The sequence below is a fragment of the Lampetra planeri genome, chromosome 50 (genome assembly GCF_965212315.1).
Source record: "Lampetra planeri chromosome 50, kcLamPlan1.2.h2, whole genome shotgun sequence".
Taxonomy (NCBI): Eukaryota; Metazoa; Chordata; class Hyperoartia; order Petromyzontiformes; family Petromyzontidae; genus Lampetra; species Lampetra planeri.
In genome coordinates, this window is record NC_136156.1 from 7,833,413 (window position 1) to 7,953,675 (window position 120,263).

At 45.9% G+C, this 120,263-nt stretch overlaps 42 non-coding genes across 42 annotated transcripts; 40 read left to right on the top strand and 2 right to left on the bottom strand.

Annotated features, from left to right (window-relative positions):
• Positions 1-23,079: 23,079 nt before the first annotated feature.
• On the bottom strand, positions 23,080-23,151 carry TRNAD-GUC (transfer RNA aspartic acid (anticodon GUC)). The gene has a single exon. It is a non-coding gene; the product is annotated as a tRNA-Asp (tRNA).
• A 2,789-nt stretch (positions 23,152-25,940) lies between these two features.
• Positions 25,941-26,012, bottom strand: TRNAD-GUC (transfer RNA aspartic acid (anticodon GUC)). Its single transcript has one exon. It is a non-coding gene; the product is annotated as a tRNA-Asp (tRNA).
• Positions 26,013-26,241: 229 nt separating this feature from the next.
• On the top strand, positions 26,242-26,313 carry TRNAD-GUC (transfer RNA aspartic acid (anticodon GUC)). The gene has a single exon. It is a non-coding gene; the product is annotated as a tRNA-Asp (tRNA).
• Positions 26,314-27,963: 1,650 nt separating this feature from the next.
• TRNAD-GUC (transfer RNA aspartic acid (anticodon GUC)) lies at positions 27,964-28,035 on the top strand. The gene has a single exon. It is a non-coding gene; the product is annotated as a tRNA-Asp (tRNA).
• Positions 28,036-29,171: 1,136 nt separating this feature from the next.
• Positions 29,172-29,243, top strand: TRNAD-GUC (transfer RNA aspartic acid (anticodon GUC)). The gene has a single exon. It is a non-coding gene; the product is annotated as a tRNA-Asp (tRNA).
• Positions 29,244-31,756: 2,513 nt separating this feature from the next.
• On the top strand, positions 31,757-31,828 carry TRNAD-GUC (transfer RNA aspartic acid (anticodon GUC)). The gene has a single exon. It is a non-coding gene; the product is annotated as a tRNA-Asp (tRNA).
• Positions 31,829-33,131: 1,303 nt separating this feature from the next.
• TRNAD-GUC (transfer RNA aspartic acid (anticodon GUC)) lies at positions 33,132-33,203 on the top strand. The gene has a single exon. It is a non-coding gene; the product is annotated as a tRNA-Asp (tRNA).
• Positions 33,204-36,515: 3,312 nt separating this feature from the next.
• TRNAD-GUC (transfer RNA aspartic acid (anticodon GUC)) lies at positions 36,516-36,587 on the top strand. The gene has a single exon. It is a non-coding gene; the product is annotated as a tRNA-Asp (tRNA).
• Positions 36,588-37,889: 1,302 nt separating this feature from the next.
• Positions 37,890-37,961, top strand: TRNAD-GUC (transfer RNA aspartic acid (anticodon GUC)). Its single transcript has one exon. It is a non-coding gene; the product is annotated as a tRNA-Asp (tRNA).
• Positions 37,962-39,097: 1,136 nt separating this feature from the next.
• On the top strand, positions 39,098-39,169 carry TRNAD-GUC (transfer RNA aspartic acid (anticodon GUC)). Its single transcript has one exon. It is a non-coding gene; the product is annotated as a tRNA-Asp (tRNA).
• Positions 39,170-40,471: 1,302 nt separating this feature from the next.
• TRNAD-GUC (transfer RNA aspartic acid (anticodon GUC)) lies at positions 40,472-40,543 on the top strand. The gene has a single exon. It is a non-coding gene; the product is annotated as a tRNA-Asp (tRNA).
• A 1,135-nt stretch (positions 40,544-41,678) lies between these two features.
• On the top strand, positions 41,679-41,750 carry TRNAD-GUC (transfer RNA aspartic acid (anticodon GUC)). Its single transcript has one exon. It is a non-coding gene; the product is annotated as a tRNA-Asp (tRNA).
• Positions 41,751-43,053: 1,303 nt separating this feature from the next.
• On the top strand, positions 43,054-43,125 carry TRNAD-GUC (transfer RNA aspartic acid (anticodon GUC)). The gene has a single exon. It is a non-coding gene; the product is annotated as a tRNA-Asp (tRNA).
• A 1,136-nt stretch (positions 43,126-44,261) lies between these two features.
• TRNAD-GUC (transfer RNA aspartic acid (anticodon GUC)) lies at positions 44,262-44,333 on the top strand. Its single transcript has one exon. It is a non-coding gene; the product is annotated as a tRNA-Asp (tRNA).
• Positions 44,334-46,843: 2,510 nt separating this feature from the next.
• TRNAD-GUC (transfer RNA aspartic acid (anticodon GUC)) lies at positions 46,844-46,915 on the top strand. The gene has a single exon. It is a non-coding gene; the product is annotated as a tRNA-Asp (tRNA).
• A 1,136-nt stretch (positions 46,916-48,051) lies between these two features.
• On the top strand, positions 48,052-48,123 carry TRNAD-GUC (transfer RNA aspartic acid (anticodon GUC)). The gene has a single exon. It is a non-coding gene; the product is annotated as a tRNA-Asp (tRNA).
• Positions 48,124-49,425: 1,302 nt separating this feature from the next.
• On the top strand, positions 49,426-49,497 carry TRNAD-GUC (transfer RNA aspartic acid (anticodon GUC)). The gene has a single exon. It is a non-coding gene; the product is annotated as a tRNA-Asp (tRNA).
• Positions 49,498-50,633: 1,136 nt separating this feature from the next.
• TRNAD-GUC (transfer RNA aspartic acid (anticodon GUC)) lies at positions 50,634-50,705 on the top strand. The gene has a single exon. It is a non-coding gene; the product is annotated as a tRNA-Asp (tRNA).
• Positions 50,706-52,007: 1,302 nt separating this feature from the next.
• TRNAD-GUC (transfer RNA aspartic acid (anticodon GUC)) lies at positions 52,008-52,079 on the top strand. The gene has a single exon. It is a non-coding gene; the product is annotated as a tRNA-Asp (tRNA).
• A 1,136-nt stretch (positions 52,080-53,215) lies between these two features.
• On the top strand, positions 53,216-53,287 carry TRNAD-GUC (transfer RNA aspartic acid (anticodon GUC)). Its single transcript has one exon. It is a non-coding gene; the product is annotated as a tRNA-Asp (tRNA).
• Positions 53,288-54,589: 1,302 nt separating this feature from the next.
• TRNAD-GUC (transfer RNA aspartic acid (anticodon GUC)) lies at positions 54,590-54,661 on the top strand. The gene has a single exon. It is a non-coding gene; the product is annotated as a tRNA-Asp (tRNA).
• A 1,136-nt stretch (positions 54,662-55,797) lies between these two features.
• TRNAD-GUC (transfer RNA aspartic acid (anticodon GUC)) lies at positions 55,798-55,869 on the top strand. Its single transcript has one exon. It is a non-coding gene; the product is annotated as a tRNA-Asp (tRNA).
• A 9,209-nt stretch (positions 55,870-65,078) lies between these two features.
• Positions 65,079-65,150, top strand: TRNAD-GUC (transfer RNA aspartic acid (anticodon GUC)). Its single transcript has one exon. It is a non-coding gene; the product is annotated as a tRNA-Asp (tRNA).
• Positions 65,151-66,452: 1,302 nt separating this feature from the next.
• On the top strand, positions 66,453-66,524 carry TRNAD-GUC (transfer RNA aspartic acid (anticodon GUC)). The gene has a single exon. It is a non-coding gene; the product is annotated as a tRNA-Asp (tRNA).
• Positions 66,525-67,660: 1,136 nt separating this feature from the next.
• Positions 67,661-67,732, top strand: TRNAD-GUC (transfer RNA aspartic acid (anticodon GUC)). Its single transcript has one exon. It is a non-coding gene; the product is annotated as a tRNA-Asp (tRNA).
• Positions 67,733-69,035: 1,303 nt separating this feature from the next.
• Positions 69,036-69,107, top strand: TRNAD-GUC (transfer RNA aspartic acid (anticodon GUC)). The gene has a single exon. It is a non-coding gene; the product is annotated as a tRNA-Asp (tRNA).
• Positions 69,108-72,419: 3,312 nt separating this feature from the next.
• On the top strand, positions 72,420-72,491 carry TRNAD-GUC (transfer RNA aspartic acid (anticodon GUC)). The gene has a single exon. It is a non-coding gene; the product is annotated as a tRNA-Asp (tRNA).
• A 1,302-nt stretch (positions 72,492-73,793) lies between these two features.
• TRNAD-GUC (transfer RNA aspartic acid (anticodon GUC)) lies at positions 73,794-73,865 on the top strand. The gene has a single exon. It is a non-coding gene; the product is annotated as a tRNA-Asp (tRNA).
• Positions 73,866-75,001: 1,136 nt separating this feature from the next.
• TRNAD-GUC (transfer RNA aspartic acid (anticodon GUC)) lies at positions 75,002-75,073 on the top strand. The gene has a single exon. It is a non-coding gene; the product is annotated as a tRNA-Asp (tRNA).
• Positions 75,074-76,375: 1,302 nt separating this feature from the next.
• Positions 76,376-76,447, top strand: TRNAD-GUC (transfer RNA aspartic acid (anticodon GUC)). Its single transcript has one exon. It is a non-coding gene; the product is annotated as a tRNA-Asp (tRNA).
• Positions 76,448-77,582: 1,135 nt separating this feature from the next.
• TRNAD-GUC (transfer RNA aspartic acid (anticodon GUC)) lies at positions 77,583-77,654 on the top strand. Its single transcript has one exon. It is a non-coding gene; the product is annotated as a tRNA-Asp (tRNA).
• A 1,303-nt stretch (positions 77,655-78,957) lies between these two features.
• On the top strand, positions 78,958-79,029 carry TRNAD-GUC (transfer RNA aspartic acid (anticodon GUC)). Its single transcript has one exon. It is a non-coding gene; the product is annotated as a tRNA-Asp (tRNA).
• A 1,136-nt stretch (positions 79,030-80,165) lies between these two features.
• Positions 80,166-80,237, top strand: TRNAD-GUC (transfer RNA aspartic acid (anticodon GUC)). Its single transcript has one exon. It is a non-coding gene; the product is annotated as a tRNA-Asp (tRNA).
• Positions 80,238-82,747: 2,510 nt separating this feature from the next.
• Positions 82,748-82,819, top strand: TRNAD-GUC (transfer RNA aspartic acid (anticodon GUC)). Its single transcript has one exon. It is a non-coding gene; the product is annotated as a tRNA-Asp (tRNA).
• A 1,136-nt stretch (positions 82,820-83,955) lies between these two features.
• Positions 83,956-84,027, top strand: TRNAD-GUC (transfer RNA aspartic acid (anticodon GUC)). Its single transcript has one exon. It is a non-coding gene; the product is annotated as a tRNA-Asp (tRNA).
• A 1,302-nt stretch (positions 84,028-85,329) lies between these two features.
• Positions 85,330-85,401, top strand: TRNAD-GUC (transfer RNA aspartic acid (anticodon GUC)). Its single transcript has one exon. It is a non-coding gene; the product is annotated as a tRNA-Asp (tRNA).
• Positions 85,402-86,537: 1,136 nt separating this feature from the next.
• Positions 86,538-86,609, top strand: TRNAD-GUC (transfer RNA aspartic acid (anticodon GUC)). Its single transcript has one exon. It is a non-coding gene; the product is annotated as a tRNA-Asp (tRNA).
• A 2,510-nt stretch (positions 86,610-89,119) lies between these two features.
• Positions 89,120-89,191, top strand: TRNAD-GUC (transfer RNA aspartic acid (anticodon GUC)). The gene has a single exon. It is a non-coding gene; the product is annotated as a tRNA-Asp (tRNA).
• Positions 89,192-98,400: 9,209 nt separating this feature from the next.
• On the top strand, positions 98,401-98,472 carry TRNAD-GUC (transfer RNA aspartic acid (anticodon GUC)). The gene has a single exon. It is a non-coding gene; the product is annotated as a tRNA-Asp (tRNA).
• A 1,303-nt stretch (positions 98,473-99,775) lies between these two features.
• On the top strand, positions 99,776-99,847 carry TRNAD-GUC (transfer RNA aspartic acid (anticodon GUC)). Its single transcript has one exon. It is a non-coding gene; the product is annotated as a tRNA-Asp (tRNA).
• Positions 99,848-101,476: 1,629 nt separating this feature from the next.
• TRNAD-GUC (transfer RNA aspartic acid (anticodon GUC)) lies at positions 101,477-101,548 on the top strand. The gene has a single exon. It is a non-coding gene; the product is annotated as a tRNA-Asp (tRNA).
• Positions 101,549-103,469: 1,921 nt separating this feature from the next.
• Positions 103,470-103,541, top strand: TRNAD-GUC (transfer RNA aspartic acid (anticodon GUC)). The gene has a single exon. It is a non-coding gene; the product is annotated as a tRNA-Asp (tRNA).
• The last annotated feature ends 16,722 nt before the right edge of the window (positions 103,542-120,263 follow it).

Genomic DNA, 120,263 nt, shown 5'->3' on the forward strand with positions numbered 1-120,263 from the left:
ACAGATATATCATTACAAATGACGAAACAAATAATGTCACTGAAAAGTACAGAACTCCTCTGATCTGTTACCATTTTATCTGCGACTCCAATTATTCATGCATTTTTAACTGATAATTAATTGGGCTTAACATGTTGGATTTCTTTGCACCGTATGTATCCAACCGTCCTAATCGGAGGTGCAGGGGAAAGACAACAAACTAAACACAAAAATCAGTTCTAAAGAAATTATTTTTAAATCTAGGCTTTAGTGTCAAATTACAATTATCCGGTGGATAAGTGGCATACATTTCATGGATAACCCTGCAGACAAAATAGGATCTCGGATAGTGGCTCCCCCAAAATAAGAGTTCTCCTTTAAGGATGAACACAAACTCTGCCTCCCAATTTACAAGCATTGTTGTCAAAAAAACATGTGTGTACATACATACAGCAGTGCACAATGTCAAAAAAACACACACACACCCAAAACACGCACTTTCACCGCACACAGGCACACACACCCACACAGAACCAACAGCCACCACAATGTCATGCGCAGCTCAGTGGGGGGGTTCACGCTGTGCCTGCCTGTCACAAGCTCCCACTTCCTGACTAAATACCAGAAATGTTAAAAGGGACCTCGCACACTTCTCCCCCCCCCACAAGCCCTCATTGATTCGCTCCCATCGCAGCGGCTCATGCACGCCGGCTCCCCTATATTTAGGCCCGCTTTTGTTATGAAATGTGCCGCGATATTTAAAGTCTTGGCCACTGTCTGAAGCAGTGACACCAGGCAGCAGCAGTAAATCGTCTAACCACGTTACGAAGCACGTGTTGCATTCACAAACACGTTTTCTCGGTGCGTGATTTTTTTTCGTCTCTCCCTTACCACGCCTGCGAAAATCCATTCTCCAAGCACACAGTGTTCTTAATTTTCAGTTTACGCCTGTGGAGCAATGTCACCACGCTGGGTTGCATGAATACATAAACCCCAGTACAACCTTTAAAACGCAGTAGTGTGCTGTACTGTAGATGACGAGAATAAGTGCTGTGTGGTAGGTATGATGTAGCGGGTTAGGGGCCGTCCATAAATGACGTCACGCGATTTTTGACGATTTTTGACCCCCCCTCGTTCGTCACACGGCGTCACAAAAAGTCAGACCCCCTCCCCTCAAATATGACGTCACAAAGCTGCCCCCCCCAAATAAAACATGCTTCAAATCGCTTTAAACTATTGTCATTGTAGTGCGTATTTAATATGGCGCTGCACTCTGATGTTGTAGGAGAAAACATTTATTAAAAGTATATTTAATTAAGTAGAACGTGTTCTCTATATTTATTTAAAGTTGCGCATTTTGATGTGACGTCACATTTCTCACCCCCCCCCCCTCGTCACACATCGTCACAAATATCTGACTCCCCCTCCCCCCTAGGTGCGTGACGTCATTTATGGACGGCCCCTTAATGGGTGGGAGGCAAAAAATGGAGGGCATAGGTCTGGGGTGGCATTATGCTGAAGGCTATTCTGCCGTAGGAGGTGCCAACCTTCACACTGAGAATGTACTGTGCTGGAATGTTCCGTATGAAGCACGTAACGATTCGAATAGATTATTGTGTTCATGATGCGCGGTTTTATTCGTGCGTCTAAGCACCCAAAAGTTAGCGATTTAAGTGACACTAGATGGAGCAAACAAGGCAGAACGCGCCACCAAAAAACAGGAGAGAACATGTGAGACGGGGACAAAAAAAAATACAAAAATAATAATTTAATGAATCGACTCGTGACGATGAAATCGCAGGAGGCAGAGGTTCGGTAAGGGTAAGTGGCGCTGGTGGGGGCTGGTGTATCGTTACTTGCGTGCTTAGAATGTTCCAGGTTTTGGGGCCTTCCATAAATGACGTCACGCAGCTAGGGGGGGGGGTCAGACATTTGTGACGATGTGTGACGAGGGGGGGGGTTGAGAAATGTGACGTCACATCAAAATGTGCAACTTTAAATAAATATAGATAACACGTTCTACTTAATTAAATATACTTTTTGATAAACATCAGAGTGCAGCGGCACATTAAATACGCACTACACTGACAATAGTTTAAAGAGATTTGAAGCATGTTTTTTTTTTTGGGGGGGGGGGGGGGTCAGAGCTTGTGATTGGAAATTTTGGATCAACGTTGGACCAACTAGGATGCTGGGTAATCCGATTTTTGTTATTTCAGATTCATCTATAAGAAATACGTCACTGGAAATAGCGTAATATTGTTTATTAGGTCACTTCCCTGCTTTTCCCACAGAAAGTGGTGGCACGTGCCAAAGGGTGATATCACTTTTGTTATATGACGAAACGACATCACTTACTCTTTTTTCCATATCACAAATCATTTGAAATTCTGAAAATCCTAGAAAAAAATCCTAAATTGTCCTTGAAAATCTTATATGCAGTACAAGTATTCCTAGATTTTACGAAAGTGATGCGTTCTTCAATAAAACACTCTTAAGACGACATTTCGTAAATCGCAATGACTTTTCCCATTATTTGATATGAAATGTAGGGATATGTTTTGGACAGTCCTTCCAAGTCTACTCCTCACCTGAAATTATACACCTATATCACTTTTGATGAGCTACGTACGGTGCAAAAGAAGTTCAACATATATACACATACAAATATTAAAACGATTAAATAGTAATAAAAAAAAAAGTGTTACCTTTACAGGGAACTCAGCAAATTATCTGCATGTTGGAATTACTGGAAAGATGATCTGGATGCGTTACCGTTGCACTGTCGGGGTACCATGACACTGTCACGGATGGATGATGCAGCCGCTTCTTGTTTGATCTCATGGCGCGTGCCGTCGTGAAATTTCGTTAACGCGGAAATTCGATTGTGTTGATTGAAGTGTCCATAATTTGTCAATTGCGTTAACGCGAAACTTCGTAAATTGAATGTTCATAAATATATATATTTTTTTCCCGCAAACTCATTCTTCATACAACGGTTCACTTACGCACACCGTGAACACGGTACAGTGTCTGTGGAAATAAGACTCTGACAAAGGACACGGACTTCGCTAATATTGTATTTTACATTGATACGCTATGCACTATAATCTCTGGCTTATCCAAATTGACTCTTTGCTGGTAAATTTTACAACAACAAAAATAATTGGAAACTTGCATCTTTGCAAGGACGCATACTCTGCTGGGAATGCTGCATCTGCTTGTTCAGAAAAGTCTCAAAACACTCATGTTTACAATGTGTACGCACGTGTATCATTAGCTAATGCTCACCACTGACAATGCATATGCCGAGCACCCGGGCATATGGACATTGAGGACATAGAGAGAGAAGGTGCTCCTCACGTGTATAGGGAAGTCAAGCCTAATGCGCTTCCCTCTAAATGGCCTTCAATGGCCCCTCGGCTACTGGACATGGATCCCCATTGATACTCAGCCCCATCCAACTTTACAATTATCCGCACGTGTCTGTTGATGCATTTTACAACCTACAAGAGAGGGCATCACGGCCAATGCCGTTGATGCCATGACACCTCGCCATCGCTTCCTACCTTCTGTCAGATCCAGCAATGACTCGACCTTTGAGGGTTGTCGTCACAGAACCTCACCATGTCCAGATTTTGTTGCAGCCTACATGTAAGCATAATCTGTTGATAAGTTATTATAATAATGTGCAGTATTGTACACATTATTAAATAATGCGTGAACATTATATGCGTATTCAGCACAAATCACACATTTTTCTAAAACAGTGTGGTGTTGCAGTGGCACAGTGGTTAATGCACTGTGCCATGAAAACAGTGACCTCAAATTCCCATTCATTGCCAACATCAGTAGCAAGAGATATTTGCAAAGGTCCTGGGTCTTCACCAAGCATGTAGGGTGAAATATGGTCAAACAAGGCTCATATGAGGTGGCTTTCATCCAGCAGTCGACTGACAAAGGCCTGTGAATTATTATAATACTTAACTAAATTACAACAAGAAAAAACCCGACTGTCATTTTGTAAGTATAGCTACTGTACTCGAATCTCCCTCTCAGCAATAAAACCAAGGTGGTTGATTTGAAGCACGCCACGTATTGCATGGGAAATAGACGGATTAGACTCACTCCAGCCAGGAAAATTTGGAATTTCCTCCACTCATGACGACGAGCAGAGCCTCGTTCCTGGTGTGAGAAGGCTAGACACTTTGACTTTAACTCAAATTGGTATATATAAAGGGAAAACACGGTTATGCAGATATTACGCATGCATTCATTAATGTGTACATTTTGGGAGTACGTTCGGCACTGGCAGAAGCAAGAGCATTTAAAGCAGCGCTGAGATGCTGACGGTGTGGGTACGTAGTAATGCACTGTCCTGTGATCCGAGGAAAAATTTCAAATTCAATTGTGGCCTCTTTAAAATTCCTGCATTTTACAGGGGAATAATCCCATTGGGGACAGGGCTGGATGAGGCAGTGGGGGGGGGGGGGACCTTGAGGAACGGATATGGTAAATACAACATCGCACCTCCTAAATCTGTCTCCGCTGCTGTAAAATTGGTCTCAATAGAGAGGCTTCCTAAATGAGGGTTTAGTACACTTTGCCCTGCACCAATAGTGCGGCCCTATCTAATAAGGCAGCAACTTGAAAAGGAATAAACGACCCCGACCAACTAAAAATGTTGACAAGGAACGAGAGAAAAGGGCCAAATTATAATTGAAGGCAAAATATGAATGTTAATACAGCAAAAAAAAATCTGTCTCATGTGTATGTATACATTAATGGAGGGCATGCAAAGCACTCTGGGTTTTTTTACATAATGCTTTGTGACCTAAATATATTTTATATCAGCGTCACAACTTAAGATCTATATACAACCCGTATATTGTAAATATTTGCAGTATTTTACGTGAGGAGATCCGAAAGTAACGGAATAACAAGAACAATATAGGGTTTTTAAATCGGCTCTTTTTTAAATATCTCGCCGACCTCCTGTGTAAGGAAGTGTTTTGTTCACAATCGTCAGGCCCCGTTATCTTGCGCTGTAATTCCGTTACCGAGGATATTAACTGTGCGTTACGATTTTGGGTTGTCGAGACATTGCGGAGGTAAAGACGTAAAAACGAAAGTCATCAATGCGTTAAAAAAATATATATATTTGACACACTTTTTTATTGCATCACTACTGAAGACGGCACGCTTAGTCATACGCATTGCACCTGCCAAAATAAATTGCGGCCCTGCACGGTATTATGATGATCTTTCACGAGTTTCCCACCTCGCCTGAACACGGAGGGGTTGATTGATTGTGCAAGGGGCCCCTTTGGTTCTGATCGAATCGCTACTCGGCGCCCTCTGGTGGGATACTTCAATGGCTGCAGAGAGGGCTCTGGGATTGTGTGCTCACCGAAGTCCATCAACAGACAAGACAATTAGTAGGCTAATAGTTTATTGAGTATTTCAATAGATTATTCCACTAAAAGATTAATAGGCAATTAGTATTTCTGCAGAGTTTTTTTTCTCACAAATGTCCCTTAATATATGGCCACTTTGCCAATACATTTTAGAATTGGAAAGTTAAACATGTGACCTAATTTAATCTTATTTTGCCTTAATACCAGTCCTAACAATGTAACTGACATTAAACGTGCTCCTTAACCCTAACCTAGCTCTAGTATTAACACCAATACTGACCCATGTAATAGATATGTTTTTTCTACCGGACTTTTTTTATTGTTGGCCTTTTCCCAACGTTCATTTAAATGTTGTGCCTTTGGCATCGTGTGATGAGATTGCTATTCCAAAATCTTGTAGAGCAGCATCCACCACGTGTCAAAGAACGGCTATTAGAATATGCTATTTTTCACAAGACTTCTAAAAAAAAATCGAACCAAGTGCCCTTTCTATCTTGTTAGCTATTACACAGAAGGTTGCACGCTCTCCCATACACTATTGAATGAGATAGTTTGCATGAGAATGAAACTCAGGGTCAAATGAGATGCAAACCCAAATGAACATGATTGTCTTTTTGTATCCAGACTGAGATAATCAACTACCTACACTCGAAAATCCAGTTTGATCACAGGCAGCTATGTATGTTGAACTTCTTTCGCACCGTACGTATCCAACTGTGCTAATCGGAGGTGCATGCAAGCCACAATGGGAATAGAGTTACTTAATACAGTCAACAAAGGTCTAGACTCAAACCCAGGCTGGAAATGATGTTAATAGGTCCAAACTCACAAATTAGAGCTGATTTTTACAATATATGGGCTTTGTTTTACTCTAAGAGGCTTATTCTGAACAGATGTCCACCTTGTTGAGACCACTATGTAGGAGCAGCTAATGCTCCAATAAAAACTCACGTTCATAACTCAAGTGGAGAGGAACAGAAAATCAACCGGGCAAAAATGGGCTTGGATGGGGTTTTTTGTTAGGTAATGTGAACTAACATCCAGTTCGGATCAGTACAGTTCACATTAGGTCTGATAAGAATGGATACACCGGCGTAGAGACGGTGGCTAATTACCACATCCAGATTGTTCCTATGGCATAATGCTATTGACTAGGGGAATTGTTTGCACGTTTAAGTCACCAGATCTTGCAAGTATCGTACCCAATGTACATCTGGTACATGTATAAGCCCATATGTATAGGTCACGTTCCGTTTTGTCAAGTTTCCATTCACAAATACAGATCCTCACACAAACCCAATGAGAGAGCAGAGTCCAATTAATGCCTCACACCTAAGCACACTGCGTCATGGATGCCCGCTGTGATGTGCACAACAGAGGTGTCGCCATTAACTCGAGGCTGCCACCCTTCGTTGGATTGCGTGGTTTCTTCAGCCGTAACAACATCACCCCCATATTTTTGGGGTATTTCGGTAAAGTCACGTAGATAGGTTGAAATTACTAAAAATAAAATAAACAAACACCACGACGTTTCGATCACAACACAAGCGACCGTCATCAGGAGGAAAAAGGAGGGGGAAAGCTGCTGAGGCAGACTGTTTTAAAGGTTTAAAATGGGTGTAGCCCAAGGGTCACAAAAGAAGTGGGCGGGGCTAGTGATGTTAATGTGAGAGATTAGCATGTTAATGTGAGATCGGAGAGCGGCCTCCACGGCGAGGGCGTGGAGGTGGCTATGTCAATGTGAGAGATTAGCATGTTAATGTGAGAGATTAGCATGTTGATGTGAGATTGGAGAACAGCCTCCACGGCGAGCGTGTTGAGGTGGCTATGTTAATGTGAGAGATTAACACGTTAATGTGAGATCGCAGAGCCGCCGCCACGTCGAGGTCGGCGCGCACCTTTTAATGTAAAATCGGAGAGCCGAAGCCACGGGGAAAATAAAAACAAACATCGGAAGGTGGTAGGAATGGGAACATCACAGTCAGTTATGACTTAAACTGGTTGATGACGTCCTTCCAATGATTGCTGAGTTTGTTCCCACACTAATACAGCCACCTCTGCGCGCTGACCTCGACGTAGCGGCGGCTCTGCGATCTCACATTAACATGCTAATCTCTCACATGAACATCACTAGCTCCGCCCACTTCGTTTTTGACCCTTGGTCTACATCCATTTTAAACCTTTAAAACAGTCTTCCTCAGCAGCTTTCCCCCTCTTTTTCCTCCTGATGACGATCGCTTGTGTTGCGATCGAAACCTCGTAGTGTTTGTTTATTTTATTGTTATTCACTTGAACCTATCTACGTGACTTTACCGAAAGACCCAAATAATATTAATTCCTGCAGTCACGAAAGCTTTAAGTCAAGACATCACCCCCACTCATCTCTCTTCCTTCCAAAGATGGTATTTCCCAATTAGTGCCCAGCACCTGCACACGTTGAGCCATACACATCTGTAACAGGTGAGGGGGTGTGCATTAGTCGAAGCATTTCAACTCAAAATATCACTTAACCTCTCTCCTCCGCTTGGCTGCTTATATTCATTGCGTCCGCTCAGCTTATTTTAAAATCGACACGCTTCGTTTATTAACCTTAGGACCGCGCAAATCCCAGATTGCTTGGACCGCGCAGTCTATCATTGCACAATAACTGGCTATTCTTATTGTATTTTAAAGAGACCAACATTCTACCATCTATAGCATTTATAGTCTACTGTGAATATGACTCCGGATGCCGTGGCAGATGCCTGTAATCTGATGAACGGGTGGCATTGTTGGTGGACAATGATGAAGTGGACCCTCCACATGCATTCAACTTAAACCAGCAGGGCAATACGGTAATGTGTATAGGATGTAATACAGAAAGTCATATGTCATCGTCCATTTCCTTATGCAGGAAAGCCTCACTGAGTCTCACGACCTTTTGTGTCAAGAGGCCAACTTTATATATGGGTGATTTGCATGGAGAAAGCTCATGCATATGAGAAGATAACACTGAAAGGTACGCCAAAGATGGGTTCACGAGCACATTTGCTGTACTACTCTCCTGGTAACCTTGGAGCAACCTCCAAAGTGCACAATGTAGGCATGAATGTTGAACTTCTTTCGCACCGCCCATAGCCAACCATACTAATTGGAGGTACGGGAGAGTAGCAGCCTACTACTCTACACATAACAAAGGTAGGTTTCTGAAATCTGCATCCACATGGCTTGAAAGTCAGGGCGAATTACATCATAGTTCACTGGTGTTGTCGTGCAAAACCCCAACTCCCACCAACCACCCCTCCAAGTTATGGCAACACAACCCCAGTGCCACCAACCCCAGTGTCACCGACCTCAGTGACAACCCCAGTGTCACCAACCCCAGTGTCACCGACCCCAGTGTCACCAACCCCAGTGTCACCAACCCCAGTGTCACCGACCCCAGTGACACCGACCCCAGTGTCACCAACCCCAGTGTCACCGACCTCAGTGACAACCCCAGTGTCACCAACCCCAGTGTCACCGACCCCAGTGTCACCAACCCCAGTGTCACCAACCCCAGTGTCACCGACCCCAGTGACACCGACCCCAGTGTCACCAACCTCAGTGTCACCAACCCCAGTGACACCAACCCCAGTGACACCAACCCCAGTGACACCAACCCCAGTGACACCAACTCCAGTGACACCGACCCCAGTGACACCAACCCCAGTGTCACCAACCCCAGTGTCACCGACCCCAGTGTCACCAACCCCAGTGACACCGACCCCAGTGTCACCAACCCCAGTGTCACCAACCTCAGTGTCACCAACCCCAGTGACACCAACCCCAGTGACACCAACCCCAGTGACACCAACCCCAGTGACACCAACTCCAGTGACACCGACCCCAGTGACACCAACCCCAGTGACACCAACCCCAGTGACACCAACCCCAGTGACACCAACTCCAGTGACACCGACCCCAGTGACACCGACCCCAGTGACACCAACCCCAGTGACACCGACCCCAGTGTCACCAACCCCAGTGTCACCGACCCCAGTGTCACCAACCCCAGTGACACCGACCCCAGTGTCACCAACCCCAGTGTCACCAACCTCAGTGTCACCAACCCCAGTGACACCAACCCCAGTGACACCAACCCCAGTGTCACCAACCTCAGTGTCACCAACCTCAGTGTCACCAACCCCAGTGTCACCAACCTCAGTGTCACCAACCCCAGTGTCACCAACCCCAGTGTCACCAACCCCAGTGACACCAACCCCAGTGACACCGACCCCAGTGACACCAACCCCAGTGTCACCAACCCCAGTGACACCAACCCCAGTGACACCGACCCCAGTGTCACCAACCCCAGTGACACCGACCCCAGTGACACCGACCCCAGTGACACCAACCCCAGTGACACCGACCCCAGTGACACCGACCCCAGTGACACCAACCCCAGTGTCACCAACCCCAGTGTCACCAACCCCAGTGACACCGACCCCAGTGACACCGACCCCAGTGACACCGACCCCAGTGACACCGACCCCAGTGTCACCAACCCCAGTGTCACCGACCCCAGTGACACCGACCCCAGTGTCACCAACCCCAGTGTCACCGACCTCAGTGACAACCCCAGTGTCACCAACCCCAGTGTCACCAACCCCAGTGTCACCGACCCCAGTGACACCGACCCCAGTGTCACCAACCCCAGTGTCACCAACCCCAGTGTCACCGACCCCAGTGACACCGACCCCAGTGACACCGACCCCAGTGTCACCAACCCCAGTGACACCAACCCTAGTGACACCGACCCCAGTGACACCGACCCCAGTGACACCAACCCCAGTGTCACCGACCCCAGTATCACCGACCCCAGTGACACCGACCCCAGTGTCACCAACCCCAGTGACACCGACCCCAGTGACACCGACCCCAGTGACACCGACCCCAGTGACACCGACCCCAGTGACACCAACCCCAGTGACACCGACCCCAGTGTCACCGACCCCAGTGACACCGACCCCAGTGTCACCAACCCCAGTGTCACCGACCTCAGTGACAACCCCAGTGTCACCAACCCCAGTGTCACCAACCCCAGTGTCACCGACCCCAGTGACACCGACCCCAGTGTCACCAACCCCAGTGACACCAACCCCAGTGACACCAACCCCAGTGACACCAACTCCAGTGACACCGACCCCAGTGACACCAACCCCAGTGTCACCGACCCCAGTGTCACCGACCCCAGTGTCACCAACCCCAGTGACACCGACCCCAGTGTCACCAACCCCAGTGTCACCAACCTCAGTGTCACCATCCCCAGTGACACCAACCCCAGTGACACCAACCCCAGTGACACCAACCCCAGTGACACCAACTCCAGTGACACCGACCCCAGTGTCACCAACCCCAGTGTCACCGACCTCAGTGTCACCAACCCCAGTGACACCAACTCCAGTGACACCGACCCCAGTGTCACCAACCCCAGTGTCACCAACCCCAGTGACACCAACCCCAGTGACACCAACTCCAGTGACACCGACCCCAGTGACACCAACCCCAGTGACACCAACCCCAGTGACACCGACCCCAGTGACACCGACCCCAGTGACACCGACCCCAGTGACACCAACCTCAGTGACACCGACCCCAGTGACACCGACCCCAGTGACACCGACCCCAGTGACACCAACCCCAGTGACACCAACCCCAGTGTCACCAACCCCAGTGACACCGACCCCAGTGACACCGACCCCAGTGACACCGACCCCAGTGACACCGACCCCAGTGACACCGACCCCAGTGTCACCAACCCCAGTGACACCGACCCCAGTGACACCGACCCCAGTGTCACCAACCCCAGTGACAACCCGAGTGTCACCAACCCTAGTGACAACCCCAGTGACAAACTCAGAAAGCAGTATCATTGATATAGGTAGTTTCATGGGCAGTGGTTAGTGCATTGCTCGATGAATCCAGCAGCCGGAGTTCAATTCCCAAACATGGCTCACATCAGGGGCCAGTGATATCTGAAGTGGTTCTGGAACTGCCTCATCTCCACCTTGGCCAAAAGACCTCTATGTCTGACACGCCATGGAGAGGGATTCAGCAGGTAGTGGATTGATAAAGGGATATACTTTTTTAATTCACATATATGATTTTGTTTTTAATGCGAGGAACTTTTTAGGGCGTTAACAAAACTTTGTTTTTCAGGTAAAAAAAACAATACACAAATATTCTTCAGTCCTTTGTTCATCCATTGCTAAATGAAGTAAAAATTTAAAGTGCCTCTCAACTTAAATGAGTGTGAGGCACTGCTCACCTCTCAATAATGCTCTGAGCCAGTGGTGAGAATTCCACAATCCTTTGGTCGGGGCCAGTATTTCCACTGTTAACTTGTTGTCTGATTTTTGTTTGACATATACAATACATAAAAAGTATAATGTAATTATGTATGTTTTCCCCCAAAGTATTCGAATTGTGCTGTCAGTGTCATGCCATGAGATGAAGAATTCATTTAAAAATATTGCAGAGCAGTCCGTTCCGTGTGTCAAAACATGGAGGCACGAAATATTCTTCGCAGGACCTCTCCCAAACAATCATTCAAGTGACCTTTAGACAGAATCTCTCTTACATCAGAGAGGTCTCGCTTTCCCATACACTCGGCTCTGAGATTGTCACATAACAGTTAAATCCAATACGTTTAATTGACAGCGGTGGAATTTATCTGAATTCAATAAAAACTAAAAATGTTGTGATAATTCCGTGCATAGTAATTGTTGACTGAGTTGAGACCATCAACTTATTGGAGACGCAAACTCAATGTAATCACGGGTGGGCTGAAGCCTGGATTTCAACTCAGCATCTCATTGGTGCCGGCTCAGTGCTCTGAGATGTGAGTCACTGGGCCATTGCTGTTGTATCCATCCCAGAGGAATGACAGGGTTGGAATTTATCCCAGAGGAATGGATACAACAAGACCTGGTTGTGAGTCAAGTGGTCGAACGTGAGTTTCCACCCATCCATTTACAATTATTCAGTATCATATCAACATAATTACACGGACACACGTGATCATCCCTTTTGTAGTCAATTATGGCTTGTCGTTGTTTGTTTGTTTTCGTGGAAAAAGATAGTCGCTCTATTGTGAATGTGGTGAAGTTTCAAATCGACGAAACCGACCACTGCCCAGGAGGTACGTTATTCAGGAGGTATGAATGCTATAACATCAAGCAGCTCCTGGATTACCAAACCCAACACCATTATATTTTGTCAGTTGCTCTTCAAAAGCCGTCCGAACGAGGGGCAGAGAGAGATTTGTCTTGTAATTGCCTTTTTATGCTTACAAAAAGTTAATCTCTTTCAATAATACGGAGGATTTTCTCACATTTAGAGGTGTTATACAATTAGTCTAGAGGGCATATTTCCCGGATGTTGCAACACTCCGTGTAAGAAGCAGCGTGCGCTTGAGTAGGCTGCCCTAAGCTGGCTTGTGCCATCAAATGCCTTGCTTTAAAATCGTATTCTTATCTTTTACGCATGCTCACTTCTTACGCTTACAAAATAAACTACTGTGTGCTGTGTAACTCTGTAATTCCAGGGCTGAGCGCTGTAGTAATGTGCTCTTCGTGATAATCACGTGGATAGAGGCTATTATTCACAGTGCGGGCTTTCCCCGTGGTGTATAAAGGCTGACAGCTGATGATCACTTCATATTGCCTGCACCTACAGCGGGAAATGGCAATCCGTTTGACGAAGCACACCTTTATAATGTTGTACATTAAAGGTCGCGTAACTGACCGCAATTACAGTCGTGATGCGAGTTATTTTTTTTCAAAGGCTAAGATGACCTGCGTGCGAAATTCACTTTGCTGTTTGTAAAATCGCGGGTAAACCATTGCAGCTTGAATCATGCACATCCGTATATATATTTTTTAAAAATCCCTCTTATCACGGTGGGCATAATGAGTTTCAACTGCACTGTAGTAGCAAGGTTTGGTCGTTACTTTTAGACATAACCTCTGCTTGAAGTCCATCAACCAAGCGAGGACCTAATGACATTCACCATGTTCCAAGGGGAACCTGGGACACCAGTTATGCATAAACATAGAGCACACAAACAGGGTGGAATTAGGCGGACTTCACAATTCGCTTGAGGAGCAGTGGGGAAGTGGCCGATGCTCTTGCACTACGGACTCGGTGACTTGAGTTCGACTCCCTGTCAAGGACAACTTCAGTAACCACAGACCTGTACTGTAGGTAAGTATGATGACAAAAAAATACCCCCGTGACAACCATGGGATGGGGAGGCCTTCATCCAGCAATGTATTGATAAAGAATTGGTAATTATTGTCAGTTTGTATTATATACTTTCAGACTATAGAGTACTCTATCATGTACAGTACACACACACGGAAACGTTATTACCACCGGCTCTGCCCCTGACACTGTGCACGTTTCGCCGACTCGCATAGCATCATCTCACACTCGGTATGCGCGCGTGTGTGCGTGTTAGCGACTCGCCCCACACCTCTCCCATGTATCTCTCCGATTGCACCTCGTGTCGAACGACAATTTACCGTGACCGACGATACGCTCGGCGTTTGGAGTTCGCCTCATCGAGCGAAACGTCGGAAACACGCATCAGGAAGGGAGATAACGCAGAGATGTGAAGCCCAAACCGAAAACCGACACAGAAGCACATTTAGCCTCGGTCACGCCAAACTTCTGTGGCAGGTACAGGGCCTCATACTCGTAGGGGTTTTCAGTAAAGTCACGTAGGTAAAATAATAATAATAATAATAAAAAAATAATAAATGAAAATAACTCAATTAAATCACGACGTTTCGGAGGCAACACAAGTCTCCGTCTTCAGGTGGGACCGTCACAGCTACATTTACTGTATCAAGTTTCAAATCTAGAAATAAGGTACAGGGCCCCCTCAGCCTCACGGCTCCCCCACCCAGATACAAAGACAAGCCCTACCACCTACTGCTTGCCCGTGGCAGTTCTACCAGTTTCATTATCATGAATTCTACTGCCAATAAAACGACCCACAGTAAACACTCCGCTGTGAGGAGAGGCAGGCACTGTGATAAGCTGTGGTACCTGATGAACTGGTTTTGGTACAGGATATTACCACGCCATTTGCCTTTGGCTCCGTTCCCCCTGGCTGCAAGGTGTGTGTGTGGGTTGTTTCGCCTCCACCCTGTCTCAGTGGCACAATGGTCCTTTGAAGGGGGAGGTGAGGGGGCATAAGTAGTAGAGATCAATCCCGTGTGGATGGCCGCCTTTGTACGTGTGAAGAGTTTCAATATGCCCCATGCCTGGGGAAAGAGTCCCATGCCAGTGGGGTAGAAGGTAAAGTCCACGCTTTGGTTTAGCCCATGACGGTTTCATTCAGTTACATGTAACCATGGTACATGTTCATCTCCGTTGTCGATTCACTACTAGTTAAGGGCCTCCCCGTGCAGGCAGAGAGAGGAGAGTTAGCTGACCATACCCCACCAAACTGGTCAGTTGCGGGTTGAAGTTGGGTGGAGTTCACAGCGCCAATCGATGTTTGCCGTACTGCCCTCTGCTGTCGACAACGCCTATGCCAGGACGATACCAGACGAAAACCAGCTTCGCTTCCGAGGTCTGACGGGATCGGGTGTATTCCGGATAATATAGGCACTTGCCATGACATACCTATTCTATGTACAGTATATATATCATCGTCAAAATACCATGTTCAACGACACTAAGACGAATTATGTGAATTAGTGAGGTTTTTTTTACATCAGAGCAAATAACAGCAACTCTCGCTTAAGATGACACTAAGTAAACAAAGACATAAACTAAATTGTTGAATTTTTTTACAGTGAAAATTATCAGCGAGTCTCAAGGTTTATTTTCAGGAGGGTCATGCATTTGGGACATTTAACCAATTCAATCTTTGGGTATGTTTGTGAGTGGGAGAAAACCGGATTGTCCAGATTTTGTAAACGCATAAGAAACATAACCACTCAAGCGACTCACAGATCAAAAGCCTACTTTTTGTACTGCCTGCTACAAGAACCTTGCTTCGCTGTGACAAACCAACATTTATTGTGTCACCACCACACTTGGAATTCAGAGGTAGAGAACTGGATATGTAGTTGTGCTCTTCAGAATAAAACCTGAAAATGCTGGATATCTGCATACAGTGCACATTCTGAAATGTTTCATGAGGTTAAGTCCCAAAATTATGAATGTACCAAAACAGCAGCGTTATATACCATGTTTCATAATTAATTGGAGTTAAGATGCACTATAATTCGTTTCTGTAAAAATCTAATGTATTCGAGGTGACTGCACGATGTGTTGTCCTTCCCCCGCACCTCCGATTAGCACGGTTGGCTATGTACGGTGTGAAAGAAGCTCTACATACATACACATACACACATAATTGCCACGAGCTGGTACTGCTGAGATACCAGGCCTGTGATTCAATCATATTATCAAGTCTAGTGCGTTACTCATGACAGCACACAACTCCATTATATTATATATACATTTCATTTGTTTTCACAAATGTGGTTTTACTGTCACGTGACAAACCTTGCTTGCTATTGTAGGTGCATGGAAATATGCTGCCCCCTTGTCTGGATACATCTCCTTCAGTGGGCTGTTCCTTAACATGGGGGTGATGCACTGCTCTGTGACAGTATACTTGGGAACATCTATTTGAAAAAAAGCTAATTCAAATAGTTAAAAAACATAATAAAACAAATCCAAATGAATAAATTGTAAATTCATTCTGTATCCATCCATGCATTCAGTTTCTGGAAATTCACATTAAACTAGAGATTTAAGATAGGACATCAAAATTCGACTTCCTGCGTACGTTTAAAAAACAAACCATTCCATTCATATTTTCCACTGAGTCAGTGAGATTGAATAGATTAGGAAAACTGGCAGAGAGATTATTGTGACCCGTGCCGAGAGGAGACTGTACCCCAAACTGGCAACTCGAGCAAAGTTTTTTTCACTCACAAGGAAACACGTTTCTGCTGGTTCTGGCTGCTCCGGTGGTTGGTACCAACCAGAGTCTCGATTAGCCGAGACATTTCGGTGATAATGTTCACTCAATTACTGACAACAACATTTGCCCACAGAGTATTTATTTCATTATAATTTACGATAAATACGAGTGCATGAAAATCACCAAGCACGAGGGTTTAATACGACTGCTTTTGACCACAGACACGAGTGTGACTATTAACTAGTCTAAATGAGGATGCTAAATAACAACATTTAGTCATGCGCGAATAGACTGCAGGGCACTGAGGCAGATACAAATGCTAATTGGCTATCCTATATATACACACAATTTAAACAACTTTCACGAATTGGCTAACTTGAAAACAATTACACGTCCATAACACCAACATTTAATGACTAAGAGTTCTCTAAATGACCGATTCAGTCGACTGCACCGTGGAAATGTAACCCGTAGACGAAGGTGTGACTAAAATTCCAAAGGTGGTCATGGACTAAACGAAACAAAAAGCACAATGCTCACTAAATAAACACTGGCGCCTTTCTCCTCTCCAGCTCTACATAAGCTGAATGAAACCAATTGACCCCCCCACCCACCATGCACCCTCCCGGCACCCTCACGCGATTCGACGTGTCCACAATCTGGGGCCATAACTTGTCTTTAGTTTCGTCTCGTTCGTTCTGTTTCATCCGCACTGTCACTCTTCTGTCGACGGGACAGCGAGCATGCACAAGGAGCCTATTCTTTTTGCCCCGGGTTCGAATATGTATTAACGCAAATAATATTCCCGAACAAATGTTCTCAGAGTCACTTATTGGTGTCACAGCACGCCCATAATCACTCTTCGTGATGACCGCAACTGTCACAGAACGATGCCGCTGTTTCGATTCGTCGGTTTCAATACCGTTTTGTTACCCATGTCGCCTGGTAGACTGCAGCAAGCACTTGACTAGGAGCCTCAGCAAATGCAAGAACTAATGACGTAGGAGGTATTCCGGGTATATTATCCGGGTCGGTGATCCGGACAAATCCAGCTGAACGAATAAAAACGTATTTTAACTAACACCTTTCACTCCATGTCATTGGCTGTGGCCCACTGCTGTAATCCAGCAGTGTGGAGGCAACGAGGGTCGGTGGATCACGAAAATGTTGTGAAACTCCCCTGAGGCGTTGAGGTGTCATAGCCTGGCTCGCCAGGAGACGGACGGAGATGTTGACAGTGCTGGATTAAGCGAGTGTGGGGCCTGTAAAATATGTTATAAAGGGGCCCTAAATAAAAAAAAGACATAAATATTTAAACACAAATGTTTAACTTGCATAGTAAAGTAATTGTATGTTTTCATTTGTTATACAGCCAGATAATACGACAAATCGCTAACCTTAAACACCCAGTCGTTCATAATACTTGAAGGCAATATAGTACTATAGTAATAGAGCAAGTGCAGAATCACTGAACCGGAATTGATAGCTTGAAAGCATTTAGTGCGGGGTCCTTGATTGGGCCCGTAGCTACATATGAAGCTACTTTTGCTACTAGGATAATCCGGCATTGGATACTGAGCAGCAAATGTGGAGCTCACCTGTTCCACCTGTACGTGACGGTGTTGCGTGAGTTTTCTCCGGATGTTCGGGTTTCCTTCCCACATGTATTAACGCTGATTGGAAAAATATAACACCGTGATATAGAAGAACGCAGACCTCGGGCAATTGTTGACACCAACTCACCGCGTGGCTGGTGCCTTCCCTCATCTCTGGATTATCGCGCCTCTGATATCGTTCTCTGCCTACGAAAGCGAGCGAATCCTGTACGCGATATTAGTTGAAATTATTACCGCCGTTCACCACGGAGTGTCTCAAAAATTAGGGTACCAGGTTACCTTTAAAAAGCTACACATTCACACAGAAGAGCGGGCGGGTCAATCAATCTGTTCATTTCCATTCCGCGTGAATTGCAAGACGGTCAAAACGCATGAACACACATAATATCAAGCAAAAACACGTTGCAAGTGGGTATGCCGGAGATTGCAAGATGCGTGAGTGTGGGAGTGAGTGTGGAAGAGCCAGCGGCTTTGCGTGCACACATATGGGAGTGCAAGTGTTGCACACTGGTGGGAGAGAGATGGAGAGGATGAGAGTCCGGGAATGCAATAACGTGAGCGTGTCAGCTGGAGAGTGCGTGGGCAAGTGTATGTGTGTGTATGTGTGTATGTGTGTGTGTGAATGTGTGTGTGTATGTGTGCGTGTGTATGTCTTTGTGTGTATGTGTGTCGACAGCCTCAAATGAGTACCTGGTGCGGTGTGTAAACATTGCCACTAGGGAGACAAAGGCGGTCGGGCGTGGTGCTGGCCACCCACCCCCTCGTGTACCGTTCCGACCTTCATATGTGCTGGCTAACAGCACTTACCCCTACAGTCTGTTAAGGCTATACGGGGGATCTTTGTTTTTGTTGTGTATGTATGTGGGGAGCGATAGTGTAGCGGTTAGCGCGCTGCGCTATGAACCCAACGACCCGGGTTCGATTCCCGCTCACGACCAACACCAGTGACGATTATCTGAAGCGGTCCTGGGCCTCCCCTAGGTCGACTCAGCCTCAAATGAGTACCTGGTGCGGTGTGCAAAGGGGCCGTCCATAAATGACGTCACGCGATTTTGGACGATTTTTTACCCCCCTCCACTCGTCACACAGCGTCACAAAAGGTCAGACCAAATATGACGTCACAGAGTTCTCCCCCCCCCCCAAAACCATATTTCCATTTTGAAAATAAAACATGCTTCAAATCGCTTTAAACTATTGTCATTGTAGTGCGTATTTAATGTGGCGCTGCACTCTGATGTTGTAGGAGAAAACATTTATTAAAAAGGAGGCGTTGGAAAGCTTAAATTTTGCATAAAATGCACTTGAAAATATTCAACGTCTAATTAAAACTGCAGATGTTCAGAATATTATATTGAAATTATCTTATAATTATCAAATATTAAAAGTAATTATAACTATTAAAAAATACTTGAAACTTTGTAGTAGAACGAAGCAAAATGGAGAGTACAATTATAACAATCACATATTCATTCCACAGATGAAAAGCTCTGGTAGAATCATTAGAATCAAAATGTTTAATAACAATCATTTAAAAAAATGTTCAAAATGTATGCTTCTCCATTCTCCCATGGAGAGGCAAAATTCTCCTGCATGGAATAAATAAAAGGTGACCTTAGTAAATTTAAATAATCAAATAGTTAATAATTAAAATTCATAAAAATTTGTGTTGTTATAACAATTCTATATTTATTTAAAGCTGCGTATTTTGATGTGACGTCACGTTTCCCAAACTCCCCCCCCCTCGTCACACATCGTCACAAATGTCTGACACCCCCCCCCAGGTGCGTGACGTCATTTATGGACGGCCCCAAACATCGCCACTGGAGAGACAAAGGCGGTCGGGCGTGGTGCTGGCCACCCACCCCCTCGTGTACCCTTCCGGCCTTCATAGGTACTCGCTAACAGCACTTGCCCCTACAGTCTGTTAAGGCTATACACGGGGGATCGTTGATCTTTGTGTGCGTGCGTGCGGCAGCAAGGAATGAACGCAGGCGTGAACGTGGCAAAATTAGTGAGCATGTTGACACATTCTATCTCCTGGACACCTGCGAAAAAGAGCTTTATAGCTCATCGGATTCCTCCAGTACAAATACATATTCTGATTCATCACGCGGGGATTACTTTACTAAGCAATCATCGCCCCCTACTGACAGCTCAGTAAACATACAACGTAGGGCCAACATTGGTATGCGGTTGGAATCGTTGGACCAACGTTGCTCCAGAAACGTTCCATATTTAGTAGAAGACCAACGCGCACCCCGTAGGTCCGGTGCTGATGTGACCTTGCTGCCGCACAGGGACAGCTGCCACTGGTGAAGTTGGGAGAGGTTGACCTTCGACTTGTTTCAGATGAGATTTTAGGCGCTTCGAGTTTCTGGGGCATAGAAGCGCAAACATGTGTGACTGTACACACAACGATTATGATTGTTATTGTTGCAAGAGAATTGATCGAGCGTGCAGGTGAGCACGCGCGTAAGCGTCAATACGGGAACGCGTGTATCGATCGGCGTGGGTGAGTGGGTGAACGGGCGAGCGAAGGAATGGGGGGGAGGTGAGCCAGTGAGTGAGCGTGGATGGGGCTGAGCGTGGATACGGGTGAACGAGGGAGACGGTGAGCGAGAGGGTGAGCGTGGATGCTGGTGAGTGGGTGAGCGTGGATACGGGTGAGCGGATGAGCACTTTGGGGTACTCGTGCGGATGGGCGAGCACGTAGGCACATAAGCGGCAAAACGAACCGTGGTGCAGGAGAGAAAGCGAACATTTCTCCGGGCTGTTACTACGGGATGAATAAGCAAACGTGCATGCATGCGGGAGAGTCGAGTGAGGGTTCAAGGCTATCTACGAGGGATGTTTTTGTGTTTTGTGTCTCTGCACGGGGGGGGGGGGGTGAGCGACTGAGGATGCGAGTATTACAGCTACAGGGCGCGTGGGATACTGAGAGCGTTTTCGGAAACTCACCTATCCAATAACTCACTTGCCATCTTTCATGGCCACCGCTCCCCACAATCGTTAACCAAGTGATCCTCAAGAGGCAGCTTCAGCCAGATCACATACTGCGTATGTTGAATGACAACTGCTGAAGTATCACACAAAAAATGTTAAATTGCAAGAACAAAAATGATTCACGGTTTTAAACTACATGCATACAAATCCAGTTTCACGTGCAAGGTAGATTGTTGTTGTTGCATCGTAAAATCGTGAGGAGGCAGCGGCACGGGCAGGCCTTTATCCAGCAGTGGATGGGCCATGTCTGATGCATGATTCATTCATACAATACCTTCCTGGCATATCCAGCTTAGTATAGGAGTAGGCAAACACCGTAACAAGAGCAATTTTTTATTCTGTAAAACATATATTTCAAGAGCCAGTTTGGTGTTTCGGAGACGGTGGGTCCTTAATAAATAACGTCATGAAGAAGTTCTTTAAAGAGCCGCATGCGGCTCCGCAGCCGCAGGTTTTGCAGACTTCCTGAGCTAGAATATCCCCCATTTCTGTTCAGTATTGCCACTTGGGATCCACAATCAAGACCCAGGACTAGCAGAGACATCCGCATTCAAGGGCAACCCTCTGGGGTCCAGCTAATGCCTGGCTTAGGCTGCCTGCCATTGTGTTTGAAGATGCCCTCTGGACGTAATGCCCTCTTAAGTGCTTGATATTCCCCTCTCATGCCCCATGGACCTCCTCAGAACGCAGTACAGTTCACCGGTGTGTGGTTGTAATTACTGGCGAAACGTCGTACTCAGATTGTAAATGTTTGTGGCTTTGCTCTCCAACACACCAGTGTGCTGTACTAGAAACGAATTGGTACGTTCTGTTTACGTGACAGACCTTACTAGTTGGCTGTGTCGGGTGGAGGCGGTTTAAAGACACATTTATATATGGATGCGTTCTAACCCAAAAAAAACCTTTATTATGAACGTAGCCCTTGTTTCGGACTGAGCTCAGAACGACCTTGGCTGAACTTCTAGCTTATTTTGAACACGTAGGCTTTTGCAACCAATATCATCCATACTACAGGTGTTTTGGGTTAGATCGCATAAATATAAATGTGACTTCAAACCTGCCTCCACCCGACACAGCCAATTAGTAAGGTTTGTCACGTAAACAGAACATGTAAATTCGTCACTAGTACAGCACTAACCGGTGTGTTGGTGAGCCAAGCCACAACATTAACAACCTGAGTACGACGTTTCACCAGTAATTACAACTACAGTAGCTTCATCAGGCGGCAGCCAGATTTGTAACAAATTTATATATTTATGCGATCTCACCCAAAAAAACCTGTATTATGGATTCTGGCTTCTTGTTAGTTTTATCGTCTGAATTTTTAACATATCGTATCTGCTGGCCATCAGTTCAATCAGACGAGTTAGTGAAACGCAGCAAATTGGACGTGAAATAAGCGGTCTTCCGCCAGACGAGGTTACTAATTGTGATTATTGTGGGGTTACTCTCCAACACACCGGTGTGCTGCAGTAGTAACGAATGTGGCACGTTTTGTTTAGGCGGCAAACTTTACTAATTGACTGTGTCGGGTGGTAGCGGGTTTTAACGACATATTCATATTCACGCGATCTAACTCCAAACCCCGCTGTTATGGATAATATTGGTCGCTAAACCCTCCTGCTACGTGTTAAAAGGACGAAGTTGTTTCGTAATTTGTTTCCACACCTTCAGTCCTGTAAAATAACCCCCAGGACCCACACCGCGTAGGGAGAATGAGGTCTTCATCCAGCAGTATTTTACATGTGCTGTAAAAAAAAAATCCCCGCATGTTATTGTCCGCGAAAAGAATCGATTTTAATCACGGAATGATTACGGGGCTTGAAACTGAAGCCCTGGGGCCACGGCTATTGACACAGATGCACTTCACCCCGTCTCCAGCAGAGAGCGAACGCACACAGGGTCAGAGGCTTACGCGGCGTTCTCTTGTTGTTTTAAATGGCTCATACCCAACCAGAACTAACAACAGTAACACGTTTTTCAAAAGCCATATCTGTGAAATGTTATACAATTGTCGTACTGCATGGCTGCCTGACGTTAAGTTCGGAGGCATATAAATAAAAATAAGCACGCGAAAAAAAAAAAGTCAGCTCTCCCCGACGGGGAATTGAACCCCGGTCTCCCGCGTGACAGGCGGGGATACTAACCACTATACTATCGAGGACCAGCTACAACAACACCGCAGATGTAGCCTTTTAAACATAGACACCGCGAATTTACGACGAATGTTTTAATGTTTAGGCGATATTGGCAGTGGTGGTATATGCGCACAAATAACATGAAGTTAGCGATAATGTGTCCCTTGCCGAGTCCACAACAGGGGCCCACGTTGTACTGTACTCTGCTGCCCACGTCTATGCTCCCCGCCTTCACAAACTCGCACGGTTCACGAGGTGTGGATAAATACCCCCCCCCACTCCCTACGATCCCACTGCGTGTTTGAGGCCCTCATCCAGCAGTGGATTGACATGTAAACTATTAAAAAGCTATTAAACTAAACTAAGTTTTATTGTACCAGGTAAGGCGTGTGTTCCCTAATACACAATCTCTCATTATTAGTGCTCTCTTTCAGATGACAGCTCAAGTGGTTTATCATCAAGTGGAAATGTAGACCAAGAAAATACTCTAAACGCGTGATGTTGATTCTAAATGTGTGATGTTGATTCTAAATGTGTGATGTTGATTCTAAATGTGGGGGGAATATCCGGAGGACCCGGTGAAACATTCACGCGACCACGGGGAGAGAAACACCGCAAACTCCAAATATACAGCAGCAGGCATCGTCAGGGTCGAGATCGAACCCACGACCTCCTGTAGACCAGGCGAGGTAGTTAACATACCCTAGCCACCGTGAGCATGATGATGAGAGACACCGCAAACTCCAAATATACAGCAGGCATCGTCAGGGTCGAGATCAAACCCACGACCTCCTGTAGACCAGGCGAAGTAGTTAACATACCCTAGCCACCGTGAGGATGATGATGAGAGACACCGCAAACTCCAAATATACAGCAGGCATCGTCAGGGTCGAGATCAAACCCACGACCTCCTGTAGACCAGGCGAAGTAGTTAACATCTCCTAGCCACCGTGATGACGATGATGATTAGAGACACCGCAGACTCCAAATATACAGCAGGCATCGTCAGGGTCGAGATCGAACCCACGAGGCATAATGCTCCTGGGCATAATGCTATGGGGGAGGGGGGAGTATTGGGGCACTATTAAAACACTGTACGTCACGTTTCTGAGTGATGGTAGTATATAAAGCTGGGAGTAAAAGAATGGAAATATGGATATGACTGTAAAACTCAAAAGCAGCTAAAGTTTAACTTGGTTAATTACATCCGTACAATGATTGCTCAATTTGAAACCATCCTCTCGGTTGAAGTTATGTCTATTTTGTTTATCTGGATGGCTTCATGGACAAATTTTGGTAGTATCCAGGAGGCTTGCAGAGTACCTTGGTATCGGAGAACACAATGTCATGAGAACTCGCAGTGTTATAACAGTGGTCAGCTACGGCCAAATAATTCGTCCTACCGTGTTTTAAATCTGACTTGTGCTCGCGAATGCCATCAGATATATGTTGTTTCGTTTCCCAGATATAACAGTCACCACAAATGCAACTCAGTTTGCAGACACCGGGGTACTATAAGTCAGGAATGACATCCTTTACGGATGGGATCAGATCACGGATTTTGTGTACTGTACTGAAACGGACCTGGATCTTGTGTTTGTTTAAAATTTTGGAAATATTTTGGTAACGTCTGCTATGTATGGCAACGTGATGGTTTTGATCGGAGTCTCAAGGGGTTAAATTTCGATTTAAAGCTTGCGTGACTGCAGGGATTCATCTTCTTAGTTATTTCGGTAAAGTCACGTAGAATGGAAACAATAAAAATAATAAAATAAAACATAATAAAATAATTCTCACGACGTTTCGGCCACAACGCAAGCAGCCGTCATCAGGTGAAGACCAGGTCTGTCGCTGTCTCCCCGACAGACCTGGTCTTCACCTGATGACGGCTGCTTGCGTTGTGGCCGAAACGTCGTGAGAATTATTTTATTATGTTTTATTTTATTATTTTTATTGTTTCCATTCTACGTGACTTTACCGAAAGAACCAAGAAGATGAATCTCAAGGGGTTTTTTTCTCCATGGTGGTAGAAACAGCTTTGCGGATAGTACGGTCTGAATATCCATTCATCTTAAGGGCCAGGTGTACATGTTCCAATTCACTGGTCAGGTGGTGTTCGTCAGAGATGCAGTGGGCCCTATGGTATAGTGTTTTGATGAGGGAATTATTTTGTGCTGGATGGTGGTGGGAATCAGGCTTCATGTAGGAATCTATGTGGGTGGCCTTCCTGTAAACAGCATGTCACAAAGAGCCATCGGGCCTCTCAAACAGAACATCCAATAATGGTAGCTTGCCATCTTTATCCACTTCCATGGTAAATTTGATGGATGGGTGTCTGGAATTGATGTGGTCTAGGAATTGGTTCAATGCTCGGAGGCCATGTGGACAAATGACGAAAGTAGCATCCACATATCTCTTCGTGGATTAAATATCGGCCGTTCTATAGGATTCGGCGGGGGGGGGGGGGTGCGTCAAGCGTACTTACGCAGGTGGGGGGGGGGTGTAAAAAGTCCGCGTGCTTGCAGGGAGGTCAAGTTTTGGACTTAGATTAAATATATATTTTCACCCCAACCTATGATGTGTTAGTATGCACTTCCCATGCTAGCCAGTAGAGGGGGAGGGGCAGCATGAAAACAGCACGCTCTGGAGGACCGGACAATGGATTGACGAATGAGTAATTTGTGCCAATGAGAAAGCACTGACGCAACATCGACGATTAAACAGTTTTAAAAATCCAAGGAAAATATTTATTTAGAGAGCTTATCTCGCAAACATTGGTGGTTGTGATAGACTTTAAGTAAAATAAAGTCCAGCTCTCCCCGACGGGGAATTGAACCCCGGTCTCCCGCGTGACAGGCGGGGATACTAACCACTATACTATCGAGGACCAGCTGGCATCACCTCTGAAAACGAATCTAATGATATCTGCATTGTTCAGATCGGAAGTGCGTGGAGAAAGGACAATAAACTAAACACAAAAAGCAGTTGTAAAGAATTGAGATTTCAATCGAGATTACTTCAAATTGCCAATCTCCAGTGGCCTCCACAGTATAGGAATTGAGAGCGTTCCAGATGTCTGCAGAAGTGCCTTACAATTCGCCACAGCTCTCAGCCACTCCTCGATAGTATAGTGGTTAGTATCCCCGCCTGTCACGCGGGAGACCGGGGTTCAATTCCCCGTCGGGGAGAGCTTGACTTTTTTTTTCATTATTGTTTCCACTGAATAATAATTTGAAGTTTTCGTGACTGCAGGGATCAATTCTATTTGGTTCTTTCGGAAAAGTCACATAGGTATAAAATAAAATAAATTGTGTTGCGCCCGAAACGTCGTGATTTAATGCATTTTATTTTATACCTACGTGACTTTACCGAAAGAACCAAATAGTATGTTTCCACTAAGTTTCAACAAGCGTAACATTTGCTGTGGGTCTCAAAACACCTGTCAGTATTATACCCAGCATATAATCACGTGTAATTTCACCTTTTAACATGTTATTATTTCCTGGGTGTACTATTGTTCATTTGTTAAGGTTATAAATGATTTACTTATTGCCGATTCTGGTGCATTGGCTATCTTGATACTTCTGGATCTGAGTGCTGCTTTTGATACTGTTGATACGTTTACGTTGTTAAATCGTCTTGAGCCTTCGGTGGACATGTCAGGGACTGCTGCTATTTGTTGGCTCATGCCATACAACAAAGAGCAGACTGTCTCAACGGGCGACTGCTCATCTGTTCACGGCTGAGTGTCCTTAGGGGTGGCTCGGGGCTCTAGTTTGGGCCCTATCTATTCGGCCTGTATTTGCTACCGCTGGGCCACAGTTTTTCGTCTTCATGGCTTAAATCTACACTTTTATGCTCACGACTCAGATTTATCTTAAGACTATGATTGACACCAAAGTTGTAGTTTCCGTTGTCTTGCTGAGGTCAAGTCGTGGATGCACCTAAACTTTCTTAAATTAAATTGTGATAAGAGAGAGATTATGTTTTTGAGCTCTCCACATCAATTGCGTTCATCTTTCTGGTTTTAGTGTGGCCATGTACGGGAGTGTGAGGTCAGAAACGTGGGTGTTAGCCTCAACCCCAGTTTGACATTTGAAGCTCACGTACGTAATATTACCCAAATCTAGTGCTGTCCCTTACTGGTGCCGAGAGGCTGGTGCATGCCTTTATATCATCTAGGTTGGATTACTACAATGCCTTGCTTGAATGGGGCCTGGTCCTCCACTAGGTCGACTCGGCCTCAAACTAGAACCTGGTGTGGTGTGTAAACAATGCCAGTGGGGAGACAAAGGCGGCCGGGCGTGGCGCTGGCCACTCACCCCCTCGTGTGCCGTGCCGGCCTTGATATGAGCTGGTAACTAACAGCACTTGCCCCAACAGTCCGTTAAGGCTATTCGGGGGATCTTTGCTTTTGTGCAATTGTGGTGACTCATTGCCCCTCTTCCGACGACGAACTAGCATCAGGATCCAAGGTAAGTGAAATAAAACATTTATTTGTTACTTTGTTTCATTTACTATACAGTGTTACATGCAAATGTACACTTTTTGACAATGCTTTCCTTTTTTGTTGAACGAAAACATTTTATAACAATGACCGTACGGGCATTTAAATATAGTGCATTACTGTGGTCCAACTTACGAAGGGGTCTAAGGAACGAATTGGTTTCGTTACCCGAGGGGTGCCGGTGATGTAACGGAATGTTTTATCTTGAAATTTCAACATTTATTCAGAGCCCCAGGTGACTTTAGCATTATGTGGGTTCAATAATATCTTAAGGGAGAGCGTTCCAGATGTCTGCAGAAGTGCCTTACAATTTGCCAACCCTCGCAGCCACTCCTCGATAGTATAGTGGTTAGTATCCCCGCCTGTCACGCGGGAGACCGGGGTTCAATTCCCCGTCGGGGAGAGCTTGACTTTTTTTCATTATTGTTTCCACTGAATAATAATTTGAAGTTTTCGTGACTGCAGGGATCAATTCTATTTGGTTCTTTCGGTAAAGTCACGTAGGTATAAAATGAAATGCATTAAATCACGACGTTTCGGGCGCAACACAATTTATTTTATTTTATACCTACGTGACTTTACCGAAAGAACCAAATAGTATGTTTCCACTGAGTTTCAACAAGCGTAACATTTGCTGTGGGTCTCAAAACACCTGTCAGTATTATACCCAGCATATAATCACGTGTAATTTCACTTTTTTACATGTTATTATTTCCTGGGTGTACTATTGTTCATTTGTTAAGGTTATAAATGATTTACTTATTGCCGATTCTGGTGCATTGGCTATCTTGATACTTCTGGATCTGAGTGCTGCTTTTGATACTGTTGATACGTTTACGTTGTTAAATCGTCTTGAGCCTTCGGTGGACATGTCAGGGACTGCTGCTATTTGTTGGCTCATGCCATACAACAAAGAGTAGTCTGTCTCAACGGGCGACTGCTCACCTGGTCACGGCTTAGTGTCCTTAGGGGTGGCTCGAGGATCTAGTTTGGGTCCTCTGTTGTTACTTAATGTTAATAGCTCAGCTTATTTGAGAGTATATTGAGTAGTTTGAGTACATTGATTATATTGATGTAGTTTATACTTAGTTTTTTCACATCGGTTTATTGTATGGTAGTTGGGTAGTTGCAGTTCTTTAGCGTCAATATGCTCAATTCCTCTGTTGATATGTAAACTCCTTTGTCAAGGTTCTCTCCTCATCCCACCCAGCTTAAAAATACGCTGCCAAGCTCAGCAGTGTTCATTGGGACGCTGTCTTTCTGACAGCTTTGTTCTTCACCTGAGGACGGCTGCTTGTGTTGTGGCCAAAACGTCGTGAGGATTTTATTTTATTATGTTTTTTTTTTCTTTTTTTTATTATTTCCCTTCTACGTGACTGTACCGAAAGAACCAAGAATAGGAATGTTTTTTCTTGAAGTTTCAATATTTATTCAGAGCACCAGGTGACATTAGCATTATGAGGGTTCAATAATATCTTAAGGGAGAGGGTTCCAGATGTCTGCAGAAGTGCCTTACAATTTGCCAACCCTCGCAGCCACTCCTCGATAGTATAGTGGTTAGTATCCCCGCCTGTCACGCGGGAGACCGGGGTTCAATTCCCCGTCGGGGAGAGCTGGCATTTTTTAACATAATTTTTTCCACTCACGTTCTGTCACGTGATTTCCACCAATAATTAAATAAGCAGTGGATCTCAAAACACCTGTCAATTTCATATCAAGCATATAATCACATGTAATAAATTGAGATTACATGTGATTATATATATGTACAACAAAGAGCAGACTGTCTCAACGGGCGACTGCTCACCTGATCACGGCTGAGTGTCCTTAGGGGTGGCTCGGGGCTCTAGTTTGGGCCCTATCTGTTCGGCCTGTATTTGCTACCGCTGGGCCACAGTTTTTCGTCTTCATGGCTTAAATCTACACTTTTATGCTCACGACTCAGATTTATCTTAAGACTATGATTGACACCAAAGTTGTAGTTTCCGTTGTCTTGCTGATGTCAAGTCGTGGATGCACCTAAACTTTCTTAAATGAAATTGTGATAAGAGAGAGATTATGTTTTTGAGCTCTCCACATCAATTGCGTTCATCTTTCTGGTTTTAGTGTGGCCATGTACGGGAGTGTGAGGTCAGAAACGTGGGTGTTAGCCTCAACCCCAGTTTGACATTTGAAGCTCACGTACGTAATATTACCCAAATCTAGTGCTGTCCCTTACTGGTGCCGAGAGGCTGGTGCATGCCTTTATATCATCTAGGTTGGGTTACTACAATGCCTTGCTTGAATGGGGCCTGGTCCTCCACTAGGTCGACTCGGCCTCAAACTAGTACCTGGTGTGGTGTGTAAACAATGCCAGTGGGGAGACAAAGGCGGCCGGGCGTGGCGCTGGCCACTCACCCCCTCGTGTGCCGTGCCGGCCTTGATATGAGCTGGTAACTAACAGCACTTGCCCCAACAGTCCGTTAAGGCTATTCGGGGGATCTTTGCTTTTGTGCAATTGTGGTGACTCATTGCCCCTCTTCCGACGACGAACTAGCATCAGGATCGAAGGTAAGTGAAATAAAACATTTATTTGTTACTTTGTTTTATTTACTATACAGTGTTACATGCAAATGTACACTTTTTGACAATGCTTTCCTTTTTTGTTGAACGAAAACATTTTATAACAATGACCATACGGGCATTTAAATATAGTGCATTACTGTGGTCCAACTTACGAAGGGGTCTAAGGAACGAATTGGTTTCGTAACCCGAGGGGTGCCGGTGATGTAACGGAATGTTTTATCTTGAAATTTCAACATTTATTCAGAGCCCCAGGTGACATTAGCATTATGAGGGTTCAATAATATCTTAAGGGAGAGCGTTCCAGATGTCTGCAGAAGTGCCTTACAATTTGCCAACCCTCGCAGCCACTCCTCGATAGTATAGTGGTTAGTATCCCCGCCTGTCACGCGAGAGACCGGGGTTCAATTCCCCGTCGGGGAGAGCTTGACTTTTTTTCATTATTGTTTCCACTGAATAATAATTTGAAGTTTTCGTGACTGCAGGGATCAATTCTATTTGGTTCTTTCGGTAAAGTCACGTAGGTATAAAATGAAATGCATTAAATCACGACGTTTCGGGCGCAACACAATTTATTTTATTTTATACCTACGTGACTTTACCGAAAGAACCAAATAGTATGTTTCCACTGAGTTTCAACAAGCGTAACATTTGCTGTGGGTCTCAAAACACCTGTCAGTATTATACCCAGCATATAATCACGTGTAATTTCACTTTTTTACATGTTATTATTTCCTGGGTGTACTATTGTTCATTTGTTAAGGTTATAAATGATTTACTTATTGCCGATTCTGGTGCATTGGCTATCTTGATACTTCTGGATCTGAGTGCTGCTTTTGATACTGTTGATACGTTTACGTTGTTAAATCGTCTTGAGCCTTCGGTGGACATGTCAGGGACTGCTGCTATTTGTTGGCTCATGCCATACAACAAAGAGTAGTCTGTCTCAACGGGCGACTGCTCACCTGGTCACGGCTTAGTGTCCTTAGGGGTGGCTCGAGGATCTAGTTTGGGTCCTCTGTTGTTACTTAATGTTAATAGCTCAGCTTATTTGAGAGTATATTGAGTAGTTTGAGTACATTGATTATATTGATGTAGTTTATACTTAGTTTTTTCACATCGGTTTATTGTATGGTAGTTGGGTAGTTGCAGTTCTTTAGCGTCAATATGCTCAATTCCTCTGTTGATATGTAAACTCCTTTGTCAAGGTTCTCTCCTCATCCCACCCAGCTTAAAAATACGCTGCCAAGCTCAGCAGTGTTCATTGGGACGCTGTCTTTCTGACAGCTTTGTTCTTCACCTGAGGACGGCTGCTTGTGTTGTGGCCAAAACGTCGTGAGGATTTTATTTTATTATGTTTTTTTTTTCTTTTCTTTTTTATTATTTCCCTTCTACGTGACTGTACCGAAAGAACCAAGAATAGGAATGTTTTTTCTTGAAGTTTCAATATTTATTCAGAGCACCAGGTGACATTAGCATTATGAGGGTTCAATAATATCTTCAGGGAGAGCGTTCCAGATGTATGCAGAAGTGCCTTGCAATTGGTCGAAGCTCGCAGCCATTCCTCGATAGTATAGTGGTTAGTATCCCCGCCTGTCACGCGGGAGACCGGGGTTCAATTCCCCGTCGGGGAGAGCTGGCATTTTTTAACATCATTTTTTCCACTCACGTTCTGTCACGTGATTTCCACCAATAATTGAATAAGCAGTGCATCTCAAAACACCTGTCAATTTCATATCAAGCATATAATCACATGTAATAAATTGAGATTACATGTGATTATATATATGTACAACAAAGAGCAGACTGTCTCAACGGGCGACTGTTCATCTGATCACGGCTGAGTGTCCTTAGGGGTGGCTCGGGGCTCTAGTTTGGGCCCTATCTATTCGGCCTGTATTTGCTACCGCTGGGCGACAGTTTTTCGTCTTCATGGCTTAAATCTACACTTTTATGCTCACGACTCAGATTTATCTTAAGACTATGATTGACACCAAAGTTGTAGTTTCCGTTGTCTTGCTAAGGTCAAGTCGTGGATGCACCTAAACTTTCTTAAATTAAATTGTGATAAGAGAGAGATTATGTTTTTGAGCTCTCCACATCAATTGCGTTCATCTTTCTGGTTTTAGTGTGGCCATGTACGGGAGTGTGAGGTCAGAAACGTGGGTGTTAGCCTCAACCCCAGTTTGACATTTGAAGCTCACGTACGTAATATTACCCAAATCTAGTGCTGTCCCTTACTGGTGCCGAGAGGCTGGTGCATGCCTTTATATCATCTAGGTTGGGTTACTACAATGCCTTGCTTGAATGGGGCCTGGTCCTCCACTAGGTCGACTCGGCCTCAAACTAGTACCTGGTGTGGTGTGTAAACAATGCCAGTGGGGAGACAAAGGCGGCCGGGCGTGGCGCTGGCCACTCACCCCCTCGTGTGCCGTGCCGGCCTTGATATGAGCTGGTAACTAACAGCACTTGCCCCAACAGCCCGTTAAGGCTATTCGGGGGATCTTTGCTTTTGTGCAATTGTGGTGACTCATTGCCCCTCTTCCGACGACGAACTAGCATCAGGATCGAAGGTAAGTGAAATAAAACATTTATTTGTTACTTTGTTTTATTTACTATATAGTGTTACATGCAAATGTACACTTTTTTGACAATGCTTTCCTTTTTTGTTGAACGAAAACATTTTATAACAATGACCGTACGGGCATTTAAATATAGTGCATTACTGTGGTCCAACTTACGAAGGGGTCTAAGGAACGAATTGGTTTCGTAACCCGAGGGGTGCCGGTGATGTAACGGAATGTTTTATCTTGAAATTTCAACATTTATTCAGAGCCCCAGGTGACATTAGCATTATGAGGGTTCAATACTATCTTAAGGGAGAGCGTTCCAGATGTCTGCAGAAGTGCCTTACAATTTGCCAACCCTCGCAGCCACTCCTCGATAGTATAGTGGTTAGTATCCCCGCCTGTCACGCGGGAGACCGGGGTTCAATTCCCCGTCGGGGAGAGCTTGACTTTTTTTCATTATTGTTTCCACTGAATAATAATTTGAAGTTTTCGTGACTGCAGGGATCAATTCTATTTGGTTCTTTCGGTAAAGTCACGTAGGTATTAAATAAAATAAATTGTGTTGCGCCCGAAACGTCGTGATTTAATGCATTTTATTTTATACCTACGTGACTTTACCGAAAGAACCAAATAGTATGTTTCCACTGAGTTTCAACAAGCGTAACATTTGCTGTGGGTCTCAAAACACCTGTCAGTATTATACCCAGCATATAATCACGTGTAATTTCACTTTTTTACATGTTATTATTTCCTGGGTGTACTATTGTTCATTTGTTAAGGTTATGAAATATTTACTTATTGCCGATTCTGGTGCATTGGCTATCTTGATACTTCTGGATCTGAGTGCTGCTTTTGATACTGTTGATACGTTTACGTTGTTAAATCGTCTTGAGCCTTCGGTGGACATGTCAGGGACTGCTGCTATTTGTTGGCTCATGCCATACAACAAAGAGTAGTCTGTCTCAACGGGCGACTGCTCACCTGGTCACGGCTTAGTGTCCTTAGGGGTGGCTCGAGGATCTAGTTTGGGTCCTCTGTTGTTACTTAATGTTAATAGCTCAGCTTATTTGAGAGTATATTGAGTAGTTTGAGTACATTGATTATATTGATGTAAATTTCGATTTAAAGCTTTCGTGACTGCAGGGATTCATCTTCTTGGTTCTTTCGGTAAAGTCACGTAGAAGGGAAGTAATAAAATAATAAAAATAAAACATAATAAAACAATTCTCACGACGTTTCGGCCACAACGCAAGCAGCCATCCTCAGGCGAAGAATGAAACACCCCAAGCTTGGAGCGTATATTTAAGCTGGGTTAGAGGGGGGGGAGGTGGGAAGAAGAGCGCCTAAACAAAATAATTTGCATATCAAGAGGAATTCAGCATATGGAAAATGCGTAGGAGGTGGGCGGGGGGGGTTCCAAATCAATACTATGCCCGTGCATTATGCAGGATTAGCAGCATCAAAGGGGGGGGGGGAAGGGGGGGAGCATTAACAAAGGAAAGGAATGTTAATAGTATGTAGCTGTAGTTACTAAACAACCACGTAAAAAACTACAGTATAAACTGCATGACAAACTAAAGTATAAACTACATAGCATCATCAGTAAACTTACTATACTCTACAATAAGCTGAGTTACTAACAGTAAGTAATACATGAAAAATTCTACGTTGTAAAAAAATTATATAATATGCTTCCATCTAAACTTTATTCTCTTACATCACACGCGTCTATACCGTACTATATACTTCCATAGGCAAAACCAACATTAAATTACATACTGTATTGCTATAAACCACCCTATACCTTATACATTTTTAATATAACACTATGTATTATTCTACCCACCCTAATGTGTATCAAAATGGTTTATTACGTCCTTCCAGTGATTGCTAAGCCAGAATCCATCTTCTCGGTTAAAATTGTCTCTGTGTTTGTAAATGTGGATCGCCTCATGTACGAATCTCTCATGATAGCCAGATGGCTTGCAGAGAACCTCTGTCTTGGAGAAGTCAATGTCATGTGAGCCCACTGAGTTGTAACAGTGATCTGCCACGGCTGAGGTGTTTGTCCTACAGTGTTTCAGGTCAGCTTTATGTTCACGGATGCGGTCCGAGACATGTCGTTTGGTTTCCCCAATGTAACTGCTACCACAGAGGCAACTTAGTTTGTAGACACCAGGGTACTGTATGTCTGGAACCACATCTTTTACAGACGGTACCAGATCACGGATTTTATGTACTGTGTTGAATCGGACCTGGATCTTGTGTTTAATCAGGATTTTGGAGATCTTTTTTGTGACCCCAGCAATGTAGGGTAAGGTGATGGTCTTGAAAGGCTCCTCAACAGGATCTTTCTTGGTGGTTGGAGTGATGGCTTTGCGGATTGTGTAGTCGGAGTAACCATTAGCCTTAAGAGCTTGGCGTACGTGTTTGAGTTCACTGGAAATGTGTTCATGGTCGGAGATGCATTGGGCTCTATGATATAGAGTCTTGATGAGAGAATTCTTCTGGGATGGATGGTGGTGGGAATCCGGTTTTAGATAAGCATCCGTGTGGGTGGCTTTCCTGTAGACAGAGTGGCTCATTGAACCATCAGGTCTCCTTTTGATTAGGACATCCAAAAAGGGTAGCTTGCCATCATTTTCGACTTCCATGGTGAATCTGATGGCTGGGTGTATGGAATTGATATGGTCGAGAAATTGGTCTAGAGCAGGCCGGCCATGTGGCCAGATGACAAAAGTGTCGTCTACGTACCTCTTCCATAAGGTCGGGCGTAGAGTCGCAGTCTGGATGGCGTCCGTCTCAAATTTCTCCATGAAGATGTTGGCTACAACCGGAGATAAGGGGGAGCCCATTGGGGTGCCCTCAATTTGCTTGTAGAAGGTTCCATTCCAGGTGAAGTATGTATTGGTTAAGCAGTGTCTCACCAGGGGGGGTACCCCAGCATTCAGTCCTTGATGAACCAAGTCTTCAATGATTGCGATGGTGTCAGGCACAGGCACCTTGGTGAACAAGGAAACCACATCAAAACTGACAAGCAGGTCGTCTGGGGACAGGGCAATCCCCTTGATTGTTGATACCAGGTCAGTAGAGTTTAGTACTGCAGAGGTGGTTTTTCCAGTGAAAGGCCGTAGGATGGAATGTTTTTTCTTGAAGTTTCAATATTTATTCAGAGCACCAGGTGACACGAAACGTCGTGAGAATTGTTTTATTATGTTTTATTTTTATTATTTTATTACTTCCCTTCTACGTGACTTTACCGAAAGAACCAAGAAGATATATTGATGTAGTTTATACTTAGTTTTTTCACATCGGTTTATTGTATGGTAGTTGGGTAGTTGCAGTTCTTTAGCGTCAATATGCTCAATTCCTCTGTTGATATGTAAACTCCTTTGTCAAGGTTCTCTCCTCATCCCACCCAGCTTAAAAATGCGCTGCCAAGCTCAGCAGTGTTCATTGGGACGCTGTCTTTCTGACAGCTTTGTTCTTCACCTGAGGACGGCTGCTTGTGTTGTGGCCAAAACGTCGTGAGGATTTTATTTTATTATGTGTTTTTTTCTTTTTTTTTATTATTTCCCTTCTACGTGACTGTACCGAAAGAACCAAGAAATGGAATGTTTTTTCTTGAAGTTTCAATATTTATTCAGAGCACCAGGTGACATTAGCAAGATTAGGGTTCAATAATATCTTCAGGGAGAGCGTTCCAGATGGCTGCAGAAGTGCCTTACAATTTGTCGAAGCTCGCAGCCATTCCTCGATAGTATAGTGGTTAGTATCCCCGCCTGTCACGCGGGAGACCGGGGTTCAATTCCCCGTCGGGGAGAGCTGGCATTTTTTAACATAATTTTTTCCACTCACGTTCTGTCACGTGATTTCCACCAATAATTAAATAAGCAGTGGATCTCAAAACACCTGTCAATTTCATATCAAGCATATAATCACATGTAATAAATTGAGATTACATGTGATTATATATATGTACAACAAAGAGCAGACTGTCTCAACGGGCGACTGCTCACCTGATCACGGCTGAGTGTCCTTAGGGGTGGCTCGGGGCTCTAGTTTGGGCCCTATCTGTTCGGCCTGTATTTGCTACCGCTGGGCCACAGTTTTTCGTCTTCATGGCTTAAATCTACACTTTTATGCTCACGACTCAGATTTATCTTAAGACTATGATTGACACCAAAGTTGTAGTTTCCGTTGTCTTGCTGATGTCAAGTCGTGGATGCACCTAAACTTTCTTAAATTAAATTGTGATAAGAGAGAGATTATGTTTTTGAGCTCTCCACATCAATTGCGTTCATCTTTCTGGTTTTAGTGTGGCCATGTACGGGAGTGTGAGGTCAGAAACGTGGGTGTTAGCCTCAACCCCAGTTTGACATTTGAAGCTCACGTACGTAATATTACCCAAATCTAGTGCTGTCCCTTACTGGTGCCGAGAGGCTGGTGCATGCCTTTATATCATCTAGGTTGGGTTACTACAATGCCTTGCTTGAATGGGGCCTGGTCCTCCACTAGGTCGACTCGGCCTCAAACTAGTACCTGGTGTGGTGTGTAAACAATGCCAGTGGGGAGACAAAGGCGGCCGGGCGTGGCGCTGGCCACTCACCCCCTCGTGTGCCGTGCCGGCCTTGATATGCGCTGGTAACTAACAGCACTTGCCCCAACAGTCCGTTAAGGCTATTCGGGGGATCTTTGCTTTTGTGCAATTGTGGTGACTCATTGCCCCTCTTCCGACGACGAACTAGCATCAGGATCGAAGGTAAGTGAAATAAAACATTTATTTGTTACTTTGTTTTATTTACTATACAGTGTTACATGCAAATGTACACTTTTTGACAATGCTTTCCTTTTTTGTTGAACGAAAACATTTTATAACAATGACCGTACGGGCATTTAAATATAGTGCATTACTGTGGTCCAACTTACGAAGGGGTCTAAGGAACGAATTGGTTTCGTAACCCGAGGGGTGCCGGTGATGTAACGGAATGTTTTATCTTGAAATTTCAACATTTATTCAGAGCCCCAGGTGACATTAGCATTATGAGGGTTCAATAATATCTTAAGGGAGAGCGTTCCAGATGTCTGCAGAAGTGCCTTACAATTTGCCAACCCTCGCAGCCACTCCTCGATAGTATAGTGGTTAGTATCCCCGCCTGTCACGCGGGAGACCGGGGTTCAATTCCCCGTCGGGGAGAGCTTGACTTTTTTTCATTATTGTTTCCACTGAATAATAATTTGAAGTTTTCGTGACTGCAGGGATCAATTCTATTTGGTTCTTTCGGTAAAGTCACGTAGGTATAAAATGAAATGCATTAAATCACGACGTTTCGGGCGCAACACAATTTATTTTATTTTATACCTACGTGACTTTACCGAAAGAACCAAATAGTATGTTTCCACTGAGTTTCAACAAGCGTAACATTTGCTGTGGGTCTCAAAACACCTGTCAGTATTATACCCAGCATATAATCACGTGTAATTTCACTTTTTTACATGTTATTATTTCCTGGGTGTACTATTGTTCATTTGTTAAGGTTATAAATGATTTACTTATTGCCGATTCTGGTGCATTGGCTATCTTGATACTTCTGGATCTGAGTGCTGCTTTTGATACTGTTGATACGTTTACGTTGTTAAATCGTCTTGAGCCTTCGGTGGACATGTCAGGGACTGCTGCTATTTGTTGGCTCATGCCATACAACAAAGAGTAGTCTGTCTCAACGGGCGACTGCTCACCTGGTCACGGCTTAGTGTCCTTAGGGGTGGCTCGAGGATCTAGTTTGGGTCCTCTGTTGTTACTTAATGTTAATAGCTCAGCTTATTTGAGAGTATATTGAGTAGTTTGAGTACATTGATTATATTGATGTAGTTTATACTTAGTTTTTTCACATCGGTTTATTGTATGGTAGTTGGGTAGTTGCAGTTCTTTAGCGTCAATATGCTCAATTCCTCTGTTGATATGTAAACTCCTTTGTCAAGGTTCTCTCCTCATCCCACCCAGCTTAAAAATACGCTGCCAAGCTCAGCAGTGTTCATTGGGACGCTGTCTTTCTGACAGCTTTGTTCTTCACCTGAGGACGGCTGCTTGTGTTGTGGCCAAAACGTCGTGAGGATTTTATTTTATTATGTTTTATTTTTCTTTTTTTTATTATTTCCCTTCTACGTGACTGTACCGAAAGAACCAAGAATAGGAATGTTTTTTCTTGAAGTTTCAATATTTATTCAGAGCCCCAGGTGACATTAGCAAGATTAGGGTTCAATAATATCTTCAGGGAGAGCGTTCCAGATGTATGCAGAAGTGCCTTGCAATTTGTCGAAGCTCGCAGCCATTCCTCGATAGTATAGTGGTTAGTATCCCCGCCTGTCACGCGGGAGACCGGGGTTCAATTCCCCGTCGGGGAGAGCTGGCATTTTTTAACATCATTTTTTCCACTCACATTCTGTCACGTGATTTCCACCAATAATTGAATAAGCAGTGCATCTCAAAACACCTGTCAATTTCATATCAAGCATATAATCACATGTAATAAATTGAGATTACATGTGATTATATATATGTACAACAAAGAGCAGACTGTCTCAACGGGCGACTGTTCATCTGATCACGGCTGAGTGTCCTTAGGGGTGGCTCGGGGCTCTAGTTTGGGCCCTATCTATTCGGCCTGTATTTGCTACCGCTGGGCGACAGTTTTTCGTCTTCATGGCTTAAATCTACACTTTTATGCTCACGACTCAGATTTATCTTAAGACTATGATTGACACCAAAGTTGTAGTTTCCGTTGTCTTGCTGAGGTCAAGTCGTGGATGCACCTAAACTTTCTTAAATTAAATTGTGATAAGAGAGAGATTATGTTTTTGAGCTCTCCACATCAATTGCGTTCATCTTTCTGGTTTTAGTGTGGCCATGTACGGGAGTGTGAGGTCAGAAACGTGGGTGTTAGCCTCAACCCCAGTTTGACATTTGAAGCTCACGTACGTAATATTACCCAAATCTAGTGCTGTCCCTTACTGGTGCCGAGAGGCTGGTGCATGCCTTTATATCATCTAGGTTGGATTACTACAATGCCTTGCTTGAATGGGGCCTGGTCCTCCACTAGGTCGACTCGGCCTCAAACTAGAACCTGGTGTGGTGTGTAAACAATGCCAGTGGGGAGACAAAGGCGGCCGGGCGTGGCGCTGGCCACTCACCCCCTCGTGTGCCGTGCCGGCCTTGATATGAGCTGGTAACTAACAGCACTTGCCCCAACAGTCCGTTAAGGCTATTCGGGGGATCTTTGCTTTTGTGCAATTGTGGTGACTCATTGCCCCTCTTCCGACGACGAACTAGCATCAGGATCGAAGGTAAGTGAAATAAAACATTTATTTGTTACTTTGTTTCATTTACTATACAGTGTTACATGCAAATGTACACTTTTTGACAATGCTTTCCTTTTTTGTTGAACGAAAACATTTTATAACAATGACCGTACGGGCATTTAAATATAGTGCATTACTGTGGTCCAACTTACGAAGGGGTCTAAGGAACGAATTGGTTTCGTAACCCGAGGGGTGCCGGTGATGTAACGGAATGTTTTATCTTGAAATTTCAACATTTATTCAGAGCACCAGGTGACATTAGCATTATGTGGGTTCAATAATATCTTAAGGGAGAGCGTTCCAGATGTCTGCAGAAGTGCCTTACAATTTGCCAACCCTCGCAGCCACTCCTCGATAGTATAGTGGTTAGTATCCCCGCCTGTCACGCGGGAGACCGGGGTTCAATTCCCCGTCGGGGAGAGCTTGACTTTTTTTCATTATTGTTTCCACTGAATAATAATTTGAAGTTTTCGTGACTGCAGGGATCAATTCTATTTGGTTCTTTCGGTAAAGTCACGTAGGTATAAAATGAAATGCATTAAATCACGACGTTTCGGGCGCAACACAATTTATTTTATTTTATACCTACGTGACTTTACCGAAAGAACCAAATAGTATGTTTCCACTGAGTTTCAACAAGCGTAACATTTGCTGTGGGTCTCAAAACACCTGTCAGTATTATACCCAGCATATAATCACGTGTAATTTCACTTTTTTACATGTTATTATTTCCTGGGTGTACTATTGTTCATTTGTTAAGGTTATAAATGATTTACTTATTGCCGATTCTGGTGCATTGGCTATCTTGATACTTCTGGATCTGAGTGCTGCTTTTGATACTGTTGATACGTTTACGTTGTTAAATCGTCTTGAGCCTTCGGTGGACATGTCAGGGACTGCTGCTATTTGTTGGCTCATGCCATACAACAAAGAGTAGTCTGTCTCAACGGGCGACTGCTCACCTGGTCACGGCTTAGTGTCCTTAGGGGTGGCTCGAGGATCTAGTTTGGGTCCTCTGTTGTTACTTAATGTTAATAGCTCAGCTTATTTGAGAGTATATTGAGTAGTTTGAGTACATTGATTATATTGATGTAGTTTATACTTAGTTTTTTCACATCGGTTTATTGTATGGTAGTTGGGTAGTTGCAGTTCTTTAGCGTCAATATGCTCAATTCCTCTGTTGATATGTAAACTCCTTTGTCAAGGTTCTCTCCTCATCCCACCCAGCTTAAAAATACGCTGCCAAGCTCAGCAGTGTTCATTGGGACGCTGTCTTTCTGACAGCTTTGTTCTTCACCTGAGGACGGCTGCTTGTGTTGTGGCCAAAACGTCGTGAGGATTTTATTTTATTATGTTTTATTTTTCTTTTTTTATTATTTCCCTTCTACGTGACTGTACCGAAAGAACCAAGAATAGGAATGTTTTTTCTTGAAGTTTCAATATTTATTCAGAGCCCCAGGTGACATTAGCAAGATTAGGGTTCAATAATATCTTCAGGGAGAGCGTTCCAGATGTATGCAGAAGTGCCTTACAATTTGTCGAAGCTCGCAGCCATTCCTCGATAGTATAGTGGTTAGTATCCCCGCCTGTCACGCGGGAGACCGGGGTTCAATTCCCCGTCGGGGAGAGCTGGCATTTTTTTACATCATTTTTTCCACTCACGTTCTGTCACGTGATTTCCACCAATAATTGAATAAGCAGTGCATCTCAAAACACCTGTCAATTTCATATCAAGCATATAATCACATGTAATAAATTGAGATTACATGTGATTATATATATGTACAACAAAGAGCAGACTGTCTCAACGGGCGACTGCTCACCTGATCACGGCTGAGTGTCCTTAGGGGTGGCCCGGGGCTCTAGTTTGGGCCCTATCTGTTCGGCCTGTATTTGCTACCGCTGGGCCACAGTTTTTCGTCTTCATGGCTTAAACCTACACTTTTATGCTCACGACTCAGATTTATCTTAAGACTATGATTGACACCAAAGTTGTAGTTTCCGTTGTCTTGCTGAGGTCAAGTCGTGGATGCACCTAAACTTTCTTAAATTAAATTGTGATAAGAGAGAGATTATGTTTTTGAGCTCTCCACATCAATTGCGTTCATCTTTCTGGTTTTAGTGTGGCCATGTACGGGAGTGTGAGGTCAGAAACGTGGGTGTTAGCCTCAACCCCAGTTTGACATTTGAAGCTCACGTACGTAATATTACCCAAATCTAGTGCTGTCCCTTACTGGTGCCGAGAGGCTGGTGCATGCCTTTATATCATCTAGGTTGGATTACTACAATGCCTTGCTTGAATGGGGCCTGGTCCTCCACTAGGTCGACTCGGCCTCAAACTAGTACCTGGTGTGGTGTGTAAACAATGCCAGTGGGGAGACAAGGGCGGCCGGGCGTGGCGCTGGCCACTCACCCCCTCGTGTGCCGTGCCGGCCTTGATATGAGCTGGTAACTAACAGCACTTGCCCCAACAGTCCGTTAAGGCTATTCGGGGGATCTTTGCTTTTGTGCAATTGTGGTGACTCATTGCCCCTCTTCCGACGACGAACTAGCATCAGGATCGAAGGTAAGTGAAATAAAAAATGTATTTGTTACTTTGTTTTATTTACTATACAGTGTTACATGCAAATGAACACTTTTTTGACAATGCTTTCCTTTTTTGTTGAACGAAAACATTTTATAACAATGACCGTACGGGCATTTAAATATAGTGCATTACTGTGGTCCAACTTACGAAGGGGTCTAAGGAACGAATTGGTTTCGTAACCCGAGGGGTGCCGGTGATGTAACGGAATGTTTTATCTTGAAATTTCAACATTTATTCAGAGCCCCAGGTGACATTAGCATTATGAGGGTTCAATAATATCTTAAGGGAGAGCGTTCCAGATGTCTGCAGAAGTGCCTTACAATTTACCAACCCTCGCAGCCACTCCTCGATAGTATAGTGGTTAGTATCCCCGCCTGTCACGCGGGAGACCGGGGTTCAATTCCCCGTCGGGGAGAGCTTGACTTTTTTTCATTATTGTTTCCACTGAATAATAATTTGAAGTTTTCGTGACTGCAGGGATCAATTCTATTTGGTTCTTTCGGTAAAGTCACGTAGGTATAAAATGAAATGCATTAAATCACGACGTTTCGGGCGCAACACAATTTATTTTATTTTATACCTACGTGACTTTACCGAAAGAACCAAATAGTATGTTTCCACTGAGTTTCAACAAGCGTAACATTTGCTGTGGGTCTCAAAACACCTGTCAGTATTATACCCAGCATATAATCACGTGTAATTTCACTTTTTTACATGTTATTATTTCCTGGGTGTACTATTGCTCATTTGTTAAGGTTATAAATGATTTACTTCTTGCCGATTCTGGTGCATTGGCTATCTTGATACTTCTGGATCTGAGTGCTGCTTTTGATACTGTTGATACGTTTACGTTGTTAAATCGTCTTGAGCCTTCGGTGGACATGTCAGGGACTGCTGCTATTTGTTGGCTCATGCCATACAACAAAGAGTAGTCTGTCTCAACGGGCGACTGCTCACCTGGTCACGGCTTAGTGTCCTTAGGGGTGGCTCGAGGATCTAGTTTGGGTCCTCTGTTGTTACTTAATGTTAATAGCTCAGCTTATTTGAGAGTATATTGAGTAGTTTGAGTACATTGATTATATTGATGTAGTTTATACTTAGTTTTTTCACATCGGTTTATTGTATGGTAGTTGGGTAGTTGCAGTTTTTTAGCGTCAATATGCTCAATTCCTCTGTTGATATGTAAACTCCTTTGTCAAGGTTCTCTCCTCATCCCACCCAGCTTAAAAATACGCTGCCAAGCTCAGCAGTGTTCATTGGGACGCTGTCTTTCTGACAGCTTTGTTCTTCACCTGAGGACGGCTGCTTGTGTTGTGGCCAAAACGTCGTGAGGATTTTATTTTATTATGTTTTATTTTTCTTTTTTTTATGATTTCCCTTCTACGTGACTGTACCGAAAGAACCAAGAATAGGAATGTTTTTTCTTGAAGTTTCAATATTTATTCAGAGCCCCAGGTGACATTAGCAAGATTAGGGTTCAATAATATCTTCAGGGAGAGCGTTCCAGATGTATGCAGAAGTGCCTTACAATTTGTCGAAGCTCGCAGCCATTCCTCGATAGTATAGTGGTTAGTATCCCCGCCTGTCACGCGGGAGACCGGGGTTCAATTCCCCGTCGGGGAGAGCTTGACTTTTTTTCATTATTGTTTCCACTGAATAATAATTTGAAGTTTTCGTGACTGCAGGGATCAATTCTATTTGGTTCTTTCGGTAAAGTCACGTAGGTATTAAATAAAATAAATTGTGTTGCGCCCGAAACGTCGTGATTTAATGCATTTTATTTAATACCTACGTGACTTTACCGAAAGAACCAAATAGTATGTTTCCACTGAGTTTCAACAAGCGTAACATTTGCTGTGGGTCTCAAAACACCTGTCAGTATTATACCCAGCATATAATCACGTGTAATTTCACTTTTTTACATGTTATTATTTCCTGGGTGTACTATTGTTCATTTGTTAAGGTTATAAAATATTTACTTATTGCCGATTCTGGTGCATTGGCTATCTTGATACTTCTCGATCTGAGTGCTGCTTTTGATACTGTTGATACGTTTACGTTGTTAAATCGTCTTGAGCCTTCGGTGGACATGTCAGGGACTGCTGCTATTTGTTGGCTCATGCCATACAACAAAGAGTAGTCTGTCTCAACGGGCGACTGCTCACCTGGTCACGGCTTAGTGTCCTTAGGGGTGGCACGAGGATCTAGTTTGGGTCCTCTGTTGTTACTTAATGTTAATAGCTCAGCTTATTTGAGAGTATATTGAGTAGTTTGAGTACATTGATTATATTGATGTAGTTTATACTTAGTTTTTTCACATCGGTTTATTGTATGGTAGTTGGGTAGTTGCAGTTCTTTAGCGTCAATATGCTCAATTCCTCTGTTGATATGTAAACTCCTTTGTCAAGGTTCTCTCCTCATCCCACCCAGCTTAAAAATACGCTGCCAAGCTCAGCAGTGTTCATTGGGACGCTGTCTTTCTGACAGCTTTGTTCTTCACCTGAGGACGGCTGCTTGTGTTGTGGCCAAAACGTCGTGAGGATTTTATTTTATTATGTTTTCTTTTTCTTTTTTTTATTATTTCCCTTCTACGTGACTGTACCGAAAGAACCAAGAATAGGAATGTTTTTTCTTGAAGTTTCAATATTTATTCAGAGCACCAGGTGACATTAGCAAGATTAGGGTTCAATAATATCTTCAGGGAGAGCGTTCCAGATGGCTGCAGAAGTGCCTTTCAATTTGTCGAAGCTCGCAGCCATTCCTCGATAGTATAGTGGTTAGTATCCCCGCCTGTCACGTGGGAGACCGGGGTTCAATTCCCCGTCGGGGAGAGCTGGCATTTTTTAACATCATTTTTTCCACTCACGTTCTGTCACGTGATTTCCACCAATAATTAAATAAGCAGTGCATCTCAAAACACCTGTCAATTTCATATCAAGCATATAATCACATGTAATAAATTGAGATTACATGTGATTATATATGTGTACAACAAAGCGCAGACTGTCTCAACGGGCGACTGCTCATCTGATCACGGCTGAGTGTCCTTAGGGGTGGCTCGGGGCTCTAGTTTGGGCCCTATCTGTTCGGCCTGTATTTGCTACCGCTGGGCCACAGTTTTTCGTCTTCATGGCTTAAATCTACACTTTTATGCTCACGACTCAGATTTATCTTAAGACTATGATTGACACCAAAGTTGTAGTTTCCGTTGTCTTGCTGAGGTCAAGTCGTGGATGCACCTAAACTTTCTTAAATTAAATTGTGATAAGAGAGAGATTATGTTTTTGAGCTCTCCACATCAATTGCGTTCATCTTTCTGGTTTTAGTGTGGCCATGTACGGGAGTGTGAGGTCAGAAACGTGGGTGTTAGCCTCAACCCCAGTTTGACATTTGAAGCTCACGTACGTAATATTACCCAAATCTAGTGCTGTCCCTTACTGGTGCCGAGAGGCTGGTGCATGCCTTTATATCATCTAGGTTGGATTACTACAATGCCTTGCTTGAATGGGGCCTGGTCCTCCACTAGGTCGACTCGGCCTCAAACTAGTACCTGGTGTGGTGTGTAAACAATGCCAGTGGGGAGACAAAGGCGGCCGGGCGTGGCGCTGGCCACTCACCCCCTCGTGTGCCGTGCCGGCCTTGATATGCGCTGGTAACTAACAGCACTTGCCCCAACAGTCCGTTAAGGCTATTCGGGGGATCTTTGCTTTTGTGCAATTGTGGTGACTCATTGCCCCTCTTCCGACGACGAACTAGCATCAGGATCGAAGGTAAGTGAAATAAAACATTTATTTGTTACTTTGTTTTATTTACTATACAGTGTTACATGCAAATGTACACTTTTTGACAATGCTTTCCTTTTTTGTTGAACGAAAACATTTTATAACAATGACCATACGGGCATTTAAATATAGTGCATTACTGTGGTCCAACTTACGAAGGGGTCTAAGGAACGAATTGGTTTCGTAACCCGAGGGGTGCCGGTGATGTAACGGAATATTTTATCTTGAAATTTCAACATTTATTCAGAGCCCCAGGTGACATTAGCATTATGAGGGTTCAATAATATCTTAAGGGAGAGCGTTCCAGATGTCTGCAGAAGTGCCTTACAATTTGCCAACCCTCGCAGCCACTCCTCGATAGTATAGTGGTTAGTATCCCCGCCTGTCACGCGGGAGACCGGGGTTCAATTCCCCGTCGGGGAGAGCTTGACTTTTTTTCATTATTGTTTCCACTGAATAATAATTTGAAGTTTTCGTGACTGCAGGGATCAATTCTATTTGGTTCTTTCGGTAAAGTCACGTAGGTATAAAATGAAATGCATTAAATCACGACGTTTCGGGCGCAACACAATTTATTTTATTTTATACCTACGTGACTTTACCGAAAGAACCAAATAGTATGTTTCCACTGAGTTTCAACAAGCGTAACATTTGCTGTGGGTCTCAAAACACCTGTCAGTATTATACCCAGCATATAATCACGTGTAATTTCACTTTTTTACATGTTATTATTTCCTGGGTGTACTATTGTTCATTTGTTAAGGTTATAAATGATTTACTTATTGCCGATTCTGGTGCATTGGCTATCTTGATACTTCCGGATCTGAGTGCTGCTTTTGATACTGTTGATACGTTTACGTTGTTAAATCGTCTTGAGCCTTCGGTGGACATGTCAGGGACTGCTGCTATTTGTTGGCTCATGCCATACAACAAAGAGTAGTCTGTCTCAACGGGCGACTGCTCACCTGGTCACGGCTTAGTGTCCTTAGGGGTGGCTCGAGGATCTAGTTTGGGTCCTCTGTTGTTACTTAATGTTAATAGCTCAGCTTATTTGAGAGTATATTGAGTAGTTTGAGTACATTGATTATATTGATGTAGTTTAAACTTAGTTTTTTCACATCGGTTTATTGTATGGTAGTTGGGTAGTTGCAGTTCTTTAGCGTCAATTTGCTCAATTCCTCTGTTGATATGTAAACTCCTTTGTCAAGGTTCTCTCCTCATCCCACCCAGCTTAAAAATACGCTGCCAAGCTCAGCAGTGTTCATTGGGACGCTGTCTTTCTGACAGCTTTGTTCTTCACCTGAGGACGGCTGCTTGTGTTGTGGCCAAAACGTCGTGAGGATTTTATTTTATTATGTTTTATTTTTCTTTTTTTTATGATTTCCCTTCTACGTGACTGTACCGAAAGAACCAAGAATAGGAATGTTTTTTCTTGAAGTTTCAATATTTATTCAGAGCCCCAGGTGACATTAGCAAGATTAGGGTTCAATAATATCTTCAGGGAGAGCGTTCCAGATGTATGCAGAAGTGCCTTACAATTTGTCGAAGCTCGCAGCCATTCCTCGATAGTATAGTGGTTAGTATCCCCGCCTGTCACGCGGGAGACCGGGGTTCAATTCCCCGTCGGGGAGAGCTGGCATTTTTTAACATAATTTTTTCCACTCACGTTCTGTCACGTGATTTCCACCAATAATTAAATAAGCAGTGCATCTCAAAACACCTGTCAATTTCATATCAAGCATATAATCACATGTAATAAATTGAGATTACATGTGATTATATATATGTACAACAAAGAGCAGACTGTCTCAACGGGCGACTGCTCATCTGATCACGGCTGAGTGTCCTTAGGGGTGGCTCGGGGCTCTAGTTTGGGCCCTATCTGTTCGGCCTGTATTTGCTACCGCTGGGCCACAGTTTTTCGTCTTCATGGCTTAAATCTACACTTTTATGCTCACGACTCAGATTTATCTTAAGACTATGATTGACACCAAAGTTGTAGTTTCCGTTGTCTTGCTGAGGTCAAGTCGTGGATGCACCTAAACTTTCTTAAATTAAATTGTGATAAGAGAGAGATTATGTTTTTGAGCTCTCCACATCAATTGCGTTCATCTTTCTGGTTTTAGTGTGGCCATGTACGGGAGTGTGAGGTCAGAAACGTGGGTGTTAGCCTCAACCCCAGTTTGACATTTGAAGCTCACGTACGTAATATTACCCAAATCTAGTGCTGTCCCTTACTGGTGCCGAGAGGCTGGTGCATGCCTTTATATCATCTAGGTTGGGTTACTACAATGCCTTGCTTGAATGGGGCCTGGTCCTCCACTAGGTCGACTCGGCCTCAAACTAGTACCTGGTGTGGTGTGTAAACAATGCCAGTGGGGAGACAAAGGCGGCCGGGCGTGGCGCTGGCCACTCACCCCCTCGTGTGCCGTGCCGGCCTTGATATGCGCTGGTAACTAACAGCACTTGCCCCAACAGTCCGTTAAGGCTATTCGGGGGATCTTTGCTTTTGTGCAATTGTGGTGACTCATTGCCCCTCTTCCGACGACGAACTAGCATCAGGATCGAAGGTAAGTGAAATAAAACATTTATTTGTTACTTTGTTTTATTTACTATACAGTGTTACATGCAAATGTACACTTTTTGACAATGCTTTCCTTTTTTGTTGAACGAAAACATTTTATAACAATGACCATACGGGCATTTAAATATAGTGCATTACTGTGGTCCAACTTACGAAGGGGTCTAAGGAACGAATTGGTTTCGTAACCCGAGGGGTGCCGGTGATGTAACGGAATGTTTTATCTTGAAATTTCAACATTTATTCAGAGCCCCAGGTGACATTAGCATTATGAGGGTTCAATAATATCTTAAGGGAGAGCGTTCCAGATGTCTGCAGAAGTGCCTTACAATTTGCCAACCCTCGCAGCCACTCCTCGATAGTATAGTGGTTAGTATCCCCGCCTGTCACGCGGGAGACCGGGGTTCAATTCCCCGTCGGGGAGAGCTTGACTTTTTTTCATTATTGTTTCCACTGAATAATAATTTGAAGTTTTCGTGACTGCAGGGATCAATTCTATTTGGTTCTTTCGGTAAAGTCACGTAGGTATAAAATGAAATGCATTAAATCACGACGTTTCGGGCGCAACACAATTTATTTTATTTTATACCTACGTGACTTTACCGAAAGAACCAAATAGTATGTTTCCACTGAGTTTCAACAAGCGTAACATTTGCTGTGGGTCTCAAAACACCTGTCAGTATTATACCCAGCATATAATCACGTGTAATTTCACTTTTTTACATGTTATTATTTCCTGGGTGTACTATTGTTCATTTGTTAAGGTTATAAATGATTTACTTATTGCCGATTCTGGTGCATTGGCTATCTTGATACTTCTGGATCTGAGTGCTGCTTTTGATACTGTTGATACGTTTACGTTGTTAAATCGTCTTGAGCCTTCGGTGGACATGTCAGGGACTGCTGCTATTTGTTGGCTCATGCCATACAACAAAGAGTAGTCTGTCTCAACGGGCGACTGCTCACCTGGTCACGGCTTAGTGTCCTTAGGGGTGGCTCGAGGATCTAGTTTGGGTCCTCTGTTGTTACTTAATGTTAATAGCTCAGCTTATTTGAGAGTATATTGAGTAGTTTGAGTACATTGATTATATTGATGTAGTTTATACTTAGTTTTTTCACATCGGTTTATTGTATGGTAGTTGGGTAGTTGCAGTTCTTTAGCGTCAATATGCTCAATTCCTCTGTTGATATGTAAACTCCTTTGTCAAGGTTCTCTCCTCATCCCACCCAGCTTAAAAATACGCTGCCAAGCTCAGCAGTGTTCATTGGGACGCTGTCTTTCTGACAGCTTTGTTCTTCACCTGAGGACGGCTGCTTGTGTTGTGGCCAAAACGTCGTGAGGATTTTATTTTATTATGTTTTATTTTTCTTTTTTTTATTATTTCCCTTCTACGTGACTGTACCGAAAGAACCAAGAATAGGAATGTTTTTTCTTGAAGTTTCAATATTTATTCAGAGCCCCAGGTGACATTAGCAAGATTAGGGTTCAATAATATCTTCAGGGAGAGCGTTCCAGATGTATGCAGAAGTGCCTTACAATTTGTCGAAGCTCGCAGCCATTCCTCGATAGTATAGTGGTTAGTATCCCCGCCTGTCACGCGGGAGACCGGGGTTCAATTCCCCGTCGGGGAGAGCTGGCATTTTTTAACATCCTTTTTTCCACTCACGTTCTGTCACGTGATTTCCACCAATAATTAAATAAGCAGTGCATCTCAAAACACCTGTCAATTTCATATCAAGCATATAATCACATGTAATAAATTGAGATTACATGTGATTATATATATGTACAACAAAGAGCAGACTGTCTCAACGGGCGACTGCTCATCTGATCACGGCTGAGTGTCCTTGGTGGTGGCTCGGGGCTCTAGTTTGGGCCCTATCTGTTCGGCCTGTATTTGCTACCGCTGGGCCACAGTTTTTCGTCTTCATGGCTTAAATCTACACTTTTATGCTCACGACTCAGATTTATCTTAAGACTATGATTGACACCAAAGTTGTAGTTTCCGTTGTCTTGCTGAGGTCAAGTCGTGGATGCACCTAAACTTTCTTAAATTAAATTGTGATAAGAGAGAGATTATGTTTTTGAGCTCTCCACATCAATTGCGTTCATCTTTCTGGTTTTAGTGTGGCCATGTACGGGAGTGTGAGGTCAGAAACGTGGGTGTTAGCCTCAACCCCAGTTTGACATTTGAAGCTCACGTACGTAATATTACCCAAATCTAGTGCTGTCCCTCACTGGTGCCGAGAGGCTGGTGCATGCCTTTATATCATCTAGGTTGGATTACTACAATGCCTTGCTTGAATGGGGCCTGGTCCTCCACTAGGTCGACTCGGCCTCAAACTAGTACCTGGTGTGGTGTGTAAACAATGCCAGTGGGGAGACAAAGGCGGCCGGGCGTGGCGCTGGCCACTCACCCCCTCGTGTGCCGTGCCGGCCTTGATATGCGCTGGTAACTAACAGCACTTGCCCCAACAGTCCGTTAAGGCTATTCGGGGGATCTTTGCTTTTGTGCAATTGTGGTGACTCATTACCCCTCTTCCGACGACGAACTAGCATCAGGATCGAAGGTAAGTGAAATAAAACATTTATTTGTTACTTTGTTTTATTTACTATACAGTGTTACATGCAAATGTACACTTTTTGACAATGCTTTCCTTTTTTGTTGAACGAAAACATTTTATAACAATGACCATACGGGCATTTAAATATAGTGCATTACTGTGGTCCAACTTACGAAGGGGTCTAAGGAACGAATTGGTTTCGTAACCCGAGGGGTGCCGGTGATGTAACGGAATGTTTTATCTTGAAATTTCAACATTTATTCAGAGCCCCAGGTGACATTAGCATTATGAGGGTTCAATAATATCTTAAGGGAGAGCGTTCCAGATGTCTGCAGAAGTGCCTTACAATTTGCCAACCCTCGCAGCCACTCCTCGATAGTATAGTGGTTAGTATCCCCGCCTGTCACGCGGGAGACCGGGGTTCAATTCCCCGTCGGGGAGAGCTTGACTTTTTTTCATTATTGTTTCCACTGAATAATAATTTGAAGTTTTCGTGACTGCAGGGATCAATTCTATTTGGTTCTTTCGGTAAAGTCACGTAGGTATAAAATGAAATGCATTAAATCACGACGTTTCGGGCGCAACACAATTTATTTTATTTTATACCTACGTGACTTTACCGAAAGAACCAAATAGTATGTTTCCACTGAGTTTCAACAAGCGTAACATTTGCTGTGGGTCTCAAAACACCTGTCAGTATTATACCCAGCATATAATCACGTGTAATTTCACTTTTTTACATGTTATTATTTCCTGGGTGTACTATTGTTCATTTGTTAAGGTTATAAATGATTTACTTATTGCCGATTCTGGTGCATTGGCTATCTTGATACTTCTGGATCTGAGTGCTGCTTTTGATACTGTTGATACGTTTACGTTGTTAAATCGTCTTGAGCCTTCGGTGGACATGTCAGGGACTGCTGCTATTTGTTGGCTCATGCCATACAACAAAGAGTAGTCTGTCTCAACGGGCGACTGCTCACCTGGTCACGGCTTAGTGTCCTTAGGGGTGGCTCGAGGATCTAGTTTGGGTCCTCTGTTGTTACTTAATGTTAATAGCTCAGCTTATTTGAGAGTATATTGAGTAGTTTGAGTACATTGATTATATTGATGTAGTTTATACTTAGTTTTTTCACATCGGTTTATTGTATGGTAGTTGGGTAGTTGCAGTTCTTTAGCGTCAATATGCTCAATTCCTCTGTTGATATGTAAACTCCTTTGTCAAGGTTCTCTCCTCATCCCACCCAGCTTAAAAATACGCTGCCAAGCTCAGCAGTGTTCATTGGGACGCTGTCTTTCTGACAGCTTTGTTCTTCACCTGAGGACGGCTGCTTGTGTTGTGGCCAAAACGTCGTGAGGATTTTATTTTATTATGTTTTATTTTTCTTTTTTTTATTATTTCCCTTCTACGTGACTGTACCGAAAGAACCAAGAATAGGAATGTTTTTTCTTGAAGTTTCAATATTTATTCAGAGCCCCAGGTGACATTAGCAAGATTAGGGTTCAATAATATCTTCAGGGAGAGCGTTCCAGATGTATGCAGAAGTGCCTTACAATTTGTCGAAGCTCGCAGCCATTCCTCGATAGTATAGTGGTTAGTATCCCCGCCTGTCACGCGGGAGACCGGGGTTCAATTCCCCGTCGGGGAGAGCTGGCATTTTTTAACATCCTTTTTTCCACTCACGTTCTGTCACGTGATTTCCACCAATAATTAAATAAGCAGTGCATCTCAAAACACCTGTCAATTTCATATCAAGCATATAATCACATGTAATAAATTGAGATTACATGTGATTATATATATGTACAACAAAGAGCAGACTGTCTCAACGGGCGACTGCTCATCTGATCACGGCTGAGTGTCCTTGGTGGTGGCTCGGGGCTCTAGTTTGGGCCCTATCTGTTCGGCCTGTATTTGCTACCGCTGGGCCACAGTTTTTCGTCTTCATGGCTTAAATCTACACTTTTATGCTCACGACTCAGATTTATCTTAAGACTATGATTGACACCAAAGTTGTAGTTTCCGTTGTCTTGCTGAGGTCAAGTCGTGGATGCACCTAAACTTTCTTAAATTAAATTGTGATAAGAGAGAGATTATGTTTTTGAGCTCTCCACATCAATTGCGTTCATCTTTCTGGTTTTAGTGTGGCCATGTACGGGAGTGTGAGGTCAGAAACGTGGGTGTTAGCCTCAACCCCAGTTTGACATTTGAAGCTCACGTACGTAATATTACCCAAATCTAGTGCTGTCCCTTACTGGTGCCGAGAGGCTGGTGCATGCCTTTATATCATCTAGGTTGGATTACTACAATGCCTTGCTTGAATGGGGCCTGGTCCTCCACTAGGTCGACTCGGCCTCAAACTAGTACCTGGTGTGGTGTGTAAACAATGCCAGTGGGGAGACAAAGGCGGCCGGGCGTGGCGCTGGCCACTCACCCCCTCGTGTGCCGTGCCGGCCTTGATATGCGCTGGTAACTAACAGCACTTGCCCCAACAGTCCGTTAAGGCTATTCGGGGGATCTTTGCTTTTGTGCAATTGTGGTGACTCATTGCCCCTCTTCCGACGACGAACTAGCATCAGGATCGAAGGTAAGTGAAATAAAACATTTATTTGTTACTTTGTTTTATTTACTATACAGTGTTACATGCAAATGTACACTTTTTGACAATGCTTTCCTTTTTTGTTGAACGAAAACATTTTATAACAATGACCATACGGGCATTTAAATATAGTGCATTACTGTGGTCCAACTTACGAAGGGGTCTAAGGAACGAATTGGTTTCGTAACCCGAGGGGTGCCGGTGATGTAACGGAATGTTTTATCTTGAAATTTCAACATTTATTCAGAGCCCCAGGTGACATTAGCATTATGAGGGTTCAATAATATCTTAAGGGAGAGCGTTCCAGATGTCTGCAGAAGTGCCTTACAATTTGCCAACCCTCGCAGCCACTCCTCGATAGTATAGTGGTTAGTATCCCCGCCTGTCACGCGGGAGACCGGGGTTCAATTCCCCGTCGGGGAGAGCTTGACTTTTTTTCATTATTGTTTCCACTGAATAATAATTTGAAGTTTTCGTGACTGCAGGGATCAATTCTATTTGGTTCTTTCGGTAAAGTCACGTAGGTATAAAATGAAATGCATTAAATCACGACGTTTCGGGCGCAACACAATTTATTTTATTTTATACCTACGTGACTTTACCGAAAGAACCAAATAGTATGTTTCCACTGAGTTTCAACAAGCGTAACATTTGCTGTGGGTCTCAAAACACCTGTCAGTATTATACCCAGCATATAATCACGTGTAATTTCACTTTTTTACATGTTATTATTTCCTGGGTGTACTATTGTTCATTTGTTAAGGTTATAAATGATTTACTTATTGCCGATTCTGGTGCATTGGCTATCTTGATACTTCTGGATCTGAGTGCTGCTTTTGATACTGTTGATACGTTTACGTTGTTAAATCGTCTTGAGCCTTCGGTGGACATGTCAGGGACTGCTGCTATTTGTTGGCTCATGCCATACAACAAAGAGTAGTCTGTCTCAACGGGCGACTGCTCACCTGGTCACGGCTTAGTGTCCTTAGGGGTGGCTCGAGGATCTAGTTTGGGTCCTCTGTTGTTACTTAATGTTAATAGCTCAGCTTATTTGAGAGTATATTGAGTAGTTTGAGTACATTGATTATATTGATGTAGTTTATACTTAGTTTTTTCACATCGGTTTATTGTATGGTAGTTGGGTAGTTGCAGTTCTTTAGCGTCAATATGCTCAATTCCTCTGTTGATATGTAAACTCCTTTGTCAAGGTTCTCTCCTCATCCCACCCAGCTTAAAAATACGCTGCCAAGCTCAGCAGTGTTCATTGGGACGCTGTCTTTCTGACAGCTTTGTTCTTCACCTGAGGACGGCTGCTTGTGTTGTGGCCAAAACGTCGTGAGGATTTTATTTTATTATGTTTTATTTTTATTTTTTTTATTATTTCCCTTCTACGTGACTGTACCGAAAGAACCAAGAATAGGAATGTTTTTTCTTGAAGTTTCAATATTTATTCAGAGCCCCAGGTGACATTAGCAAGATTAGGGTTCAATAATATCTTCAGGGAAAGCGTTCCAGATGTATGCAGAAGTGCCTTACAATTTGTCGAAGCTCGCAGCCATTCCTCGATAGTATAGTGGTTAGTATCCCCGCCTGTCACGCGGGAGACCGGGGTTCAATTCCCCGTCGGGGAGAGCTGGCATTTTTTAACATAATTTTTTCCACTCACGTTCTGTCACGTGATTTCCACCAATAATTAAATAAGCAGTGCATCTCAAAACACCTGTCAATTTCATATCAAGCATATAATCACATGTAATAAATTGAGATTACATGTGATTATATATATGTGTAATAAAAGACTTGACCACGATCTCTGGCTCAGTGTCCTTTATTCGGTCCGTACTGCGTTCCCACACGGCTGTCTCTCTTATTCTCTCAGTGCTGGTTCCGATGTCACTCCAGTCACCATCAGCAGCCCCGCTGCTGTTCTTGTCGCTCTTGCAGCCCCACAGCAGCTCCGCTGCTGTACTCTCACACAGCTCCCTTGGCTGTTCCTGCTGCAGCTCTGACAGCCTCGTGCTGTCTCGCCTTCTCGTCGCTCCTGCGACTCTTGGCAGCCACCCCGCTGCCCCTCACACACAGCCTTACTGCCTATCTCTATCTGCAGCTTTACACCTTCCAGTAGCTCCCTACTGTTCCCGGGGTTGGCCCCCGCTTCGACGGTGCCCCCTCGGCTCGTACGCCCGCATGGCCCCACACCTTTCCATTCACACCCCGACTGCCTTCTCTTTCCGGTTTACCCGCTTAAGGACCCCAACCTTTCACCCACGTCACCTGGCTCCGCCTCCTCGTGACGTCACATCCGGAAGGTCGCTTTCGCCCGCATTACACCACCCTCCCCCATAGAAAAAACCCAGCCGACCTCGGCTGAACAATACCAAAGCGTAATGCGGTGAACCGACCTTCCCCCTTAAAGGACACTAAGCATGCAATATAACAACAAGAACAACAACACAAGTAACATCGACGAACGTACGAAAGCATGCGATAAATACGACGGCAAGAACAAGAACAATAACAACATACAATCAACGAAACGTAAGCGATTTGGAACGAGTGCGGGTCGCCGGCCCGTCCCGGACGGTCGGCGGCCCACTTGTAGAACGGGGACGCGATGGAACACGAGGAATGACAGGGGGTAATTCCCCTGCTGCGATTGGAAGTCCACCGACGTCTCGTGTCCCTGACGAATCAGTCTTGGTCGTATTCCGCGAATGCGCCTGCAGCGGGGTCGGAAGGGTCGCCGGGCTTGAAGGTCCCGCAGCCCTGGCAGGCGCCCTCGGAACAGGCCCACTCCTCCCCCGCGGTGTCACGGTCGGCCTGTCTGGAACAGGTACGACAGGCGCTCTAGCCAGATCAATGGACGCAGGCGGGGAAGAGTCAGAGTCAGCAGCAACAGACCCCGGCAAGGCAACATTGGGAGATGACGCATCACGTAGGGGAGCAACATATGGTTTTAACCGCGACGTATGAACAAACCAACGGCGAGACCCAATCTGAACGCGCGCCGACTGTGGATTGGGAACCTCAATGAGGCGCACAGGACCATGCCAAGGTTTGTGCAATTTAGGAGAGGTCCCCGGCCGCACCTGCGGGCAATGGAGCCAGGCCAGGTCTCCCACCTTCCAGGGGCACTCCCCCTCAGACCGCCGAGCATACCGCTCGTTCCGGGCCTGGGCTTTGGCCGTAGCCACGCGGGCGTTTTCCCGCGCCTCCGTAACCCGGCGAACCGTGTCCTGAATGTATTCAGGGAGTGGTTTACGAGGTCCCTTCACCCCAGTACCCAATTGCACATCCACCGGAGGCACGTTTTCCCGACCATACATAAGATAAAACGGCGAATACCCTGTAGCCGCATGGGGCGTCATCCTGTACGCCGAAAGCACTCCGGGGATGTGCAGATCCCAATCTGATTGCTGTTCACTCACAGTATGGCAAAGCATGGCAGACAATGTCCTGTTCAGCCGCTCAACCATACCATCCGTCTGCGGATGGTATGGAGATGTCCGTATTTTCTTAGTCCCAAGGCCTGCGCACACTTCAGCCAATAATTTAGAAGAGAAATTTCGGCCCTGGTCCGTGAGGAGTCTCTCAGGCGCCCCCTTGTCCATAATGTACCCAAACAAAAAGGCGTCGGTGATGGCCGCGGCCGACTGATTGGGCAACGGCCAGGCCATCGGCCAACGGGAGAGATACTCAACCCCTACCAGCAAATATTTATTTCCCCTCGCCGATGGTGGGAAGGGTCCCAATATGTCCAGTGCCACCAATTCATTGACTCGAGACACCTGAATCGACTGGAGAGGCGGCACGTAAGGATGTTTAGGCGGCTTACGCCGGGCGCATTCAGGGCACGCGCGCACGTGCCTTACGACATCTGTCGCCATGCCGTGCCAAAAATAATGACGTTGTAACGTCAACAAAGTCTTCTGCACCCCTAAATGCAATAGTGTGTCACAATGGAGAGTTCTAATCAACTCAAATCGCAAGGACGTTGGTACCACCACACGCCAGCTTTCCTGGAACCTTTCTTGCCACATAAGCAGACCATCTCGGAGAGCGGTTCGCGGCCCCACAGCCGAACTCGGACTCCCATTGTCCCTCATAGACCGCTTCCGCATGGACAACAACGACTCGTCCATCATTTGTTCCCGAATCCAGACAGACCGCGGCAGATTCAAAACCCCATCAGTCGGTCCCGGTTCCATCGGAGTATCCGACTTCCCGACAGCCAACGTAAGCGGCTGAGGGGGGTTCAGAATCGGCGAACACCTATGCGTCCCCGACGCACATTTGCAAGGGGCGCGCCCTGGTAATCTGGAAAGTGCGTCAGCGTTCGCATGGCGCACTCCCTTCCGATGTTGAATTTGGAAGGAAAATTCCTGCAGCGTGTCCAACCAACGTGCCCACTGTCCCGATGGCTGGTCCATTTTGAGTGCATATTGCAAGGCCGCATGATCCGTACGCACAATAAACGAACGACCGTAAAGGTACGGTCGAAATTGGCGTAGGAAAAAAACAACCACCAAAAGTTCTCTACGAGTGACACAGTAGCGTGTTTCCGCAGGCGACAAGACTCGGCTACCATACGCCACGACGCGCTCTACGCCCCCTTTAGACTGTGATAATACCGCCCCAATACCTGTGTCACTCGCGTCCGTATCAAGAATGAAAGGGCGATCAAAATCGGGATAATCCAATGTCGGGGCCGTAGCCAATAGATCACGCAGACTCCGAAAGGCCGCCTCTTCCGGCTCTCCCCAAACAAATTTCCGTCCTTTACCCGTAAGGAGATGCAAGGGCCTCGCAATCGTCGCAAACCCCGGCACAAATCTTCGGTAATACGAGGCAAATCCCAAAAACCGCCGAACATCCCCCACGGAGGCCGGAGTCGGCCAATCCCGGACGCACGCCGTCTTTTCCGGATCCGTGGACACCCCCTCTGCACTCACAATGTGCCCCAAATAACGGACGGACCGTTGCAGTAGGTGGCATTTCTTTGGTTTGAATTTCAAATTGGCAGAGCGCATCCTCGTGAACACTGTCTCCAGCCGCGTTAAATGTTCCTCGAATGTGCGGCTGAACACAATAATATCGTCCAAATATATAAGACACGTCTCCCACTGCAACCCCGTCAAAACGAGCTCCATCAACCTTTGAAACGTAGCAGGGGCCGCATTCAATCCCATCGGGAGGCAGTTGAATTGAAATAACCCCTGCGGCGTACGGAATGCGGTTTTCTCCCGTGAGGACTCGTCAAGGGGAAGCTGCCAAAATCCCGAAGAGAGGTCCAGTGTGGAAAAGAACTTAGCCCCCGACAATGCGTCAAGGGAGTCGTCCATACGCGGCAGGGGGTACGCATCTGCCACCGATATCTTATTCAATTTCCGGAAATCAACACAAAATCGCAAGTTGCCATCCTTTTTCTTAACCAAGACCACAGGAGCGCCCCATGGGCTGTTAGATGGCGATATAATGTCCGCAGCCAACATGTCTTCCACCGCCCCCCGAACGTGTTCTCGCTCCGCTGGACTCATCCGATGCGAATTTAACCGAATAGGGGCAGCGTCGCCCGTCTCAATGTGATGGGAAAGCAACGATGTGCGTCCCAAATCCAAATCGTCGGAGCTGAACACATCCGAATACGTCAGCAACAATTTACGCAGCGCATCACGTTGCCCCACGGACAGGGAAGAATTTTCGTCACATAAGGTAGCGATCCAACGATTATCCGAACCCCTTGGCTCGGAAACACCAGCGACCACTCCCCGGCGATGCGGACAATCGTGCGTCGCAAACGCCGTAGTGGCATGTGCCACAACCGTACCGGCCGGAACACGGATGTTTTCCACCCCCGCATTAAGCACCTGTAAAACCGGTAATTGATCCGGCCGGACGATGGTCTGTGCCCCAACTAACGCCAATCCTGTTGTTATCGTGGCGGATGGCGACAACAAGACCCCTACTGCTCCTAGCCGATTGGGCAGGGGCTTCCGATACCGCAAGGGTATAAGCATCTGTGAACCAGGTGGGATGTCCACAGATGCGACGGACAGCGCCTGCACCTGTACGGCCGAAGCAGGTCGCCCCCAGGGCGACGGCAGAAACGAGATTCGACGGCCCCCCGGCAATTCAATACAATTCTCATTGATTTTAATCAAAATGGGCATCTTAGCCAAAAAATCCGTGCCTAGTAAGCAAGGAACCGCCAAAGATCTCGATATTAACACAACGCCCGAAGCCGACATATCCCCTATAGATATCTTAGCATCCACCTGGCCCACAATACCCATACTACCCCCGTTCGCAGCGACGCAAGACCCATAAACCGGACGCACAGCCCCCGGCGGAATGCCCAACAGATGGAAAATGACATCCGATATAATAGTCGCAGACGCTCCCGAGTCGACCAAAATGCGCACGTCCACACCTTGTATAGACCCCGGTACAGTGGACGAACCCGTAGCGGCCGCGACAACTCTCCGTGCCAATTTGCGCCACTGCGTAACTGAATGACAAGGCTCCGTCGATGGCCTTTCTTTAACAACAACAATAGGATCGCGCAACAAAGGTGGTGGGTGAGGTGTAAAGCCTTGCCGAGTGTCTGGTGCGTGCCGACATGCCTGTTTCGGAGGTTCCTTGGTCGGCTTGTCCGGTGTTGTGGGCTCCTGCTGCGGCGGACCCGGGAAGCGGGCCCAGCAATCCTTGGCGTAATGGCCCCTACGGCCGCAGCGGAAGCAATCGGCCTCGTTGCGCCGAAGCGCAGGTCTTGCATCCCGGCGGCCCCGTTCCGATGGCGTAGCGCGCGGCCCCGGCCTTCCGCGTCCCGACCATGGAGAGGAGGCGGCCGTCAGCTCCCGAGGACCCCGCTCATCCGGCACATAGATCGCCCTTGTGGGGTCCCACCCCATCGCGCCTCCTTCCTTGACGGGCCCACCCGTCCATGCCGCCACTTGCTTCCAGCGACGGAGATTAAACTGCGCATCCAGACACTTTGCTGCCGCCCGGGACGTGAGCTTCTCATGCCCACACACAGGCATGGGGATCCCCAGATCCCGAGACAGCTCCAGCATTTTTCCCAATATGAGAGGCTCGAGCAGATCCTGTGGCGTGTCAGGATATGCTGCCATGGCCAGCTCCAACACCGCACCCCTGAACGCCACGGGCGATTCTTCGGGTGCTCGTTGTCGTTGAGCGAATCGCCGATGCGCGTCGTCAGGTGGCTCATAGGCGTCGGCCATTTCCTCAAAAACTCCACATAAAGTCTTCTTCTTATCGGCCGTTATGGAACGGAAAAATCGAACAGATTCGTCGTCCAGTAGAGTCGGCAACACTTCCAAAGCCTCCGCATCGGTCCATCTTGCTGAACGAACCGCCGCCAAAAATCGGCAGGCGAAAGCGCTCCAATCGCCCCCGATAGAGAATTCCTTAACTGTAGTAAGGTGGCGACTCCGACTCCTCTTTACGCCGTCTTCCAATGATGGTTGTTCTGGAGGCAAATTCAAAATGGCGTCGGCCCGCGGCGTGGCCAAGATGGCGGTTTGGCGCCGCGGAGCGCGCAAGATGGCGTCTTCTTGCCGCGTGGCCAATGGCGGCGGCAGGGCAGGCAACGTGGCGGCCCGTGGAGCACCTTCTCGTTCCGTCGTCGTCCTTGGCGTAACGAGGTGACATAGATGCGCCAGGACGTCCTTGAGTGTCTCCAGTTGTTCTGCCACCTGTTGCCATCTTTGATCAGCGTCCGATGTTGTTGACGGATCCGCCATCGCGCCGACATCTTCCACGCCCGTCCCCGTGCTCGCCTCAGCAGGGCTCTCCTCCACCACCCCAGCAGAATCCGTGGTCGGAGGGAATTCGTCGTCGTCGGACGAAGAAGCCGATGCTGGCGCCGGGGGAATTTTCTTCCTTACTTGCTTAGACATGCCGTTTCACTTCTGACCCCAGTGTAATAAAAGACTTGACCACGATCTCTGGCTCAGTGTCCTTTATTCGGTCCGTACTGCGTTCCCACACGGCTGTCTCTCTTGTTCTCTCAGTGCTGGTTCCGATGTCACTCCAGTCACCATCAGCAGCCCCGCTGCTGTTCTTGTCGCTCTTGCAGCCCCACAGCAGCTCCGCTGCTGTACTCTCACACAGCTCCCTTGGCTGTTCCTGCTGCAGCTCTGACAGCCTCGTGCTGTCTCGCCTTCTCGTCGCTCCTGCGACTCTTGGCAGCCACCCCGCTGCCCCTCACACACAGCCTTACTGCCTATCTCTATCTGCAGCTTTACACCTTCCAGTAGCTCCCTACTGTTCCCGGGGTTGGCCCCCGCTTCGACGGTGCCCCCTCGGCTCGTACGCCCGCGTGGCCCCACACCTTTCCATTCACACCCCGACTGCCTTCTCTTTCCGGTTTACCCGCTTAAGGACCCCAACCTTTCACCCACGTCACCTGGCTCCGCCTCCTCGTGACGTCACATCCGGAAGGTCGCTTTCGCCCGCATTACATATGTACAACAAAGAGCAGACTGTCTCAACGGGCGACTGCTCACCTGATCACGGCTGAGTGTCCTTAGGGGTGGCTCGGGGCTCTAGTTTGGGCCCTATCTGTTCGGCCTGTATTTGCTACCGCTGGGCCACAGTTTTTCGTCTTCATGGCTTAAATCTACACTTTTATGCTCACGACTCAGATTTATCTTAAGACTATGATTGACACCAAAGTTGTAGTTTCCGTTGTCTTGCTGAGGTCAAGTCGTGGATGCACCTAAACTTTCTTAAATTAAATTGTGATAAGAGAGAGATTATTTTTTTGAGCTCTCCACATCAATTGCGTTCATCTTTCTGGTTTTAGTGTGGCCATGTACGGGAGTGTGAGGTCAGAAACGTGGGTGTTAGCCTCAACCCCAGTTTGACATTTGAAGCTCACGTACGTAATATTACCCAAATCTAGTGCTGTCCCTTACTGGTGCCGAGAGGCTGGTGCATGCCTTTATATCATCTAGGTTGGGTTACTACAATGCCTTGCTTGAATGGGGCCTGGTCCTCCACTAGGTCGACTCGGCCTCAAACTAGTACCTGGTGTGGTGTGTAAACAATGCCAGTGGGGAGACAAAGGCGGCCGGGCGTGGCGCTGGCCACTCACCCCCTCGTGTGCCGTGCCGGCCTTGATATGAGCTGGTAACTAACAGCACTTGCCCCAACAGTCCGTTAAGGCTATTCGGGGGATCTTTGCTTTTGTGCAATTGTGGTGACTCATTGCCCTTCTTCCGACGACGAACTAGCATCAGGATCGAAGGTAAGTGAAATAAAACATTTATTTGTTACTTTGTTTTATTTACTATATAGTGTTACATGCAAATGTACACTTTTTTGACAATGCTTTCCTTTTTTGTTGAACGAAAACATTTTATAACAATGACCGTACGGGCATTTAAATATAGTGCATTACTGTGGTCCAACTTACGAAGGGGTCTAAGGAACGAATTGGTTTCGTAACCCGAGGGGTGCCGGTGATGTAACGGAATGTTTTATCTTGAAATTTCAACATTTATTCAGAGCCCCAGGTGACATTAGCATTATGAGGGTTCAATAATATCTTAAGGGAGAGCGTTCCAGATGTCTGCAGAAGTGCCTTACAATTTGCCAACCCTAGCGGCCACTCCTCGATAGTATAGTGGTTAGTATCCCCGCCTGTCACGGGGGAGACCGGGGTTCAATTCCCCGTCGGGGAGAGCTTGACTTTTTTTCATTATTGTTTCCACTGAATAATAATTTGAAGTTTTCGTGACTGCAGGGATCAATTCTATTTGGTTCTTTCGGTAAAGTCACGTAGGTATTAAATAAAATAAATTGTGTTGCGCCCGAAACGTCGTGATTTAATGCATTTTATTTAATACCTACGTGACTTTACCGAAAGAACCAAATAGTATGTTTCCACTGAGTTTCAACAAGCGTAACATTTGCTGTGGGTCTCAAAACACCTGTCAGTATTATACCCAGCATATAATCACGTGTAATTTCACTTTTTTACATGTTATTATTTCCTGGGTGTACTATTGTTCATTTGTTAAGGTTATAAAATATTTACTTGTTGCCGATTCTGGTGCATTGGCTATCTTGATACTTCTGGATCTGAGTGCTGCTTTTGATACTGTTGATACGTTTACGTTGTTAAATCGTCTTGAGCCTTCGGTGGACATGTCAGGGACTGCTGCTATTTGTTGGCTCATGCCATACAACAAAGAGTAGTCTGTCTCAACGGGCGACTGCTCACCTGGTCACGGCTTAGTGTCCTTAGGGGTGGCTCGAGGATCTAGTTTGGGTCCTCTGTTGTTACTTAATGTTAATAGCTCAGCTTATTTGAGAGTATATTGAGTAGTTTGAGTACATTGATTATATTGATGTAGTTTATACTTAGTTTTTTCACATCGGTTTATTGTATGGTAGTTGGGTAGTTGCAGTTCTTTAGCGTCAATATGCTCAATTCCTCTGTTGATATGTAAACTCCTTTGTCAAGGTTCTCTCCTCATCCCACCCAGCTTAAAAATACGCTGCCAAGCTCAGCAGTGTTCATTGGGACGCTGTCTTTCTGACAGCTTTGTTCTTCACCTGAGGACGGCTGCTTGTGTTGTGGCCAAAACGTCGTGAGGATTTTATTTTATTATGTTTTATTTTTCGTTTTTTTATTATTTCCCTTCTACGTGACTGTACCGAAAGAACCAAGAATAGGAATGTTTTTTCTTGAAGTTTCAATATTTATTCAGAGCACCAGGTGACAGCAAGATTAGGGTTCAATAATATCTTCAGGGAGAGCGTTCCAGATGTATGCAGAAGTGCCTTACAATTTGTCGAAGGTCGCAGCCATTCCTCGATAGTATAGTGGTTAGTATCCCCGCCTGTCACGCGGGAGACCGGGGTTCAATTCCCCGTCGGGGAGAGCTGGCATTTTTTAACATAATTTTTTCCACTCACGTTCTGTCACGTGATTTCCACCAATAATTAAATAAGCAGTGCATCTCAAAACACCTGTCAATTTCATATCAAGCATATAATCATATGTAATAAATTGAGATTACATGTGATTATATATATGTACAACAAAGAGCAGACTGTCTCAACGGGCGACTGCTCATCTGATCACGGCTGAGTGTCCTTAGGGGTGGCTCGGGGCTCTAGTTTGGGCCCTATCTATTCGGTCTGTATTTGCTACCGCTGGGCCACAGTTTTTCGTCTTCATGGCTTAAATCTACACTTTTATGCTCACGACTCAGATTTATCTTAAGACTATGATTGACACCAAAGTTGTAGTTTCCGTTGTCTTGCTGAGGTCAAGTCGTGGATGCACCTAAACTTTCTTAAAATAAATTGTGATAAGAGAGAGATTATGTTTTTGAGCTCTCCACATCAATTGCGTTCATCTTTCTGGTTTTAGTGTGGCCATGTACGGGAGTGTGAGGTCAGAAACGTGGGTGTTAGCCTCAACCCCAGTTTGACATTTGAAGCTCAAGTACGTAATATTACCCAAATCTAGTGCTGTCCCTTACTGGTGCCGAGAGGCTGGTGCATGCCTTTATATCATCTAGGTTGGGTTACTACAATGCCTTGCTTGAATGGGGCCTGGTCCTCCACTAGGTCGACTCGGCCTCAAACTAGTACCTGGTGTGGTGTGTAAACAATGCCAGTGGGGAGACAAAGGCGGCCGGGCGTGGCGCTGGCCACTCACCCCCTCGTGTGCCGTGCCGGCCTTGATATGCGCTGGTAACTAACAGCACTTGCCCCAACAGTCCGTTAAGGCTATTCGGGGGATCTTTGCTTTTGTGCAATTGTGGTGACTCATTGCCCCTCTTCCGACGACGAACTAGCATCAGGATCGAAGGTAAGTGAAATAAAACATTTATTTGTTACTTTGTTTTATTTACTATACAGTGTTACATGCAAATGTACACTTTTTGACAATGCTTTCCTTTTTTGTTGAACGAAAACATTTTATAACAATGACCATACGGGCATTTAAATATAGTGCATTACTGTGGTCCAACTTACGAAGGGGTCTAAGGAACGAATTGGTTTCGTAACCCGAGGGGTGCCGGTGATGTAACGGAATGTTTTATCTTGAAATTTCAACATTTATTCAGAGCCCCAGGTGACATTAGCATTATGAGGGTTCAATAATATCTTAAGGGAGAGCGTTCCAGATGTCTGCAGAAGTGCCTTACAATTTGCCAACCCTCGCAGCCACTCCTCGATAGTATAGTGGTTAGTATCCCCGCCTGTCACGCGGGAGACCGGGGTTCAATTCCCCGTCGGGGAGAGCTTGACTTTTTTTCATTATTGTTTCCACTGAATAATAATTTGAAGTTTTCGTGACTGCAGGGATCAATTCTATTTGGTTCTTTCGGTAAAGTCACGTAGGTATAAAATGAAATGCATTAAATCACGACGTTTCGGGCGCAACACAATTTATTTTATTTTATACCTACGTGACTTTACCGAAAGAACCAAATAGTATGTTTCCACTGAGTTTCAACAAGCGTAACATTTGCTGTGGGTCTCAAAACACCTGTCAGTATTATACCCAGCATATAATCACGTGTAATTTCACTTTTTTACATGTTATTATTTCCTGGGTGTACTATTGTTCATTTGTTAAGGTTATAAATGATTTACTTATTGCCGATTCTGGTGCATTGGCTATCTTGATACTTCTGGATCTGAGTGCTGCTTTTGATACTGTTGATACGTTTACGTTGTTAAATCGTCTTGAGCCTTCGGTGGACATGTCAGGGACTGCTGCTATTTGTTGGCTCATGCCATACAACAAAGAGTAGTCTGTCTCAACGGGCGACTGCTCACCTGGTCACGGCTTAGTGTCCTTAGGGGTGGCTCGAGGATCTAGTTTGGGTCCTCTGTTGTTACTTAATGTTAATAGCTCAGCTTATTTGAGAGTATATTGAGTAGTTTGAGTACATTGATTATATTGATGTAGTTTATACTTAGTTTTTTCACATCGGTTTATTGTATGGTAGTTGGGTAGTTGCAGTTCTTTAGCGTCAATATGCTCAATTCCTCTGTTGATATGTAAACTCCTTTGTCAAGGTTCTCTCCTCATCCCACCCAGCTTAAAAATACGCTGCCAAGCTCAGCAGTGTTCATTGGGACGCTGTCTTTCTGACAGCTTTGTTCTTCACCTGAGGACGGCTGCTTGTGTTGTGGCCAAAACGTCGTGAGGATTTTATTTTATTATGTTTTATTTTTCTTTTTTTTATTATTTCCCTTCTACGTGACTGTACCGAAAGAACCAAGAATAGGAATGTTTTTTCTTGAAGTTTCAATATTTATTCAGAGCCCCAGGTGACATTAGCAAGATTAGGGTTCAATAATATCTTCAGGGAGAGCGTTCCAGATGTATGCAGAAGTGCCTTGCAATTGGTCGAAGCTCGCAGCCATTCCTCGATAGTATAGTGGTTAGTATCCCCGCCTGTCACGCGGGAGACCGGGGTTCAATTCCCCGTCGGGGAGAGCTGGCATTTTTTAACATCATTTTTTCCACTCACGTTCTGTCACGTGATTTCCACCAATAATTGAATAAGCAGTGCATCTCAAAACACCTGTCAATTTCATATCAAGCATATAATCACATGTAATAAATTGAGATTACATGTGATTATATATATGTACAACAAAGAGCAGACTGTCTCAACGGGCGACTGTTCATCTGATCACGGCTGAGTGTCCTTAGGGGTGGCTCGGGGCTCTAGTTTGGGCCCTATCTATTCGGCCTGTATTTGCTACCGCTGGGCGACAGTTTTTCGTCTTCATGGCTTAAATCTACACTTTTATGCTCACGACTCAGATTTATCTTAAGACTATGATTGACACCAAAGTTGTAGTTTCCGTTGTCTTGCTAAGGTCAAGTCGTGGATGCACCTAAACTTTCTTAAATTAAATTGTGATAAGAGAGAGATTATGTTTTTGAGCTCTCCACATCAATTGCGTTCATCTTTCTGGTTTTAGTGTGGCCATGTACGGGAGTGTGAGGTCAGAAACGTGGGTGTTAGCCTCAACCCCAGTTTGACATTTGAAGCTCACGTACGTAATATTACCCAAATCTAGTGCTGTCCCTTACTGGTGCCGAGAGGCTGGTGCATGCCTTTATATCATCTAGGTTGGGTTACTACAATGCCTTGCTTGAATGGGGCCTGGTCCTCCACTAGGTCGACTCGGCCTCAAACTAGTACCTGGTGTGGTGTGTAAACAATGCCAGTGGGGAGACAAAGGCGGCCGGGCGTGGCGCTGGCCACTCACCCCCTCGTGTGCCGTGCCGGCCTTGATATGAGCTGGTAACTAACAGCACTTGCCCCAACAGCCCGTTAAGGCTATTCGGGGGATCTTTGCTTTTGTGCAATTGTGGTGACTCATTGCCCCTCTTCCGACGACGAACTAGCATCAGGATCGAAGGTAAGTGAAATAAAACATTTATTTGTTACTTTGTTTTATTTACTATATAGTGTTACATGCAAATGTACACTTTTTTGACAATGCTTTCCTTTTTTGTTGAACGAAAACATTTTATAACAATGACCGTACGGGCATTTAAATATAGTGCATTACTGTGGTCCAACTTACGAAGGGGTCTAAGGAACGAATTGGTTTCGTAACCCGAGGGGTGCCGGTGATGTAACGGAATGTTTTATCTTGAAATTTCAACATTTATTCAGAGCCCCAGGTGACATTAGCATTATGAGGGTTCAATAATATCTTAAGGGAGAGCGTTCCAGATGTCTGCAGAAGTGCCTTACAATTTGCCAACCCTCGCAGCCACTCCTCGATAGTATAGTGGTTAGTATCCCCGCCTGTCACGCGGGAGACCGGGGTTCAATTCCCCGTCGGGGAGAGCTTGACTTTTTTTCATTATTGTTTCCACTGAATAATAATTTGAAGTTTTCGTGACTGCAGGGATCAATTCTATTTGGTTCTTTCGGTAAAGTCACGTAGGTATTAAATAAAATAAATTGTGTTGCGCCCGAAACGTCGTGATTTAATGCATTTTATTTTATACCTACGTGACTTTACCGAAAGAACCAAATAGTATGTTTCCACTGAGTTTCAACAAGCGTAACATTTGCTGTGGGTCTCAAAACACCTGTCAGTATTATACCCAGCATATAATCACGTGTAATTTCACTTTTTTACATGTTATTATTTCCTGGGTGTACTATTGTTCATTTGTTAAGGTTATGAAATATTTACTTATTGCCGATTCTGGTGCATTGGCTATCTTGATACTTCTGGATCTGAGTGCTGCTTTTGATACTGTTGATACGTTTACGTTGTTAAATCGTCTTGAGCCTTCGGTGGACATGTCAGGGACTGCTGCTATTTGTTGGCTCATGCCATACAACAAAGAGTAGTCTGTCTCAACGGGCGACTGCTCACCTGGTCACGGCTTAGTGTCCTTAGGGGTGGCTCGAGGATCTAGTTTGGGTCCTCTGTTGTTACTTAATGTTAATAGCTCAGCTTATTTGAGAGTATATTGAGTAGTTTGAGTACATTGATTATATTGATGTAAATTTCGATTTAAAGCTTTCGTGACTGCAGGGATTCATCTTCTTGGTTCTTTCGGTAAAGTCACGTAGAAGGGAAGTAATAAAATAATAAAAATAAAACATAATAAAACAATTCTCACGACGTTTCGGCCACAACGCAAGCAGCCATCCTCAGGCGAAGAATGAAACACCCCAAGCTTGGAGCGTATATTTAAGCTGGGTTAGAGGGGGGGGAGGTGGGAAGAAGAGCGCCTAAACAAAATAATTTGCATATCAAGAGGAATTCAGCATATGGAAAATGCGTAGGAGGTGGGCGGGGGGGGTTCCAAATCAATACTATGCCCGTGCATTATGCAGGATTAGCAGCATCAAAGGGGGGGGGGGAAGGGGGGGAGCATTAACAAAGGAAAGGAATGTTAATAGTATGTAGCTGTAGTTACTAAACAACCACGTAAAAAACTACAGTATAAACTGCATGACAAACTAAAGTATAAACTACATAGCATCATCAGTAAACTTACTATACTCTACAATAAGCTGAGTTACTAACAGTAAGTAATACATGAAAAATTCTACGTTGTAAAAAAATTATATAATATGCTTCCATCTAAACTTTATTCTCTTACATCACACGCGTCTATACCGTACTATATACTTCCATAGGCAAAACCAACATTAAATTACATACTGTATTGCTATAAACCACCCTATACCTTATACATTTTTAATATAACACTATGTATTATTCTACCCACCCTAATGTGTATCAAAATGGTTTATTACGTCCTTCCAGTGATTGCTAAGCCAGAATCCATCTTCTCGGTTAAAATTGTCTCTGTGTTTGTAAATGTGGATCGCCTCATGTACGAATCTCTCATGATAGCCAGATGGCTTGCAGAGAACCTCTGTCTTGGAGAAGTCAATGTCATGTGAGCCCACTGAGTTGTAACAGTGATCTGCCACGGCTGAGGTGTTTGTCCTACAGTGTTTCAGGTCAGCTTTATGTTCACGGATGCGGTCCGAGACATGTCGTTTGGTTTCCCCAATGTAACTGCTACCACAGAGGCAACTTAGTTTGTAGACACCAGGGTACTGTATGTCTGGAACCACATCTTTTACAGACGGTACCAGATCACGGATTTTATGTACTGTGTTGAATCGGACCTGGATCTTGTGTTTAATCAGGATTTTGGAGATCTTTTTTGTGACCCCAGCAATGTAGGGTAAGGTGATGGTCTTGAAAGGCTCCTCAACAGGATCTTTCTTGGTGGTTGGAGTGATGGCTTTGCGGATTGTGTAGTCGGAGTAACCATTAGCCTTAAGAGCTTGGCGTACGTGTTTGAGTTCACTGGAAATGTGTTCATGGTCGGAGATGCATTGGGCTCTATGATATAGAGTCTTGATGAGAGAATTCTTCTGGGATGGATGGTGGTGGGAATCCGGTTTTAGATAAGCATCCGTGTGGGTGGCTTTCCTGTAGACAGAGTGGCTCATTGAACCATCAGGTCTCCTTTTGATTAGGACATCCAAAAAGGGTAGCTTGCCATCATTTTCGACTTCCATGGTGAATCTGATGGCTGGGTGTATGGAATTGATATGGTCGAGAAATTGGTCTAGAGCAGGCCGGCCATGTGGCCAGATGACAAAAGTGTCGTCTACGTACCTCTTCCATAAGGTCGGGCGTAGAGTCGCAGTCTGGATGGCGTCCGTCTCAAATTTCTCCATGAAGATGTTGGCTACAACCGGAGATAAGGGGGAGCCCATTGGGGTGCCCTCAATTTGCTTGTAGAAGGTTCCATTCCAGGTGAAGTATGTATTGGTTAAGCAGTGTCTCACCAGGGGGGGTACCCCAGCATTCAGTCCTTGATGAACCAAGTCTTCAATGATTGCGATGGTGTCAGGCACAGGCACCTTGGTGAACAAGGAAACCACATCAAAACTGACAAGCAGGTCGTCTGGGGACAGGGCAATCCCCTTGATTGTTGATACCAGGTCAGTAGAGTTTAGTACTGCAGAGGTGGTTTTTCCAGTGAAAGGCCGTAGGATGGAATGTTTTTTCTTGAAGTTTCAATATTTATTCAGAGCACCAGGTGACACGAAACGTCGTGAGAATTGTTTTATTATGTTTTATTTTTATTATTTTATTACTTCCCTTCTACGTGACTTTACCGAAAGAACCAAGAAGATATATTGATGTAGTTTATACTTAGTTTTTTCACATCGGTTTATTGTATGGTAGTTGGGTAGTTGCAGTTCTTTAGCGTCAATATGCTCAATTCCTCTGTTGATATGTAAACTCCTTTGTCAAGGTTCTCTCCTCATCCCACCCAGCTTAAAAATGCGCTGCCAAGCTCAGCAGTGTTCATTGGGACGCTGTCTTTCTGACAGCTTTGTTCTTCACCTGAGGACGGCTGCTTGTGTTGTGGCCAAAACGTCGTGAGGATTTTATTTTATTATGTGTTTTTTTCTTTTTTTTTATTATTTCCCTTCTACGTGACTGTACCGAAAGAACCAAGAAATGGAATGTTTTTTCTTGAAGTTTCAATATTTATTCAGAGCACCAGGTGACATTAGCAAGATTAGGGTTCAATAATATCTTCAGGGAGAGCGTTCCAGATGGCTGCAGAAGTGCCTTACAATTTGTCGAAGCTCGCAGCCATTCCTCGATAGTATAGTGGTTAGTATCCCCGCCTGTCACGCGGGAGACCGGGGTTCAATTCCCCGTCGGGGAGAGCTGGCATTTTTTAACATAATTTTTTCCACTCACGTTCTGTCACGTGATTTCCACCAATAATTAAATAAGCAGTGGATCTCAAAACACCTGTCAATTTCATATCAAGCATATAATCACATGTAATAAATTGAGATTACATGTGATTATATATATGTACAACAAAGAGCAGACTGTCTCAACGGGCGACTGCTCACCTGATCACGGCTGAGTGTCCTTAGGGGTGGCTCGGGGCTCTAGTTTGGGCCCTATCTGTTCGGCCTGTATTTGCTACCGCTGGGCCACAGTTTTTCGTCTTCATGGCTTAAATCTACACTTTTATGCTCACGACTCAGATTTATCTTAAGACTATGATTGACACCAAAGTTGTAGTTTCCGTTGTCTTGCTGATGTCAAGTCGTGGATGCACCTAAACTTTCTTAAATTAAATTGTGATAAGAGAGAGATTATGTTTTTGAGCTCTCCACATCAATTGCGTTCATCTTTCTGGTTTTAGTGTGGCCATGTACGGGAGTGTGAGGTCAGAAACGTGGGTGTTAGCCTCAACCCCAGTTTGACATTTGAAGCTCACGTACGTAATATTACCCAAATCTAGTGCTGTCCCTTACTGGTGCCGAGAGGCTGGTGCATGCCTTTATATCATCTAGGTTGGGTTACTACAATGCCTTGCTTGAATGGGGCCTGGTCCTCCACTAGGTCGACTCGGCCTCAAACTAGTACCTGGTGTGGTGTGTAAACAATGCCAGTGGGGAGACAAAGGCGGCCGGGCGTGGCGCTGGCCACTCACCCCCTCGTGTGCCGTGCCGGCCTTGATATGCGCTGGTAACTAACAGCACTTGCCCCAACAGTCCGTTAAGGCTATTCGGGGGATCTTTGCTTTTGTGCAATTGTGGTGACTCATTGCCCCTCTTCCGACGACGAACTAGCATCAGGATCGAAGGTAAGTGAAATAAAACATTTATTTGTTACTTTGTTTTATTTACTATACAGTGTTACATGCAAATGTACACTTTTTGACAATGCTTTCCTTTTTTGTTGAACGAAAACATTTTATAACAATGACCGTACGGGCATTTAAATATAGTGCATTACTGTGGTCCAACTTACGAAGGGGTCTAAGGAACGAATTGGTTTCGTAACCCGAGGGGTGCCGGTGATGTAACGGAATGTTTTATCTTGAAATTTCAACATTTATTCAGAGCCCCAGGTGACATTAGCATTATGAGGGTTCAATAATATCTTAAGGGAGAGCGTTCCAGATGTCTGCAGAAGTGCCTTACAATTTGCCAACCCTCGCAGCCACTCCTCGATAGTATAGTGGTTAGTATCCCCGCCTGTCACGCGGGAGACCGGGGTTCAATTCCCCGTCGGGGAGAGCTTGACTTTTTTTCATTATTGTTTCCACTGAATAATAATTTGAAGTTTTCGTGACTGCAGGGATCAATTCTATTTGGTTCTTTCGGTAAAGTCACGTAGGTATAAAATGAAATGCATTAAATCACGACGTTTCGGGCGCAACACAATTTATTTTATTTTATACCTACGTGACTTTACCGAAAGAACCAAATAGTATGTTTCCACTGAGTTTCAACAAGCGTAACATTTGCTGTGGGTCTCAAAACACCTGTCAGTATTATACCCAGCATATAATCACGTGTAATTTCACTTTTTTACATGTTATTATTTCCTGGGTGTACTATTGTTCATTTGTTAAGGTTATAAATGATTTACTTATTGCCGATTCTGGTGCATTTGCTATCTTGATACTTCTGGATCTGAGTGCTGCTTTTGATACTGTTGATACGTTTACGTTGTTAAATCGTCTTGAGCCTTCGGTGGACATGTCAGGGACTGCTGCTATTTGTTGGCTCATGCCATACAACAAAGAGTAGTCTGTCTCAACGGGCGACTGCTCACCTGGTCACGGCTTAGTGTCCTTAGGGGTGGCTCGAGGATCTAGTTTGGGTCCTCTGTTGTTACTTAATGTTAATAGCTCAGCTTATTTGAGAGTATATTGAGTAGTTTGAGTACATTGATTATATTGATGTAGTTTATACTTAGTTTTTTCACATCGGTTTATTGTATGGTAGTTGGGTAGTTGCAGTTCTTTAGCGTCAATATGCTCAATTCCTCTGTTGATATGTAAACTCCTTTGTCAAGGTTCTCTCCTCATCCCACCCAGCTTAAAAATACGCTGCCAAGCTCAGCAGTGTTCATTGGGACGCTGTCTTTCTGACAGCTTTGTTCTTCACCTGAGGACGGCTGCTTGTGTTGTGGCCAAAACGTCGTGAGGATTTTATTTTATTATGTTTTATTTTTCTTTTTTTTATTATTTCCCTTCTACGTGACTGTACCGAAAGAACCAAGAATAGGAATGTTTTTTCTTGAAGTTTCAATATTTATTCAGAGCCCCAGGTGACATTAGCAAGATTAGGGTTCAATAATATCTTCAGGGAGAGCGTTCCAGATGTATGCAGAAGTGCCTTGCAATTTGTCGAAGCTCGCAGCCATTCCTCGATAGTATAGTGGTTAGTATCCCCGCCTGTCACGCGGGAGACCGGGGTTCAATTCCCCGTCGGGGAGAGCTGGCATTTTTTAACATCATTTTTTCCACTCACATTCTGTCACGTGATTTCCACCAATAATTGAATAAGCAGTGCATCTCAAAACACCTGTCAATTTCATATCAAGCATATAATCACATGTAATAAATTGAGATTACATGTGATTATATATATGTACAACAAAGAGCAGACTGTCTCAACGGGCGACTGTTCATCTGATCACGGCTGAGTGTCCTTAGGGGTGGCTCGGGGCTCTAGTTTGGGCCCTATCTATTCGGCCTGTATTTGCTACCGCTGGGCGACAGTTTTTCGTCTTCATGGCTTAAATCTACACTTTTATGCTCACGACTCAGATTTATCTTAAGACTATGATTGACACCAAAGTTGTAGTTTCCGTTGTCTTGCTGAGGTCAAGTCGTGGATGCACCTAAACTTTCTTAAATTAAATTGTGATAAGAGAGAGATTATGTTTTTGAGCTCTCCACATCAATTGCGTTCATCTTTCTGGTTTTAGTGTGGCCATGTACGGGAGTGTGAGGTCAGAAACGTGGGTGTTAGCCTCAACCCCAGTTTGACATTTGAAGCTCACGTACGTAATATTACCCAAATCTAGTGCTGTCCCTTACTGGTGCCGAGAGGCTGGTGCATGCCTTTATATCATCTAGGTTGGATTACTACAATGCCTTGCTTGAATGGGGCCTGGTCCTCCACTAGGTCGACTCGGCCTCAAACTAGAACCTGGTGTGGTGTGTAAACAATGCCAGTGGGGAGACAAAGGCGGCCGGGCGTGGCGCTGGCCACTCACCCCCTCGTGTGCCGTGCCGGCCTTGATATGAGCTGGTAACTAACAGCACTTGCCCCAACAGTCCGTTAAGGCTATTCGGGGGATCTTTGCTTTTGTGCAATTGTGGTGACTCATTGCCCCTCTTCCGACGACGAACTAGCATCAGGATCGAAGGTAAGTGAAATAAAACATTTATTTGTTACTTTGTTTCATTTACTATACAGTGTTACATGCAAATGTACACTTTTTGACAATGCTTTCCTTTTTTGTTGAACGAAAACATTTTATAACAATGACCGTACGGGCATTTAAATATAGTGCATTACTGTGGTCCAACTTACGAAGGGGTCTAAGGAACGAATTGGTTTCGTAACCCGAGGGGTGCCGGTGATGTAACGGAATGTTTTATCTTGAAATTTCAACATTTATTCAGAGCCCCAGGTGACATTAGCATTATGTGGGTTCAATAATATCTTAAGGGAGAGCGTTCCAGATGTCTGCAGAAGTGCCTTACAATTTGCCAACCCTCGCAGCCACTCCTCGATAGTATAGTGGTTAGTATCCCCGCCTGTCACGCGGGAGACCGGGGTTCAATTCCCCGTCGGGGAGAGCTTGACTTTTTTTCATTATTGTTTCCACTGAATAATAATTTGAAGTTTTCGTGACTGCAGGGATCAATTCTATTTGGTTCTTTCGGTAAAGTCACGTAGGTATAAAATGAAATGCATTAAATCACGACGTTTCGGGCGCAACACAATTTATTTTATTTTATACCTACGTGACTTTACCGAAAGAACCAAATAGTATGTTTCCACTGAGTTTCAACAAGCGTAACATTTGCTGTGGGTCTCAAAACACCTGTCAGTATTATACCCAGCATATAATCACGTGTAATTTCACTTTTTTACATGTTATTATTTCCTGGGTGTACTATTGTTCATTTGTTAAGGTTATAAATGATTTACTTATTGCCGATTCTGGTGCATTGGCTATCTTGATACTTCTGGATCTGAGTGCTGCTTTTGATACTGTTGATACGTTTACGTTGTTAAATCGTCTTGAGCCTTCGGTGGACATGTCAGGGACTGCTGCTATTTGTTGGCTCATGCCATACAACAAAGAGTAGTCTGTCTCAACGGGCGACTGCTCACCTGGTCACGGCTTAGTGTCCTTAGGGGTGGCTCGAGGATCTAGTTTGGGTCCTCTGTTGTTACTTAATGTTAATAGCTCAGCTTATTTGAGAGTATATTGAGTAGTTTGAGTACATTGATTATATTGATGTAGTTTATACTTAGTTTTTTCACATCGGTTTATTGTATGGTAGTTGGGTAGTTGCAGTTCTTTAGCGTCAATATGCTCAATTCCTCTGTTGATATGTAAACTCCTTTGTCAAGGTTCTCTCCTCATCCCACCCAGCTTAAAAATACGCTGCCAAGCTCAGCAGTGTTCATTGGGACGCTGTCTTTCTGACAGCTTTGTTCTTCACCTGAGGACGGCTGCTTGTGTTGTGGCCAAAACGTCGTGAGGATTTTATTTTATTATGTTTTATTTTTCTTTTTTTATTATTTCCCTTCTACGTGACTGTACCGAAAGAACCAAGAATAGGAATGTTTTTTCTTGAAGTTTCAATATTTATTCAGAGCCCCAGGTGACATTAGCAAGATTAGGGTTCAATAATATCTTCAGGGAGAGCGTTCCAGATGTATGCAGAAGTGCCTTACAATTTGTCGAAGCTCGCAGCCATTCCTCGATAGTATAGTGGTTAGTATCCCCGCCTGTCACGCGGGAGACCGGGGTTCAATTCCCCGTCGGGGAGAGCTGGCATTTTTTTACATCATTTTTTCCACTCACGTTCTGTCACGTGATTTCCACCAATAATTGAATAAGCAGTGCATCTCAAAACACCTGTCAATTTCATATCAAGCATATAATCACATGTAATAAATTGAGATTACATGTGATTATATATATGTACAACAAAGAGCAGACTGTCTCAACGGGCGACTGCTCACCTGATCACGGCTGAGTGTCCTTAGGGGTGGCCCGGGGCTCTAGTTTGGGCCCTATCTGTTCGGCCTGTATTTGCTACCGCTGGGCCACAGTTTTTCGTCTTCATGGCTTAAACCTACACTTTTATGCTCACGACTCAGATTTATCTTAAGACTATGATTGACACCAAAGTTGTAGTTTCCGTTGTCTTGCTGAGGTCAAGTCGTGGATGCACCTAAACTTTCTTAAATTAAATTGTGATAAGAGAGAGATTATGTTTTTGAGCTCTCCACATCAATTGCGTTCATCTTTCTGGTTTTAGTGTGGCCATGTACGGGAGTGTGAGGTCAGAAACGTGGGTGTTAGCCTCAACCCCAGTTTGACATTTGAAGCTCACGTACGTAATATTACCCAAATCTAGTGCTGTCCCTTACTGGTGCCGAGAGGCTGGTGCATGCCTTTATATCATCTAGGTTGGATTACTACAATGCCTTGCTTGAATGGGGCCTGGTCCTCCACTAGGTCGACTCGGCCTCAAACTAGTACCTGGTGTGGTGTGTAAACAATGCCAGTGGGGAGACAAGGGCGGCCGGGCGTGGCGCTGGCCACTCACCCCCTCGTGTGCCGTGCCGGCCTTGATATGAGCTGGTAACTAACAGCACTTGCCCCAACAGTCCGTTAAGGCTATTCGGGGGATCTTTGCTTTTGTGCAATTGTGGTGACTCATTGCCCCTCTTCCGACGACGAACTAGCATCAGGATCGAAGGTAAGTGAAATAAAAAATGTATTTGTTACTTTGTTTTATTTACTATACAGTGTTACATGCAAATGAACACTTTTTTGACAATGCTTTCCTTTTTTGTTGAACGAAAACATTTTATAACAATGACCGTACGGGCATTTAAATATAGTGCATTACTGTGGTCCAACTTACGAAGGGGTCTAAGGAACGAATTGGTTTCGTAACCCGAGGGGTGCCGGTGATGTAACGGAATGTTTTATCTTGAAATTTCAACATTTATTCAGAGCCCCAGGTGACATTAGCATTATGAGGGTTCAATAATATCTTAAGGGAGAGCGTTCCAGATGTCTGCAGAAGTGCCTTACAATTTACCAACCCTCGCAGCCACTCCTCGATAGTATAGTGGTTAGTATCCCCGCCTGTCACGCGGGAGACCGGGGTTCAATTCCCCGTCGGGGAGAGCTTGACTTTTTTTCATTATTGTTTCCACTGAATAATAATTTGAAGTTTTCGTGACTGCAGGGATCAATTCTATTTGGTTCTTTCGGTAAAGTCACGTAGGTATAAAATGAAATGCATTAAATCACGACGTTTCGGGCGCAACACAATTTATTTTATTTTATACCTACGTGACTTTACCGAAAGAACCAAATAGTATGTTTCCACTGAGTTTCAACAAGCGTAACATTTGCTGTGGGTCTCAAAACACCTGTCAGTATTATACCCAGCATATAATCACGTGTAATTTCACTTTTTTACATGTTATTATTTCCTGGGTGTACTATTGCTCATTTGTTAAGGTTATAAATGATTTACTTCTTGCCGATTCTGGTGCATTGGCTATCTTGATACTTCTGGATCTGAGTGCTGCTTTTGATACTGTTGATACGTTTACGTTGTTAAATCGTCTTGAGCCTTCGGTGGACATGTCAGGGACTGCTGCTATTTGTTGGCTCATGCCATACAACAAAGAGTAGTCTGTCTCAACGGGCGACTGCTCACCTGGTCACGGCTTAGTGTCCTTAGGGGTGGCTCGAGGATCTAGTTTGGGTCCTCTGTTGTTACTTAATGTTAATAGCTCAGCTTATTTGAGAGTATATTGAGTAGTTTGAGTACATTGATTATATTGATGTAGTTTATACTTAGTTTTTTCACATCGGTTTATTGTATGGTAGTTGGGTAGTTGCAGTTTTTTAGCGTCAATATGCTCAATTCCTCTGTTGATATGTAAACTCCTTTGTCAAGGTTCTCTCCTCATCCCACCCAGCTTAAAAATACGCTGCCAAGCTCAGCAGTGTTCATTGGGACGCTGTTTTTCTGACAGCTTTGTTCTTCACCTGAGGACGGCTGCTTGTGTTGTGGCCAAAACGTCGTGAGGATTTTATTTTATTATGTTTTATTTTTCTTTTTTTTATGATTTCCCTTCTACGTGACTGTACCGAAAGAACCAAGAATAGGAATGTTTTTTCTTGAAGTTTCAATATTTATTCAGAGCCCCAGGTGACATTAGCAAGATTAGGGTTCAATAATATCTTCAGGGAGAGCGTTCCAGATGTATGCAGAAGTGCCTTACAATTTGTCGAAGCTCGCAGCCATTCCTCGATAGTATAGTGGTTAGTATCCCCGCCTGTCACGCGGGAGACCGGGGTTCAATTCCCCGTCGGGGAGAGCTTGACTTTTTTTCATTATTGTTTCCACTGAATAATAATTTGAAGTTTTCGTGACTGCAGGGATCAATTCTATTTGGTTCTTTCGGTAAAGTCACGTAGGTATTAAATAAAATAAATTGTGTTGCGCCCGAAACGTCGTGATTTAATGCATTTTATTTAATACCTACGTGACTTTACCGAAAGAACCAAATAGTATGTTTCCACTGAGTTTCAACAAGCGTAACATTTGCTGTGGGTCTCAAAACACCTGTCAGTATTATACCCAGCATATAATCACGTGTAATTTCACTTTTTTACATGTTATTATTTCCTGGGTGTACTATTGTTCATTTGTTAAGGTTATAAAATATTTACTTATTGCCGATTCTGGTGCATTGGCTATCTTGATACTTCTCGATCTGAGTGCTGCTTTTGATACTGTTGATACGTTTACGTTGTTAAATCGTCTTGAGCCTTCGGTGGACATGTCAGGGACTGCTGCTATTTGTTGGCTCATGCCATACAACAAAGAGTAGTCTGTCTCAACGGGCGACTGCTCACCTGGTCACGGCTTAGTGTCCTTAGGGGTGGCACGAGGATCTAGTTTGGGTCCTCTGTTGTTACTTAATGTTAATAGCTCAGCTTATTTGAGAGTATATTGAGTAGTTTGAGTACATTGATTATATTGATGTAGTTTATACTTAGTTTTTTCACATCGGTTTATTGTATGGTAGTTGGGTAGTTGCAGTTCTTTAGCGTCAATATGCTCAATTCCTCTGTTGATATGTAAACTCCTTTGTCAAGGTTCTCTCCTCATCCCACCCAGCTTAAAAATACGCTGCCAAGCTCAGCAGTGTTCATTGGGACGCTGTCTTTCTGACAGCTTTGTTCTTCACCTGAGGACGGCTGCTTGTGTTGTGGCCAAAACGTCGTGAGGATTTTATTTTATTATGTTTTCTTTTTCTTTTTTTTATTATTTCCCTTCTACGTGACTGTACCGAAAGAACCAAGAATAGGAATGTTTTTTCTTGAAGTTTCAATATTTATTCAGAGCACCAGGTGACATTAGCAAGATTAGGGTTCAATAATATCTTCAGGGAGAGCGTTCCAGATGGCTGCAGAAGTGCCTTACAATTTGTCGAAGCTCGCAGCCATTCCTCGATAGTATAGTGGTTAGTATCCCCGCCTGTCACGTGGGAGACCGGGGTTCAATTCCCCGTCGGGGAGAGCTGGCATTTTTTAACATCATTTTTTCCACTCACGTTCTGTCACGTGATTTCCACCAATAATTAAATAAGCAGTGCATCTCAAAACACCTGTCAATTTCATATCAAGCATATAATCACATGTAATAAATTGAGATTACATGTGATTATATATGTGTACAACAAAGCGCAGACTGTCTCAACGGGCGACTGCTCATCTGATCACGGCTGAGTGTCCTTAGGGGTGGCTCGGGGCTCTAGTTTGGGCCCTATCTGTTCGGCCTGTATTTGCTACCGCTGGGCCACAGTTTTTCGTCTTCATGGCTTAAATCTACACTTTTATGCTCACGACTCAGATTTATCTTAAGACTATGATTGACACCAAAGTTGTAGTTTCCGTTGTCTTGCTGAGGTCAAGTCGTGGATGCACCTAAACTTTCTTAAATTAAATTGTGATAAGAGAGAGATTATGTTTTTGAGCTCTCCACATCAATTGCGTTCATCTTTCTGGTTTTAGTGTGGCCATGTACGGGAGTGTGAGGTCAGAAACGTGGGTGTTAGCCTCAACCCCAGTTTGACATTTGAAGCTCACGTACGTAATATTACCCAAATCTAGTGCTGTCCCTTACTGGTGCCGAGAGGCTGGTGCATGCCTTTATATCATCTAGGTTGGATTACTACAATGCCTTGCTTGAATGGGGCCTGGTCCTCCACTAGGTCGACTCGGCCTCAAACTAGTACCTGGTGTGGTGTGTAAACAATGCCAGTGGGGAGACAAAGGCGGCCGGGCGTGGCGCTGGCCACTCACCCCCTCGTGTGCCGTGCCGGCCTTGATATGCGCTGGTAACTAACAGCACTTGCCCCAACAGTCCGTTAAGGCTATTCGGGGGATCTTTGCTTTTGTGCAATTGTGGTGACTCATTGCCCCTCTTCCGACGACGAACTAGCATCAGGATCGAAGGTAAGTGAAATAAAACATTTATTTGTTACTTTGTTTTATTTACTATACAGTGTTACATGCAAATGTACACTTTTTGACAATGCTTTCCTTTTTTGTTGAACGAAAACATTTTATAACAATGACCATACGGGCATTTAAATATAGTGCATTACTGTGGTCCAACTTACGAAGGGGTCTAAGGAACGAATTGGTTTCGTAACCCGAGGGGTGCCGGTGATGTAACGGAATATTTTATCTTGAAATTTCAACATTTATTCAGAGCCCCAGGTGACATTAGCATTATGAGGGTTCAATAATATCTTAAGGGAGAGCGTTCCAGATGTCTGCAGAAGTGCCTTACAATTTGCCAACCCTCGCAGCCACTCCTCGATAGTATAGTGGTTAGTATCCCCGCCTGTCACGCGGGAGACCGGGGTTCAATTCCCCGTCGGGGAGAGCTTGACTTTTTTTCATTATTGTTTCCACTGAATAATAATTTGAAGTTTTCGTGACTGCAGGGATCAATTCTATTTGGTTCTTTCGGTAAAGTCACGTAGGTATAAAATGAAATGCATTAAATCACGACGTTTCGGGCGCAACACAATTTATTTTATTTTATACTTACGTGACTTTACCGAAAGAACCAAATAGTATGTTTCCACTGAGTTTCAACAAGCGTAACATTTGCTGTGGGTCTCAAAACACCTGTCAGTATTATACCCAGCATATAATCACGTGTAATTTCACTTTTTTACATGTTATTATTTCCTGGGTGTACTATTGTTCATTTGTTAAGGTTATAAATGATTTACTTATTGCCGATTCTGGTGCATTGGCTATCTTGATACTTCCGGATCTGAGTGCTGCTTTTGATACTGTTGATACGTTTACGTTGTTAAATCGTCTTGAGCCTTCGGTGGACATGTCAGGGACTGCTGCTATTTGTTGGCTCATGCCATACAACAAAGAGTAGTCTGTCTCAACGGGCGACTGCTCACCTGGTCACGGCTTAGTGTCCTTAGGGGTGGCTCGAGGATCTAGTTTGGGTCCTCTGTTGTTACTTAATGTTAATAGCTCAGCTTATTTGAGAGTATATTGAGTAGTTTGAGTACATTGATTATATTGATGTAGTTTAAACTTAGTTTTTTCACATCGGTTTATTGTATGGTAGTTGGGTAGTTGCAGTTCTTTAGCGTCAATTTGCTCAATTCCTCTGTTGATATGTAAACTCCTTTGTCAAGGTTCTCTCCTCATCCCACCCAGCTTAAAAATACGCTGCCAAGCTCAGCAGTGTTCATTGGGACGCTGTCTTTCTGACAGCTTTGTTCTTCACCTGAGGACGGCTGCTTGTGTTGTGGCCAAAACGTCGTGAGGATTTTATTTTATTATGTTTTATTTTTCTTTTTTTTATGATTTCCCTTCTACGTGACTGTACCGAAAGAACCAAGAATAGGAATGTTTTTTCTTGAAGTTTCAATATTTATTCAGAGCCCCAGGTGACATTAGCAAGATTAGGGTTCAATAATATCTTCAGGGAGAGCGTTCCAGATGTATGCAGAAGTGCCTTACAATTTGTCGAAGCTCGCAGCCATTCCTCGATAGTATAGTGGTTAGTATCCCCGCCTGTCACGCGGGAGACCGGGGTTCAATTCCCCGTCGGGGAGAGCTGGCATTTTTTAACATAATTTTTTCCACTCACGTTCTGTCACGTGATTTCCACCAATAATTAAATAAGCAGTGCATCTCAAAACACCTGTCAATTTCATATCAAGCATATAATCACATGTAATAAATTGAGATTACATGTGATTATATATATGTACAACAAAGAGCAGACTGTCTCAACGGGCGACTGCTCATCTGATCACGGCTGAGTGTCCTTAGGGGTGGCTCGGGGCTCTAGTTTGGGCCCTATCTGTTCGGCCTGTATTTGCTACCGCTGGGCCACAGTTTTTCGTCTTCATGGCTTAAATCTACACTTTTATGCTCACGACTCAGATTTATCTTAAGACTATGATTGACACCAAAGTTGTAGTTTCCGTTGTCTTGCTGAGGTCAAGTCGTGGATGCACCTAAACTTTCTTAAATTAAATTGTGATAAGAGAGAGATTATGTTTTTGAGCTCTCCACATCAATTGCGTTCATCTTTCTGGTTTTAGTGTGGCCATGTACGGGAGTGTGAGGTCAGAAACGTGGGTGTTAGCCTCAACCCCAGTTTGACATTTGAAGCTCACGTACGTAATATTACCCAAATCTAGTGCTGTCCCTTACTGGTGCCGAGAGGCTGGTGCATGCCTTTATATCATCTAGGTTGGGTTACTACAATGCCTTGCTTGAATGGGGCCTGGTCCTCCACTAGGTCGACTCGGCCTCAAACTAGTACCTGGTGTGGTGTGTAAACAATGCCAGTGGGGAGACAAAGGCGGCCGGGCGTGGCGCTGGCCACTCACCCCCTCGTGTGCCGTGCCGGCCTTGATATGCGCTGGTAACTAACAGCACTTGCCCCAACAGTCCGTTAAGGCTATTCGGGGGATCTTTGCTTTTGTGCAATTGTGGTGACTCATTGCCCCTCTTCCGACGACGAACTAGCATCAGGATCGAAGGTAAGTGAAATAAAACATTTATTTGTTACTTTGTTTTATTTACTATACAGTGTTACATGCAAATGTACACTTTTTGACAATGCTTTCCTTTTTTGTTGAACGAAAACATTTTATAACAATGACCATACGGGCATTTAAATATAGTGCATTACTGTGGTCCAACTTACGAAGGGGTCTAAGGAACGAATTGGTTTCGTAACCCGAGGGGTGCCGGTGATGTAACGGAATGTTTTATCTTGAAATTTCAACATTTATTCAGAGCCCCAGGTGACATTAGCATTATGAGGGTTCAATAATATCTTAAGGGAGAGCGTTCCAGATGTCTGCAGAAGTGCCTTACAATTTGCCAACCCTCGCAGCCACTCCTCGATAGTATAGTGGTTAGTATCCCCGCCTGTCACGCGGGAGACCGGGGTTCAATTCCCCGTCGGGGAGAGCTTGACTTTTTTTCATTATTGTTTCCACTGAATAATAATTTGAAGTTTTCGTGACTGCAGGGATCAATTCTATTTGGTTCTTTCGGTAAAGTCACGTAGGTATAAAATGAAATGCATTAAATCACGACGTTTCGGGCGCAACACAATTTATTTTATTTTATACCTACGTGACTTTACCGAAAGAACCAAATAGTATGTTTCCACTGAGTTTCAACAAGCGTAACATTTGCTGTGGGTCTCAAAACACCTGTCAGTATTATACCCAGCATATAATCACGTGTAATTTCACTTTTTTACATGTTATTATTTCCTGGGTGTACTATTGTTCATTTGTTAAGGTTATAAATGATTTACTTATTGCCGATTCTGGTGCATTGGCTATCTTGATACTTCTGGATCTGAGTGCTGCTTTTGATACTGTTGATACGTTTACGTTGTTAAATCGTCTTGAGCCTTCGGTGGACATGTCAGGGACTGCTGCTATTTGTTGGCTCATGCCATACAACAAAGAGTAGTCTGTCTCAACGGGCGACTGCTCACCTGGTCACGGCTTAGTGTCCTTAGGGGTGGCTCGAGGATCTAGTTTGGGTCCTCTGTTGTTACTTAATGTTAATAGCTCAGCTTATTTGAGAGTATATTGAGTAGTTTGAGTACATTGATTATATTGATGTAGTTTATACTTAGTTTTTTCACATCGGTTTATTGTATGGTAGTTGGGTAGTTGCAGTTCTTTAGCGTCAATATGCTCAATTCCTCTGTTGATATGTAAACTCCTTTGTCAAGGTTCTCTCCTCATCCCACCCAGCTTAAAAATACGCTGCCAAGCTCAGCAGTGTTCATTGGGACGCTGTCTTTCTGACAGCTTTGTTCTTCACCTGAGGACGGCTGCTTGTGTTGTGGCCAAAACGTCGTGAGGATTTTATTTTATTATGTTTTATTTTTCTTTTTTTTATTATTTCCCTTCTACGTGACTGTACCGAAAGAACCAAGAATAGGAATGTTTTTTCTTGAAGTTTCAATATTTATTCAGAGCCCCAGGTGACATTAGCAAGATTAGGGTTCAATAATATCTTCAGGGAGAGCGTTCCAGATGTATGCAGAAGTGCCTTACAATTTGTCGAAGCTCGCAGCCATTCCTCGATAGTATAGTGGTTAGTATCCCCGCCTGTCACGCGGGAGACCGGGGTTCAATTCCCCGTCGGGGAGAGCTGGCATTTTTTAACATCCTTTTTTCCACTCACGTTCTGTCACGTGATTTCCACCAATAATTAAATAAGCAGTGCATCTCAAAACACCTGTCAATTTCATATCAAGCATATAATCACATGTAATAAATTGAGATTACATGTGATTATATATATGTACAACAAAGAGCAGACTGTCTCAACGGGCGACTGCTCATCTGATCACGGCTGAGTGTCCTTGGTGGTGGCTCGGGGCTCTAGTTTGGGCCCTATCTGTTCGGCCTGTATTTGCTACCGCTGGGCCACAGTTTTTCGTCTTCATGGCTTAAATCTACACTTTTATGCTCACGACTCAGATTTATCTTAAGACTATGATTGACACCAAAGTTGTAGTTTCCGTTGTCTTGCTGAGGTCAAGTCGTGGATGCACCTAAACTTTCTTAAATTAAATTGTGATAAGAGAGAGATTATGTTTTTGAGCTCTCCACATCAATTGCGTTCATCTTTCTGGTTTTAGTGTGGCCATGTACGGGAGTGTGAGGTCAGAAACGTGGGTGTTAGCCTCAACCCCAGTTTGACATTTGAAGCTCACGTACGTAATATTACCCAAATCTAGTGCTGTCCCTCACTGGTGCCGAGAGGCTGGTGCATGCCTTTATATCATCTAGGTTGGATTACTACAATGCCTTGCTTGAATGGGGCCTGGTCCTCCACTAGGTCGACTCGGCCTCAAACTAGTACCTGGTGTGGTGTGTAAACAATGCCAGTGGGGAGACAAAGGCGGCCGGGCGTGGCGCTGGCCACTCACCCCCTCGTGTGCCGTGCCGGCCTTGATATGCGCTGGTAACTAACAGCACTTGCCCCAACAGTCCGTTAAGGCTATTCGGGGGATCTTTGCTTTTGTGCAATTGTGGTGACTCATTGCCCCTCTTCCGACGACGAACTAGCATCAGGATCGAAGGTAAGTGAAATAAAACATTTATTTGTTACTTTGTTTTATTTACTATACAGTGTTACATGCAAATGTACACTTTTTGACAATGCTTTCCTTTTTTGTTGAACGAAAACATTTTATAACAATGACCATACGGGCATTTAAATATAGTGCATTACTGTGGTCCAACTTACGAAGGGGTCTAAGGAACGAATTGGTTTCGTAACCCGAGGGGTGCCGGTGATGTAACGGAATGTTTTATCTTGAAATTTCAACATTTATTCAGAGCCCCAGGTGACATTAGCATTATGAGGGTTCAATAATATCTTAAGGGAGAGCGTTCCAGATGTCTGCAGAAGTGCCTTACAATTTGCCAACCCTCGCAGCCACTCCTCGATAGTATAGTGGTTAGTATCCCCGCCTGTCACGCGGTAGACCGGGGTTCAATTCCCCGTCGGGGAGAGCTTGACTTTTTTTCATTATTGTTTCCACTGAATAATAATTTGAAGTTTTCGTGACTGCAGGGATCAATTCTATTTGGTTCTTTCGGTAAAGTCACGTAGGTATAAAATGAAATGCATTAAATCACGACGTTTCGGGCGCAACACAATTTATTTTATTTTATACCTACGTGACTTTACCGAAAGAACCAAATAGTATGTTTCCACTGAGTTTCAACAAGCGTAACATTTGCTGTGGGTCTCAAAACACCTGTCAGTATTATACCCAGCATATAATCACGTGTAATTTCACTTTTTTACATGTTATTATTTCCTGGGTGTACTATTGTTCATTTGTTAAGGTTATAAATGATTTACTTATTGCCGATTCTGGTGCATTGGCTATCTTGATACTTCTGGATCTGAGTGCTGCTTTTGATACTGTTGATACGTTTACGTTGTTAAATCGTCTTGAGCCTTCGGTGGACATGTCAGGGACTGCTGCTATTTGTTGGCTCATGCCATACAACAAAGAGTAGTCTGTCTCAACGGGCGACTGCTCACCTGGTCACGGCTTAGTGTCCTTAGGGGTGGCTCGAGGATCTAGTTTGGGTCCTCTGTTGTTACTTAATGTTAATAGCTCAGCTTATTTGAGAGTATATTGAGTAGTTTGAGTACATTGATTATATTGATGTAGTTTATACTTAGTTTTTTCACATCGGTTTATTGTATGGTAGTTGGGTAGTTGCAGTTCTTTAGCGTCAATATGCTCAATTCCTCTGTTGATATGTAAACTCCTTTGTCAAGGTTCTCTCCTCATCCCACCCAGCTTAAAAATACGCTGCCAAGCTCAGCAGTGTTCATTGGGACGCTGTCTTTCTGACAGCTTTGTTCTTCACCTGAGGACGGCTGCTTGTGTTGTGGCCAAAACGTCGTGAGGATTTTATTTTATTATGTTTTATTTTTCTTTTTTTTATTATTTCCCTTCTACGTGACTGTACCGAAAGAACCAAGAATAGGAATGTTTTTTCTTGAAGTTTCAATATTTATTCAGAGCCCCAGGTGACATTAGCAAGATTAGGGTTCAATAATATCTTCAGGGAGAGCGTTCCAGATGTATGCAGAAGTGCCTTACAATTTGTCGAAGCTCGCAGCCATTCCTCGATAGTATAGTGGTTAGTATCCCCGCCTGTCACGCGGGAGACCGGGGTTCAATTCCCCGTCGGGGAGAGCTGGCATTTTTTAACATCCTTTTTTCCACTCACGTTCTGTCACGTGATTTCCACCAATAATTAAATAAGCAGTGCATCTCAAAACACCTGTCAATTTCATATCAAGCATATAATCACATGTAATAAATTGAGATTACATGTGATTATATATATGTGTAATAAAAGACTTGACCACGATCTCTGGCTCAGTGTCCTTTATTCGGTCCGTACTGCGTTCCCACACGGCTGTCTCTCTTATTCTCTCAGTGCTGGTTCCGATGTCACTCCAGTCACCATCAGCAGCCCCGCTGCTGTTCTTGTCGCTCTTGCAGCCCCACAGCAGCTCCGCTGCTGTACTCTCACACAGCTCCCTTGGCTGTTCCTGCTGCAGCTCTGACAGCCTCGTGCTGTCTCGCCTTCTCGTCGCTCCTGCGACTCTTGGCAGCCACCCCGCTGCCCCTCACACACAGCCTTACTGCCTATCTCTATCTGCAGCTTTACACCTTCCAGTAGCTCCCTACTGTTCCCGGGGTTGGCCCCCGCTTCGACGGTGCCCCCTCGGCTCGTACGCCCGCATGGCCCCACACCTTTCCATTCACACCCCGACTGCCTTCTCTTTCCGGTTTACCCGCTTAAGGACCCCAACCTTTCACCCACGTCACCTGGCTCCGCCTCCTCGTGACGTCACATCCGGAAGGTCGCTTTCGCCCGCATTACACCACCCTCCCCCATAGAAAAAACCCAGCCGACCTCGGCTGAACAATACCAAAGCGTAATGCGGTGAACCGACCTTCCCCCTTAAAGGACACTAAGCATGCAATATAACAACAAGAACAACAACACAAGTAACATCGACGAACGTACGAAAGCATGCGATAAATACGACGGCAAGAACAAGAACAATAACAACATACAATCAACGAAACGTAAGCGATTTGGAACGAGTGCGGGTCGCCGGCCCGTCCCGGACGGTCGGCGGCCCACTTGTAGAACGGGGACGCGATGGAACACGAGGAATGACAGGGGGTAATTCCCCTGCTGCGATTGGAAGTCCACCGACGTCTCGTGTCCCTGACGAATCAGTCTTGGTCGTATTCCGCGAATGCGCCTGCAGCGGGGTCGGAAGGGTCGCCGGGCTTGAAGGTCCCGCAGCCCTGGCAGGCGCCCTCGGAACAGGCCCACTCCTCCCCCGCGGTGTCACGGTCGGCCTGTCTGGAACAGGTACGACAGGCGCTCTAGCCAGATCAATGGACGCAGGCGGGGAAGAGTCAGAGTCAGCAGCAACAGACCCCGGCAAGGCAACATTGGGAGATGACGCATCACGTAGGGGAGCAACATATGGTTTTAACCGCGACGTATGAACAAACCAACGGCGAGACCCAATCTGAACGCGCGCCGACTGTGGATTGGGAACCTCAATGAGGCGCACAGGACCATGCCAAGGTTTGTGCAATTTAGGAGAGGTCCCCGGCCGCACCTGCGGGCAATGGAGCCAGGCCAGGTCTCCCACCTTCCAGGGGCACTCCCCCTCAGACCGCCGAGCATACCGCTCGTTCCGGGCCTGGGCTTTGGCCGTAGCCACGCGGGCGTTTTCCCGCGCCTCCGTAACCCGGCGAACCGTGTCCTGAATGTATTCAGGGAGTGGTTTACGAGGTCCCTTCACCCCAGTACCCAATTGCACATCCACCGGAGGCACGTTTTCCCGACCATACATAAGATAAAACGGCGAATACCCTGTAGCCGCATGGGGCGTCATCCTGTACGCCGAAAGCACTCCGGGGATGTGCAGATCCCAATCTGATTGCTGTTCACTCACAGTATGGCAAAGCATGGCAGACAATGTCCTGTTCAGCCGCTCAACCATACCATCCGTCTGCGGATGGTATGGAGATGTCCGTATTTTCTTAGTCCCAAGGCCTGCGCACACTTCAGCCAATAATTTAGAAGAGAAATTTCGGCCCTGGTCCGTGAGGAGTCTCTCAGGCGCCCCCTTGTCCATAATGTACCCAAACAAAAAGGCGTCGGTGATGGCCGCGGCCGACTGATTGGGCAACGGCCAGGCCATCGGCCAACGGGAGAGATACTCAACCCCTACCAGCAAATATTTATTTCCCCTCGCCGATGGTGGGAAGGGTCCCAATATGTCCAGTGCCACCAATTCATTGACTCGAGACACCTGAATCGACTGGAGAGGCGGCACGTAAGGATGTTTAGGCGGCTTACGCCGGGCGCATTCAGGGCACGCGCGCACGTGCCTTACGACATCTGTCGCCATGCCGTGCCAAAAATAATGACGTTGTAACGTCAACAAAGTCTTCTGCACCCCTAAATGCAATAGTGTGTCACAATGGAGAGTTCTAATCAACTCAAATCGCAAGGACGTTGGTACCACCACACGCCAGCTTTCCTGGAACCTTTCTTGCCACATAAGCAGACCATCTCGGAGAGCGGTTCGCGGCCCCACAGCCGAACTCGGACTCCCATTGTCCCTCATAGACCGCTTCCGCATGGACAACAACGACTCGTCCATCATTTGTTCCCGAATCCAGACAGACCGCGGCAGATTCAAAACCCCATCAGTCGGTCCCGGTTCCATCGGAGTATCCGACTTCCCGACAGCCAACGTAAGCGGCTGAGGGGGGTTCAGAATCGGCGAACACCTATGCGTCCCCGACGCACATTTACAAGGGGCGCGCCCTGGTAATCTGGAAAGTGCGTCAGCGTTCGCATGGCGCACTCCCTTCCGATGTTGAATTTGGAAGGAAAATTCCTGCAGCGTGTCCAACCAACGTGCCCACTGTCCCGATGGCTGGTCCATTTTGAGTGCATATTGCAAGGCCGCATGATCCGTACGCACAATAAACGAACGACCGTAAAGGTACGGTCGAAATTGGCGTAGGAAAAAAACAACCACCAAAAGTTCTCTACGAGTGACACAGTAGCGTGTTTCCGCAGGCGACAAGACTCGGCTACCATACGCCACGACGCGCTCTACGCCCCCTTTAGACTGTGATAATACCGCCCCAATACCTGTGTCACTCGCGTCCGTATCAAGAATGAAAGGGCGATCAAAATCGGGATAATCCAATGTCGGGGCCGTAGCCAATAGATCACGCAGACTCCGAAAGGCCGCCTCTTCCGGCTCTCCCCAAACAAATTTCCGTCCTTTACCCGTAAGGAGATGCAAGGGCCTCGCAATCGTCGCAAACCCCGGCACAAATCTTCGGTAATACGAGGCAAATCCCAAAAACCGCCGAACATCCCCCACGGAGGCCGGAGTCGGCCAATCCCGGACGCACGCCGTCTTTTCCGGATCCGTGGACACCCCCTCTGCACTCACAATGTGCCCCAAATAACGGACGGACCGTTGCAGTAGGTGGCATTTCTTTGGTTTGAATTTCAAATTGGCAGAGCGCATCCTCGTGAACACTGTCTCCAGCCGCGTTAAATGTTCCTCGAATGTGCGGCTGAACACAATAATATCGTCCAAATATATAAGACACGTCTCCCACTGCAACCCCGTCAAAACGAGCTCCATCAACCTTTGAAACGTAGCAGGGGCCGCATTCAATCCCATCGGGAGGCAGTTGAATTGAAATAACCCCTGCGGCGTACGGAATGCGGTTTTCTCCCGTGAGGACTCGTCAAGGGGAAGCTGCCAAAATCCCGAAGAGAGGTCCAGTGTGGAAAAGAACTTAGCCCCCGACAATGCGTCAAGGGAGTCGTCCATACGCGGCAGGGGGTACGCATCTGCCACCGATATCTTATTCAATTTCCGGAAATCAACACAAAATCGCAAGTTGCCATCCTTTTTCTTAACCAAGACCACAGGAGCGCCCCATGGGCTGTTAGATGGCGATATAATGTCCGCAGCCAACATGTCTTCCACCGCCCCCCGAACGTGTTCTCGCTCCGCTGGACTCATCCGATGCGAATTTAACCGAATAGGGGCAGCGTCGCCCGTCTCAATGTGATGGGAAAGCAACGATGTGCGTCCCAAATCCAAATCGTCGGAGCTGAACACATCCGAATACGTCAGCAACAATTTACGCAGCGCATCACGTTGCCCCACGGACAGGGAAGAATTTTCGTCACATAAGGTAGCGATCCAACGATTATCCGAACCCCTTGGCTCGGAAACACCAGCGACCACTCCCCGGCGATGCGGACAATCGTGCGTCGCAAACGCCGTAGTGGCATGTGCCACAACCGTACCGGCCGGAACACGGATGTTTTCCACCCCCGCATTAAGCACCTGTAAAACCGGTAATTGATCCGGCCGGACGATGGTCTGTGCCCCAACTAACGCCAATCCTGTTGTTATCGTGGCGGATGGCGACAACAAGACCCCTACTGCTCCTAGCCGATTGGGCAGGGGCTTCCGATACCGCAAGGGTATAAGCATCTGTGAACCAGGTGGGATGTCCACAGATGCGACGGACAGCGCCTGCACCTGTACGGCCGAAGCAGGTCGCCCCCAGGGCGACGGCAGAAACGAGATTCGACGGCCCCCCGGCAATTCAATACAATTCTCATTGATTTTAATCAAAATGGGCATCTTAGCCAAAAAATCCGTGCCTAGTAAGCAAGGAACCGCCAAAGATCTCGATATTAACACAACGCCCGAAGCCGACATATCCCCTATAGATATCTTAGCATCCACCTGGCCCACAATACCCATACTACCCCCGTTCGCAGCGACGCAAGACCCATAAACCGGACGCACAGCCCCCGGCGGAATGCCCAACAGATGGAAAATGACATCCGATATAATAGTCGCAGACGCTCCCGAGTCGACCAAAATGCGCACGTCCACACCTTGTATAGACCCCGGTACAGTGGACGAACCCGTAGCGGCCGCGACAACTCTCCGTGCCAATTTGCGCCACTGCGTAACTGAATGACAAGGCCCCGTCGATGGCCTTTCTTTAACAACAACAATAGGATCGCGCAACAAAGGTGGTGGGTGAGGTGTAAAGCCTTGCCGAGTGTCTGGTGCGTGCCGACATGCCTGTTTCGGAGGTTCCTTGGTCGGCTTGTCCGGTGTTGTGGGCTCCTGCTGCGGCGGACCCGGGAAGCGGGCCCAGCAATCCTTGGCGTAATGGCCCCTACGGCCGCAGCGGAAGCAATCGGCCTCGTTGCGCCGAAGCGCAGGTCTTGCATCCCGGCGGCCCCGTTCCGATGGCGTAGCGCGCGGCCCCGGCCTTCCGCGTCCCGACCATGGAGAGGAGGCGGCCGTCAGCTCCCGAGGACCCCGCTCATCCGGCACATAGATCGCCCTTGTGGGGTCCCACCCCATCGCGCCTCCTTCCTTGACGGGCCCACCCGTCCATGCCGCCACTTGCTTCCAGCGACGGAGATTAAACTGCGCATCCAGACACTTTGCTGCCGCCCGGGACGTGAGCTTCTCATGCCCACACACAGGCATGGGGATCCCCAGATCCCGAGACAGCTCCAGCATTTTTCCCAATATGAGAGGCTCGAGCAGATCCTGTGGCGTGTCAGGATATGCTGCCATGGCCAGCTCCAACACCGCACCCCTGAACGCCACGGGCGATTCTTCGGGTGCTCGTTGTCGTTGAGCGAATCGCCGATGCGCGTCGTCAGGTGGCTCATAGGCGTCGGCCATTTCCTCAAAAACTCCACATAAAGTCTTCTTCTTATCGGCCGTTATGGAACGGAAAAATCGAACAGATTCGTCGTCCAGTAGAGTCGGCAACACTTCCAAAGCCTCCGCATCGGTCCATCTTGCTGAACGAACCGCCGCCAAAAATCGGCAGGCGAAAGCGCTCCAATCGCCCCCGATAGAGAATTCCTTAACTGTAGTAAGGTGGCGACTCCGACTCCTCTTTACGCCGTCTTCCAATGATGGTTGTTCTGGAGGCAAATTCAAAATGGCGTCGGCCCGCGGCGTGGCCAAGATGGCGGTTTGGCGCCGCGGAGCGCGCAAGATGGCGTCTTCTTGCCGCGTGGCCAATGGCGGCGGCAGGGCAGGCAACGTGGCGGCCCGTGGAGCACCTTCTCGTTCCGTCGTCGTCCTTGGCGTAACGAGGTGACATAGATGCGCCAGGACGTCCTTGAGTGTCTCCAGTTGTTCTGCCACCTGTTGCCATCTTTGATCAGCGTCCGATGTTGTTGACGGATCCGCCATCGCGCCGACATCTTCCACGCCCGTCCCCGTGCTCGCCTCAGCAGGGCTCTCCTCCACCACCCCAGCAGAATCCGTGGTCGGAGGGAATTCGTCGTCGTCGGACGAAGAAGCCGATGCTGGCGCCGGGGGAATTTTCTTCCTTACTTGCTTAGACATGCCGTTTCACTTCTGACCCCAGTGTAATAAAAGACTTGACCACGATCTCTGGCTCAGTGTCCTTTATTCGGTCCGTACTGCGTTCCCACACGGCTGTCTCTCTTGTTCTCTCAGTGCTGGTTCCGATGTCACTCCAGTCACCATCAGCAGCCCCGCTGCTGTTCTTGTCGCTCTTGCAGCCCCACAGCAGCTCCGCTGCTGTACTCTCACACAGCTCCCTTGGCTGTTCCTGCTGCAGCTCTGACAGCCTCGTGCTGTCTCGCCTTCTCGTCGCTCCTGCGACTCTTGGCAGCCACCCCGCTGCCCCTCACACACAGCCTTACTGCCTATCTCTATCTGCAGCTTTACACCTTCCAGTAGCTCCCTACTGTTCCCGGGGTTGGCCCCCGCTTCGACGGTGCCCCCTCGGCTCGTACGCCCGCGTGGCCCCACACCTTTCCATTCACACCCCGACTGCCTTCTCTTTCCGGTTTACCCGCTTAAGGACCCCAACCTTTCACCCACGTCACCTGGCTCCGCCTCCTCGTGACGTCACATCCGGAAGGTCGCTTTCGCCCGCATTACATATGTACAACAAAGAGCAGACTGTCTCAACGGGCGACTGCTCACCTGATCACGGCTGAGTGTCCTTAGGGGTGGCTCGGGGCTCTAGTTTGGGCCCTATCTGTTCGGCCTGTATTTGCTACCGCTGGGCCACAGTTTTTCGTCTTCATGGCTTAAATCTACACTTTTATGCTCACGACTCAGATTTATCTTAAGACTATGATTGACACCAAAGTTGTAGTTTCCGTTGTCTTGCTGAGGTCAAGTCGTGGATGCACCTAAACTTTCTTAAATTAAATTGTGATAAGAGAGAGATTATTTTTTTGAGCTCTCCACATCAATTGCGTTCATCTTTCTGGTTTTAGTGTGGCCATGTACGGGAGTGTGAGGTCAGAAACGTGGGTGTTAGCCTCAACCCCAGTTTGACATTTGAAGCTCACGTACGTAATATTACCCAAATCTAGTGCTGTCCCTTACTGGTGCCGAGAGGCTGGTGCATGCCTTTATATCATCTAGGTTGGGTTACTACAATGCCTTGCTTGAATGGGGCCTGGTCCTCCACTAGGTCGACTCGGCCTCAAACTAGTACCTGGTGTGGTGTGTAAACAATGCCAGTGGGGAGACAAAGGCGGCCGGGCGTGGCGCTGGCCACTCACCCCCTCGTGTGCCGTGCCGGCCTTGATATGAGCTGGTAACTAACAGCACTTGCCCCAACAGTCCGTTAAGGCTATTCGGGGGATCTTTGCTTTTGTGCAATTGTGGTGACTCATTGCCCTTCTTCCGACGACGAACTAGCATCAGGATCGAAGGTAAGTGAAATAAAACATTTATTTGTTACTTTGTTTTATTTACTATATAGTGTTACATGCAAATGTACACTTTTTTGACAATGCTTTCCTTTTTTGTTGAACGAAAACATTTTATAACAATGACCGTACGGGCATTTAAATATAGTGCATTACTGTGGTCCAACTTACGAAGGGGTCTAAGGAACGAATTGGTTTCGTAACCCGAGGGGTGCCGGTGATGTAACGGAATGTTTTATCTTGAAATTTCAACATTTATTCAGAGCCCCAGGTGACATTAGCATTATGAGGGTTCAATAATATCTTAAGGGAGAGCGTTCCAGATGTCTGCAGAAGTGCCTTACAATTTGCCAACCCTAGCGGCCACTCCTCGATAGTATAGTGGTTAGTATCCCCGCCTGTCACGGGGGAGACCGGGGTTCAATTCCCCGTCGGGGAGAGCTTGACTTTTTTTCATTATTGTTTCCACTGAATAATAATTTGAAGTTTTCGTGACTGCAGGGATCAATTCTATTTGGTTCTTTCGGTAAAGTCACGTAGGTATTAAATAAAATAAATTGTGTTGCGCCCGAAACGTCGTGATTTAATGCATTTTATTTAATACCTACGTGACTTTACCGAAAGAACCAAATAGTATGTTTCCACTGAGTTTCAACAAGCGTAACATTTGCTGTGGGTCTCAAAACACCTGTCAGTATTATACCCAGCATATAATCACGTGTAATTTCACTTTTTTACATGTTATTATTTCCTGGGTGTACTATTGTTCATTTGTTAAGGTTATAAAATATTTACTTGTTGCCGATTCTGGTGCATTGGCTATCTTGATACTTCTGGATCTGAGTGCTGCTTTTGATACTGTTGATACGTTTACGTTGTTAAATCGTCTTGAGCCTTCGGTGGACATGTCAGGGACTGCTGCTATTTGTTGGCTCATGCCATACAACAAAGAGTAGTCTGTCTCAACGGGCGACTGCTCACCTGGTCACGGCTTAGTGTCCTTAGGGGTGGCTCGAGGATCTAGTTTGGGTCCTCTGTTGTTACTTAATGTTAATAGCTCAGCTTATTTGAGAGTATATTGAGTAGTTTGAGTACATTGATTATATTGATGTAGTTTATACTTAGTTTTTTCACATCGGTTTATTGTATGGTAGTTGGGTAGTTGCAGTTCTTTAGCGTCAATATGCTCAATTCCTCTGTTGATATGTAAACTCCTTTGTCAAGGTTCTCTCCTCATCCCACCCAGCTTAAAAATACGCTGCCAAGCTCAGCAGTGTTCATTGGGACGCTGTCTTTCTGACAGCTTTGTTCTTCACCTGAGGACGGCTGCTTGTGTTGTGGCCAAAACGTCGTGAGGATTTTATTTTATTATGTTTTATTTTTCTTTTTTTTATTATTTCCATTCTACGTGACTGTACCGAAAGAACCAAGAATAGGAATGTTTTTTCTTGAAGTTTCAATATTTATTCAGAGCACCAGGTGACAGCAAGATTAGGGTTCAATAATATCTTCAGGGAGAGCGTTCCAGATGTATGCAGAAGTGCCTTACAATTTGTCGAAGGTCGCAGCCATTCCTCGATAGTATAGTGGTTAGTATCCCCGCCTGTCACGCGGGAGACCGGGGTTCAATTCCCCGTCGGGGAGAGCTGGCATTTTTTAACATAATTTTTTCCACTCACGTTCTGTCACGTGATTTCCACCAATAATTAAATAAGCAGTGCATCTCAAAACACCTGTCAATTTCATATCAAGCATATAATCATATGTAATAAATTGAGATTACATGTGATTATATATATGTACAACAAAGAGCAGACTGTCTCAACGGGCGACTGCTCATCTGATCACGGCTGAGTGTCCTTAGGGGTGGCTCGGGGCTCTAGTTTGGGCCCTATCTATTCGGTCTGTATTTGCTACCGCTGGGCCACAGTTTTTCGTCTTCATGGCTTAAATCTACACTTTTATGCTCACGACTCAGATTTATCTTAAGACTATGATTGACACCAAAGTTGTAGTTTCCGTTGTCTTGCTGAGGTCAAGTCGTGGATGCACCTAAACTTTCTTAAAATAAATTGTGATAAGAGAGAGATTATGTTTTTGAGCTCTCCACATCAATTGCGTTCATCTTTCTGGTTTTAGTGTGGCCATGTACGGGAGTGTGAGGTCAGAAACGTGGGTGTTAGCCTCAACCCCAGTTTGACATTTGAAGCTCAAGTACGTAATATTACCCAAATCTAGTGCTGTCCCTTACTGGTGCCGAGAGGCTGGTGCATGCCTTTATATCATCTAGGTTGGGTTACTACAATGCCTTGCTTGAATGGGGCCTGGTCCTCCACTAGGTCGACTCGGCCTCAAACTAGTACCTGGTGTGGTGTGTAAACAATGCCAGTGGGGAGACAAAGGAGGCCGGGCGTGGCGCTGGCCACTCACCCCCTCGTGTGCCGTGCCGGCCTTGATATGAGCTGGTAACTAACAGCACTTGCCCCAACAGTCCGTTAAGGCTATTCGGGGGATCTTTGCTTTTGTGCAATTGTGGTGACTCATTGCCCCTCTTCCGACGACGAACTAGCATCAGGATCGAAGGTAAGTGAAATAAAACATTTATTTGTTACTTTGTTTTATTTACTATATAGTGTTACATGCAAATGTACACTTTTTTGACAATGCTTTCCTTTTTTGTTGAACGAAAACATTTTATAACAATGACCGTACGGGCATTTAAATATAGTGCATTACTGTGGTCCAACTTACGAAGGGGTCTAAGGAACGAATTGGTTTCGTAACCCGAGGGGTGCCGGTGATATAACGAAATGTTTTATCTTGAAATTTCAACATTTATTCAGAGCCCCAGGTGACATTAGCATTATGAGGGTTCAATAATATCTTAAGGGAGAGCGTTCCAGATGTCTGCAGAAGTGCCTTACAATTTGCCAACCCTCGCAGCCACTCCTCGATAGTATAGTGGTTAGTATCCCCGCCTGTCACGCGGGAGACCGGGGTTCAATTCCCCGTCGGGGAGAGCTTGACTTTTTTTCATTATTGTTTCCACTGAATAATAATTTGAAGTTTTCGTGACTGCAGGGATCAATTCTATTTGGTTCTTTCGGTAAAGTCACGTAGGTATTAAATAAAATAAATTGTGTTGCGCCCGAAACGTCGTGATTTAATGCATTTTATTTAATACCTACGTGACTTTACCGAAAGAACCAAATAGTATGTTTCCACTGAGTTTCAACAAGCGTAACATTTGCTGTGGGTCTCAAAACACCTGTCAGTATTATACCCAGCATATAATCACGTGTAATTTCACTTTTTTACATGTTATTATTTCCTGGGTGTCCTATTGTTCATTTGTTAAGGTTATAAATGATTTACTTATTGCCGATTCTGGTGCATTGGCTATCTTGATACTTCTGGATCTGAGTGCTGCTTTTGATACTGTTGATACGTTTACGTTGTTAAATCGTCTTGAGCCTTCGGTGGACATGTCAGGGACTGCTGCTATTTGTTGGCTCATGCCATACAACAAAGAGTAGTCTGTCTCAACGGGCGACTGCTCACCTGATCACGGCTGAGTGTCCTTAGGGGTGGCTCGGGGATCTAGTTTGGGCCCTATCTGTTCGGCCTGTATTTGCTACCGCTGGGCCACAGTTTTTCGTCTTCATGGCTTAAATCTACACTTTTATGCTCACGACTCAGATTTATCTTAAGACTATGATTGACACCAAAGTTGTAGTTTCCGTTGTCTTGCTGAGGTCAAGTCGTGGATGCACCTAAACTTTCTTAAATTAAATTGTGATAAGAGAGAGATTATGTTTTTGAGCTCTCCACATGAATTGCGTTCATCTTTCTGGTTTTAGTGTGGCCATGTACGGGAGTGTGAGGTCAGAAACGTGGGTGTTAGCCTCAACCCCAGTTTGACATTTGAAGCTCACGTACGTAATATTACCCAAATCTAGTGTTGTCCCTTACTTGTGCCGAGAGGCTGGTGCATGCCTTTATATCATCTAGGTTGGATTACTACAATGCCTTGCTTGAATGGGGCCTGGTCCTCCACTAGGTCGACTCGGCCTCAAACTAGTACCTGGTGTGGTGTGTAAACAATGCCAGTGGGGAGACAAAGGCGGCCGGGCGTGGCGCTGGCCACTCACCCCCTCGTGTGCCGTGCCGGCCTTGATATGAGCTGGTAACTAACAGCACTTGCCCCAACAGTCCGTTAAGGCTATTCGGGGGATCTTTGCTTTTGTGCAATTGTGGTGACTCATTGGCCCTCTTCCGACGACGAACTAGCATCAGGATCGAAGGTAAGTGAAATAAAAAAATTATTTGTTACTTTGTTTTATTTACTATACAGTGTTACATGCAAATGTACACTTTTTTGACAATGCTTTCCTTTTTTGTTGAACGAAAACATTTTATAACAATATAGTGCATTACTGTGGTCCAACTTACGAAGGGGTCTAATGAACGAATTGGTTTCGTAACCCGAGCAGTGCCGGTGATGTAACGGAATGTTTTATCTTGAATTTTCAACATTTTTTCAGAGCTCAAGGTGACATTAGCAAGATTAGGGTTCAATAATATCTGAAGTGAGAGCGTTCCAGATGTCTGCAGAAGTGCCTTGCAATTTGGCGAAGCTCGCAGCCACTCCTCGATAGTATAGTGGTTAGTATCCCCGCCTGTCACGCGGGAGACCGGGGTTCAATTCCCCGTCGGGGAGAGCTGGTGTTTTTTAACATGATTTTTATTTTATTTTTTTCCACTCACGTTTATTATTACTTACCAATGCTTGCCGTTCACTTCTGTCACATGATTTCCACCAATCATTAAATAAGCAGTGGATCTCAAAACACTTGTCAGTTTTATATCAAGCATATAATCCAATGTAATAAATTGAGATTACATGTGATTATATATATACAACAAAGAGCAGTCTGTCTCAACGGGCGACTGCTCACCTGATCACAGCTTAGTGTCCTTAGGGGTTGCTCGGGGCTCTAGTTTGGGCCCTCTGTTGTTCAGCCTGTATTTGCGACCGCTTGGCCACAATTTTTAGTCTTCATGGCTTAAATATACACTTTTATACTTACGACTCACAGATTTAACTGAAGACTATGACTGACACCAAAGTTGTAGTTTCCGTACTACATCACGTTGTCTTGCTGAGGTCAAGTCGTGGATGCACCTAAACTTTGTAAATTTAATTGTGGTAAGAGAGAGATTATGTTTTTGAGCTCTCCCCATTAAGTGCGTTCAAGTTTCTGGTTTTAGTGTGGCCATGTACGGGAGTGTGAGGTCAGAAACGTGGGTAATATCCTAGACCCCGGTTTGACATTTGAAGCTCACGTATGTGTAGTGAGTTCAGGGAGACGACGACGGAGTTGAGGCACACTCTTTTTATTAACTCAGGGTCAGACACAATAGTTGAAGGGGTAACGGCCCCTTCACCCGTACTAGCTGGGAAACCACCCCTAGTACTAAGTCCCCTGTCCTGTTCCCAGTCCTCCTCTAATAGGCTACGGGAGGCTGTCTGATCTGGCCCTGGTAAGCACAGATCCCAGCACCCAGCTAAGCCGACCTTGCCCTTACAAGAGCAGAGGTCCGGAAGCTCTTGGGCCGCGCCGCTGGCTTACCCAGCTCGGCCCTGACAAGGGCAGCGAGACAGGGGAGTCCCAGGGCCTAATCTGCCGGTCTTCAGACTTCACTGGTCAGCTTCTTGTTCAACTGGCCCCGAGCTCTCTGGCTCCCCGCCTTTTATAGGGATCCCCTCGGAGGGGCGGGGTTATGGGGGATCACAAAGCCCCCATGGCCCCCAGTGGTTACGGATGCGGACGTCGGTGCAGACACCCGTGTGTGTGGGTGCAGACATCCCTGTGTTTCCTGTCCGCCTTTTCTCCCGTAATAACCCCTAAATATGTAATATTACCCACATCTAGTGCTGTTCCTTACTGGTGCCGAGAGGCTGGTGCATGCCTTCATACCATCTAGGTTGGATTACTACAATGCCTTGCTTGAATGGGACCTGGGCCTCCACTAGGTCGTCTCGGCCTCAAATGAGTACCTGGTGCAGTGTGTAAACAATGCCAGTGGGGAGACAAAGGCGGCCCGGCGTGGCGCTGGCCACTCATCCCCTCGTGTGCCGTGCCGGCCTTGATATGAGCTTGACACTAACAGCACTTGCCCCAACAGTCCGTTATGGCTATTCGGGGGATCTTTACTTTTGTGAAATTGTGGTGACTCATTGCCCATCTTCCGACGACGAACTAGCATCAGGACTCAATGTAAGTGAAAATGAAAGTGTTTTATTTGATTTACTATACAGTGTGTTACATGCAAATGTACATGTTCTTTTACAATGCTTCCCTTTATTGTTGAACGGAAACACATTTTATAACAATTACCGTACGGCCATTTAAATATAGTACATTACTGTGGTCCAACTTACGAACGGGTTTCAGGAACGAATTGGTTTCGTAACCCGAGGAGTGCCGGTGATGTAACGGAATGTTTTATCTTGAATTTTCAACATTTTTTCAGAGCCCCAGGTGACATTAGCAAGATTAGGGTTCAATAATATCTGAAGGGAGAGCGTTCTAGATGTCTGCAGAAGTGCCTTACAATTTAGCGATGCTCGCAGCCACTCCTCGATAGTATAGTGGTTAGTATCCCCGCCTGTCACGCGGGAGACCGGGGTTCAATTCCCCGTCGGGGAGAGCTGTTTTTTTAAACGTGATTTTTTTTTCCACTCACGTTTATTATTACGTACCAATGCTTGCTGTTCACTACTGTCACATGATTTCCACCAATCATTAAATAAGCAGTGGATCTCAAAACACTTGTCAGTTTTATATCAAGCATATAATCAAATGTAATAAATTGAGATTACATGTGATTATATATATACAACAAAGAGCAGTCTGTCTCAACGGGCGACTGCTCACCTGATCACAGCTTCGTGTCCTTAGGGGTTGCTCGGGGCTCTAGTTTGGGCCCTCTGTTGTTCAGCCTGTATTTGCGACCGCTTGGCCACAATTTTTCGTCTTCATGGCTTAAATCTACACTTTTATACTCACGACTCACAGATGTGTCTTAAGACTATGGGGTCGTCCATAAATGACGTTACGCGATTTTGGCCGATTTTTTACCACCCCCCCTTCCCCCCTCGTCACGCGGCGTCACAAAAAGTCAGACCTTCTTCAAATATGACGTCACAAAGCTTTGCCCCCTCAAACCATATTTCCATTTTGAAAATAAAACATGCTTCAAATCATCTTCTTGGTTATTTCGGTAAAGTCACGTAGAAGGGAAGTAATAAAATAATAAAAATAAAACATAATAAAATCAAATAATTCTCACGACGTTTCGGCTACAACGCAAGCAGCCGTCTTCAGGTGAAGAATGAGACACTGCCAAGCTAGGAACTTATATATAAACTCAGCTTATATATAAGCTCCTAGCTCCTAGCTTGGCAGTGTCTCATTCTTCACCTGAAGACGGCTGCTTGCGTTGTAGCCTAAACGTCGTGAGAATTATTTGATTTTATTATGTTTTATTTTTATTATTTTATTACTTCCCTACTACGTGACTTTACCGAAAGAACCAAGAAGATGAATCCCTGCAGTCACGAAAGCTTTAAATCGAAATGCTTCAAATCACTTTAAAATATTGTCATTGTAGTGCGTATTTAATGTGGCGTTGCACTCTGATGTTGTAGGAGAAAACACGTATTCAAAAGGATGCATTGGAAAGCTGAAATTTAGCATAAAATTCACTTGAAAATATTCATCGTCTAACTAAAACTGCAGATGTACAGAATATTATATATTGAAATTATTTTATAATTATAAAATATTAAAAGTAATTATAACTATTAAAAAACACTTGAAACTTTGTAGTAGAACGAAGCAAAATGGAGAGTACAATTATAACAATCACATATTCATTCCACAGAACGAAAAGCCCTGGTAGAATCATGAAAATCTAAATGTTTAATAACAATGATTTAAAAAACAAAAAAAATATTAAGCTTCTCCATTCTCTCATGGAGAAGCAAAATGCTTCTTCATGGAATAAATAAAAGGTGACCTTAGTAAATTTAAATAATCAAATAGTTAATCATCAAAATTTGTGTTGTTATAACAATTCTATTTAATTAAGTAGTACGTGTTGTTGAAATTTATTTAAAGTTGCGCATTTAATGTGACGTCGCATTTCTCAAATCCCCCTCCCCCTCGTCACATTTCGTCATAAATGTCTGACCCCCCTCCCCCCCTAGGTGCGTGACGTCATTTATGGACCCCCCTATGACTGACACCAAAGTTGTAGTTTCCGTACTATAATATCACGTTGTCTTGCTGAGGTCAAGTCGTGGATGCACCTAAACGTTCTTAAATTAAATTGTCGTAAGAGAGATATTATGTTTTTGAGCTCTCCCCATCAAGTGCGTAAATTTTTCTGGTTTTCGTGTGGCCATGTACGGGAGTGTGAGGTCAGAAACGTGGGTGTTATCTTAAACCCCAGTTTGACATTTGAAGCTCACGTACGTAATATTACCCACATCTAGTGCTGTTCCTTACTGGTGCCGAGAGGCTGGTGCATGCCTTCAGATCATCTAGGTTGGATTACTACAATGCCTTGCTTGAATAGGGCCTGGTCCTCCTCTAGGTCGACTCGGCCTCAAATGAGTACCTGGTGCGGTGTGTAAACAATGCCAATGGGGAGACATGCAGCCGGGCGTGGCGCTGGCCACTCACCCCCTCATGTGCCGTGCCAGCCTTTATATGAGCTGGTAACTAACAGCATTTGCCCCAACAGTCCGTTAAGGCTATGCGGGGTATCTTTCCCTTTGTGCAATTGTGGTGACGCATTGCCCCTCTTTCCGACGACGAACTAGCATCAGCTCTCAATGTAAGTGAAAATAAAAGTGAAAATTAAAATGTTTTATTTTATTTACTAGACAGTGTTACATGTAAATGTACTAATTTTTTTACAATGCTTCTCTTTTTTGTTGAATGGAAACACGTTTCATAACAATGACCGTACAGGAATTTAAATATAGTGCATTACTGTGGTCCAACTTACGAACGGGTCTCAGGAACGAATTGGTTTCGTAACCCGAGGAGAGCTGGTAATGTAACGGAATGTTTTATCTTGAAATTTCAACATTTATTTAGAGCCTCAGGTGACATTAGCATGATTAGGGTTCAATAATATCTTAAGGGAGAGCGTTCTAGATGTCTGCAGAAGTGCCTTACTATTTGCCGAAGCTCGCAGCCATTCCTCGATAGTATAGTGGTTAGTATCCCCGCCTGTCACGCGGGAGACCGGGGTTTTTTTGGTTTTTTGCACTCACGTTTATTATATTCATCAAGGCTTCATACTTTTTGGTTCTTTCGGTAAAGTCACGTCGGTGAAAATAAAAAAGTAAAAATAAAAGATAAGAATAAAAATAAAGAATAAAAATAGAAAAAAACTAATTAAATCACGACGTTTCGGGCGCAAAACAAGCGTCCGTCATCAGGTGGGAAAGCATGGTCTGCTGCTGATGCAAGCTGTTTAAAAAGGTTTGAAATGTGTGTAGCCCAAGGGTCATAAATAAGTGGCTGGGTCTAGTGATGTTAATGTGAGAAAGTAGCATGTAACTGGGTACGGAAGTGGCTATGTTAATGTGAGAGATTAGCATGATGTTAAAATGAGAAATTAGCATGTAACTGGGCACCGAAGTAGCTATGATAATGCGACAGATTATAATGATGTTAATGTGAGGAATGAGCATGTAACTGGGCACGGAAGTGGCTATGTTCGTGCCCAGTTACATGCTAATTCCTCACATTAACATAGCCACTTCCGTGCCCAGTCACATGCTAATTCCTCACATTAACATAGCCACTTCCGTACCCAGTTACATGCTAATTTTCGCATATTAACGGGTACAGGCAACATTTCGTAATCAGCATCCAATCCCAAGGGGGGAATAATATCTGGGCCAGAGGTTCTGAAACCTTCGGGAGGGTTCTGCGAGGGGGTGTGGCTAGAGGCGGAGCCTAGCTCTGCCGGGAGGGATATAAGGAAGATCGGGGCAGGGCTCGAGGTCGGTGGGGGAAGCCTGGGTACCAGACCGCATCGCTGCTCATCCGCTCGCCACGGGCCACGTGGCGGATCCTCCAACGGAGCTCACCCCTCTTTCCGGTACGCCGTCAGCGGCGAGGCCGGGAGAGTGGAGTGAGCCGTGGGGCTTCTCGGAGAGGGACGCCTCGTCTATGGTGTTGAGAAGAGGGAATCACCCGGAGGGAGAGGGAGTGGAGCTGTGCCGTACTACCGTTAATTAAAGACGCACTGACCAGCATCGTCGTGGAAGTCTGGAATTATAATTGTATGGGCACAGACAGAAAAGGTTCCCTGGGCCAACTGCAGTGAGTTACTCACAACATTGGGGGGAGGACAGAGGACAGAATATTAAGCAAGCAAAAGCGCAAGAGCCCTTCCAGACAATGGGCAACGAGGGACAATGGGTGGCCGCCGCTGCGCTGCGCAGCACTTGAGGGAGGACACAGTAACAGGGGGGGCGGTAACCACAGATAAGCGCACGATTGGCCGCGCGGTACAATGGCACCCCGGGCCTTTGCAGTTAAGGGAATAAAAAGAAAAGCCTGGGACGATTTTGGTCTCTTGTCTTCAACCTCCGGGCCGTCAAGGCCCACTCCCTGCCGTCCTGCCTCGAGTCGCTCGCAGCATCCATGTGATGCCAGCGAGTGCTGCTAAGAGGCAGTGATAGCTGAAGTTTCTCTCGTCCTTCTCCCTCCGACTCTCACAGTGTCTGTGCGACGCCGTGAGTACAGCTTCGAGGTACGTGGTAGGACGTTTGACTGGGTTCGTAGGCAGAGTTAGGCTAAGTTCTTCTCGCAAAATATCCCCCCCCAGGCAGTGTATATTTGCGCTGTTAATAAACTTTAGTACAGAGTATCAGTGCAGTGTGATTTGTGTGTGTGTGGGTGAAACCTCGGCGTGGTGTTGGTAATTTGAGTGTGTGTGTGAGGCGCGCGTGTATTAAAAACATAAACGGCCGCCGATGCTCGCACGTCCGTACAGTCGTGCCGCGCGAATATTAGGCCGGGGGGCGGGGTGCGTTAAAACCGCTCGCCAACGCTCGCGCGTGTTTACGCGCGCGTGTGTGTTAAATTGATCGCCGGCAGGGGCGTGCGTGTGCTCGCCGCCGCCGTAGCATTAGCGTTAGTGTGTGTGCGTGTGTGCGTGTGTGGACACTTCACGTGGCCTCAAGGTGCACATGGCCTGGCACAAGCGTCGTGGTGACATCACGGCCACTTAGTGGCGAATGGCGGTTGTTGTTGTTGTGTGGAGTAACCCCATGCGGTGGTGAGCCAGCAATTCAGCTATGTCCCTCAGAGGGGGCACTAACGCGGGGGGGCCGATCACCCGGTCGGCGGGGGCCCGGCGGGGGCCAAACGGCGCGGTGGAAGGAGGAATGAAGGAGGGAATGGAGGGGGAAAACGCTGCACCCCACCTGCCTGGCGAGGGCGGTGGGGTCACCACCACTCAGTGACGAATGGCGGTTGTTGTTGTAGACTGTTGTATTAATAATATTAACAACAATTATTTGTTCACATTTATTTTATTTAGCGTGTGTGCGGTTCCCAGCAAACATGCAACGTTGGGCCCAACATTGGTCTAACTGTTCCAACCGTATGCCAACGTTGACCCAACGTTGGTGCAACATTGGCCTAACGTTTGGTCCAACCGTTCAAACGTTGGCTCAACGATAGCCCGCGTAGGTTTGGAGCGCTCAGAATTCGCTTCGCTGGTCGGATCATTCGCTTTCCCTGGTGGGGAGTGCGGAGTGACCGTTGAATCCATTGCCACTCAAAACCATCAAACTACCGTGAGACATCATCTGCGCTTCGAGTTTCCTGGCTGGCGTCCTCTGCACACAACGATAATTGTCGCTGCGAGGAATTGCCACGGGATTTTTCCGTGTTAAATTAGTTTTTAGTTGAAACGACGGAACTCTTTTTATTTTATTAAAACTATTTTTTATTTGACCAGGTAAAGCCCACTGAGCTATGTAGCTTTTTTCAGAAGCAACCGGGTCACATGATAGCTCAATGGAGTGGCTTGTCACCATGTGGAATCGTATAACAGACAAATATGTGATGCCACCACAGCAAAGCCGCTCTGCTGATGCCTCACCTGCGATCCCACCACCCCCAAGCAGCCTGGCTGACACTGCTCTTCCCTCACCGCCCCCCACATGAACACATGCACACACCCCCACATAGAGCCTCACGGGGAAGTCACCTGGCCCACAGGTTTTCACCCAGGAGCCATCCTCGTGGGGGAACATTCTCCACGGTTTTTCCTGAGGCCAGGGAATTGACCGAGGCTTCCCCCAGGTTAAATTGCACTGCGGCGCCGTGAACTAACGTGGAATTACACGGTCACGACGAGGCTACTCCGCCCCCGCGGTCAAGACACGCACAACACACACGGGTTAGCAGGCAGGTAGGGGGCAGAGCCACGAACAGTGGGAAACCAGGGCAGGCACCCTGATTGGTCGGGAGCTTAGCGGCTAACCTGGATGCGGACGTCGCTGAGAGCAACGGTCCGAATAATGCGATAGGACAGACTCAGATTCCAAAGAACACAGGATGAGATGTTACTATCCTTTGTGCAAGCACTTCCAAGAGTTCATGAACAGTGAGCCTGGTGAAATTTGGGGAGCGCATCGTCAGTAGTGACCCTTTGGTTCCTAGGGTGTTTCGGCCTTTCATACTATACACCCTCCCCAAAGGCGGCCAGCGACAGGGTGATCAATCCTACGCTTGCGTCCCATTCCCAATTAGTCATAGGAGTTGCCTTGTTGTTGATAGCCAACATCCCATGGGACGATGCATGGCAGGGGCGTCCTCCTCCCTGAGTCAAGCATTGTTGACTGCATACCTCCTGGCCCTCTCACTTTGGGGCCCAGCTGGGGTCTTTCCTCTTCATCCAGAGCCACTGACTGCTGCCTTCTGCCGCCTCCGATACAGCTCTGATAGCCGAACGCTGGCTCTGGCCCTTAATTCCCAGGTCTCTAAGCAGTCTGGTTGTAGATGTTGCCACAAAACCTCTGCAGCCCACCTCCACTGGTCGGACTTCTGTGTTCCAGCCATGATGCCGTGCTTCGGCAGCTAGATTGGCATAGCGCAGATGTTTTCGCTCATAAGCCTCATCTACTGAGTCCTCCCAGGGTACTGTGAGCTCAATGATGAAGACCTTCTTGAGCGAACGGGACCAGAGCACCATGTCAGGTCTTAGGGTGGTGGTTGCGATCTCCGGAGGAAACACAAGTTGCCGGCCAATGTCAGCTAGCATTTTCCAGTCGCGGGCCAAGCGCAGCTGGTCTCGCTCTATTGGTGTAGAGCCGCTCTTCGGTGGTTTAGCCCCTTCGTGGACAAAGGTCGTCCGTAAGGGGTGTGATGCTGCTGGGGGTGGTAGGGAGTTGGTGGCAGCTCGCTTGTCCTCCAGGGCGGACGCAAGGTTTTTAAGGACTTGGTTGTGACGCCAAGTGTAGCGTCCTTGGGTGAGGCTTGTTTTACACCCTGTGAGAATGTGCCTGAGGTTGGCTGGCATGGAACAGAGGGCACAGTCCGGATCTTCACCATACCATTGGTGAAGATTAACTGGTGTTGGAAGGATGTCATATGTTGCTCTGATGGAAAAGCTCAACCGCCTCGCTTCCATGGCCCACCGATCATTCCAGCTGATCTTCCTCTTCTCCACACTGTCCCATCGAGTCCACTGTCCTTGTTTGGCAAGAGAGACTGCCTTGGCCCACCTTGCAGCCTCCTCCTGATGGCGTACTTCCTGCACTACCATCTTCCGCCGCTCTGGTGCAGTGGCCTTACTCCAAGCAGCACGGCTAGTTAGCCCAAGGCCTCCTCTCCCTTGCTGAACATGACCCACAATGTCAGCATGTCTGAGGGCTGCTGTTGCCTCCTGGACTGCTTTTCCTGGCCTCCATTTGCGCCCAGTTGCCAAGGTCGGCGCGTTGTTGCTCACCACTGGGTCTCGAGATTCATTCAGTGTCATCTGGAGCCTGGTTTTTGCACACTTGAATTCCTCGGTTAGACTGGTGAGGGGCAGCTTGAGGACACCATCTCCATAGAGGCCTATGGTGGTAAGGCATCGTGGAACTCCGAGCCACTTCTATAAGTAGCTCGTGGCTCCTCTTTCCATCTTCTCCACTGTTGAGATTGGAACCTCATACACTGCTAGGGGCCACAACACCCGGGGTAGGAGACCAAACTGCAGACACCAGGCCTTTACCTTTCCAGGTAGCTGGGTGTTGTCGATGGACTGTAGGCTACTACTGATGTCTTTGCGCAGCTGTTGCACCTGGTCTTTGTCCTTCAGGCTTGCATCATACCACCTTCCAAGGCTTTTTACCGGCTGCTCAGACACTGTTGGGATTTGGTCATCTCCGATGAAGAATTTCAGGTCACAGAGTACTCCCTTCACAATCGAGATGCTGCGTGACTTGGATGGTTTAATCTTCATACGGGCCCAGCTGATGTTCTCCTCGAGTTTTCTGAGCAGTCTCCTGGTGCATGGGACAGTGGTGGTCAATGTTGTAATGTCGTCCATGTAGGCTCTGAGTGGAGGGAGGCGAAAACCAGAGTCGACTCGCTGTCCACCAGCAACCCATTTTGAGGATCTGATGATAACCTCCATTGCCATTATGAATGACAATGGAGAAATGGTCCATCCCGCCATTATACCTACATTCAGGCATTGCCATGAGGTGGTGAACTCTGAGGTGGTGAAGCAGAACTGCAGATCCTGAAAGTACGACTTCACCAGGGTTGTGATGGTGTCCGGTATGTGGAAAAATCTGAAGGCAGACCACAGGAGTTCATGGGGCACAGAGCCAAATGCATTGGCGAGGTCGAGGAAGACTACATGGAGGTCCCTTTTCTCCACCTTGGCCATTTGGATCTGGTGCCAGATCATGCTGGAATGTTCCAAGCAGCCAGAGAACCCTGATATTCCTGCCTTCTGTACAGATGTATCGACGTACGCATTCCTTTGCAGGTACTCGGCCATCCTCTGGGCAATGATCCTAAAGAAGATTTTACCCTCGACATTCAGTAAGGAGATTGGGCGGAATTGGCTGATGTTCACTGCATCCTTCTCCTTAGGGATCAGGACCCCGCCTGCCCTATGCCACACTTTGGGTATTATCTTCTTTTGCCAAGCTGTTCTCATAAGCCTCCAGAGGAACCTCAGGACGTCTGGTGCGTTCTTATACACTTTGTACGGGACTCCATTTGGCCCCGGGGCTGATGCTGAACAATCTGATTGGCCGGGAAGGCCATCGGATCAGCGCCAAATTCTCTTTGATGTAAAGAATAAAAGGCGAGGGAAGATATAGAGTTAGTTCGTGTCCAGCACAAGTCAGGAATCGGCCGACTCTCCAGCCACTCGAACGTCCGTGTGACGAGTCGCAGTGCAGCAAGGACTGGCCCACAGAAGCTCCGTACGAATAGAACTGTGAGTACGAGAGAGAGATAGTGAGTAGCATAGGAATCCCTCGAGCGAGTAATTCGAAGTAAGTCGGGCGAATTGGGTTCAGACTGTCGAGAGACAGCGATTTCCTCGCCGATTTCAGCTCTGAGTCATGTAGAGGGTAATCCAAGTCATCAATAAACACTTTTGTGTGGTTTCTGTGAGGGTGGGGAGAGCGTGTGGTGGCGCGTGTATGTCCGTCAGGACGGGGAGATTGGCGCGTGCCTAACTATATCAGGGCGACCATCTTGCAAGGGTCTGACGCGCGCATTTGCCCAATTTGCGCGCGAATCCTGTTGCCAGCATTTATCATGGCGTGGAAGAGCAGGGGGACGATTAACCCATTTATTAAATACCCCAGGGAACAGTAATACTCGTGCTAAAACCAACCTCGAAGACCCGCCCCACAGCCCTTTAAATCTCCATTACCCACCCTCGGTAGCAACGTGTGTCCAAGCGACGTCACTGCCCTTTGACCCCTGACCCCCCATCCCACGCGTGTGATTGGTGCGCGCGGTTGTGAGAGCGGAGACGTCGTGTTTGAGTGGCTGCGCGGATACGAGTGGAGGCCGTGGCGTGCCGAGAGTCTCCTACTAACGTTGGAAGGAGTGTGAGTGAGGAGCATGGAATTAATTCCTGGCAGCCGAGCGCCAGGTCCCGAATCATGCCCCACAAACAGGACTCACGGACTCGAGGGGCCGCGGCGCGAGGAGAGGAGCCGGAGAGCGGCAGCCCGCCCCCCGCTAACGAGGAGTTAAGCAGCAGCGGCTCACACGAGTGAGGAGTCCGGAGGCAGGGGAGGACCCGTGGGCCAGCAGCCTCAACAAATACTCTAAATGTGGAGTGGAAAACCGAAGGACCCGGATAAAAATCCACGAAACCACGGGGAGAGAGAGATAGAGACATGCAAACTCCAAATATACAGCAGCAGGTGTCAGGGTCGGAATCGTGATCGAACCCACGCCCATCTTTATATCAGGCGAGGTAGTTAATAGCGACACAGAAAAGGTAGGAGTAACGAATACAGAAGACTGACTCCGGCTCATTTAACATCGCTCTTATCTTTCATATTCTTTATTTGCTAGACTATGTATTTGTTTTAAACCTCACGATACAGATTATGTTGGTATTATTTAATTATATACATTACAATCAGATGTACTCTTCGCGCTCCGAGTAGAGGAAGGATCGTGATGACCATGACAGCTGTCTTTTGGGTTTTCCATTGCAGAGGAAAGAGGCAGGAGCCTCTCTCCCCGGTGCTGATGAAATTCGGCTCCGAATTCAGCCACAGGGAGGCGGATGAAGCCGTTGTCTCGCGTTACAACTCTCCCTTGCTGTGTGCGGTAGATACGTTCCTACAAAAGAACGCACAGAGCGAAACCTGCCCAGCACGCAGGGCACGGCCACCCCACCCACAATGCACACACGAGACAGCTGCCTGCCGAGCAGCGCACACAACACACACGATGCTGTGTATTCTCTATATATATGTGCGTGTTTATCTCAGTGTGTCTCTGGTGTACGTATCAAATGAGTACCTGGTGCGGTGTGTAGATATCGCCACTGGTAAGACAAAGGCGGTCAGCGTAGTGCTCGCCACCCACCCCCTCGTGTGCCGTACCGACCTTCATAGGTACTACTCGCTAACAGCACTTGCCAAAATAGTCACTTAAGGCTATACAGGGGGTCTTTGTATCCCCGTGTGTGTAGAGCGGTAGTGCAATGTTTAGCGCTACGCTGCGCTACGAACCCGGCGACCCGAGTTCGATTCTCGCTCACGGCCACCAACACCAGTGACGATTATATTGAACCGGTCCTCGACCTCCCCTAGATCGACTCAGCCTCAAATGAGTACCTGGTGCGATGTTTCTAAACGCGTGTATAGATATCGCAGGGCGCCGCGGTGGCGATATGTTAAGTACCTCACCTGGTCGTGGGTTCGATCCTCAACCCAGACTCCTGTATATTTGGATTTTGCATATTATCCCCGGGTCCTCCGGCTTTGCCTCCACATTTAGAAACATCCCTTCATAGTATTTGGCTCCTGCTATACACACACAGTACACTGTCCCACATCCGACCGCATAACCGCATGTCAAGAAAAGTCAAACCGCATAACAACGCGAATTTTGTGTACAAATCGGTTAGCCGCATATACAGGGTGCTTCAAAAAAATGTGAACACTTCCGAGAATTTGCTACAATGCCACAAGTAATGTGCTGCCTCTGGGTTCTGGAGACCACCTGCAGAAGATTCCAGGCATATGTTGACAATGATGGCGAACAAGTGGAGACTCTTTGACTTTTTGCAGCCATTAACATACATTTGTTATCATGTTACAGTGGATATCCGTTCTTTTGCCATTTAAAAACGATCGTCCCATATGTAGAGACACAAAGTGGTCTCTACGCTGTTGCGCCAGCCACGCTGAGCGCCGGGAGCGTCCATTGGAGGACTGACGGACACGTGACCGAGAGCGGGGAGCTCCGGTCGGGATACATTAGGGGGCGTGGCCGAGGGCGGCGCGAGGCGGCGGCTAGGGGATAAAAGGGGGAGCGCCGAGGGGACTCGGGGCTCGTTTTGCGGATCAACTAAAGAGGACTCTGCTCTTTGCTCTTCGCTGCCGCTCGTCGTCGTCGTGTAAATTTGGCTGGGAATCGTGGGTCTGTAGCAAGTGTGCTACCGACCCGTTTGATAGTTAACTCACACATACATAGTGAACAGTCGAGAACAGTATTGCTGCACTTAACTCACTGATTGCTTAGTTCTGTTGTTTTATTAAACGTATTGCCTCCACAAAGTGTGTGTGCGCTTCAGTACTTATATACACTACACATACGTGTTAACATTTGATTGAAGTACCCTGTATATAGGGCGACATGGCACACAACGGACCCGTGTAGAGCGAGGGACACCTGTGTAGTGACATATAATTGGTCACTATGGCACCATGTGTCGTAGCCCTCTCTGCCAGCAGAGTACACGATGTCATGGAAGAGGTCTCTAGGGGAGCATGGTTCTGGGGGCTGGCAGAGTCGGGGGCATTTGAGGACATAGTAGCCCGATTGGCTGGCAAGGGCACGTGATAGGACAGGATAAGGATGTGGGCCAAAGGTGACAGAAGGGACATGTGGTGTAGGGCCCAGAATCTTCTGGGATGTCCCAGAAGGGGGCGTGGCCTAGGGCGGAGCCAGGTCACTGGGGAGCATAAAAGGGAGGTCCCGGGGTCCCATCGGGGCTGTCTGCTGGAACGGAACCCGCCGTGCTGCGTCTTCTCCTCGGTCTCCGGTCTTTGTACTCGGCATCGTGGGTCTGGCAGTGTGCCGACCGACCTAACCCGTTTATATAGTTACCCCGTTGTGGTCGTAGAAACATATTCCTGCGGAGGGAGCTGGTAGGAACGTTGGGTTGCTCGGTCAATGGCCAGGGTCAACGGCGGCGTGGTGTATTCCACAAATATGCCCGACTGTGAGGGCGGGCACAAGCCGGCGTGAGTAGGTTAAACGTTGAGTTTTATAAGGGCACCACGGGGTGACAAGCCCCTACCCACCCAGCCCCACCCCTCCCACCCCCCACCCAGCCCCACCCTCCCGACCCAGCCCCTCCCCACCCTCCCCTCCCCACCCAGCCCCTTCCCACCCTCCCCACCCAGCCCCTCCCTCCCCACCCAGCCCCTCCTTGCACGACGGACGGACACAATAATCCCCTGTGGGCTGGTGGAACCAGTGGGTTCCTACCAGTATTAACGTGTTACCTACTGAATTTATGTCTCTCAAGTGAACCCATTACACCTGTACTCGTGGTGTCAGTCGAGGCGCATCGCCTACCGTCACACCTTCATACACAGGTCGAACTGTCACCTCTCTTAACATCATCGAAGCATGTTTTGTTTGGATGTTCACCGCAAGTATGTGTGGTTAAGGCAGCCATGCTTTGTGGAATACTTTTACTCTGTTGAAAACGTGGAGTGACAGGGGTGCGTCGTGACGGTCTGCTGAGTGATATTATTCACTTCGTGAATCAAGCCTCAAATTTTTCCACATCCATTGCGAAATTGTCTCAGAGGCTTGCGCGACCTTGGAGTCAGTCAGCTGTGGTGGTGACCGGGGGAGTGCCGAGGAGTGGTCGAGGCAGGGCATTCCTGAGTGGGGCGACCGTTGCGGGTGGAGCCTGCGGCGTGGGCGTCTGGGCTGCTCGCCTCTTTCAAAATTGTGTCACTGGGACAAATGTTTTTTTTAAGGTGATGCATATTTTGTGTGTGTGTCTGTGTGCCGTGTTCACCATCGTGTGCCGTGCTGGCCTTCATATGTGCTTGCTAACAGCACTTGCCCGCAACGACAGCCTGTTAAGGCGCCACAGTGGAGGGATGTTTAGTTTAAGGCTATACGGAGGACCTTTGTTTGCGTCCAATTGCAGGGAGTGGTCGTGCAACAATTAGGTGGTCGTGTGTGGTGCTGGCCACACCTGCTCGTGTACCGTGTCGTCCTTCATAGGTGCTATTCGCTAACAGCACTTGCCCCAACAGTCTGTTACGGCTATATGGGGAGGGGGATTTTTGTCTTTGTTTCCATAATAGCAGGAGACTCGAACTATTCCACGGGCGGTGACGCTGTCACGAGGCGAGCACGTGCCCAAACGTGACTCTCACCTCCACACCACCCCTAAACTAAGCTTTTTTTTTTATTTTACCAGGTAAACAAGCCCCACTGAGCTGTGTAGTTCCTTTTCAGAAGCAACCTCCCACAAATGATATCTCAACGAAATGGCTTGTCATCGTGTGGACATTTATAGCAGCCAAATACTCTAAACGCGTGATGTTGATTCTAAATGTGGAGGGGAAAACCCGGAGAAAGATCCACGCGACCATGGGGAGATAGACACGCAAACTCCATGGGTTCTCTATGGTAATGGGTCACTAGGTAAGTCTATTGGGTCTCTATAGTAATGGGTCACTATGTGAGTCTATGGAGTGTAATTGTCGGTGATACGTGACCGGGCTGAGACAGTCCACTCGCTCAACTTGAAAAACAGGTTAAGTTTCATCATCACCGTTAACTGTGTTCGATCCACTGCTGGACGATGACCTCACCACCTCGTCACAATCTCTCACGGTAGGTTTGCAATGCGACGGCTCCATCGAGCAGCATCCCATGGAGCTGATCATCGACTCGCCCCACGTCGCCTCCGTTAAAACTCTGACGGCCTTAAAGAAGTTCAACGTACGTTGAACGACTCCCTCCTCGGCCACAACCAGGAGGCGGCTCCGCACCATCCGCTGGCCGACTTTCCATCACTCGCTCGCACCTCCGACAAGCACGGTTGGCTACATACGGCGCTAAAGAAGTTCAACATATAAATCCAGTCGCTTGTACGGAACAAACTAAACAGCGTCACCTTCCACCACCAGGACATCTCTCTCGGCTGGCACGGGCAACCCCCGGATATTCATTCCCCCCTCCCCACCTCATCCAGGGCTGCCCCGAGGGTGCGCGACGAATCGGGGCGAACGCCCCGGGCCGGATCCCACACTCTTGGGGGGCAGCATGGGCCGCACCCCAAGAGAAGTCACGGTGTCAGACGTGATACTTTGACGTCACGATGTGACACTTTGATGTCACGGTGTCAGAGGTGACACTTCGCGTTGTGTTTAAAGGTGTTGGCTGTAATTTACCCCGCACCGCCCGCTCTCCTCCCTCCCACTCGTCTACACCCCAAGCGACCCTAACCCACTGCCCTGGACCTGTCACCGGCCAGCGCCCTCCAGCACTGCACTGACGAATTCGCAACAAGGCCTCCCTTGTGTTTCCAACGCTACATTCCAGTCCGGTCTGTCCAGCCCGCATTTAATTTTGGGCCAAGTGACCCCCTCGGCTTAAGGAACACGGCTCTGACCCCCGATGACCCTGCATGCTACAGGCCCATTGCCGACTTCTCAACCATCTCCACGCTCTTGGAGGACTTCGCCGGAATCAGAGATCAACATCAACTTTTGGCCCCACCGGTCTGTCCACCGCCCAGCCTACTCTACCGAGACGCCACTCCTTAAGGTCACTAAGTGCTCAACTCCAGTTGGTCCACTGCAGGCGTCCCTCAGAGATCCATGCTGGGTCCTTTACTTGTGGCGCCACGATAGTGAGATGTTGACTACCTCGTCTAGTATACAGGAGGTCGTGGGTTCGATCCCGAACCTGACGCCTGCTGTATATTTGGAGTTTGCGGTGTCTCTCTCCCTGTGGATGCGTGGATTTTTCTCCTGGTCCTCCGGGTTTTCCCTCTACATTTAGAATCAACATCACACGTTTAGAGTATTTGGCCATTTCGTTGAGATATCATTTGTGGCTTGGTCGCTTCTGAAAACGATCTATATAGCTCAGTGGGCCTTACCTGGAATAATTAAATTGTTTAGTTTCATTTTAGCTTACAGGAGAAATGGTCGCCTTAAGTCGTCGCTCTGGAGAGCGGCAGATAATTCATCGATGGGTTGATGATGTCGATGATGATGATGATGACGGCATCGTTCGTGATTTGTCACTGAACTGAGTGGGCCACCTGAATGTTGCTGCTGCTGCTGTCACCTTCCAACTTTTGAAACCATGCGCTAAACCCTCAACAGTGCGACCACAGCCCTGACGTTCACATAAATCAGAAAAAAAAACATGAATCAAAATTAACATGTATTTATACTAAAGTAATAGCAAAAATGACGACAAAAGATTTAGAAGTGAGTAGTTTTTCGATATTTACGATTATACTGGAAATCACTTTCACAAATCAGCCCCCAAATGTAGTCTCTCATCATGTTTTCGTTATACTGTCCTTGGTAGCGGCGTTCAAAGTCCAGTATATCCTGGTGGAAGCGCTCGCCTTGCTCCTCCGAGTACGCTCCCACGTTCTACTTGAATTTATCAGATGAGCATCAAGGATATGGACTTTGAGAGACATCATACAGCCCATTGTGCTGTAGTTCTTCACCAGAGTCTCAACCAGCTCCACATAGTTTTCGACCTTGTGATTGCCCAGGAAGCCACAAACCACTGCAACAAAGCTGTTCCAAGTCACTTTCTCCTTACTAGTGAGCTTCTTGGGGAATTCATTGCACTCCAGGATCTTCTTTATCTGTGGTCCGACGAAGACACCAGCCTTGACCTTTGCCTTAAATAGCTTAGTGAAGAAGTATTGAAAGTATTTGAAGGCTGCCGACTCCTTATCTACAGCCCTGACAAATTGTTTCATAAGGCCCAATTTGATCTGCAGTGGTGGCATCAGCACCTTCCGGGGGTCCACCAGTGGCTCCCATTTGACGTTGTTCCTCCCCACAGAGAACTCGATCCGCTGTGGCCAGTCCCGCCTGTGGTAGTGCGCCTTAGTGTCTCTGCTGTCCCAAAGGCAAAGATAGCAGGGACACGTGGTAAAACCGCCTTGGAGACCCATCAGGAATGCCACCATTTTAAAGTCTCCGATGACCTCCCAGCCGTACTCATCATACTTCAAGGTGTCCAGCAAAGTCTTGATACTGTTGTAATTCTCTTTGCGGTGCACCGAGTGAGCCAGGGGAAGAGACGGGTACTTGTTACCATTATGGAGCAGCATGGCTTTGAGGCTCCTGGATGAGCTGTCAATGAAGAGGCGCCACTCATTCTGGTTACATGCGAGTCCGATTGCCTTGAACAGACTGGTCACATTGTGGCAGAAGCAGAGCCCATCTTGACGAGTGAAGAAGCTGCAAAAAGGTTGGTGATGCATCCTCTGATCTGCAACTTGCACACTTTTATCCAACAAGTTCCACTGCTTGAGCCTCGACGTCAAAAGCTCGGCATTGGACTAGGTGAGACCAAGATCTCTGATCAAGTCGTTGAGGTATTTTTGGTTGG